Raw genomic sequence first — 141701 nt, forward strand, 5'->3', positions numbered from 1 at the left:
CGCTCCCTCACTGCAAGACGATCGCTTTTTTGTTTCGCTTTATTTTTTAGCGATGCATTTTGGGGCTTTGGTGTGATAGGTTTTCTTTCTTTTACCCTCGCCACAGCAACAACGAAACAGAAAAAAAACTTACTCCTTTTGGTGCAGTTCATCCGCGCACGCAGTTCAACATTTTTGCGTTGCATTGATTCCATTTGATTGATGTTATTGATATGCTAAATTTTATGACACCGAAACCGTCGAACGAAAACATCAACCGTACTGTAACGATGCTGTGCTGAGCTGCAGTGGACCGTCTGCAGTGCACCAGAGGCAATGGGGTACGAATTTTTACAACGGAAAAAAGGACTAAAACAACAACAACAAAAAAACCGTCTCATACCCATATAGCGTGAACAGACAGAAACATTCCAGCACAATGGCAACCCCTTTTTGCTGGCCCAGGCTCAGCGTGCCCCCATACGTGATGGCGTATTTAATGGTGCTGCTTTAAACTGTTTCAAGCTGAAGTTATGAAATAGGTTAACGATAAGGGATGGGACCACCGGTTACGTTGGCGTTGTTAAGATTGGCTTCTTACAAATTAAAATATTATCAAACGGGAAGTTTAAAAGTATCTTCAATTTTAAACTTAATTTTCAAATGAAATAAAATAAATCCTATAATTTACAAATTAAACCCCAAAGTAAACACTTTTTTCATTCAATTCTACATCTTATTTTGGCCAGCCAAGTAACAGCTCGTTGGATCGCACGCACAAGCTGAGCTTAAAGTTGTGTTGTTGAAATACAATACGGTCGTAAAATTAAGAAAATCGCCAAAAAGTGCATCGTCTACATACGATGCAACAGCAGGCAATTGATGTTGCATTCTTCGGATATGTTAAATTTGAGAAAACGAGTAAAACAATACGAATATGCTAAATATGTATCGGTAAAATCGATTCCAATCGGAACAGGGGGTTTTGAATTATAGGAATTAATGATATTATCGTCGTATCGTTCCAATTCGCTGGGATTGAGGAAATGAAAACGAATTCGAATTATTAAATTTGCTAATGAAGTTATTCGGACGCTACAAATAAAAAGCTTAAGAGTAGCTTTTGATGTCTCTTCGACGAGACACTAAATTTAAAATAAATTGCATACATCCAGGCGCATGTAACGTAGACAATAAGAGATATTAAATTGGAGTTGATTGAATCCAATTCCTGTTAAGACTATTTTTGTAATGTAAAACTATTTCGCCTGTTGTTGAAGATACTGCCACCAAATGGACCAAACTTAATCAACCCTGTGAATTGAACAAAACATTGCCTGTTTCTCCAAGAATTCATGCTACCAAAAACCACAACACCGTTTTTGCCAAAAAAGTCCGACAATTTGTGAAGAATGTAATTGTAAATTTTACGGATTTCAATTTTCAAAACCTCCAAAAGCCCAACATTCAACCATCCGGATTGACCTAGGTTCCACCAGAAGCTTTCCATGGACCTCGCATCGTTCCAGAGTTTTTCCCTTGTTTACCGTCGTTTCGTTCGTAACGATAACGGAGCAGTTACAATATATCATGGAATGCATGTCGGTTGAAATTACGGTTATAAATAAATGAATAAACGAGTTATTGTTACAATACCGCTCAGCTAAAGTGAAATCTCCTTCGCCTCCATACGCCGTCGGTGTAATGCGAAGGAAACAGAATGCGCCCAGGCATTGAAGCATCATCACCAAAAACGATAAGCAAAACGGACACATCTAACTGAGCTGGAGGATTGCTCAAACAACCCATGGGCATGTTGCAGTAACCGTACAATCTGTAACAACGACAGCAGCATTTAAAAATTAATTCTACAGCACCGATAATTCGATTATGCTAACTGAACCATAACGGAAGGTAAATTGAAGGGCCGTAAAATTTGACCCCATCCCACCGAATTGCCCAGCACCCGTCACGCCTGCAGGGTATGGTTAAGCACAGGAAAGATCCTTGAGGAACAAAAAAAAACCCCATAACTTCGAATAAAGCAAAGTGAAGGAAGCGAACGGACGAGTGTAGAGTTCGGGTGGAAACAGAAGTGGAAAGGTTATTTATGTATCTCGAGGTGTAATTTTTGTGCAACTTCACTTGCACTCTTCGTTGTGCAGCTCGTTTGGTGCATCTCGGCGGTTCATTGATAACGATTCTTTTGGAGTTTCCGTTTTTTTTTTTTAGGAGTTTGCCTTTCTTCGTCAAGCGAAAAGGATACAACAACACGAAACGGAACGGTAGGAACCTATTTAGCTTTTCTGATATACTTCTTTACGATGTTTCGTGTCTGTACGATCTTTCGTATCTCATCTCCCTTTCGATTGAATTATGTTGCGTGCGATTGCGTCCGATTCCTGCCTCTTTCAACCGGGGGAAACATTGCTCACAGGAAGATTTTATTCCATTTTTCCACTGATAGTTTCTTTCCGGCACATTTTGTCCTCGCATCTCCACCATAACAAATGTTTGTATTGGATGATTCAATTTCCCAGCGCTTGCGATGAATGGCGATCGATACCAAACGGGCTAACCATCACATGCTCAGTGCGATGGGATGTGTGTGATTAAAACAATTAAATACAGCACACCAATAAATCCTTCGCCATGTGGCTGTGGTGTTCGAACTGTAATTTTGGCAAATAAATAAATTGAATATGCGAACACAAAGCATGCGAACAATCGTTAACCTTCGCGCGTACTTTCGGTGGTAAATCTTGTTGTAGAGATTTAACCGAGAGATCTTTTTTTTTGTTGGTGTTTTGCTGTTTAATGCTGGGATGGCATAAAGATAAGAAAAAAGAAACCAACCCAACCGAGCATTATCGGAAAACGGGTCCAGAAAATATGAAGGTTCGTAGTGGAGGACGCTAGGTGTGATTTCAAGATGCCCGGCCTGTCCTAGAACTGTCAAAACGCAACGAGAATTATGTGACATGATATTTATTTTGCTCCAAATAAACAATCATAAGACCTGTAATTGATTCCACGAGCGTTCGCCATGCCGATGCCCTTAAGATTTATCGGCTTTGCGATGGGTTTGACCGGGTACCCGGGTAACTTTACCGGGCCCGGTGTAGAACTGGAACTCCGAGCTCATCGTCAGGCTGACTTTCACGTGTGCCCTTCTGTTTTTGTTTCGTTTTTTTGTTTTTGCACACAAACCATCGACCGGTGGTAACAGATACCGATATCGAATTATCGTTCGTTTTTACTTCTTCCTTTAGCTCGCACTAGCTAAACTGGTAACCAAATCTTGGTGCATAAATTTTGCCCCTTGTCTTGCCGTGTAGGATAAGGTACGACCCCTCGGGTGGTACTTATCGTACACAAAACAAAAACAGTGCAAAAACGCGTGTAAAACTGGATTTTACATTTTCCTTTTACAGTTTAATTAGTTCTTCGGGCGGCTGCGAATACAAAGCACTGCCCGACCTATCCCAATGTGGCGTATTTTGTGATGGAAGAATCCTCATAAGGAAGCAACTGTTCGTAGTTATGATTTTAAACTACTCAATTAAAACCGTCATCCTTGATGTGTTTCCTTTGCTACGGATTCGCTACAAGATTGTCCCCTATCAATTGAGGAATAACTGGCAAGCTTGCTTCGAATGATACCGGCAGGCAGGTTGATTGATCGAAGCCACATATTTACACCAAAGGTTATTAAACCAGAACCAGAAATAATGGATCGATTTACGACCAAATAAAATTTTTGCCCGGCGTCGTTTTTATTAAATCTTTCCAATGTATTTTATGGTTTAAAAATAAAATGCATCGCCATAATCCCGTAATTTATTTCCTACTAAGTCAACAATATATTTATGTATAGTTTTACTTTTAAATAACATTTACTGAACACTTTAAAACTATAATAGACTGAGGCTATCTCGAATGATAGGCTTTATAAAGAGAAACAAAAAAGACGCACGAGACCATGTGAGAGCCTTTATATTTTTACATTACATAAATTATAAATTTTCCTTAACCATTTTCCCTTCTTTTAATTCACAAACAAAAAAAAGCAAATCTTTTCATTTCTAAAATTAAAGAAAATCCCACGAAAGATATAGCCGCTCAACAAATACCACCGTCAAACCTTCAAAAGATTTAATCGGGTGCCTAAGTGACGAACCGTGCGGAACAAATTAGCAGGCAAGAAACGCCATCATCATCAGCATCCACTCAACACCTCAACAGTGCAAAAAAGAAGAAAAAACAAAAACAAAGATCAATATAAATATATTCAAAGCTAAATAGAAAGTTTTCCCATCCTTTAATTCTCATCCCTTTCCTAAGTATACTGCTCAAACGTAAAGTTACGAAGCCATTTTCTAGCTGTTCAGTATGGCTTGGGCGTGAAAATAAAATACGTTTGCGTTTCCATTCGTATCATAGCGGCCCGAAGCGCCCGAAGCAAAACGATCGAAAATTTTAGCTTAATTTTACTCCACCTTTTTCTTTTTCTGCTTTTTTTGCATCCATCGACGATTATCGTTAGTTTTATTGTTATTAAAGTATAACTACCCTTGGGAACTTGAGCGGTGAGCGGTAAAGCACTTAACTGTTAGTTGGGGAAAGAAAGGGCATCGTGTACAATCTCTATGCACTGTTTGCAGTTAGGAAAGTCCAGTGGACATTCGGACTTAGATTCCTGATCGTGTGGTAGCGTACCATGTTTCGCACAACTGTTCGATTCAACATTCTCGGGCACTGGGGCCGAGGAGACGGGTAAAGAACTTCCAATCGGTCGACCAAATAAAAATTAATGAAAACGAGTGTTTATGGGCCACACGTTTTACCATATTTATTTACGGTGACCACGAACGCGTTCAACTCCTGGGGAGGAGTTCACGCTGTACGGTTGGAAGACGAACCCAAAGAATTATCACCAAATGGAAACGGTACGATCGTCTCCTTATGCAACTGCCATCCTTTCCCTTTTTTTTTCCTCGTGTTCCACGTTCTTCTTAAAAAGAGGAGAAAATAAAGGTACAAATGTGCATCTCGTTCGCAGTCGTCTGTCTGGTCGTTGTCGTAAGAACACGGGATTGCCATTTCTACCCGTGGCTTCTCCTTGCAAATGGGACACCCAATTTTACTACTAATCGTGCGATCACCACGCATGGGAACGAATGGAGGATGCGTATGCATCTAGCCTGGACCACCCGACTGTCGCCAGGACAGGTCGGTTTACGCAAAACGCATGTAAACTATCCGACTACCGTAGTTACTTTTCCACTTCGGATAATGACGTGTGGCTTGAGTCGCACATACACTAAGCACAAAGCAGGTCGCGCTACGGAAAAAAAAACAAACAAATCGTTTTACAAATCTTTACTGAGAGGAGGTCCACATTGGATTATTCTGCATAACACAAACACACAACGGTTGCACGCGGAAATGTGCGGGAGAAAGGCGTTAAAGTTTGGTGCATGAAGCAGCAATGGCAGCAGGCTGATCATTCGACGATCAGTCGACATTGTGGAGGCTACAAAATCGTGCCCCTTTTGCGCCGACGTCGCATATCGTGGCCGCACAGCGCAAAGGACGCCTCATTCTCAGCAAAAGAGGGTTTGTTTTCCATTTCCCTTTGCCATCCTTCCTCTCCACCGGGTCCGCTGTGTTTTGCCGTGAATAGTTAATCGAAACGTTTTGTAAATTTCGCCTCTAGGTCCGTCGGTGTCCCCTAGGCGAAAGGTTAGGATGATACCGAAACGAATCGAAATCGGTTTGACCATTTTGTTACGGTAATATTTTCTTTGTTTTTCTAATGCAGGCACGGTTTGAATGGAACTTTCTTTGTCACGTCATGTGTTATTTTTTTTTAGGGAAACAATTTTATTTATTTATTTATTATTTATCACAATCAAATGCAAATAATATAGAAAACATTTTTTTTAAATTATAATAAAATTCATCATTATTCAAAATTTGAAATTTATACGTTTATTTCGATTTTCGATTTTCGAGTTTAAAAATAAAAATAGGTTTTTATAAATAAAAATAAAAATAAATAAACAAATTTCAACTAAAATTAAAAATTTAACATGGAGAAAACATTTAAAATTTAAAACCGTTTTTGTTTAATTAATCGATAGTGTATATCAGCATAACAGTAGAACACCAATGAGTTTCTTAAAAAAAAGCAAAGAAGACCCTTACTTAAAAACAAAAATACCTTACAACGAAACACTCTAGCGAATCAAGTGCAACGAAAATAACAGTATATTAGCAAACAAATAGACCATAATTTTATTACATAATTCGCATCCCAACCATACCCGAACGCTCCTTTGGCGTTCATTGGACCACAGCAATCTTCATAAATAAATGCTTTCTAAATCAATTTCCACCCTTTCCAGCAGTCATTTTTTTCATTCCTGTTTTCCCTAGCTACGATAAGCCCTTTACCATAGTTCGATAAACAACAAAACCAAAAAAAAACCACAATCCATTTTCCGGTTCATTGATTTTTATAACTCTATTTACAAATTTGCTCCCCCCCCCCCCCCCCTTCGGGCGTTCCCCGCACTCGGTACTGTAGGCGGGAATGGACTGGACCCGAGAGATAAGCGCTTTTATTTACTTAAGATCGAATCCAACCGATAGTGTACAGCACCGAAACGGAAAGAAAGCACAAACGTTAATCCACCTCCCGATGAAAGCACACGCTGAATGGGTAGGAGTCGGAATCGGGCTGGAACATTGCCGCCCGAAGGCAGAACAAGGGAAGAACAAGCAAACTTGGTGGTGAAGCTGGGATCCACCCATAGCCCACGGAAAGGGACCAATTCGTCCAGCGTGGTCGATACACACACAAAACGGATCCGATAATCTTTTACAAATCCAACCCACCCACCCCCTTTCCCACCCTTCACCCACCCCCCATCCCTTCTCCTTTTCTTACTTCCATCCGGGAAAGGGAGTAAAAGTTAGACCAACCGATCGGTTCTTATCGCCACATCGATAGATCATCTTTGCGCGTTCGGCCACCGCAGTCGGTAAACGGGATTGTTGCCTGTCCGTCCATCTAATGGTACGAAACACCCCCCGGGGGTGGAGGGGGCAGGAAAACTGAAAATGTTTCCAAGTAGAAGGAGTTTTTCAATACAACCATCAATTGCATGCGCACCTGTACCGATCCGGATCCTGGTCCCCACAAACCTCCCCCCCCCCCCCCTTTTTCCACGGGAAGGTTGAATGTTGAAATGCATTAGTTATTAACTAACAAACCAATCGGCAAATCGACGATGCACATCTGCAACTGCCGCACCCCGTACGAATCGCATCGGTCGTTCTAAATATAGACCCCAACCTGATGCACAACACAGGAACACTCCCCGATACGTACGTCATCCGAGTTCCCTCGGATTATTTGTTGTGATTATGTCACACCCGGGTCTCCCTTGTTCCCGACGCACACCGTTCCCATACACGTGGGATGTGAGCAATCATTATGTTGGCACTATTTCTATGTAACCCATCACGAACGCACCCGTCGTCATCGTCAATGTTTGAGTTAAGCCGAGTTCGGAACGGAACGACAAAACGCCCAAATAAAACCATCCCTCAGTAACCGACCAGGTGTCTAGTTGTTGCTCTATTTGCTACCATTAAAAGTTTATTGTGTCAATTAGTGATTGCAAATTTTCCAAACCTACCCCACCCTTTTGGCCAACGACTGCAACGACTGCTTCAGACTGATTTATGGTGCAAACAACCTTTCTTGATTTTTCTTCGCACGCGCAATGAAGCTGCATTCGTTGCAAGGGTGGACATTTTACAATGCGAGAATGATGCGGACATTATGTGTCCGTCGTCCGGCAGCAGCTAGTGTTGTTTATGAGCGTTTGATGCACGGGATGATGGATGGAATGGTACTTTGGTGTTCTAGAGTAATTTTCCGTGATAAAAAAAAAATCATTATGATGAAACTTGATGCTAATAATAAAAAGTATGATGTTGATTAAAGTCAAATACAAACAGATCTTTTGTCAATTGAAACTATATACTTAATCCACATTAGTTAATAGTAAACATGTAAGTAACTGTCAATCTCTCTCCTTGACTTAACGCTCCACTAAGGTTATGCCGGCCGTTTCTAGCTTAATAGACTTATTTTTACCACGTATATAAGGATAGTCAGTCCTTGCTGATTATATTATAGAGATTATATTTAAGTACCTTCCAATATACAAAAAAAAATTCTCTTCCATTCGCAAATTCAATTTTAGATCCAATCACTATAAATTCGAAAGATACGAAAGATACTTACTTTATGTAATATTTCCTAAAGAAAATTTAAATAGCGATAAAACTGCTATGCTGAACAATAAAGTCCAAAAATTTGTACCAAAAGTGACTCAGAAAGTCAGACACTGTTTTAGCGAGTTAATGTTTCCATTTCACCGGCATGAGGTGCAATTTAAACACAACTATTCCTCCCTGTTCAGGATGGAATGTAATTGAATATCCTCACAAAAACAGGGATGCACACATCCCTGCGTGACTTCTCGCACAGGGAGGTCTCGGTGCAAATAATCACCACAACACGCACACGCGGTCCTTCTGTGTTACAAAACAACCCCCCCGTTTTGACCACAATCCGTTCGATAAGTTATTGTTAATTGGCTGTTTGATTATTTACTACCATTCTGGAGGCAGTGAGTTGGTTGGGTAACTTTTTTTTCCTTTAATCAATTTCTGCACATCATACACACGCAACACACACTCACTTCCGGGATTGCCGAAATGGAACCAATAGCATCGAGAATAATGTGGAAGAAGATCACGCACGCATTACGCATCTTACGATTGACGATCGTGATCGACTGGTGTGTACAACACCAAGATCCCACAATGGAATGTGTTTTGGAATTTCAATTTTGTAAATAATATGAAAGAGCTCGTTGTAAAGATACTCAGACCAAGAGCGGTTCCTTATTTGGATATGAAGCCTTCTTATTGTATAGTTCTACTATCGACTGTACTACTGTGAAATTGATTACTAGTAACAATCACCAAATATTTTAACAGATATTGGATTTTTTTAAACATTTTAAAAGCATCTCTATTTATGGCCTTTGTTGGAAGTACTACATCCCGTTCTTTCTTCATTTGATTAAAGGCACCAAATAAGGCTAATAATCTTCACTTTATACCACTATCCATGATGTTCCTTTTGGGCGGTGACTTCAATTCAAGTTACAAGAAGTTCAGAGAAACAGAAAAAACACCAAGTGACGACACACAGAACGTTCGTACTTCAAGGCTCCAACTGTGGACGCTAATTGATTCCACATTTTTCATCCCACCCGGCAGACCTTAACAGACCTGGAAGGAAGCGGCACGTACGCAAAAATATTCATTCTTCCGCGAGCGTACGGAACGAATTTCACAGATTGAACCCATTTAACGCAGGTTACAGCTGTTGCTGCTGATGCTGCGGAGCTCACACAAAGCAAAGCTTGCAAACCTTGCAACAAAAAAAACTCCATTACACATGGGTTTGCCGTTGCCTTTACCTTGAAGAGGGTCGGGAAGCTGTACCAGTGCAGGACAGTAAATTCGCGCCCGACCGCGCCTGACGTCCATTTACGGATGACGTTTAATTTGCCTGCGGTGCCGTCAGCGGGTTGTCTGCAAAATGGGAAAAGCTGGACAGAACTCCCTTTGCCATCCCTGGTGCGGTGCGGTGTGAAGCGATTGTCACGGGAGGAATTGTACCGGTGGTGGAGCTGTAAAACAAGTCAATTAGGCATTGAATTATCGGCTTTTGATCGCGATCTTGCTGCTCTATCTTGTGTATGGTGTGTCGACAAAGAAGCATAATGTTGTGGAAAAGAACGTTAGTGAACCTCACACAGCTTGTGAGCTTGTGCTAAAATGTTTAGACCACTGCGACGGCCACTAATTATTTCTGCTGCAGTTTCAGATTCTACATCGGTGGCGCCACCTGTTGGTAAATGGTATACTTAAGTTCTGAAAAACTAATAACCAGAAATTCGAAAATGTTTTAAGAATCAAACGCATTACTGGCAGTCGTCTGCACTCCATAAAAGGCAAATGTTGCAACATAAATCTATTTCAACATACTTCAAATACGGCATGGAACATCACATCCAACATGCTAAATGGAAATAGAACCACATCAACCAAGCAAATCAAACCTGGATCAAACGAACTGCCGATAGTTGTGCTAGCAGTTAGGAAGCTGCCAACAATTTATCAACCCAACCGTTCATGTTGTGTGTCACCGGGAACATGTCATCGTGTGAGTAATTTGCCTTTCCCGATGGTTGCAGTACACTCTGTCCCATCGGTTCCCTTTTTATGCTGTGCGAGTTAGAAAAGAAACGTTGCAACATTATGAGCACAACATGGTCCTGAAAAATTACCCTTCCCATTTGTAATGGAGTTTCATTATAAAATTTAGTACACCTTAGAAATTCTTTCTTATATACAACTTCAAACTTCAAACATGTTGTTCCCAAAGTTTGCAAACTCTCATGCAAATAACCGTACGACAATTTGATGGTTTCCCATCTGGCATAAATTTCCACTGACACCGCATAATCCCAAATCAAAAGCCGCTAATGGTAAGATATTGTGTCACAAGCTTAAACATCATTATCTTCTCTGCGTAATTGCACCATTATACATCATTATGCATCCAGATTTTCCGCCCCACCGACACCGCATCACCTCGGACATGATTCAATCGGAGACAGAGAGCACCGGGATAAAATTAATAGCAACGTGATTAAATGCTTGCAAAGCGTGGAATAGAAATTGATCAAACCGCCGTATCTGCAAAACGGCAAAGCAATCGAACAAAGTGGAGCAAAGGTTGTAGGATCTCCCTCGGCAGCCCGTAAGATTCCTTCTGGTTCCCATATAAATATCGCCCGCTGACTGTTGACTGTGCAGGGCAGCTTCCTCCCCTCCCTGTGGAGAGAAATGAAGATACACGCGAAACATCTCAAATGTATGTATGTTATGCGTATGTTCCCACCTCGTTTCGATCGAATATTCCCATTCGTACCAGAGTCGGAACGAGGAAAGCGCGATCGCTTCGCGATCATCATCAAGAGAGTATCGTGCCGATTTTGTCTGGCATGAAAGTGTTTCCTTTTCCTTTGCTCGCCATTTTCCTACTGCATCGCCTTGTATGAAGACCGATCGCCATAAATTAATCTCACTCGAAATGTATTACGCTAATGACGCGACATTCTAATGTAACCGAACCGGAGGGACAACGATCCTCCCGCGAACAATCTTCTGCCTGTCGCTGGATGTACCTTCAGACTCGCAGACTACATCGTATCTTTGCCGATACACCTGCAGCTTCCTAATGGTGGGTTGTGTGAGGTGTTATAAATAATTTTCCAATTTCACTTGCCAGCGTCATCGGTTGATTAGCTGCCACTGCCAGACAGCACGGCTGCAGTGCCGGTTGCTTGCAGGCTTAAGCCAAGCTACAGACCCAGAATCGATCGATGCTTCTCAAACCGAAACTTATGCGTGGAAAATTCATTACCATTTTGATGATCGATCGTCTGTTGGGATATTTCAACTCATTTCAACTCTACATCAAACCCGTTTAAATTTATTGAAGAATGATATTTGTGAAATATTTCAATCCATTTGAATCAAATCAATTATTTTTGTCTGTTTTCATTATTGTTTGTATATGTGTAAATATTTATGAGTTTGAACCAAGTATAGCAATGGTTTTATAAATTTGTACAAAAATAATTAAGAAATAACAATGAAACTTTGCATATTACATCAACGATTCTGTTTAGTGCCAAACTGTCAAATCAGCACTGTTTGCAAGACTGACACTGTCAAAGCCTGTGGGATGATGCAGCCCGTTTACATACCAAACTTGTGTTTGAGCGCCAATTCATGTAAATCCTTGTTGTGTTGTTTTAACTTCTCACGAAAATGAACGATAGCTGTAGGTGTTATATTTGGTAAACTTATCTAATATACAGCAACTCACTGTACGTGTTTTTCGCCCTCGGTATCGTTGTTTTGCAGTTGGTGCTGGTGGCTTCAATACGACCACGTCCGGTGGTGCCGGATCAGAGAACAAGGCAGAAGGCGTCCTGCCGCTCGTCATTCAGCAAGTCCTGGAATCGACAGACGGCGGTATATCTTTATTCGGTCACCAGTATGCGATGATTACGCTTGTGGCAATCGTACGTAATGTCGAATATTCATCTACCAAAGTCACTTACCAGCTGGAAGATCATACAGGTATGTACCGGAATCGATTAGACGGGTGTAAAGGATAGGTCACTTATTACATCCTGTTTCCTTCTCGACATAGGTCAGATTGACGCACACTTCTGGTTGGAAGAAGATGGAGCAACCAGCACTCCCAGTGTTGTTCCACAGTCGTACGCTCGCGTCGTTGGATCCGTCCGCAATCAGGGCGGTTCGAAGGCGATCATGATATTCAAGATCGATCAGATCAACTCTCCGAACGAAGTTACCACCCATCTGCTAGAGGTATTGCACTCCAGGTACAAAGGGGAAGAGAACAACAAACGCAAGGCGGAATCCAATTTCGATACCAACGCAAATGCCACTTCGAACGGTGGATTTATGGAATCGGATTCGGTTGGTGCATCGTTGGGTTTGAATGGGAAGCAGCTGGCGGTGTACAAAGCAATTAAAAGCCACGTCTCCGATATCGGTATCAGTCGTAAGGAGTTGCAGGCCAAATTTACTCACATCAATCCGTCAGAGATGCAGTAAGTGTTACGAGTACACCAATCTATGTGTCCACATTCGGCTAAAATCGATCTTTCTTTTACTTCCAGGAGCATTATCGAGCACATGGCACAGGAAGGAATGATATACACCACAGTCGACACCGAGCATTTCTTTTGTGTTGACGCATAAAGAGCAATTGTTTTTATGCGTTTATTCATTACATGTTTCTCATTCCCATTACTTTAAAACAAAGATTGAATTACTACTCTCTTAAGCCAGCCGTGCAATTATTTAATCCGAAATGTAAACGTATATTTCTTAAGATGTGTTGCGGGAAAACATAACACTTTTTGGACGACGAACCTTTAGAACGTAACAATTTTTTAAAAAATCATTTACAATATTATATGGAAAGAAATATTACAGAATTACCTAGGTAATTTTTGTTTAGAAAACTGCGTATTCGCATATTTATATTGTGAAGCTGTCATTACCTATGGTCGATGATACACTCACTATGTGCCGGCCCGAGAAAAGTCATAACAAACGCCTTGGACTACCAATTTGTTTTCGTCTGATTCGATTTGTTTGGATTATTTTGTTATCGCTGTGTAGATAGTCTCAATATTTTCCAAGGCATTCATTTTAGAATGTAGCAACAATAAGCTTATCAAAGTGGAGTAGTTTGAACTGTTTATGCCAAGTATACGAGAACGCCCCTAATTCATTCAACGATGGTGCTAGCCGTAATAGCCGACTTCATATACAAATTTCACTCCGTCCTGCATGGCATAATAACATTTGCTTGCTACGTCGGTTATTTGTTGTCTTACATCATCTACATAGCAGCATGGATCGTACAGAATCTATCTGTCTTTACGCAGATCGTCCTCGAAGACAATGAACATTTCATCCAAGATACGAAAGCAATCATCGTTGGAATATCTGACTTCTTTATCGCCAACATCGGGAAGGTTTTCAGTGGAGCCAGCTTCCTCGGCAAAGCACTTTTCAATGGAGCGGTCGCACTGGTGTCTTTGGTGAAATTGATCGCTTGGTCTGCTGAACAAAGCCTAACACTGATCGGGGATGCCGTATGGATGCTATTCACCGTACCGTACCAAAGTCTGATGTTATTCGAATGGATCCGCAATCAAATACAACTGCTCTTAAAAGATGGACTGGTCCAAATTACGAGCTACATTAGCGAGAATATTCATCACAAAACTGTCTGTGGACTAGCGCTGTTACTGCTCATATGTCTAAATCCCACACCGATGCAACTGGTGTGGGTTTTTCTAAGGGAAAAGTTTCACACTGTAGCCGTTCATTTGTCCAAAGTATTCAGGACAGCATTGCTACACGTTAACATCTGCCTCACCGGATGGCTCGGACGGGTAGAAACGGTACAGGAAGAAAATACCAACCGATCGACTGTAGGAATATGCATCATATGCCAAGAAAATGAACGTACCGTCGCCTTTATCCCCTGTGGACATTTTTGTGTGTGCAAAGGTTGTGCCAGAAGCCTAGTTTACTACAATCCCCGGTGTCCACTGTGCCGTTCCTATATCAACCAAAAGCTGGAGATATACATCTAGTGTGAGACTGCGGAGTATAGAAGTAAATAACACAAGAATATACATTAGCTTATCTGCAGGGAATTCAAAAAGACATTAGAGTAAGGTAAGCAATTTTTAAGAAATTGTCCTGTACCAGAATAAGAGCCAAATAAATATTTGGTAAAAGGATTCCGTAATTGTTTTCATTTCCATGCGAATTATTCCGATTTTTCTTTCCTTATTCCACCTAGAGCAAAGTCACACACAAAGACAAAGTCAAAAGATACATGAAAGATTCATATGTTTTATAACAATTTCTTACTAACAAATTTCATACTATCCCCATAGCTTGGTAACAAACTGTATAAACTGTTCTACAAATTGCAAAGCTTAGAGCTTTTGCTTAAACACGGACAACCGCACCCCGTCGCACAGACATCGTGCCGCTCGAACCATATTCGCATATGCTCCGTATGGCCACCGTGGCCACAGTGCAGACAAGCATTGGCAGCTCCCCTTACCGGCAGTCGGCACAAACTGCAGTACAGCACCGGTTTCTTACAGGATGCACAAGCCGGTGCCCCGACCCGACAGCAGTTTAAACATTCCGTCACAAACTCTACGCAACGTGGCGTATCGACGTAACTGGAGAGGTATTTCAGCACCTTTGCTCGCTGCACCAGTAAACCCCAGCGGTAAAGCATTTCCGCGTAGCTACGCTTGAAGTTGTCGTACAGATAGCGGTTGCTATCGCCCAGCAAACTCTTGTTGATGTCCCCGACGAAACCGACCGACGCGCTTGGACCGAGCCGAATATCATCCAACGAATCGGACCACGAGTTGCTGCGCAGATGCTTCAGCTGTTGCGCCAATATCCAGCCCTGGTTGGAGGACGGATCCACCGGTAGTATCGTGTGGTACGGTGATCCGCTAGGCTGCCATTCGAAGAACCGGCGTGTGTAAACGTACAAAAAAAATGGGAACAAAACAAATGTACAATATTATTAAACGATTCGCATAGGAAACTTGCAACCGAAAACGACCGTTCACAGACAGGGAGGAAGGAAAAGCATTTCCACCAAATGTACAAACACATACAACGGACAACGCACAGGAAGCTCTCTCCCCCCGGGACGGTACCTCCAAAAGCCCGTCGGTATCGTTACAGGTTGTAAATTGCCAGTTCAATCGCGGAGATGGAAGCTAAAGTTCTGGGTTTTATATGTACATATAATGTGGTTAGCGGCATTCCGATATGAGCGATGACCACTAGGCACGATGAGCGCAAGCGCAAGCCGCAGGATACTTTGCTGGATAGGGAATTGAGGTAAGGGACCCCTTCGAAACAGAAAGCATTAACTATGCACAGCAATTTATAACCGGGAACTAAGGAACGCATAACATAAAGCACATAGAAGCTAACATAAAGAAAAAGAAAAGTACAAAACGACGGACGAACAACGGACGATTCATTTAAACAATGAGGGAGAAAACGAAAGCGGAACGAGCAAAAGCACCACATGATCGGACAAAACGTGTTTTTTTATCTTTTTCCAGTCCCACATCAGACGGCACGTCTGCTTGAAAGCATTATTGGTTTAGTTTAGACACGGAGCAAGAGATTTTGTTTCCATTTTTGGCTGTGGAAATTTTGGGTTTGTTTTTTTTTCGCATTTGCATTTTTTTTTAACAATCACATCGGGATTTTTTTTTAAATATACCTGATTTACCTTAATTTTTCGATGACCGCTAAGTAAGTGCTATAATGAGTTGAAGGGAAAGAAACGAATTAAAAAGCTAACGGAAGAAAACTACCACTTACTTTGCTAAACTTCCCCCCACGATCCCTTCCCACACCCCCTTGACCACCCACCAGGGGGAAATGGAGCGAGATAGATACTACCATAAGCCATGGTTAATGAGAAGAATGGACGGAAAGGAAGGAAATGGATTAAATGTCGGACTGTCGAATATGCGTGTGTGAGGCTCGGTACGATGAATCCATTAGTGAGTATGAATATAATTTTGAAAAAAATAATTTTGACACAAAACTTTGCTTTGGAAAAGGTTTTGCAAATGTTAGTTAAATATTGCTAAAAAAAAATCGAAACAAACTAATGAATGCAAACAATGATAACACTCGAGCAGGGAATAACTCGCACCGGAACATCCAGTAAGAGGATAATAAAAATGGGTTGTAAGTGTTAGCCTAGCCGGGAACTAGCGGGGGGAAAACCCGTAACATGCGACTATTAAACTCATGATTCGACGAGCTTATCGTAAACACTGTACGGAGATTTCACTAAAACAACTAACTCGGAATTGCTTGATCTCGTGGCATTCTTCCGAGCAAGCGCATGAATTCAGAAATAGAAAACAGTTGAATATTTCCGTTTCATTTTTGGGAATGGATTCACTTACACTTTGGTTGATTGATTTGCTACTCGAGCTGGAACTCATCGAAAGCTCGAGCGCCGATGGACAGTGTCGACCGAACGCGCAACAAAGCATTGCTGCCGTCTGCACATCATGTATATGTGCGAAGTGATGAATTCTTTAAAAAAAGAAAAGGCAAAACGTTAAAAAAAAACTCCAAAAGTAACAATGTTCAGTTCCCTTGCCCTTACAGTGACTCCAGCAGACTCTTAGCGAACGGGTTCTGTGCGCACAGCATGTCGTCATCGGTTTCAAAATCGGTGCTCGGTTGGGCGATCATTTCCGCCAATGACCAACACTGCACCAGATCGGGTCGACCATATTTTTCTGCCGCCGCACGATTATGGCGACACATTTCGGCTACGTTCGTCGTGCTGATGATGTAGTTCTCCGCCAGCTCGCGGCTAACGTATAGTATCTTCGACACGTCGTACACGTGCACGGGTGACACGTTGATCTTAACCGACGATCCTCGATGGCGGGACGATTTCTAAAGGCAAACAGCAGGCAAAGCACGATCGCTCTTAAACACAAGACCTTTACGATAGAAACGCAGCCAGCAAACAAGACTTACCCTGTCCGGTAGATAGAACGAAGATGTACTAGGATCCCGGTGGGCGTACAGGATGGGTTGCGATCCCATAACATTCCCGAGATAACCACCGCTCAATGCCGAAAGTGCTCTCGGTGTGGTATTTTGTTGCTTCAAGCTAATGCGCTTCGTATTAAGCGGACGGGAGAACGTTACGAGTATGCCCACCTGACTGAACCGTACCCCGGACGTACGGGGAAATGGCACACAAGCATCGTGCAGTGCGCTACTAAGCGCCCCTTCCAATCGGGGCGACTGTAGCCGCAGATGACGATCACCATTGTTGAAGGATTTCTTCAGCTGGTTCACCAATGCGCGCAAACACTGCTCGAGACAGGTACGGCCCTTCTTCACACGCTGACTAGCGGTCGTTCGAAGCACCTTCATTAGCGTCACCGATAGTGCATCGTCCAGTGACGTTCCCTGGCAGTAGTGGAACTCCGGCACGGTACCATTGTTGGGATAGAGTGGCGGGAAGTTTACCTGCAGCATTATCACGTACCCGTTGACGGAGATTCGTACGGTTGCGGTACGTTTGATCGGGTCCAGCACCTCAATGTCGATGTGCGGAATGTTTGGATTTAGCAATGAAAATTCGTGCTGCAACGACACGGATGGTTGTTTCTCGCGCATCGGACTCTTCGGGCAGCCCGACATTGAAAATTTACCACCTGGAAGGCCCGCACTACCAGCGTTGCTTCCCTCCTCTATCATAAACCCATCGTCATCGTCCGGTGGGTAGCGTTCGCACAACTTCCGCACTTCCTCGTCGATGCGCCATATGCGTATGGTTTGATCGCGCGACCACGTTATCAGCTCCGGATCGTGTATGTCCTTGCGGCCCCAGGCAAAGTCTAGCACCACGTCCGTATGCCCGACCAACGCGCAAATGGGTGCGTCCTGCTTGGAGTTATTCCACATCAGGAGACTGTTCTCGCCGCGTCCCTGCTGCGGAACGCTGGTCGTAACCAGACCGTCCGCGAACGGGGTGTACCGGGCCCGCCACACTGGACAGGACGTCGTGATGATTTTCTCCGCCCGGCGCGGGTTGTTAATGTCGAAGTATTTCACCGTACCGTCCTGGCTAGCGGTGGACAGGCTCGTCTCATGATCGTGGCTCCAGTTGATACCGTGGATACGCGACAGATGCGCCGTGATGTACTGTATCGGACACGAACCTTTGCGCTGGTCCCAGATGCGCAGATCGCCATCGTGGGCTGTGGCGACCAGGTTCCCCGAGACCCGATTAAAACCCACCTGACTGGCACCGGACATACAGACCGCACTCAGCGACAGTACAGGCTTCCGGGGGTCGCGCAGATCCCACAGATGCGTGAACGTGTCGATCGAGCAACTGGCCAGAAGGTGTGGCACCTTCGAGTGCCAGTCGATGTCCGTTATCATTCGGGTGTGCGCTCGAAGCGAGTGCTGCAGGGTAGGTTCACCGGAGCGCCACGTGACGACCTCGATCTGTTGGCAGGTTGCGATCGCACAGTACTCCTGACTGTTCTGGCAGATGGCCCATTCTGCCGCCGTTACCTCGTATTTCGAGTGCCGCTGAAACTTTCGTAAACCGCAATCGATCGTATCGTCCATGCGCGGATTGCTAGCGTCCGTCGCTTCATAGTCACGCAACGATTGCAGGGCGAGCAGACGCCGACCGGCCAACAATATCCACGATCCGGTCCAATCGACGGACATTACGTTTGCCTGCAGGTCTCGATACTCCCGTACCCAGGAACTTTTGCGCTGCAGACATAACGGTTCACTGCCAACGGCTCCCGCTCCACCAACACCAATCAAACCGCCCAAACTTCCACCGGTTCTCGATTCGGTAAGTGAAGACATTTTTTCGTATTTAAACAACCTATACTAAACCCATTTTAGAAGCAAAACTGCAAAAATTATCTCCGTTTGTTGGGGTATTGTTTATATTTGTATCGTGAATCTATTGACAGCTGTGACATTTCGTTTGACAACTGCCGACGACAACAAAGTGTGGTGTAGCGTTTTGTTCAGAATTTTTGCGAAAATTGATTTATTTTTCACTTATTAAGACTACGGTAAAGTATTCAGATTCATTCATAGCCATTAAATTTTTTTTCCCATTTTTTTCAAGCCCATTCTTAAGTTAATTATCAATTTTACAATGTGGTGTAAATGCGATGGTGTAACCAGTTGTAAACAAGCGCACTGACAACTTTTTTTCTATACAAAGCAAACACGCGAAAAGGTGCCGGGAGGGCGAATATTTTGGAAGCATAATTGTTATTCAGTGAATTTAACCGCTTCTTGCTGAAAAGATTCATCATGCCGCAGGGAAGGCGTAAGGTTCCGTTTAGCGGAAAACAGAAGAAACAACAGTTGCTAGCGAAAAAGCAAGCCAAAAGTAAGCGAATACTCGTACGCGATCGAAGGTTCTAGTTCCAGTGGTTGATTTGTACGATTACCTCATCCTGCCAGGTAGCACATCGCACAACTTAATCCGAAACCTTAAGGATGAAGAATCGAGCGACATCAGTGAGGACAGCGATATGCCGAGAACGTTCGGTGAGAATATCGAAAAGATCAACATGCAACCGTTGAGGGATCCACGCAGCAAAACGAACCGGTACGTGCTGCAGTTTCATCGGGAAACTCCTAAGGAGTTGCGTGAAATGAAGGAAGAAGCCCGGAAGGGGCTGGTGTATCGCAGCGAGCAGGAAATGGAGCTGGGCGATAACTATTTCCAGCAGTACGATTTTCCCACACGACCGAAATGGTGCTACGAGATGTCTAAAGAACAGTTGGATGGCAATGAGAACCGGTACTTCTTTGTAAGCTCGATTTAAACGAAGAAGCGAGAAGGACTCTTTGCAGTAATATTGATGGTTTCCTTGCAGAAATACGTTACCAAGCTGGAGAAGGATCATTACGACGATATGAAATCGTTAAGCTTCTGTGAGTTGAATCTTGAAACGTGGCGACAGCTGTGGCGTGTGCTGGAGTTGTCGGACATAGTTTTAATCATTGTCGATGCTCGGTTCCCTGTACGTTTTACTCGTTTGCTGTCTTGCATCAAAAAGTGTACTAATTAACAACGTTTTACCGTTCCCATTTCAGACACTAATGTTCCCTCCCTCGCTGTACCGGTACGTTACGGAGGAGCTTGGCAAAGGTATGATGCTGGTCATCAACAAGATTGACCTGGTGGACGCCCGAGCAGTACTAGCCTGGAAGCAATACTTCGAGCAAAAGTACCCCCAAATCAAGGTGGTGCTGTTCACTTCCTACCCTTCGTACAATTTGCGCGGCAAGCAGGAAAGCAAGTACGGGCTCAAAATTCGTCGCCGCCGTGGTCGTATGCGCATGGCGGCGGAAGGAGCGCAACAGATCTATGACGTTTGCCGTAGGTACGCCGGAGATGAAGTTGATTTGCGTTCGTGGGAGCAAAAGATTCTCGAAGAGCGTAACGCTCCCATGGACGTGGACGTGGACGAAGATGAAAAGCTCGTGTCGGAGAGAACGCACGAGGAGGAGAAAGATTTCGCATTCGAGGAGCATGTAAAATTTAGAAACGGCGTACTTACGATCGGTTGCGTCGGTTATCCGAACGTTGGTAAATCCTCCCTTCTGAATGCCGTCATGGGCCGGAAGGTGGTTAGCGTAAGCCGTACGCCTGGTCACACGAAACACTTTCAAACGATCTTTCTTACCAACACCGTGAAGCTGTGTGATTGTCCGGGCTTGGTATTTCCTTCCTCGACTCCACGCCGTCTGCAAGTGCTGATGGGAAGTTACCCGATCGCGCAACTTCGGGAACCGTACGGTTCGGTTCGGTTTCTTGCCGAACGGCTCGATTTGGTGCAGCTGCTTTCGCTGAAACACCCAGAAAACGATAACGATGAATGGTCACCGATCGATATATGCGATGCTTGGGCAATCAAGCGCGGATTCCTGACGGCGAAGGCCGCTCGGCCCGACACATACCGGGCGGCAAACAGTATTCTTCGGATGGCACTGGACGGCAAAATCACGCTCTCCCTTAAACCGATCGGGTTCCATCTAGAAAAATCAAAGCTGTCCACTGATCCGGAGCTGGCGAGGGTGAAAGAAATTCAAGCGATCGTCGAAAACGATGGTAACGATGATGAGGACGATTGCTTTTCGGACACGGATACGGAAGATGTGGCCGGTGTTAGCAATGACGGAGACAATGAGGAAGATGAAGACGCCAACAGCACACTTTCTCCACCGAGCTGCTCACGCACAGCGAATCCGTTCGAACTACTCGGCAGTCCAGAGTAAAGATGAAGATTAATGTTGGAATGTGTAAATCATGTTTTGAATCATACTGGTCCGCTTTTAATAAATAAATATGTTGAAGTTACCTATACTTAGTTTTTCTCTTATTTCGTGCACTCAGATGTTAATCTATGGACGACTTTCCTAACGTGTTGTGATGCCACGATAGAATTGTATTACGGTGTGTACTATATAGGATAGATTTAAAATATTCTAAATTTTCGTTTAAGAACAGGTACCAAGTTTGGTTAATACTGAACGGGTTTTTTTTTATCAAAGAAACGTTTTGACCCACTTTGGTTAAATTTATATTAAAGCACTAGTGGCGATCGATTCACCGTTTAGATGTGGGTCAAAGCATTGTATGTGTTTTTTTAAATGAAAATTGCTTCTACGATAGTTTTAAAACCATTATACAAAGAGGAAACATGATAAATGCCTCAAATAAAACTAAATCGCACATTACTTGAAATTTTACTTCTTTGTGGCACTACTACCTCTGAAGTATTGGCCTGTCTTCTGATTTGTGATAAAATTTGTTTATCATACGTATTTAACTTAAGAATGTTTCTAGGATGGTTGTGCTTGTTGAATCTTTTGAAAAGAGGGATTCAAATGAATCTTCAGTGAAGAATCATTTAAATCATGCGCCAACTCGTAAAATAATAAAGAATTTACATACATTCAAATGAATCCTCAAAGATTCATTACCAACAAACTTAAAACACGGTTAATTTTGCATTGGACCAACCGGGTTGATCAGAACTGACCGGGGACTGATTTCAAGAGTGTGACTGACCAAAGGAATTCATTTTTGGGCCCTCCAACTACCTAGGAGCCCAAAAAATGTTCAAAAAAGCTGGACCACATGTTGTTTCCAATAGAAGAAAACATAACCCAAGTACTGCGAGCATTCGATTGTGCAGACCAATTAAGCTGAATTGTGGTTTCTAACAACTTTTTCCTTCGTGGCTCAACAACCTCAAGAGGTATTGGCCTTTCTTTTCTGGCTTCCTGTCGGTTCCGATGGGACTTGGTACCCATTTCTTTTGTTTAAGAACGACATCGCTACCGCATAAAACATCGGATTGTTCCGAAACATGATTCAATGGGGATTCAAGAATCCTCAAAATAGAGGCTAAGAATTATTCATTCAGATTCATGAATCTGAATTAGATTCTTCCAACATTAGTTTCTAGGTATCATAATTCATAATTTCGCATTCTAGGTAAGAACGGTGTGAAATTAAATATTTTTGTTGGGCATCGACCACCATGCAGCATGTATCGCGCAATCGTTATGTCGATTTGGTCGACTTCCTGCCAACTGTCAAACGTGCCTCGTACCAACATGGAGAAGCAAATCGTCTCGCAGCAAACTGTCAAACTCTCTTTCCGGCTAACGCCACTGTAAAACAGACGTGTTGAAAGTAAATAAGATGAAATATTTTCTATTTTATCCGGTAAAACGGCACGAATTCGTGAAATGGTGCATTTCATCCGGACGCGTAAATATTAATCGTGCAGAGCGTTGTGAATTTGGTGTGAATAATGTTCCGTTTCATTGTTAATTTTCGTGCGAATGTTGGGTCACCGAGTGCCGACAGCGGTACATTGGAAGAGTGTTTGAACGGGCAAAGGGATCGGTGTGGTGCAGAAGCACAGGGTATATGCTAGCTGTCAGTCCGTCTATTCGTTCATTTCCTTTTCGACTAGCAGAGCGAACGTGTCGTTTTCCGGATCGGCTCCAGTATTAAGATAAAAGAAAAGACTTGATGTTCTTAAAACATAAAATCAAGATTTTGTTAAACTTCAAAACAGTTATCAAGTGATATTCCATTTTCACACGCGTTCTGCACGGTTGAATATTTATCGTATCGTCCGCGAAAGAATTCGTGCCCGAAGCTTTAACCTCAAACCTAATCCCGCGTGGTTTCGAGAAAGCAACCGGAAGTTCATTTTTTTTCTTCTGAGCTGTGAAAACTAAGCGTTTGCCGTTATCTTTCTTGGTTGCTGCGCGTAACATCTTTAGCACCATGGCTGACGAAGCATTTGAAAACTTCGATGAGGAGGCGACGGCACCGCAGGACATGGACGAAGCCGCCGTCCATGATGACCAGGCAGCTCAGGTCTACGAAGAAGCTCCCGTAGCCCAGGCTGCTGAGCTTCCCGAAATCAAACTGTTCGGCCGTTGGAGCAGTGATGACATCGATATTTCCGACATTTCCGTTTCGGTGAGTTTTGACCCTTTTTTCTATTGATTTTTCGTTTCCACGTGCTAGAACCACGTGTTCGAATGGCTTCTAAAATGGATCAGCGTCTAACCGCGGTTCTGTCTTCGTTGCTTGTAGGATTATATCGCCGTGAAGGAGAAGCACGCCAAATACCTTCCCCACTCGGCCGGTCGCTATGATGCCAAGCGTTTCCGCAAGGCCCAGTGCCCGATCGTCGAGCGTCTGACCAACTCGCTGATGATGAAGGGTCGCAATAACGGCAAGAAGCTGAAGGCCGTGCGCATCGTGCGTCACGCCTTCGAGATCATGCATCTGCTTACTGGTGAAAATCCGCTACAGATCGTGGTCCACGCCATCATCAATTCGGGCCCACGCGAAGACTCCACCCGTATCGGGCGTGCTGGTACCGTCCGTCGTCAGGCCGTAGATGTGTCTCCCCTGCGCCGTGTCAATCAGGTAAGATGAACCGCCCTTACCCGCGTTCGTGTCAAACGTATTACCGATGCTAAGGCATATTGGGTCGATCGATTCTCTTTAGTCGTCCTCCAATTCCAATAGGATCGGAAAGTATACATGCGGCATGGTCTGCTCGATTCGATTTTCGTTGAGCTGACGCTTTAAGCGTGATTGGTTCAAGGTGTGATCGGGTGATCTGCTACAAAATGTCTGTCCAAACCACAACCGTTACTCTTGGCTTGATTTTTTACATGTGTTCTCTCGCTATCTCTCTCTCTCTCTTCCCTAGGCTGTCTGGTTGCTGTGCACCGGAGCTCGTGAGGCTGCATTCCGTAACATCAAGACGATTGCTGAATGTTTGGCCGACGAACTGATCAATGCCGCGAAGGTAAGTGGAACAAAAGAGTTATCCTTTTTTCATGTCCACGCAGCGAGAATATTGCTTTAAATGCAGTACTAATTCTCATCGTTTTATTTCCATTTTCCTGTGCGTCGTTTATGATTCGCCATCTTTCCGTTCATATTGCATTTTTGTACACAACCTCCTCACCACCTCCAGGGTTCGTCAAACTCGTACGCTATCAAGAAGAAGGACGAGCTGGAGCGTGTCGCCAAGTCTAACCGATAAACATTTTCCTACACGTGTGCGTTCGTGCGTGCGTTTACCGTTTGGTTGGAAGGGATTGGGTGTATTTGGCTCGTGGTATTGTTTTTTCTTCTCCCGCCTAAACAACATACGGCGGGAATGAATCTAATTGTTTCTTCCCTGAAATCGTCATCCAAACACTCGGAGGGAGGAAACATGAAGGTTGGATTATAAAAACCCCTAGTTGCAATATCATCGCAGCATGCATAAAAAGTGGTTTTTTTTCTTGAAAGTGTATATCGTGTGCTTATAGCTAGTAATAACGCACGGTATCACCTTTAAAGAAAGGAGGTGTCAATAAACAAAAACAAGAAATCCAAAAACGTTGGCTCTCTCTCAATGATCTCTGTGTGTTGCTTTATGTTTTATTTGATTAATGTAAATGGACGGAACGACGCATTTAAGGGGCTGGAAAGTGCTTTCTTTCGTTGATCTGATTTAGGAATATGATACAAAGAAGATACAACTTATAGGCCGTGAGCAAGGATAGCTTCAATAGTAGCGTTGGAAGTAACGAGACCGTAATGCAATACTGCGCGCGATACTCGACTAAAGGTAAGTGCATTCAGCTATTTAATTACTTACCAGAGCTAGGTTCGTTTTACGCCCTCCAATACTACTTCGCTCTCTCCATTTTCAATTCGACTGAGCAAATGATTTTGTTGGGCAAGAGCATTGTTCTTACTGGTATCTTGGAGACTTGATTTAATTCATGGCTCTACATCGCGTGTTCCGACTACATTTCAAGTGTTAATTTTTCGTTACTGAGGCGTTCACTATGTTGCCTAATTTTGCTAATTTCTTGAAATATTTTTTTGCTTTCAGATTGGACTTTAAGAAGATGTGCTGGATTTACACGCTTTAACTCCTCGCAAATGGATTACAACAGGTAAGGATGCTGAGTATTTTGCTTGTGTATTAGTTTGATGTAGTCGTCACTAGATTATACCAATCGGAATGAATTAAAAGCAAGTTGATCATTTCGATAGGAAAATGTGACAATATAAAATGGTAATAAACCTAGATAATTTTTGCCCGAACTCGCGGTAAGCTTAAATTTGTGTCGTTCTATTACTACATCATACTCTATTCTACAAGCCTATAGTTTCCCGTATTTATACAGTAAGGTTATACATATTGCTCTTTCTGTATTTGCAGATAAAAAAATGTTGCTGTGCAACCGAATGGAAACGGTTTCAATGGTTAAACGCCCTCAAAAGAAGGTACGCACTACAACACAGTGGAATCTTGCATAATCTTTTTTTATTAGAATGTCCAGCTATTTTCAATAAAATCTGTTTAGAGAAAATGCTTCATTCTAAGCCAGTAATCGTATCATGTTGGACTAAAACAATAGTTGGCACTTTGCAGGGTACGGAAGTGTATCTTTTTTACCCCCCATAAGTCCAATGACACACACCTTTCTGCATCACTATTATTTGCCCGTATTTGAAGGTACTGGTTGTTAATTATGTTATGTTTTTCTTTTTGCAGGTAAACTTACGGAAACGAATTTTGATTTGGGACACAGGCTCATAATTGTTTAAAAAAGGTAAGCAGGAACATCTTTTGTTCTTCTCGTGATCACACCTTCAAATGATGATTTATCAGTTATCCCTGGCATAAACATAATGCTGATATTTTTTTTGATTCTGACAATCATCATGTTATGTTCGCATATCAATAATAATTTCTTACAATAATATTAATCATTTCCTTTCATTATTTTACAGATTAAACAGTTTTTTTGACGACGGATTGCATCTCGTGAGCAGCGGATTGCGTGTAAATAGAATCGGTATGTTTTAATTACTATTTATGGGGTAGTTAATGTTTTTTTTTCTATGATGAGGGTTTTACCGCCCCAGTCTGAAACAAAATGACAGATACGGATTTTCCTTTACTGAATTGTTATTGGAACATTTAACTCCAGAAATTGTATGCATGTATACGTGTGTTAACATTCTCCTTTCTTTTTTCACAGATTAAATATTTCTTTTGAGGGTGAATTGCAACTCGTGAGCATCGGATTGCGCGTATATAGAATAGGTATGTTTTAATTACTATTTATGGGGTAGTTAATGTTTTTTTTTCTATGATGAGGGTTTTACCGCCCCAGTCTGAAACAAAATGACAGATACGGATTTTCCTTTACTGAATTGTTATTGGAACATTTAACTCCAGAAATTGTATGCATGTATACGTGTGTTAACATTCTCCTTTCTTTTTTCACAGATTAAATATTTCTTTTGAGGGTGAATTGCAACTCGTGAGCATCGGATTGCGCGTATATAGAATAGGTATGTTTGAATGACTATTTATGGGGTAGTTAATGTTTTTTTCTATGATGAGGGTTTATCGCCCCAGTCTGAAACAAAATGACAGATACGAATTTTCCTTTACTGAATTGTTATTGGAACATTTAACTCCAGAAATTGTATGCATGTATACGTGTGTTAACATGTTCTCCTTTCTTCTTTCACAGATTTAATATTTCTTTCGAACGTGAATTGCATCTCGTGAGCAGCGGATTGCGCGTAAATAGAATAGGTATGTTATATTTATTATTTTTGGGTAGTTAATTGTGTCATTGAAATACTTAGCACTAAAGCTACCAAACGTGTTAAAAGCTTAGTTTTTATTGCTGGTTCGTTCACAAAACAATGCAAAAAGCTGGAAACGTTGAAGCCATTTCCATAGGACAGGCACGCGGAGCCATGCAGTGAACTACATTAATAGAATGAAATATAACCAGTCAGGAAGGCTCAATCGGTAGCATTAGTGCTAATTTTCGAGTCAACAATTTTTAATGATGATTACGTCGCATTACTATCAACTGAAAATATTAATGTTGATACATATAAACGTTTATTTCGATTGGTCTTACTGAATACGTTTGCTGTCAAAACTAGATTGTTCTTTTTTGTGTTGCAATTAATTAATTTTAAAATTTTTATTTTATATTTCAGATAAATCACAATAAACAGCCTTGGGGAGTGGATGCTTCGAATACAAACAGACGTGTTTGTTGCACGCATTTAGTGTAAGTTACGACTACCGATTATATATTCTTGTCCATGTATTCTAATATCAAATTGACAACACATCTTGTCTTCTTGGTTTCGCTTGTGGACTATATTAATTTACTTTACAAATCCTGTTTATTGAGTTCTCCATATTCTTTAATCGTGGAAAGTTCTGTAACAAAATTTTCAATGTATTTTAGTGAACCCATAGTAGTAGCATGATTATAAATCATTATGTTAATATGTATTTATTTTGTTTTTTTTTTATAGATCCCAATTATGTGCAGAATATGCAATGCAATTATCTCATGACATGGAAATACTGAACGATCAAAACACAACTAACTGCAAGGTAAGATTTTAATATCCTTCGTACTTCCATTCTTATCGCATTTGTCTTCTGTACCCTAGGTATGTATGGCTGGTCTGTTCATTACCTTTTTTAACGTTAACGAAGACTAGAGTGAATTCAGTTGCTTCATCCACAGTTGCAGTTGCTCCGTTGAGCTTACTGACACGCTGTCAGCAAATTAGCAACTACAGGGTTTTCTACCGTTTTGTTAGCACGAAAAAACTTGAACCGCGTATGACAACATTTTATTAAATTGTTTATTTTTTTCTCTTTACCGTTTCAGGGTTTTCATTTCAATGAGGAAATCAAGAATAAATTTAAAACAGTGCTGGGTGAACCACATATATTTAAAGTAAGTTTACATATCAGAACATTGTTTTAGTTGTTAAATCAATTTCGTTGAAATGATGGTTTTAATATACGCTACGATGTCCTACATAAATCATGCGGACATATCAAGTTTTTCGGACTTGCCCTCTCTGATCCCACTTTTGTTACTAAGACTATTCAATATTTGGAAGGATATGGCGCAGTTCTTAACGGTTTTATGTCTTTTTCTAATTTTTTTTTCAGTTGGACACTCGACGTGTGCTGCGAAGCCTTGTTTCTGATCCAGATACGTTGCTTGGGCTATGTAAATAGCATATATCCAGTTAACATTGCCAAGGTGAGTAATCCTTCTTATTCGCTATATTCATAGAATCTTTCTTTGGAATGTCTCAGGATTTGTTGAGGAAATAACAAATTGTTTTGAACTATTCCGAATCCGTATTTTACTTCAAACTAACGATAGTACAGAAATGCTCGAAGAAAAATATGTCCCGATCTCCAGTCAGTCATTTATGCTTTCCATTATCAGCTAAATGATCTCCATTATAGGGGACTAAAGTAAATGGTATCGAGATCATAATGGTTTCTGATTCCTTGACACGTGTGTTTACGTGTCAAGAGTATTTCTTTGTACCGACAATATAACTGAGTTGCTTCAAGCATTTTGTATGAACATTTGCAATGACTTGAAATTCAGTTTTTTTCTAACACGTAAATGTAATCTCTTTCCGTTTTAGATGTTTAGATGTAATCTCGTTAATGTATTCGTTTTTTTTATCTTTCGTAGGTGGTGACTGCCACTTTTCTCAACGTTTAAATCGTTGCTCGACATAGTTAAATCAGGTATGAAATTGCGACAATGTACGATTATATTGCTTCAAATGTATGAATGTGAAACCAAAGTTATCCAAATTAACTTTCACGCCTTTTATGATGATCATAAATATTTCCTTTACCTACATTGTCTGAATGACACAGTGATCGAAAACTTGTACTGATCGGTTCTCATATCTTTTACATAAAATTGCTTATACATTGTATAATAGATACTAATTCACCATTTGCTTATATTAACAGGAATGATTTTTTAACGAATCAAAAAGTGCTAAATCATCAGGAATCTTCAGTAGGCCATCAATCTCCCGAATTTAGCAATCCAGCGGTGGACTTTTGGAAGTGGCCTTTCATTCCAAAAGAGATTACGAGAAATTCTTTCAAAATAATAAGGTAAAATTAAATTTCAAAAATCCAGAAGTTAAATTTTTTTTTCATTTTATGATGATCAATTAAGGTTTCGCAAAATATTTCAATATGAGATAATTCCATTATCTTTGATATGAATACCTTGGCTGTCTGAAATTTGTTGCTAAGCCTTCAGATTTAAAGTTCATCTCTTGATATTGTTTCATATTATGTTTTTTTTTTATTTCAAGGTGTTAATGTAGTTCACGAGAAGATACAGGTAAGTAATGAAGTCGTCTTATTTGGCCGAACATGCAGGAGAGGAGGCACGATCAAACCGAGATTGCTACCCCTTCTGCAGGCGTGTGCTGCGTTATATTTAATATAAATCATATTCCCGATACAAAAAAACTGATTCAATTTTCAATAAACAGTGATACACAATGAATAGATCAAAGAGTAACAATTTCATGGAATGTTCCCCATTTTATCCGAAAAGAGGCAGAGAGGGGGTTTAGATGTTCTACCATTATGTCATCATTTATGTCATCATTTATAAACAGAAGGTTTACACATTTCAAGCAATGTTTTTGGTTCCATTCGAGAGACGCCCATGAGAAACTTTCGTTCGATTTATTTATTTGTACTATGAAGTAGGTATAAAAGACAATAGAAAAAGAGAGCAATCGGATAAAAATCGGTCCTTAATGGGGCTTTGTTTGTTGGTAGCATTAGAGCTGAAGGTATATGGCCCGGGGTTTAAGAAAAGAAAATTAGGAAACGGACGAGGCAATGCGCTTTTTCTCTTCTCCCCCGTTTACATAAGTTTAGAAATCGGCTATGCGGTGTGCGCGAACACTGCTGTTGCTACTGTGTGTTTGGGGGACAGAGAGCGATGAGTTGTATCGAAAATGGTTAAAGCTCCTGCGGATCAATTCGGGTTGAATCTCAGTCATAAAAGCTACTAACTACATGAGTTTTTGGTAAAAATGTACTAGTACTTGCCATCGTAGCGTGTGATGTGGTTCCAACGTATATATTTCAGAAATTAGCCATTCGTTAGCTGTCGAAACAACGGGGAACACGTACGTGACGCATTATGTCTAGTAACATAAATAAACTATGGAGCAAATTAACACTAAAATCGGAACAGAATTTTCTATAAACTTAGCAAGGGAAATTTCTATCTAGCTTTAGCACAAGCAAAAAATACGTGAGCTGTACATCCAATGTGTTTCATTCATTCGGAACTGGTGTATCATTCTATATCCATAAATCTCTAGGATTATTCTCTCTCAAAACCGGGCACAAGGATATACACAACATGTAGTGTCAGTCTTGTTTTTGTCCTTTCTCTGTTCTTCACGTATTGGTGTATTCAATTAGCTGATGTACAACATTCAACGCATTGTTACTCATGCTCTAAATAATATGAAGCATTCTGCTCCTATACCTTCGCACGTGTAAAAGATAGGTGCAGAAGAATCGATTGCATCACAAGACTAAAATAATTAAAATTTTGGATCTCTACTCTAGTGCGGACAAACGGAACGAACTGAGAACACAACAAGGATGAATGGTCAATACTTTTTTCTCTTCTCGTTACACAGTTTCTCGTGCAGCACAGGAACGCGCGTGAATTGCGCGTTAGCATTAGATTATCGTTTCGTGTTTAATTACATTATCATTCTTTACATTAAATTCTCCTAAATCTTGCATTGCTCTTCCACGTGGGTATAATGCTTTTTTGTTAATGTTTGCTTCATTTCACTAGTTAAATTAGTATTCTCTTTGCACAATCTTCCCTTATTATTCTGCTTCTCTCCCTTTTCTCTCTCTCTCTTGTCCATGTTCATCCCTCGGCCCACTAAAGTACCCGAAATAGTAAGATTTGTCTAGCTTTTCTTTTTATCATAATTACCAATTCTTGCTTCGCGCCCCATTTTTCTCTCTCGAATTCGGTTTTGCACATCATTGTCCTTCCTCTTACTGGTGTAATTCATCCTAGTTCGTTCACACGCCATTTATTACTTTCACTATATTTCTATTTATATATTTACTTAATCTCAGATTCAATTTCATCTAAAACTTCATAGCCGTGTCGTTCTATTGTAGCAGCTAAAGAGAAAGAGAGAAAGAAAGTAAGACGATGAAAAAAGAAGAGCAAAAATGGAGAAAGAAAGGAAAAAAAAGAAGAAAACAAACGTATGAGAAAAACACGAGTTCGTTTGCGCAGAAATGTTTGCGGCGCGCAAAGCTTTTTGCGTGTGCTTTTTTTGATGCGCCACGTACTGTTTGCAGGACGAGCATGGTTTCAATAATATTATTGAGATGTGATGAAGAGATGAAGAAGAAGAACGGTCGAAGGTGGTAGTAGTAGTGGGACGAGCAGAGGAGCAAAACCTAGCTGTGGCGGCTAAAGGGAACTAAAAGGATCGATAGATAATAGAATATACAAGGAGATAGTAAAAAAAAAAACAAGATTATATATTAAACACGCAGTGTTTTTCGGTTTTTGTTTTGCGGGAAAACATTACACATCACATCTAAACACACAACAAGAAGGATATCGTTAATACACACACACGACAGAAGAGGCTAAACGCGTTAGGTAAGCAGCAAACATATCCTACGAGAAAAGAGATCAACGGGCTATAAACTAGATGGAAATTACATCAAACACTACACAGCCTTCAAGCTGCAGTTGGCGTGTATATTAACAAAGGAAAAGATAGCAGCAGAAGTTACACAAGGGACAACAATACCGGGGACATGGATGTAAAACGAAAATAATAGCAGTTACGATTAGTCGTTGCGCCGTTTAAGCCATGCGTGTGTACTCTCTAAGTGCTTAATGCGCGTACTTCATCGAATGGTTCACAACAAGGACACGTTTCAATTATCTAATCCTTATCCAATGAGCTTTTTAATACTAATTTCCACTAGTCTACGCAAACTTTTGTTTCCTTTGCATACAGCATTATATGTATGTTGTGTGTGTGTGTGTGTGGATGATATGGTTGAATGTTCTACAGAAAAAGAAACATTTGTTCATAATGTGTAACACACGGATCTTTTATTACTTACTGAACCATTTCGTTTATACTATATATGTCCCGAATTAGCAATGGTACAATTTGACTTTATAATAGCTTCGAAGGATCAATCAAGAGTGTGTGTGTGTGTTGTTTGTACTTGTGATATTTCTCTAACGCGTAAGAAAGCCGTAAGTGAACGGCTTATAGAAACGACAATCCTATTCGGTACTTAGGAGGGGAGTAACGCTTTTACACACCTAATTTCTCCTTCGCCTTCTGTTGCATGTAGTTGCTGTGTTTTTGTAGTGTATTAAATTCTAAACGGCACTATATAAACGCTCTTACTTCATTAAAATACTGTAGTGTTTAATGGCGCTATACTCTATAAAGATCACGTCCGATCAAAACCTATCGTAAGCAAGTGGACTAAAATGATGAAGATTAAAGTAGAAAGGAAGTCGATGATTCCGGTCCGATCAGTGGAACAGGCAGGGGACCGCTTAATGTCTAATGTCTCACTCTTGTATGTACAGTAACGGAGTGTCCGGTTGCTTTTTGCTTCTTTCTAGCTTGATTCTGCGTTTCTACACTTGTGTAATAATGAAACCACGGCCGAGTAGTCACTTGTCTCTAATGTTAGATTGGTCTTAGATAAGGAAATAATCGATGTTTGGTCTTTTGCTGCGTATGTCTTCTTACCGATTCGTGGGCATCATCGTTTGAAGACAGTTGGGTAAATTTTATCCCTCAGTACAATTGAAAGGATAACGAGTTAAGCCGATTTGTCGACTAAAAATGTTCTATTCTGTACCAAAGCTGTGTTTTCTTCATTTGCTAAATGCTTTACCCTCTCCCCTCGACACTTGCTCGAGGCAGTGTTTCAGAAGCATAAAAAAGGATGCTTTACTAGAAAAAAATGTTCACCGCTCGCTTCCACAAATGAAATGCAAAATACGAGTTTGAATTGCATTAAATAGAACAACAATAGTAGGCACGAATGGGAGCAGAAAACAATTCTAATGAAAAGCTATAACTTATCACAAAACGAAAAGACAACAAAAAAACATCACACCCAGAGCATACATACGAAGAAAACACTCGCACGCACTCAGAAGAGAAACAAAAAACGGAAAAGATAACATAAATCGTGTAAAAGGTGTATGTGTGTGTGTACATCGACAAAAGATAGAAGAGCAAGAAAGTAAACAGGAACAACGAGTAAACAACACCAGCTAGTAGTAATCGTACACATCCTTGCGCAACAGCTGCATATAGATGTCTCTACCGTACCTTTCCAGCAGCCGTCGCTTCAGTTCCGGTGGATACGTCACGTAAATGTAGTGTTCGCTCTGTCCCAGCTCGCCAAAATCGCCGCTTCCGGTCGCTGCTACGGCGGATCCGCCACCACCCGCACCGACCGTGCCGGTCGACCCATCAATCGGTGCAATCATTCGAGCAGCTCCGCTTGCGGAACCTGCCGCATAGCCGTAGCCGTCGTCGGCCGTAGTGTAGAGCATACCGGACGATCCGCCACCGGTACCGGGTGATGCGTGTATCTGAGGCGTGTGCTGAATATCGTTACCGCTCGTACCCGTGCCGAGATTGTTCAGGCTGGCGGCAGAGTGTCCACCGTCCTGCAACCGATAGATACCGGAGCCCGAACCCGGCTGTAGATAGTGTCGCCCATGGTGCAGATGATGGCCAGCGCCGCCACTGCCACCGTGTGTCGCCGAGCTTGGATGACCCGTTAGCTGGTTGCCTGCTGCAGGACTGAAATCTTCGCTGCTGCGCTCGCCATTTCAAACGAGGTGTGTAGGAAGGATCGGTTTTTTGTTTTGGAAATTTGTTTCCCCCAAGGAGCACATAGATACAGGAAGAAGGAAGAACGATACATATACACGAAGAAAAGGGGTAAGAAATGTGGATAAATAGGAACAGAAAGTACAGAAAGGGCAAGTGTGTAGAGCAAAAGATCGCCAGCGATATAAATGGGAAAAAGATAAATCAAGAAATGCGAACAAACTACAGGACAGTAGTACAATCATTATGTGATTGGTGGAATGTTGCCGAATCGACGTATGTCCTCAATGGTCGATGATAGTAAATTGAATGTGAAGTATTTTTTTTTTAAATGTTGGTGTTCATGAAGGCAACGGATGAACATCAATAAAACACGATAAAAAGAAATGGTTAGCAGCCGCAGGAAGTGGTAAAAAATAAGATGTGACCATTCACAAACTGAATGAATGATAACAAGCAGGTGTGAATGAGAATGAAGGTGTGCTTTTACAACGCGCTAGGTGACGAAGGATTGGCCCTCCAAACCATACTTACTCGAACAGTATCCAGATGATATAGTAACACAGACAAACGCCCATCGAAAGCACCATTACGAGCACGAAGACAAGACCCCACGGGAACGGGCGCTGCTCAAGCGGTCCATCCTCCCAGTACCGGTCGCAGGTCAGATACCAGCAGATCGCACGGTTCAGCTCCTCCTCCATACTGCGGAAGTCCTCGAGCGATAGCTGCACCAGTAAACCGACGATACAGTCACGCACCAGCACCTCGCACCGTGTCTTCAGGTGGCCGATCTCGTCCGCATTACAGTTGGCCTTCATGCGCTGCATCTCCGAGAGACGTTGCTGCTTTCGATCCACCGGTGGTAGCGAGGAGTCGACCAAATTTTGTTCACACTGTGACGTTGCATTGCTGTCGTTCTCCGACTCTTCCTCCTCTTCGTCTTCGTCATCTTCATCATCCTCATCGTCCTCGTCCTCATCGTCGTCTTCTACCGGACTATCATTAGCTGAAATTGAAGGTGTAGATTTTACCCGTCTTTGTCTAGGCAAAGTGATCCTCTCGGTTAACAAACCTTCTCTACCGTCCCCACTGGATTTCGAACCTTTTCGACTGCTCTTCGTTTTGGTGGCATCATTCTTATCGCAGTTGGTGGCACCCTTTGCGTGAAGCATCGAGGTCACGCCCTGTTGCTGCGGTTGCCGATTCCGAAACACATCGTCCCGTATTGTTTGCAGCATCTTTGGTAGAAGAGACTTCCTGTAGAGGGTTGAAAGAAAATACTTGGATCACTTACTATTTAAATCCTTTGAAGCGATCGCTTACCTTTCCGGCACCTTGGCAAGATCACGCGGCCCGGATGTAGTCAAAGCCGTCCGGTATGCGGTCGCTTCACTCCACACCTCAATGTCGGTCGTGACGGCATTCGGATCGCTACCAAATGCCAAGGTTGCATCCTTCGCAATCAACACCTCGCACCGCATCATGTCACAGTAGTCCGCCAGGCAGACGGCATCCTCCGCCGTGTTGATGTTTGTCCGGTGCCGGTTCTCAAAGTGCATATCGAGATGCTTCTCCTCGAAGAAGCTTTTGCCACAGAAGCCGCACGTCCACTGGCTCGGTCGATGTTGCTTTTTGGCGCTCTGCTGTGGACCGAAGATGTCGCGCAGTGGATGAAACGGACATTCGAGCGGTAGCTTTACCTGATATTTTTCCAGTATGGGCAGCCAGCGCGAGTGTACGATCTTGCGCACGACGCGCGAACTTTCGCGGGAGCATGATATCTTGAATACGCTCGGGCCCGGCCATGGTATGATCGAAAGTAAGCAAATAACTATCACCTGGGGAAGGAAGAGATGGAAATGAAGGAAGACATGATATAAGGCGAGAAAGATTGATGCACGCTCCCCTACCAAAGACAAGGAAACAACGAGCTGGAGGAAAAGTCTAGCTTAAATCTTTGAGCTTTTAAATCATCCTGGTGGACTACAATCCCCTCTTATATACTGGACGTCGAAATTTACATGAGCACAGTAACGACAATGCCAGTAGATTTACAGAAAGAAATTTACGAGATCGAGATATATTTACAACGCCACATGGATGTTTTCAGTGACCTGATGTGAGGATGTCTTGAGGGCCTATTACCTCCTTGCCGGATAGAGGAAGGACGATCAGGATCGGATTCGATACCCGGTCCTATTGAGTAGAACCGGCATCGTTTATCCCATACAATACCGGGTGTTCCCATGTGAGTATGTCTAATAATGTAAACTAATTGATCGAGTGTATTCTCTCATTTTTTGTTGTCTTGTTGAAGGATCTCGCAACTAAATACCTATTCTGGATGCTAGAAATCAGGAAAAGTGAAAAGATTTCTATGGTATTGAATAGTCATTTCAACGAAAAACATTTCCACGTATCAAACTGCAGTTAGTGATCCAAAAAAGATGCGATCCCCATAAACTTTCAGGTATTAGATTGAGGTTTTAATTGCAATTCTTAACTATGCTACTAAATGGGCTGTGTTAACACCGATTTTTGTTTTGTGTATTATCAAAAATTATAAAATGAAATGAAAATAAGTTATAAAACATACAAAACTTCAGATTTATTTAAATTAACACTCAACCATTCATTCATATAATTTTTTTCTCATTGATAATGCTTCCTATTCACAGTACATCGTCCCTTTCCTCCAATGCGCGAACACATCTCCTTTCCGCAACGATCACAATCGGTTGGTAGGTGCGGAAGTGGTTTCCTTGGAGGTGAAACAGTCACTACATAGAACGTTGTAAGCATCATGCTGCCCCAATAGCACAGCTGATATAGCATCCTCCACACTACTAGCACTGCACTTGGCAGGCGAAAATCTTTGGTGGATCGATTGTAATCCTCTGGTTGCTGCATTTCCCGTTTGCAATGGAGCCTCTCTCGATGCACTTAATCATCTACTGGACAGTGGCACTATAGTACGCGAGCAGCAAATTGTTTTTTCTCTCCCTTTTTTGCTTTGCAGTCTTTGCAAACTTTGATAAGCCTGATGCAGCTGCCACCGATCGTGTCACGAGGTTACACTGAGGTTAGCGGTATCGCGTAGAACTGCATACGCCGTATATGGAGCAGCTCGTTACGCATCGGACACGCACCTTGGACAGAATTAATACAGCGTACGACCTAGTAAACAGGCAACACATTGCATTCTAGCGTCCCCCGAACACAAAACCCTGTTCGATCTGAACCGTTGCACTTTCCATGCGGAACTGCGAACGAGAATCGCAAACGCAATCAACCAGAGGTCCATTCTTGACCGAAGCCATTGGTCGGACATTGGCTAGTGTGTGGGGTAGCAGGCAAACATTAAAGTTTGCCTGATTCCGTGCTGCAGCTTATTTCGTCAGAACGGAAGTCGTGCGCAAGAAGGCGAGGAAAGGAGTGTTACAAAGAGAGCGGTGGTGGTTGGTGGTGAGCATTTATTTCGTATTAAGAACCGACAAAAACAGGAGCTAATTTCTCGCACAAAAAAATGTCACCATGTACGTTATTAATTGTGTGCATGGCTACGATTGAGCAACATAGGATTCAAGTCCGCGTGCGTTTGGTGCGTGTATATCAGCCTGTCGCCATTGACGGTAAAATCTAAGGCACTACTTTACTTTTGAGTAAAAATCTCCCCCTTACAGCACCTGAGGTCATATAAATGGGATCTTTCTCTGTTCCGGAACCTTATGTCTATCATTATGATTGACGCGCTGCATGAATGATTAAGCACAGGTTCATTAATAAATGGAGGCGCCTGGTTGAAGGAGTAAAAAACACATTACAAGTCTATAAGCTTGTGTAAATAAAAATGCTTCAATAATCCATCAGCTTTCGGAGTATGAACGAGCACAAGAGCAACTTCTTACCGCCGAAAACAACACCATTGATGAGACTACTCCATTGCTCCGTATCAAGCCATAAAAACCAAACTCAAAAGTCAAACCGAGCGTACCGAGTTTCCTTACAGCGGTCATCCTAATGATGGGTGTTTTTTGGGCTAGCAGATGTTATCAGCCCCGGCTAGAATTAAAGCATAAAAAATAAGGACCTCCGAGCCGAATCTGAAATGGCACTAGAGGCAGCTAGAGAAAGGTAACAGTCCCAAGATATAAGCTTTAATGGTTGTGTGCCCCTTCTCTCAGGCCATGTCGTGCCATTTCCGTTTTATGGTTTCTTATTTGGAAAGGGCCACATTCAGTAGTTTATTCTTGCTTTGGTTTGGCAATGTTGCCGGGAGCAGCAGAGTGGTCCAAATGCTTTCATTTATTTTTGACACTCATCAGACATGAAGCAGTACAATTGGTAATTGCTATTTTGGGTAAGGGGGCGTATGTATACTAAGAAATTGTTCCACACTACTTTAGGCAAAGATTGAGTGAAGTAGTGCGGTTTTTTTTTGTACAAAGTAGTACTGCCCGGTACATTTATAGCCCAGAAAAAAGTAGTAAATGTAAGTAAATGTTCTTCCCTGAATGCCTTAATAATGATGCCAAAAGAAATGAAATATCTAAAAGTATTATTAGCAGTGGTAGAGTTATTAGTAGCAAACATAAATAAAAGACCGAAAAGACAAAACCTGAAGGTAATTTTGCTTTAACACCTTCACTCCTCCAAACTCCGCGGGGTGTAACCTACCCCTTATGGAATTAGTTACCGGACTGGTGATTATTTGGGGTCACAGGAGTTTTTTTTTTGTAGTTGCCCTTCAAACCGAAAAAACACAAAAGCGCAATGCTAATGAGCTAATGAACGATATGCAAACTCAATCATCTGCTCGATTTATTCATTCAGCCACACACGGGGAAGGGTAATGATTTTTAGGCGTCACCACAAAACCTCGCTCCAACACGCCGGACTTCCGGATTCTAGCGGGTTTCTCCCTTTGTTCGGGTTGTGACACGTGCTGTGTGCCCGCAAGTCATGGGTAGTAAGGTGTCAGAAAATATTTCCTTTCTAGGGGAACTGTAACAAATTACCCGTAGAGTCAAGTAGAACGGGAATTATTTACCTTTCCGTTGGGTAAATTGTTTATTTACCAAACAGTGTTGAATTGTTGCGGTATTTACTTTGCGGTCAGTTAGATTAAATATTTGAAATGAAAAATGGTCCCAATAGAAATGCTCCACATGATGTTGTGTCAGAGTGGCGATAAGATAATCGTTATATTATTTTTTTGTTTGTTAAAGACTTGATTAAACATATGACTTCGATCGGTTAAAATCTCCAGCAGTGGGAAACAAATCGATCAGCAACTAGGTCGACTGGCTGGCAGCCCATAAACTAGCCAGCTGCTCGATGATCCCGCATCGAACGTGCCTTCCAGTCTTGCTAACCATTATCTAGTTCCATTTCCATCCGACACCCACCCCATACACGCCCCCCTATTCGATGGGGTCAAATTGTTCACTAGCAGTCACCGGTCTGTGTGTGCTTCAAAATTGCATGTATAATTTATGCAAACATTCAAATTGCTCAGTAAATGCCGCATAAAAAACGGTGTGCTTCGCTTACAACTCTTCACAGTTTTCGCTCCCACCACGTACTTCCGTGCGGCCGTGTGAGACATTTACCGAACCACCTCACCATCTTGCTGAAATGAACGAAGCGACCTAGCGGTAGGTGCAGTAGGTTTTGCTTCTCCTGCAGCGATAAGGACGATGTTTGTGCATCGTGTGATTTTAAACGTGCTGAGCGCACGGTTCTGCTTGAAGTGTGCAAAAAGAAGTGTTGGAAAAAGCTACGGAGTGAAGAGTACGCAAAAAAACACGAATTAATAGTAGGAAGTTCCGCACAATTTGCCCCACGATGTGATTATAGAGCCCCGGCGGCAGTTGCGACAATGGAATGTGCAAAAAAACAATGCATATAAATGCATCAGCAGATGAGAGACACAGGGTGGTGCTGAAATGATTTTTTTCTTCTGTTTTTTATAACACAGGTTTTTTTTCGTTTTAAGGCAAAGACATTGGAATAATACAGCAATTATGGAACATTTAAAATAGTCATGAGAGTTGAGTTTATAATTTTCCCCTATCAAACAAATGGTTCAAGATTTATGAAGACATCTTTATAAAGAAGCACTTGTTTAGTGTCCAACTCATCGGATAATAGAATCGCGGTCATGAAGATAGTTTCATCTCAAGCTTCATCACCTCCGAATACATACAAATATCTACATTAAGATTGCGTTGCTCGGTATCATTCACATGACGTTACCAGGACTTCGGAACCTTGCGATTTTTGTTTTGTTTCAAAGTTTTGCCTTAGATTTATCGCAATGTTTCAATCAATAAAACCACACCAATCTTGAAGTTGTGGTGATATAAAGAGACAAGACGCCGAATAGTCAGACAAATGCTAATAGAGCGCCAGAATATGAAAGATTCGATCCAAAAAGAAATGAATGCACTATTGCATGATGTCAAGGAACCGCCCCAATGCTAAAATGAGAATCTTCTCCTCACGTCCATCGTTAGTTTTGGCCAGTTTGTTCTTTTGTAGCACTACAATTTCAAGAACTCTTGGCTGTGCCATATCCTGTTTCCTTGACTTCATATACACGTGAAAAGATAGTCCTTCGTAAGAGGGTACAGTTCAGATAGAGTTTTGTACCGGTCCGTTCATGTAAACCCGGCTCGGTTACCATTTGTTCTACTTGTTTTGAAACACTTTTTTTACAGTTTTGAAATGATTGGGAAGTACTTCAGTATGACCGATTAATATCTTGATTTTGTAGATAAGAACTTCTAGATCGAAATGTACAATCTCTCACTCTTTGCTTTGTACTGAAAAACCTTTGCTACATTCATGGTTTTTCTTATCCCCAACAGATCCGTTTTCTTTTCAGTTTCTATTGATTTTCTACCATACACAACAATGTCTCGAAGTGGTAAGAAACCCCAATATACTACACCGTTCCGTATTCTTCCACCACACATCAACAATATAATATTTATGTTGGACATTTGACCTAAAAAAAATCGAACCTCACACACGCGGAATCCACTTTCACTTCACGGACGGATATCGCACATGGAACGTATTTAGCAAAACTGAAACTTCCACACAACAAAAACCGGAAAGGAACCCGGAACCGGCACCACCGGCATCAATAGCCAAATTTTTCCCCTTCCGCCGGGCTTCGAGACCGGATACAATACTGCGAATTTCCTGTCCGCACGATCGCGTCTCGCGAGCAGCGAAACTACTAGCGTGTGTGTGTGGTCATGCACTGTACAGTACATAACAAAAAAAACCCCGGGTAAGAAAATATCAAATTGTATGCGAAGGGCTTATTGGGGTGGTTTGTGCTTTGCGGTCTTTGCTTTGTCTCACTCGTGCGCTCAATTGTTCCATATCTCTGAGCCTGTGGACGATGACAAGAAATCGATTTTGTGGTTCCGAACCGACCACCGTCGAGTGAACACCCGCTTTGTACCATCGGTCGGATGCGTTTTTTTATATGTTGTTGCTCTCCTCGTCCAAAGAGTCCCGTTTTTCGTTCTATTTCTATAAACATAGTACCAATATTTCTGATTTCGATTCCTTTCCCATCTATTCCGGTGGTGCGTTAATTTCTGCCCTCTTCTCAGGGGACTAGAAGGCATTACGATACATTTTGATCGTTTTTCATACCAACTCGATGGTATGCGTATTTGTGTTTGTGTAGTACCTGAGACCCAGTGTAGGTAGGAGAAGCTAAAAATAATTCATTTCAAATCAAAACTCGCGCGCATAAGGCCCGTGTGGCCCAGGATATTCATGTCCGGACAGGCACAGGAGCAAACGTTCGTGTCCGGTTGTCACGAGAAAAGGGACTGGTATATACAAAATTTACGACTCTTCCGCCATCGATCCAATGCCCCAATATACCGGGCTCCGGATGCGTGCTTGTTGGTACGCGTGCTAACCGAACGCCTCCACTGGGAACGCTGCATAAGGCTACAGTTCTAGCGGCTTATTAGCCTCAATCCATTAATAAATCTTCCAGTTCCGTCTGGAACCCAAAAAAAAAAAACAGGACGACCTCATCTCTCCGCCCAATTCGCGTACGAAGTGGTTTTGGAATAGTTTTTTTTTCACGACAGTTGTTCACGAGCCTGTCGAGATAGAGAGAGACGACTTTGCTGAATATTTGGTCGAATTTTTCGCCCAGTCGACAGACATCATTTCATATTTTGACCGTTGATGTATTTCCGGTGCCAAGAAGAGAGAGAGTCCCAGGAAGGAGGGGGGTTCTCCCGCGGTTAGTGACAAAATATTTGGCCACCATCCATAACGAGCACGAAGCCACGAATTTTAAAGCGTGCCTGGGAAGCAGGAAGAAGCACCATTTTATGTCCTTGTATCTCGGTCATCGCACTAAATCTTTCTACATTTTATCACTTTTTATGCAGTTTAAGCAATGCCAGAATTTTTTTTTTACAAAAGTCGTTTCCTTGGATATCTTCCTTCATCCTCACACAGTAAGCGATGTTTTTCTTCCATCTTTCGACGATGGTTGCTTGGATCAACAATTAGAAAAGTTTTTGGCAGTTACTACATAACCCACCACCACGGGTGGTGTTACTACTGATTTTCGATCTATTCAACAGTTTATTACGCGTACATCCTTACATCTTCCGGGCGGCTGGCTACCTGTTAAAGTTTTGCAGCAAAAGTGAAAGTGTGATAAAGTAATCACAAGTAAAACAAAACAACATCAAAAAACGCTATAAAATGATATGGTTCTGGTAGAAAGTTTTTCAGGATATTAAATGCGTTTCTGATGCGAGCCAAAAACAAAAAGACACTGAACACTACAGGTTTAAGCTCCATTTTCCCCGTAACCCTTGCACTGAGGGATGAAAAACGAAGTTAACAAGAGAATGCAATAGTGTAGCCATCCTTGTTTGTCACACGGGAAAATAAACAGCGGGGAAAATGGCGAATGGAGGCGTAGGGTGATTATTGATATAGAATTCAATGAATCGGAACAGGTCTCACAAAACCGATTGTTGTGTAGGTGTGAGTGTATGTACATTTTTTTACATTCCTTTTCTTACCTCGATATTAATCGATTTAGTCCACATTCATAATCCTCTTTCATAAATGATTGAGACAAAAAGGTGCGAAGTTCGCTGCAGGGTACTATACTCCTATTAATATCTCTTGCACGATGCAAAAGGTCGGCAGATTCGACGTGATATAGAAACGATTTGTTCCTAATCCGTACGCAAAACACCACTTAATATAACCGGAATTCACAGGGTATTCATAACACCTTTTAGCACCTCTTTCCAACACGGAAACTATCACTGATTCACTTGTGAACACATTTTGCCTATCTAAAAAAAAAATGTAATAGAATCTTCTTTGCAACAACTTCACCGTATTTTCACTAATCACACTGTCAAAGGCATTGCGGTCACTTGTTCAACCCAACTCTAGTGTTTTGGGGTGGGGTGTGAGTAAATTACTATACACCGAAACAGAAGTAATGAGGTTCCGCCGTTGCAGTATTCCACCTCCACACAGTTAACAGTTGCAGCAACAGCAGTAGCTGTAGTCAGCAGCAACAGCAGTAGTAGCAGCAGCAGCAGCAGGTCGATTATAATGATGTACGACGGTGCAAATGGGGCTTAATGAATGGTATGGTTACAGCGCAAACTTACCATCGGTGCTAGTGACAGGAGAATGTCCTTGCGCAGAAAGGACTTCATTTCCTGCAAAAACAGCAGAAGAAAGCGGCTCTTTTGACGTTCCGGGTTGCTGCGCGTTGATAAATTACGACACAAAGTTTGCCGGTGGATTGCTAGATTAAAGTTACGAAATAAAATTGAAGGACAAATAGTTTTTGAAATTGTGAAGTTTATGCGTTTTTAGCAGAGCTAGCAGTAGAAGTTACCCTAGAAAAGTATTGCCGCCATTTCTAAAAAAAATGAACACGTGCGTGGAATGTACACGTGTGCCACATGGAACGTTCAGCCGGTTTGGCCATAGGACAACAAAGCACGACCCCCTTAACTGAACACAATTTAAATGGTAAAAGCAATATGAAACATGCAGCTTAATACGATTATTTGTTTAATTAAAAAGATTTTTATAAAATTATTACCATTTAAATTTCGAACTGTTTCGTGTGTCAATTTCGAACATTCCCTGCTTCGTACAACACGATGTTTGACGTTTCTTCCGAACTTTGACACATCCTCGACCAATCAGAAAGCACCAGCAAATGCTAAACAAAAAAAAAAATCACCACGCCGCACTAGACCGATTCACTGTGATAAAAGTGGGCAAGTTTTAATCAGATTCTTAAATGAAGATTTGAGTAAAACTTGCGCTAAGTTCAAACGGGGCGTATTAGTATAAAAATCAAACAACCCAAACTACGTTTAAGGCTAGCAAATATGAATCTGCTCGATTTTTCCTACACTATATTGATCAGTGCTGCGGTTCTGCTGCTCGTTGCTGACGATGCACTTGCCGGAAGGGATTTCTACAAAATTCTAGGACTGCGAAAAACGGCTAGCAAAAATGAAATTAAAAAAGCTTACAGGTAAGTGTTTCGCTAGTCACGCAACATTCGACCGAGTGCCACAATTAACCGGTGACGTGTTTGTTTTGGTTTGCAGAACACTAGCAAAGGAGCTGCATCCCGACAAAAACAAAGACGATCCGGATGCGTCGCAAAAGTTTCAAGACTTGGGTGCTGCCTACGAGGTACTGTCGGACGATGACAAACGAAAGCTTTACGATCGGTGCGGTGAGGAGTGCGTGAAGAAGGAAGGCATGATGGACAACACGGATCCGTTCGCACAGTTTTTCGGCGACTTTGGTTTTGGATTCGGTGGTCAGGAGCAGCGTGAAACGCCTCGCGGTGCGAACATTGTGATGGACCTGCACGTCACGCTGGAGGAACTGTACAGTGGGAACTTTGTGGAAATTACCCGCAACAAACCGGTCATGAAACCCGCATCCGGTACGCGAAAGTGCAACTGTCGGCAGGAAATGGTGACACGTAACCTTGGACCGGGCCGGTTCCAGATGATGCAACAAACGGTGTGTGACGAATGCCCGAACGTGAAGCTCGTCAACGAGGAGCGCACGATCGAGATCGAGATCGAGCCCGGCATGGAGGATGGACAGGAGACGCGATTCTCCGGCGAAGGTGAACCACACATGGACGGTGATCCGGGTGATTTGTTGCTAAGGATCAAAACTGTCCCGCATACCCGGTTCGAACGGCGGGGCGATGATCTGTACACGAACATCACGATCAGCTTGCAGGATGCGTTAGTTGGGTTTACGCTCGACATTGTGCACCTGGACGGACATAAGGTGACGGTTACGCGCGAAAAGGTAACGTGGCCCGGTGCGAGAATACGCAAGAATGGCGAAGGAATGCCAAACTATGAGAACAACAATCTTCATGGCACGCTGTACATAACGTTTGATGTCGAGTTCCCGAAATCGCAACTAAGTGATACGGAAAAAGAAGGTAAGCAATATGCGATTTATTGCTGCAGAAGGATAAAATTGCTAACATACATTTTCCTCCCAATTGCAGATATCAAGAACCTTCTGAATCAACCCTCAAATAACCGAGTATACAACGGTCTCAGATACTCATAAAAATGCATCAATATGCTAGCGGGACTTTAACACATGGGCTTAAGCATGTGCACCCAATCGTAAACGAAATAGGCTGATAACAAATTTAATGTGTTTTTGCATCTAGAACAAAGGCATCGTTGTTTACGGGACTAAACAATGCAACGGTCGCGCACACCAATGTCGAACATAGCTTTTGATGTGAAATTATTGCATCAATTAAAAGAAACCCTTCCAGGTGTTTGTTTCTGTACTGTGACGCTCCGAAATCGTTTGGACCGTTTTTGTGTCCATCCGTAAAATGGTGTATCTATTGCATTTGTGTACCTTATAACGTTTTGCTCAGCAATTAAAAAAAAAAAAACAGAAAAGAAATTGTTCCACCACCTTTTCTTCCCGGTTCTTTTGATCTTTTTTTTTGTAAGACGACTGTGTGTAAATATGATTTGTGTCAATAAAACAACATCGAGTAAATGTGGCATTTGTTTACATTTAATAAGAAGGGGAAATAAAGTCTATGAAGAAAAATGCGATCAGTTTAATGATAAATAATAGGAAAAAAGTAGTAGTAGTAGTAGTAGATTATTTCAATTTAAATAACACGCAATGAAGACGGGTTAGTCGTTTTGATTGATCTAGCTCTTTCATTGGTATTATTTTTTATTCATATCAATTCGTTTTCATCAACATAATTCTTCAAAAATCTTTTAAAAGCTCAATTTCCTCACAAAAGAATTGTGAATGAATATTTCCATGCCATGAATTAATAGCTTTACACATTTGAACGTTGAATAAAACAGATTTAATATGCATATTTCCATATTTGAATCCTTATACTAGTTGAGAATGAATGAAAATTAATGTACGACAACTTAAATTATACCGAAACAACATAAAACAGACAGAAAATGGCATCTGCTGGATATATTTTCTGTAACTCATGCATAAGAAAAACATATAAGAATTTTTTTTTAATTTATGAATAAAAATAAAAACAAAACTAATCAAACTCAAAGCACTGCGTTTGTGCTTGCTAAATTAAATTTCCATATCAAATCATCTTGCCTTCTGCGACACAGTTTTAACATTTCCGCACCCAAAATAAAAGAAAACTCCAATGTTGTGCAAAAGCGCGTGCACAGGAAATCAATTACCGGGCCATCCCGTACAGAGAACCCAAGGAATGGAATCATGAATACATTTTCCGCACAATACGCCCGTGAATGAATGGGCCGGAAATAACGTGACAATTGCAAACCATCCACCCCCCCTCCCCCCTTGTTTTGCTTCATGCGTTTCACTGGCCCAAAACAAAACCACTTCCAACCACGCGCCCAAGGTCGTCAAGGATAGCGTTTTTGGTTACAACCAACGCTGATTGCCGTGTGCAAAGAGATGCAAAAGCGTGGCACGTGTGCTTGCGTGTATGCGCCTCCTTTGTGCACATGTATCTGTTTGTTTTGAAAACAAAACACTCGTTTCCACTTCACCAGGTTCTAAACTACCACCTTAGGCTCCTTATCTCCTAACTTCCCCCCTCACGTGTTTCGTTAAGCATCTTCCGCCAAAGTGGCACAGTTCCGGTTCACGAATAGCATGCCGTGTTTGTTTCGGTCGTGAGCATCGTATTCTTACTCACCCATCATTGTATGATCTCACGATGAGTGAGAGAGAGAGAGCTTTTGGTGACAAGGATACACCGCTAGAAGAGGCTCCGCGTTGCCAGCGCCCTTACTAATGGAATGTTACCATGACGATACGAAAGATGCTCACCATCATCAGTTCGTGCTCGCTCTCACACTCCCGCTCTGGTTGCCGGATTCTGTGGATGCTTCGATCTTCGGCGCAAACTCCACGAGGTTCCGGTTCGAAGCTGAGGCTGCTACCGTTCTCCCTTGCCAAGGGTCTCTCAATGCAAAAAAAAAGCAAATGGAACAGTAGCGAACCTATGAATCGCACATAAATTCCTGCTTGTGGCTTCACTCTCGCTTTTTTTCCCCTCTGCATGTGAACCATGTGAGGGCAACCACCATTATCCGGTGGAGGCGCATGGTGATCACGTTGCTCGCTACCAGGAATCGCGTAGGGTTGGTCTTTGGGGGGGGGGGGGGGGGGGAGGTGGGAGATGGTACATGGTTTGCTGCGATGATAAAAATCTCCTGAATCTCTCGGCAAATCGCAATATCTCCTGAAGCTCAGTTGTTGAAGTACCACCATTGCCGCCGGGTGGTTTGAGTTTCGTTGGTCCGTTTTGCTAAATTCCGAGAGCCCTTGGAAAGCATTATGTGAGTGTTTGTGTGTATGTGCCGTGTGTGTGAGAGTGTCCATTACAAACAAGTTAAAAAGCAGATAAATATTACAGGGAATTAACTGTGTATAGAAGAAATACAATTTATGGTACATTTGTAGTTTGTGTACAAAATGACAACTTTGCTACAGTTAAGCTCATCTTGATTGTGGAACAGTGCGGCTAATAGGCAAAAAGGCGGGGACAGAGCGAGCGATCCGGGAAATGGGGAGTCTGTACAATACCGAAAGGTAATGAAGCGTATTATTCCTTGCATCCGTGTTCCTACTGTCCCCATGTATCCTTCAACATATCGTCTCCCCGACGTTAGTACCTTTTCAAGGATAATGCTTTCCTGTGATCAAATACGGAACCGAATTAATTTGGTGGAAAATATGGGAAAAATAAACATCAATAGCAAACGGGAATGCTGACCATGTCGGTACAGAGTGTGATGCGATGGGACCAATGTCTAATCCCTTCCTTCTCTCTCTCTCTCTCTCTCTCACAATGTGTGTGTGTAGACTAATCGGCGAATCGGAGTGCCAGAAAGTCGCATATTGCTAACCATCCAAGAAACAAATGTGTTGTCCTTTCATTGCTCTGAAGCTTAGGACAGAAGGTGCAAATTGAAAACTGAATTGTCCACACTCAGAATTCACCATCCGAAAGCAATATTCCGCCCAGATCGCTGCTACCATTCTTCGTTGTCACCAGTGAATGAATGTCTGCCTGGTGACCACCCTTCCGGCTAATGTAGATTGGAAACGTGATGGAATTGAGTTAAAATTCAATCCGAAAAGGATTTGAATTGCTCGTGCGCTCGAGGGTGAAGAAACCTAACAACCTTGGGTCGGATGGTTTCAGATGTCGTTATTTTGCAGTGCAAAGCAAAGAAGGGACACAAACAACGACCATGGTATGGTTATCCTTCCTATCTGGTCACACACCGACGAAGAGTGACACTCCTTGTGCCCTATGTGGGGACCTATTTGGGTTCGTTTTTAGGCGGTAGGTGGTAGTTAATCTCTTACACTCTCGTTTGCTCCTTACCAGACGTCAACAACCTTCCAATCGCGTCCGCTTCGGGTCTGAAATGGGTAACAAAAAAAAACAATGTAACCAGATAACGTAGCTGAAGTTCTGCTGCTACTCACCATGAAGGTCCCGCGGGAGACACAAGCAGCAGAAAAGGAAGCAACGGGAACCAAATCCAAAGTGCAAACATCTGCGCATTCCGGTGATGAATGGTACCATTCGAAAGGATTGATGAAACTTTCTCCTTTCGCGGACAATTTTTCTTTGGACGAGTAATGGGCGTACCGGAAGTTTTTTTTCTATTCCTCCGTTTTTTCCGAGTGTTTGAGAGTTCCTGTTGGAGGAACCCTCTTTCAATGCAGGGGATTAGTGATGCGGTAGCAAACTAAACCCATCACACGATATTACACAGCGAACGCGAAGGGTTTGTAACAAGATTTAAATCATATCTCTTTGAAGAAGTAAATAAAACGAAAGTACTTACTTAGCCTTTGAAGATTGCTGTAACTCCGTCAAGGATTTTTACTTCCCCTTGGCTTGGATGAGAAGAAGCAACCAGATGCGAATCAATTTTCTCCCATTCAATTAATGATATCGCTTCTTCTTAATTAAGTACAAGCGTCAAAAGCTATCCATAAGGGCCATTCGCCACGGGCTTATCCTTCTCCACATTTCTACGTGCTGCTGCTGCTTTGATGTGCTTCAACAGCTGGCCCTTGATTAATTGAAGGCCCTTTTGCCGGGGGTTCGATTATTTGTTGGCCAACGTTAGTCTTTCTTCGGCGCTTTCGGCACTTGCTTCGGGAGGTAATTTAAATTGCAATTCGTAAGCACATCGAGCACCGCGATTGGGTTTGATGATGGTGTACACATCCACACACGGTGTCAGCACGGAATCAATCAGCACGCCGGTACACTTTTAGGGCAAGGTGGTTGTGCGGTCTCCTTCAAATGGAAAAAGATCATTTGGCACGGTTCGATAGCAGTAGCTGCTGCTGCACGTGGTGTTCTAGCAACAACTTCCAATTACACTGCTGCGTTTTTGAGCTGTACATAGTAGGCGAATGGAAAAGCTTTACAGTTCGTGTCGCAATTCGTCGTCACACCTTTGTGGTGGAAAATTAAAGTAAATTGAATTTTTAATTGCTTTTCTTGACACGTTCAACTCCGTGTTAAACATCGAATTAGTTACTATCGTGGGGTCACCCGGCACCCATATTGGACCGTGTTTGGAACGTGTTGATTACCATGTTGTAAGCGATTGCATTCATCAAACCATACCTACGTGGGTTTTGTTTGTCGACATTTAATCATAGGTTACTAAAGATGAGAGAGATCATGTACACTGATCGTCAAGAGTTCAAAAAGTCTTAACACATTACTGTTGTCCAGTATTATAATGGCCCGGTTTTCTATTCACACAACAAATTTCAAGTCGTTCCAGACAGACAATAAATCTAGGTTTATAGCCTTTGGTGGCCGAATTCTTGGTTGGTGCGAGTTGTGTCCTGTTTCTTTTTCTGGCACAGTTCTGTAGGCTTTTCCGGTATAAAAGTTTTTTTTTCTCCCAAAAAAATTGTGAAGAAAGCAATAATACAAAGAAAGAAGTGTCTTACAAGGTATTCGATCCCACCGGAAAGCAAGTAAGAAGCCAAAGGATCAAAAGAAAACTGCACGAAAACATGAAAACTGGAACATGACTTGGCGTTGTTCCAAACGGGGAGGGGAAAAGTTTACTGATTTATTTGCTACAGTGGGAGTTCCGGAATACGAAAGCCGGGATAGTGTGTTTGTTGGCAACGACAGCTTCCAATGCCAACTTTTTTTTACTACTCTTGAGCTAAAGCTTTATCTCGATTCTTCCGGGTGGTCCGGATGATGAGTTCGGTGACCGAAAACAAGAATCAATAGAAACCTAGTCCTCGCCATCAGTTATTGAATTTTGAATGCAGGAAGACTTCGATGACACTTGGTAGTACGTGGAGGAGTTGAAGTTCATTCAAAAAAAAAAAATGAAATGAATTTAAAAAAGTAAACTTATTTCATTACAGCTTTGCACATCGTTACCGATCGAGCCACAGCGTTCATCACTACAAACCATTGCTTCCAAACGATCGACGGATGGGACCGTTGCGGAAAAAGAAAACACGCTTCAAGGTTCTGCTCATGATGGGTTCCGTGTTCGCCTGTTTGCTGTACGTGATCGAGCGTCCGTTCTGGTGGGACTATGACGCACTGGAGGCACCGCTCTGGAACGAAGCGCTGGAAACGCGGGACGATGAGCAACACTTTAACTACAACAGCTCGTACTTCGTCAATACGATCGGTTGCAAGATGCCAAGCTTCCCGGTGACGAACGCACAGATACAGAAGTTTATCGAGCGTCCGGAACCGATCGAGTGTGTACCGGCGCTGCTGGAAGCCGACGAACGGTGGATCTGGTTTCAGCTGTCGGCTGAAGACATTGAGCGACATTACAACGTCACGAACGCGAGCATGATACAGTGCTGTATACGGCCATTCGAACGATTAACCGATCAGGAGGAGCATCAGGTTGGGAACGAAAGCTGTTTCGACTATCCGGAGCGGTTTACCGTGCGTGAGGAAGAGTTCGTGATGATTAACTGCCATCACGCCGGTTTGAAGGATCCCTTCTACTGGGATTACTTTGCGTTCGTACCGTTGAAGAAGAAATCCGTCGAGAAGAGGTTACGAAGCCGGAAGGAGCGCCACCAGGGTGGGGAGGACGATCCCAGTTTGTTGATGGGCGATCAGCAGCAGCAGCTGAATGTGATGATACTAGGCTTAGATGCGGTTTCGAGATTGAATTTACACCGCCAAATGAATCAAACAACCGATTATCTACTTAACACCTTAAACGGTTAGTATAGGCGGAGTGATCAGTACCTCCTCAGTAGCTGCTCCAGGGAATAGGCTAATGTTTCTTCCACTCCCCTTCACAGGCATCGAGATGTTCGGGTACAACAAAGTGGGTGACAATACATTTCCCAACATGATACCAGCCCTAACCGGGCTGGACATCGAGGAGCTCGGTGCAGCATGTCTTCCAAATGCCAGCAGTACCTTTGACCTGTGTCAGTTCGTGTGGAACAAGTTCGGTGCCGCCGGCTATCGGACGGTGTACGCCGAGGATAGTTCGGCGATGGCCACGTTCAACTACGGCAAGAAGGGCTTCCGTCAGCAACCGACTGACTACTACCTGAGAAACTTTTTCCGCCAGATGGAATCGAGCGTGGGGTACAATAAGAAGCTTAACGCCAAACTTTGTCTGGGTGGACGTAATCCGACCCGCGTCCTGTTGGATTATGCCCGCAAGCTTGTGAAAACGTTCGGAGCGAAGGAACCGGTGTTTTCCCTGCTGTGGGCTGTCGGCATGACGCACGATTTCTTCAACAATCCTTCACTGATCGATGACGACTATCGGCAGGTGCTGGAGTTCATGAACGAACAGCAGCAGCACTATCTAAACCGGACGGTGCTTATTTTGATGAGCGATCATGGCATCCGGTGGGGATCGTTTCGAAACACTTACCAGGGCATGATGGAGGAAAGGCAACCGTTTCTTATCTTCATACTGCCAGCCTGGTTCCGGGGCCAGTATCCTTCCGCCTTTCACAATCTTCGCCGGAACCGTTTGCGGCTGACGACACACTTCGATCTGTACGAAACGTTGAAAGAGTTTCTGGACCTTTCCGGTCTGTCGACGGAATCGGTTCGCGAACGAACCGAGGAGCTGCTGGAAGTGAGACCCATCCCAAGGGGCATTAGTTTGTTTCTGCCGGTACCGGCCACACGCACGTGTGAGGATGCGGGAATTGCGCCACACTGGTGTACCTGTCACGATCATAAGCCGCTGGCGAAGAACGATCATCAAGTCATACAGGCGGCACGGTTTGCCGTCGATCGGGTAAACCACCTGCTGCTGGAGTATCCGCAGTGTAGCGTGCTGCATCTGAACTCGATCGAGGATGCGAGTGTCGGCATGTCGCCGGAGAACATTACTGCCAAGCATAAGTTCAGCGACATCAGTGTACGGTTTGTGACGAAACCGGGCGACGGTGAGTTCGAAGCGACGGTACGGATCGATTCCAACAACGACAGCTTCCTGACCGGCACGGTAAGCCGAACTAATCTGTACGGCAAGCAAAGCTTCTGTGTCGATGACTATCGGCTCAAGCTGTACTGCTTCTGCGGACGGTGAAGGGGGGAAAGATACGGGATCTACATCCATCAGACGAAACACCACTTTACCGGAGAAGCTGTAACCGTAATTAGATAGATATACAGGCGGAAAAGTCCGTGAAAAAAAACGTAGCTTTAGTGAAGGCGTTAAACGATCATGCAAATCAAACAATTCGTTCATTGCGAATCATTGCGGTATACAAGTGATAGGGGGTAGAGATACGAGGGCTTCCCTCATCTTTTTGGTCTACATTATGAACTAGCGCGAACTTAGGCTAGAGCGAGAAAAGGCATAGAAAAGTGTAAAATGTATAGTTGCTGTTTTATATTTTGCAATTTTTTCGTTTTTTGTAGTGTGCTTTCGTTGTACAACGCGTTGAAGAAATAAAGAAGAACGTATTGTTTTACAATAAAGGTCGTCATGAGTTGTGTGTAATTTTAAATTACAGATTGCTGGGCTGCCCCATACTACACACGTGTTCCGTTCCTTATACGATAGAATCGGTACCAAGTTCCATTCGGATCGTGCTCCCATTCGTAGAACTAACTAAATTACGAGTAATTAATGCCTTTCAATGCTACAAGTAGCATGCCAAGCACCTCTTGAGGTTGTAACGTTTAAAAATGAATAAATTTAACGGTTTATACCCAATTGGTATTACATAGGTACGATTAAGCAGCAATTAAGTTTGTGTGATTCCTAAACAGCTCTTAAACAGCGTCGGAGCAGTACCATGCAAAAATATTATTTTGTTTGATTGTTTTACAAGGAAGATTTCTATCAACTTTGCAGAATGAAGTAGTTTACTAAATGTAGAAATGTTTTTAAAATTATTAAAACTTTTTGTGTGAAATAGGAAAACTTATAATGATAAAATGAAACAATCGAAGCTTCTCACTGTGCGCAAGGAACGGAACAAAAAAAATCGATGAATCGACGAAATGTCAAATTTGGCTTCGAAACTCGTTTGTTATTATTTATTTCGATGAAACGTGTTAAGGATTAATCTGTACGCGAAAAAAGCAGCAGAAGGAAAAGTTCTTTATTATTAAGAATGAAGATAACAAAACACAAGAAAACTCGTAAATATATGAGTTTTTATATAAACAATTTTGGATTCCGCGAACCATTGCTTGTGCTGATCGATGGCAGTTTCTGTAACGCTGCGTACAAGGTACTTCCCAGAGGAAAATGTGTCCCAGTGAATAATGATATTAATACACTAAATGTAATGATCAAATCCTTTTCCTATCAGGTGCGGCTACAAATAGAAGAGCAGTTAAAGAAGTACTTCCAGTGCGAGGTGAAACCGATCGTGACGGCATGTATCATCACGGAGACGGATAATCTTGGCCCGGCATTCATCAGCATCAGTCAGCTGTTGAAGAAATTTCTAGTACATCGTTGCGGGCACGAAAAACAACCGCTCGATGGTGCGGCATGCATTAAGGCGATGACGAAAACATGCCACTACATCGTTGCAACGCAGGACCGCGCACTGCAGCAATGGGTACGGGACAGTCCGGGCATACCACTGTTTTACCTGCACAATGGATCCGTTCCGACGTTGGTTCAACCGTCCGAGGCGCACCGTCAGGCGGCTACTGATGGGCAGAAAAACCGCATCGGAATACGTGAGCTCGATCAATCGACGATACAAAAATTAAAAGCGAAAGAAGGTATTACTGCGCCTGATACTAACGTTCGTAAGAAGCCCAAAAAACCCAAAAATCCTAACCCACTTTCGTGCAAAAAGTCGAAGAAAAAGAAAAATGCTACAAATGGAAAAAGTGAACCGGCCGCAAATGATGATAGTGGAAAGGTTAAGAAAAAGAGTAGAAAACGGATTAAACTACCGAAACACGTTATTGAGCATTTGAAATCATCGAATGGATTGCAAAATAAAGAAAGTAAATAAAATACCAAGTAATAAGTAATAATTTCTCGCGCTATCTTCAATCACTAAACAGTACCGAAAAATAACCTCAATTGACATCGAATTATAGATATACGAAACTTCTTTCAAAATAAACTGCCAACTAGTGTTTGTTTTTTTTTGCGGAGCATGGACATGGTATGATAGGTTTTATTTTCTTGCTTTATAAACTAAAAATGATTCTGAAGGATGTGATTTGTTGCTGTTGTTTTCCCGTCCTTTGATTACACCTCGACAACACACGACAAAATGATACACATAATCAGTTCCTTTTGCTCTGTCTCACAGATAGGTCTTAGTAGCTACACAGAAGCGGCATGGGACGACTCTCCACAGCACAACAGCGCTTGTACTTTACTTGCTCCCCGGAAGTAGATAGTAATAGTGGTGCGCTTTAGTCAAATGGGATAAAACGATGGGAAAACGTTTCAAAGAGAGACGTTCCGTTTAAACGGAATTGTTAATTTTTCGTAAAAGAAATTCGTTCGTAAACTTTGTGAACAGAAAACCGACGAAAACCAAGTAAAATAAAGGTAAAAGTTAATTTAAAAGTAAAAAAAACGAAAGTTGTGCATCATTAAAGTGCAGAGAAATAACAAATGGTTCCAAACTGGCATCCCTTTTTCTCACCTATGTAGCTTGTCTTTTTCGTGGTATGAAAATGGATTTAAAATTAAAAATGATTAATTCGATTGCTTGAGGTTTACAAAGACAGAGGGAGAGTCGGGATTTGAATGAATTCAGGTGCCGTCAGTCTTGGTTTGCCGTTTTTGTTGCTGCTGCTGCTGCTGCTACTTGAGCAGATATCAGATGTTCTTGTAGCCCATGTACTGTGCGGCAATGACCAACATTTTGATACCGGTACAAAGCGGATTGGAGGGGTTGTCGGACATAAACTTCTGACAGTTGTTTATCAGCTCCATTATCACCTTCGGTGAGTGTTCCTTCGTGATCGGATCTTGAAAGTTTAGACTAACTATCGCATCCGACAAATACCTGTGAAAAAGGGAGAGAAAAAAACCAGGATTAATACAGTTCCATCCATGACGTTATCCTTTCATGCTACACCTACTTCTGCTTTAGTTCATTGTAGTTGCTCATATCAGCGGATACTTGCTGTATCAGCGACAGCAGTACCGTCTGCTCGAGTGGACACGGATTAAACACCTGCTTGTGGTCGGCCCGCTCAAGCAGAAACTCCACCAGACTCAGATCGTTCGAGAGCAGTGCCTTGTGGAACGCTTTGTTGATCTGGCCCCCGCTAAGATACTGCTTGATCTGGTCCTGCACGTCCATATTACTCGGTGCGGGTGTCTGTGCCTGGGACCGTACCACCGACAGGACGGAATCTTCCAGCGAGGATGTTTGCGCCTCGAAACCCTTCTCGATCTCTTGCCCGATGTGATCGCGTATCGACTTCAGCAGTGTCGTTTCTAGCGCACGGATATCCTTTTCCACGCCCTGCCGTACCACTCGGACAGCATTTTTAATTATATCGTCCGCGGCGGATCCAAGCTCATTCGGCATTTTGCGTATTATCTCTAGACAGCCGGTCGCAACTTCTTCCATCTTTGCCACCCGGTCGAGATGACCGTCAATCTTCACCATTACTGCGGGAAACGAACATAACGCGTTAGACTCGCCGGCACACGACGCCTAATCGTAACACAAATATACTTACGCTGTACAGTGCCATGCGTGAATGCTGCGCTAAGTTGTCGGAACAGTTCCTTCGAGGCGACGTTGTAGGTGGGCAGTATGACTTCTCGCAATGATTGTTGATAAACTTCTAGCAATACTGGCCGCATTCCGGAATGTATAGCAGCGGCCATCGCTTTCGTGACAGGCTGGTTGAGAGATAAAGAAAAAAAACAGAATTAAATCAAACTCAAGTATTTGGTTGTCTCTACATAGTCGTTCTTGATACTGCCTGGCCGTTTTAAATTGAGAAAAAAACAAAAAAAACTACATACCTCGCTGCGTATCGTTCGCTGTATGGTGTCGCGCATTGCTCCTTCGTTTGCGAGCAGCTTTTCCGCCAGTTCCATGCTTATTGCACGTTGCACCACGTCCAGCTTGCCGATAATGGGCGGTACCAGCCGTTTCTGCATCTCCTGTATCAACACCGGCGTCAACTGGCTCGTCAGCTGAACCATTATCGCCTGAGGTAGGTGCGTTAGTGTTTCGCCCAGCCGGGCCTGCTGATTGTTAAAGCAAGCCATCACCGTTTGCTCCACCTTCAGCATTTGCTGCACGAGCAGCGCGGACAGCTGCGTTTCGATTGTCTTCGGAAACGTTTGGCTGAAGCGATTCAGCGTCATGTTCCAGCGCCGTTGCTCTTCCGCTTTCGATTTCTTCATCGCTTCGAGCTGCATGTTTAGCTCCCCGATCTGTTGTGACTGTACCAGCATCAGCTCCATCATCCGGTCCAGCTTGCCACTCAGTTCGGCAATTTGTTTCGACGAATCTGGCACATGAACGACCGTGACCGGCCGCTCACGGGCTGGCGATGGTTTCGGATCGTTATCACCGATCACCGGTACATCGGTCGGTACTTTCGATGGCCAAAAGTTGGACGATGAAGATTCATCGTTCGGTTCTACTTTTCCCTTTCCTTCGCTAGGACTGTTGTTCAGGGTGGATTCTTTGTTGCGCTTGGGGACATGAGTTACCTCCAGCAGCTCAACGGTGCTAATGTCTGGAATGGGTTCTTTCAGGGCAGAAACAGCAGCTGCTGCCTTTTCCTCCGATAATAATACACTCGTGTCCGGCCCATCCGTTTCTCCGTCTTTCTCATCCACTTCATCCGGATTGTCGTCGGTACCGTTCGCTACGACCACGACACCGTCCTCCTCATCGAACCGATCAGTCACATTAACAACACCTTCCTCTTCATCATCTTCATCTTCGTAATCGTCTTTCCGTTCTACGCACGCATACATGAACAGATCCTCAACCATGCTGATCACTGGACCCTTGGTAGACATAATTTGTTGCACCTCCCGGCTCGGGCTCGAACCACCGCTGGCAAGCATTTCCGCGGATGGCATCGGTGGTACTGTTGGAGTATCTGCAAAAAAGGATACATCATTTGAAATTTGCTCGATCGTATCGTATTGTACAGCTGCCCATTACCTATTACGCTCTCCTGTGCCATACTAGCAGGTCCGTTGGTTGAGTTCCGGTGCTTTGTTTTACCATTTGCATTTTCTTCCGATTGCTCGGTCAAACTTTTCATCATGTTCACGAACGCGAGTTCGAGCTTTTCCGTCGTCGGCAGTACGATGGGTTGATTGGACTTTGTATCAACGGATGCCATCAGCTCCGTCACTGCAGCTGCCGGTTCTGTCTGCTGATGTTGCTGTGTGGCCTTTGCCAGCATGAACAGCGTATTGAGTACTTCCGGCTTCACGGATTCGTCGCTTTTTATTTTTTCTATTAACGAAAAATGAAAGAAAATGATAATTTTAGCAAAATTGCTTACCAGAGAATGGTGACGCTTATGACATTCCGCAATTGATAAGAATGTAGCAAAACAATTTGAACTACCTCGAACCGTCGGTGGTTCCGTTTCGTCAAGTGTAAGTATTTTAGTAAAATGTTCCATGTTTAATGATGTCCGCGAAACGTTAAGGACACCTGCCGGCTGGCCGGTTCCCGCTGGGTGAACTCCCTTTCTGTTTTTCGACTGTTCGGCTGTGCTTCCGACACCGTTCGCTATCGCAAAACCCAACTTCCCACTGTTCTTTTTACCCTGCGAAGATACAACTTTTGGCTCCACGTCCGTATCGTCCTCCTCTTCCTCTTCTTCCCCGTTATCGTCCGGATCATCGGTAATGTTTGCGATTCGTTCCGAACCGGCAACCGACGCGACGCTGGTGTTGCCACCGCCCTCTTCTTCTGGCTCGTCTTCGTCGTCGGAGCTACTACCATCGCTAGACACGCTGCCATTTGCGCTGGCCGTGCTAGTGACGGATGAATTGGGTTTCCTTGCAACACCGGTCGATGTGGCGGTGGTCACGTTGGTGGTCGTTGACCCCCGACCGCGCCGTCTACCCGCAGCACGCCTATCGTACTGATTCATGATCGTTTCCATTTCGGGATAGGGCAGCTCCGAAAGGTTGATAATGCGCACATCTTTAAGGTTTTCCTTTCCCGCTGCAGTAACAACAAACAAACGGAAAAAGAACCATTAGCCAATATCATCCATTTAAATGGGCGCTGAATGGAAACGGTACAGAAAAATATTTTCCTCACCGTATCTCGGTAAAATCGATGCTTAAATAATAGCAACAATCTTAGCTAAAGCGCATAAAAAATGATAAAATGATGCTCAAAACTAATTGCAAATCATACGGGGGGGTACCAAGTTTATCTTCTATCCTACCAAAATACCAAAACTTAAGGAGAGAAATGCAGACAGAAGTTCGAGAAAAGGCTATTTGAGTGATTTTATAAAAGGAAAACTTATAAAAATCAAGAAGCGCATTAAATATATTAAATTTTTTCGAACTTGCCGACTGCATTACTCCCCTTAATGGATATAAACGTTGTAAACAATTTTATCGGATATACTGGACGAAGGTGTACAAGGATATTGAGCCAAAAACTAAGGCAAACACTATTCTCCAAATACACTACAGCGATCAAAACTCTGTATGTGAACTGTTTCCAGCAATAATTCAACTAGGAACTACATTGCAACAAAATTTAAATCAACATTAAACAAAACATAAACAACTTTATCTACGAAACGGGAACCTAAATCATTCGCTAAACCATACGGAACGTAATACAAATCCAAACGTAACAAAACATTATATAGGTATGTGCATAATCAACCAAACATTTTACCGAATGGAAGTGCATTGAAAAACTTACCCGATCGGCTACCGCTGGCAGGCGTACTAAAGGAATCCGGTGTCATAAGATTCACTTTGGTGCTACTGGCCGGTGTTGTCGGTGCACTCGTACCTCCAACGATCGTTCTATCCGCCGATGATTGTACCGTGCGGATTCCGACAAACACATCCGTTAGCTTTTGTGCTGCTTCAGCCATTTTCAGCGCTATCGGATCCTCCACCACATCGGGATTGTCCGATCCGTCATCGTCGGCATCACCGTTTTTAATGTCCACCTTTGCCGGTTTCCCTTTCGATGCCGTACCACCATCACCAACACCACCACCATCGTCTTCTTCCGATGGCGGATGCGATACATTGTTGTCCGTCGTTTCGTTCGAAGCGGACGATGAGGCGGAGGAAGAATTTTCTTGACTTTCCGTCACGTCCACATCCCGGTCCGTCTCGCAAGTTAGCTCCTTCGCAAGCGAATCGCACTCACTTTCCGGTATCGCTTCGTACATAAGCGTACAGTCCTGTAGATTATTTGGTTGTACTAAAAACATACGAATTACAACACACTTCGGTGCCGATTGATCGTCATCGTCTTCGTCGTCATAATCGCCGTACTTCGAGGTGCCAGCAGCTGCATAAAGTATGGCAAATCCAAGAACGGATGCCGACAGTGGATACTCTGCGATCGATACGATGTAAGGTTGAACGATTGCGCGTGCCCCTTTCTTCGTCAGAATGCTCTTTTTCGATGGTACCTCCGTTTCGGATTCGGGTGAAGTGGCACCCTTTCCTTTCCGTATCTGCAGCACGTAAATTTTACGCGTGTTACGTTCGGTCAGCACCAGATACGTGGAGGATATGTCAATTTCCGCCTTAAAGTGAAGCGATGCATCGGCGATCGGAGACGTTAGGCGGACCGTTTGCAAACATTCCCAGGATTCGCAGCACCACACCTTAATTTCGGAGTTGTTTTCCGCGCACGTGATCGCATGCTTCCAGATCGTTTTATTGTTCACCGTTTCGGTGTAATTGTCCAGGAAGAAGAAGCTGGTGATCGGTTTACCATCGTGCGGTTTCCACAGATGCAATCGTCTCGGTGAACGATCGTTCGCATGCTGGTACACCTGATAGAAACGGATGAGCCCATCGCTAGAGCTGAGCGCTAGTGTGGTACCATCGTCGGAAAACACACTGCCCGTAATGGTTGCGTCACCATCGTTCGCTTTAAAGCCACCCTCTTCTATATCGGACGCTTTCAGATCCGTAGTGTCGATGTACGATTTCGCCAGCGCACTTATACTGTAGCACTGGAACGTTGAACCGCGGGTCCACACGAGCAGCTCCTTGGCGAAATCATCGCTATAATCGGCACCGTCACTCATGTACGGGCACCACGTTATGCGGTCACATACCGGCGCGTGCCCATCGAGCGGATCGACGATTTTCACCTTGAGCGTGGTGGACACCTTTTCACCTTTCACCAGCACCTTGTACACGTGCAGTGTCGTCCGTTCGATAATGCCGAGCAAACAATCGTAGGTGTTGTTGTGCGAGAACTGCAGGTCGAGAATTTCATCCGACAGCCCTTTAATCAGAGCCCGTTCGGGCAGATCCAGATGCGCAACGCGCACCATACTTTCACTCTTGGACTGTTTCGTTACTGTTGAAGGACAAAAAAAGTTCCGATCGTTAGGGGTTGTTAGAAAACTATGGCTATGGTTCAAAAATGATCTACCTCGAATCGAGTAGGCAAGCAGAAAACAATCCTTGTGACATGCTATCAACCGTCCGGGGTAGTTTTTCTGTTCCCATTTGAAGTTGACCACATTGACCAGCTTGATCTTCGAACTGCCACGATCATGTTTGCCCTCGGTACACACCACTGTAATATTCTTATCGGTGGTCTTAAAGGAATGTTGGGCCTCTTCCACACTGAAAGCGCTAGAAGGAGAGGAAGAAATTATTGCAATGGTGTAAAGTTAACCCAGCTCAGCCGTATGACTCTCTCTACTTACAATTTCTTGTTGCCGCTTGCAACGGTAGACGCGGTTCGTTCGGTGGTTTCCATGGTTAATCCAACGCTGTCTACAGTGCCGTTCGAATTCACCAAGGACAGTCACAAACTATGCTCCTGCTCAACAATTGTATGCTGATATGGTAAAAGTCTTTGCGAACAAACGCGTCGCAGCAACCCAAACAACTCGAGTGTGGCGATGATGGCAAAAGTTAGCATAACATCACGTATCGTCACTGCATAAAAAATGGAATCTCTACGCTATGAATCTGAACTAAGCTTCAGATCGATGGCTTATTACAAAAAGTGCCCTATTTCTGAATTGTACTTTTTTCCAACTCGTCACCATTAAAGCATTGGTGTGAATTTCACAAGCTTACTATTAACACATACATACACGCACACACAAACTGCGTCAAAATGTGAATTGTTTCTAAAACATTGATTTTCTTTCCACCTCAAGTGCCTGCTCCAGCGGGTGGGTGTTCCTCTGTTGGAGGGATGGTGGCGATGATGAAACAGTGGAGAAAACAACGAAAACGTAGTAGAAACTTAAGTTAAACGCTTTTCCAAATGGAAGACCACTACAATGGTTGCTGTTTCGCGTAGTATCACGCTTGTGGGCTTTCTTTTTTTTTTGGGGGGCTTACGAAGATGCACTTTCGTATGCTGTTTGTATGATGCGTTCGCTTCCTCAACTCGGTATCCTTCCGCCAAAGGTTCGTCGTGCCCGGCTTGTCGTCAGCGGTAGAGCGTGCTCGGGTAAACGCTTGCGATAGAAAACAAATAGCACACGCGTGTGAAATCAGCTCGCCAAAGGCCTACTGGAAAACAATACGGATAGACACGATGGACGAAATGGGGAGATTTTTCCCGAGATTTCAATTCCCGGTTCGTCGGAGTGCTTCGATTTTTTTCAGCACAAAAAATAAATGCAAAAATTGGCTTTTATGCTGCTTGTCATCACTGTCAAAATGGTTGCACCCAATGAGCAATTCCCAAAGAGAATTTATTCTCATCGTCATTTGACAATTGCTGGCACATTTGTCATTCAGGAAATGTTGCTAAAGTTTATATTTTTTTTAATTCACTGATCTGTATTTTTTGAAGAAAAAATTGACTTCATATAAAACGCGAAATGAAGGTATTTCCTTACGAAAGATATTCGACGTTATACTTCCAACAGAATGACTACATTGCAGAGTGGCACAGAGACAAATGACAGTGAAGCTTTATCTGAAGGAGTTATTGGATTCTAAAAATCTTGTTAGACGTTTTCCAAAAATTTTAAATGAACTCTTTCTAGTATCGTCACCACAACAATGTAGAATTCGTAGTATACGAGAACAATCAGTCTGAGACATTTTGATACCAACTTTCAATCATAGATGGCGCTTCAGGAATTAAAAAATATTATTTGGGCGGTTTTGCTTCAATTTGAATTGAAATGTGTTTTTGAATTGAACAATAAAAATATTTAATTACAATTCAAAACTATGAAAAAATTATTTACATTAGTACCTACCATTAACAACAAAGATAAAATACAATTGAAACGAATTTTCCATCTCCTTTCCTAAGGTAGCTTGAAATATGAACTAACCTTCACCATGTGCATTTAAGCACATGGCCATGGCACACCAGGTGGTAGTGATGAATTTCGCGCAAACAAGCTTCACAAACCGCTATCAGTCAGCTACTCGAAGCAGCACCAAGCGGAGTGTGTAATATCCGGTAGCTCCTGCCGCTATTACATAACGATCGATCCTTCAATTCCCGCTGACTTTACCAATACCTCGGCTATTGTTGGTTGGCGCGTTTCGGTTCCATGGAGACGGTACCAACCCTGCCACGACGACGACGACGACGATGGATTGTTGTTTGGTAGTGAAAAAATAGCAAAAAAATATTGCGCTGCGCTTGGTGGAGTCCCCCAGCGGTGCCTTTGGAAACGTAAATGTAATTAGCATGTCCACCGATACGAGGTTTAAGAATGAACGTGTAGAATATTTGTAGGAAGAAGCATCGATGTGGTTACGCTGGGCGCTGTTTATTAGTAAACCTTGGAAGGGACGGTAGTATCGTCATTCGTTTAACATCCATCCAGTTCGTAGGCCAGCCTTGCGCTGGTCTTTCACATTGTCGCGCGATTGTTCGTTTAACGACAAACAACTACGCAATGTGTGACATCGAGTGCTTCGAGTTCAAGCATCGTTAGTTCTAATTGGCGATGCTGTTGTTGAACAGTATCGGGTTTGTTAAAGGTGTTTCGGTCATGAGGGAGTGTTATACAAATATTGCGGTGCGTCTCGTTGGTTATTGTTTCCGTTAAGACAGCTCAACAGTTGTCCTTTTGATAAGAAATAGTGCTTCGAGTGAGTTAACGTGGATTTGTAATGTGAATTTGTAACAGTGACCAACATCGGGCAGTATTATACCATGAGTATTAAATCGAATTGAGCGAAGTACCATAACCATAAGTGAGAAATTAGCATTTTACAGTTCAGTGAACTCCTCCATGTGTTCGTCTGTGTCGTCTGTATCGTGACGTGTTGTTAAGGCGCAAGAATACATATTTTCCCATTCCATCTTCCCCCCTGTTTTTTTTTTGTTATTTCAATCCATTCGTGCATACGTGATTGCATGCAAATATGGTGCACCTTTATCAGACAGCCGGAACGGAACGGTCGCCGAAGGAGAAGGCGGGCAATTTTATGTCGAACTTTAAGGGATTGTTTTTCCGCCAGTCGAAGCTGAGCAACAATGCGGACACTTGCTATAAAACCACCGGTGGCACAACATCCGCCAAGGCACCAATTGCATCGCCAGAGTCGGGAAGTGAACCATCTTCATTAGTGGTGGTACGTACGGCAGAAGCGACTACCGAACCATTGAAGGTACATCGTATGGTGACGATACAATTGCCCCATCACGGTGACAATCGGTACGACATAAGAAAGACGGCGGAGAAAGACAAGGGTGAGCGTAAGGATCGAAGGCGCGCCAAATCAGTGATCAAATCCGTCAAGCGACGCTCCTTCGGCAAACGCATCAACAACCTGTGGAGCAACTTTGGATTGCTGCGAAGCTCGGAGAAAATCGTGGAGTTTGCCAACGGTCACGGTGAGTCATGTAGTTCTTGTTCGCTGCCGGTTGGGAGCGAATTTTTGTTCTTTTTCTGCCCAAAAGCAATTTAATTTCCTTTCCAGTAAGAGGTGCCCGTGGCATCCTTTTTTTCACACCTTCAATTTGCGTGTACTGGGCGTCTCCATCAGAAATGTGGATCGAAAAATTCCGGGGTGTGATGGGTTTGGCAATCGCGCGATACATCGTTAGCACAGCTGTGTTGGGATCTTTTCTTCCCCGCGTTCGGCAGCTTGGCAACATAAGCATATCGATTGTGAATGGTTTATTTACTTGCATACTGCCGGTGTTTTGTGTACATTCGACGGGACCGTGTATTATTAGAACGCCACCAACGCCATAGCTCATCGTGTGTACGCGTACCGGGTGGAAAGAAAATCAATCCAGCTGCTGCGGTATGAAGTTTCGCGGTTTATCCATTTGTCTGATTAGTCGATATTCGATGCCGTGAATGAGCTATGAGTTCGGGGGCGTATCTAAACGCCACGAATAGGAGTGAAAAGTCAGGAAAAAGCACACGATACTTTCAGGTGCGAAATGGAAAATGATCTTTTCAAACAATCGCTAAATGGAAGAGAGAAAATTAATGAGAATCGTACGGTTCATTAAGTTGTTGGTTTTTAGTTTATTTTAGATTTAAGTTTAGATAAACAAGAAAAATGGCCAAGAAGTGTGTTATTTTTAATTAAATTACTCACGCTAAAAAACTTCTATGAAATCCTCATTTCTAAAGGTAACAAGAGCTAAAGCCTGCAAAGAATACGTTCATTACAAAACATAACCGATATGAAATTAACTAAGGGTCTTTTCCAACTACCTTCCTCCAGGGACATTAGGGCGCATAGCACGCACGCTCGTCTATGTTATGAAATATAATGAATTCCTCGTGCTCCACTTCCCCGGGAGTACGGAGCGCGTTTCCATCGTTGCATACTGTTTACTACAGCGAGACCAAACATAGCCTCCATGCTGCACGTGCTACGATTGACCTGGAAAACAGGTGAATGAACGAAACTGACGACCCTTCCATATTTGACCACACGTTGCTCAAAAACAACCCGGATGATTTGATGTGTGGGTTTTTTTTGTATTAAATCCTACTCCAATGTTGACGGTAAGGTTCCTTTATGGTGTGTCCTTTTGCGTCGCGAGTGTCGTCAAAAAAGGTTCTAGAAGGCAAGATTTCCCCCTAGAAAGGGAAGAACACAAAACTCGTCTATCGATATGAAGCGATTACAGCGTTTAAAGGTGAGGGTTGATTACTGTGAGTTCTTCTTTACCTGGAACTCTCACACCTGTGCTGAGTGCCCGGTACTGAAAGCGAAACACTAGCGAGAGAGAGAGCGAGAGTACTGGAGCCATCTCACCACGTGGGGCTTTACGTTGTGGAAGGCATCGCTCACCCTCAGCAAAACCAACAACCGGTTATGCTGCGCTTCCCTCCAAAAGGCTTTGTTGCGTGAAGCCCGCATAGTCCACCGGTTCTCTCTTTTGCCTGCCCGCCATACCGTAGCCCGACACGTTCTGCCCGGTTCCCGTAAGGTCCGAGATAGGCTTCCGTTGGTTGCTGGTTTACCGATCGTCCGTCAGTTGTGACGGTGGTGTTGTTGAACTCGCTCGATCTCGCGCACACGCCCGGGCAAGCGGCGATCGCGCCGTTTCGACGTGAATCGTAAACCAAACGCGAAAGGAAACGGCAAAACGCGCAACAAGAACAGAAAAAAAACCTGTCCGACGAGTTGGTTTGCGTAGATTGGCGATAAAGCTTTTTTTTTGTTTGCTGGTAGGGAGAATTTCGCATCACCAGCATCGTGTTCTTGCAGTCTCCCGGTTAGATGGTGATCGATAGAGTTGGAACCACCAGTGATGCTGTTGCATTCTCGGTGCAAAATCTACCCGATCGTAGTGTTGTTTGAACGTGTAGGAAAATTGGATATTCTTGGAAGAAAAAAAAAACGCTCCATTAACCGTTTGCCTTTCATCGGGTCATAGTGAAAAACTCTCGTAATCGTTCTTTAAATTGATGACTTTTCTGTCAACAACTTCCGAACGTTTGGATGCTCATTGGAACGCTGTAGAAAATGTGTTTGTGTAAGAATAAGTAAGGAGCGAAAACAAGAAAGAAGAGTAGGACGAAGTGATTATTGAGTTTTTAGTGCGCACTGCAGCGATCAGCAGCACCAAAGGCATCCGTGACAGGAGGGAAATTGTGTTTTTCCTCCCTCGAGAAGATAAATGTCACCACCATGACCTGTCTGTTACATGTGTTTTTGAGCTGAAAGTGGAACACGTGCGTGTGTGTGTGTGTGTCTGCTGATTATACGATGAAGATGTCGTGCATCGGAAAACCGATCTTGCGACTGAGATATGTATCCGCTGTGCTCCAGATAATGTGCACCCAATGTTGCATATTTCCGCGAGCGCACTATTCTGTATCGACCCCACCCAGCTGGCAGGTGTATGCGTCATAAGCAATGGAACGCTACCACAGGCGCTCGTTTAGCAATTCGCAACCGTCAATCAAACGTCCGGTGGTGGATTACTTTCTTCCCTAAGTTACTTAAATTCGTTCGTGTATTTTAACCGCAGACGATCGCTAGACGTCCGCCGCAGGGCAGGGTGTGGCGAGAAATCGATTAAGAAAATTAAATTCCCATCCATCTATCTATGATTTCCGGATAATTTAAGATTACGGCTCGCTGCCGTCCGATCGATTAATTTACTGTCTGCGTCTGTGAGGATCCGTTCATTCAAAGGCATGTTGATCGTCGGTTGCACTGTATGGTCCGTCTCGGTGATTTATGAAGCAGTGAGGTGCACTGCAGCAGAAAGCAGTAGCCAACGTCCGTGATGTATGCGGCATGCAAAAGAACGCACGTTTAAGTCTTGAACATACGAAGGGTTTGGCCGGTTTGGAATCGCGGGAGAGCATCCGGGGGCGTGTGGGCGATATTCCATTCTATGGTTCGTTTATTTTTGCATTTTGTATTTTTCCTTCACTTCGGACAGAAGAAATGGTAATTCATTCTGTCATATTTAATTCACGACTTGTGCGGAGTTCCACACTCCCACACAGTCACAGACTCGCTTCCTTCTCTAACGTTTGGTGAAATCGACCCCGTACGTTCCAGACGGTCGGGATGTTTTCGGTTTGTTTTACCACCGGAATGGAACCTCGATGCCTCGGTAAGCACAAAGCACAAACCGGCTCGTGTTACATCTCGTTGCAAAACGTTACAGATCGGTTTTCGGAAATGAAAGATTTTCATTTTCGAAATGAAAGAAAAACAACGGCCTCGTTGCGGTGAATGCAAATGAAGAATGCTGTGTAATGTTGTGGTTTTGCGTGAAGAAAGTGTGCTTAAAGAGGCAAAATGCTGTGGAGGCTTGTTTTAAGGGCAGCTTAAAGAGTTTGAAAGTATTTATCATTTCGGCCCGTTGTGGTGGTTAAGAGACAAAGAGAGAGAAAGAGAGAGAGAGAGAAAGAGAGAGAGAGAGAGAGAGAAAGAGAGAGTCAGGAGGAATGTGATGAAACATTAGTGACAGTTTTGTTTCAGTTTCGGGGAATATAAACGACCTAATTATGCAAAACATATGCAGACGGCTAATGTTTGTTCCGTATCTTACATTGATAACATTGATACTGAGTGCTTCGTGAATGTAGGACAATGTTCCTTTGCTTAAGTTGCGATAAAATATTTATTTTTGTGTTCTAAAAAGCTTAAAAATTCAATGATTCTGAGAGACCTTCTATAGAGTAGTAGATAGTTAGTGAGGAGAATAAAAGAAACATTCGAGGATCGTCATATTGATGTATGATTTTCAAAGAAACATTTTCTTTTAAACTGCTGTCTCTTAAAGAAAGTTTCTGTCCAGGGAGATCAAAATATTTAAATGAATTAAATAAGTGTTTCTATATTTGTTTTACCTGCGAGCTGTGCTGAGAGGAAATTTTTAAGCTGAACAATTATCTATAAATCTAACTAAAATTAGAACCATAAAAGTAGGAGCAAAAGAAATATACAATAATAAAATTGTCATAAATTAAATCACCCCCCCCCCCAAAGTCTATACTCCTTGACTGTTAACTAAACACAAACGATCAAACGATTAGTTTTATCAAATGAAATCGATCGATATATCACTTCCAACAGAAAAAAAGGACAGATTGTTTGCAAACTTCCAACACCCAAAACAACCAAAACAATGTGTTTGTCCTTCCGTGTTTTTTTTCTGCTCCTCATTCGCTCGCAGTAGTTCTGTTGATTATTAGTACGAGCTAGCGCTAGTCCCTTAGTACATCGTTGATTGGTGTAAGTTTACTCACATGTCAAAACACGCCGTTTGACAAGTAGAAGGAAGATCGAACGATGCACAACGGTGGGATGGCAAGTGTTATTATCCCACGTACGTGTTGCGATGGGAGTTTTCCACAGGAGATACAGAGGATGGTCCATCGTCCATTGGGTGGGTGGACAAAAAAGGGAATGGCTTTAAGGGAGAGAAAAGGGGGGAAAAACAGAAAAAGGTATTGTTTACCTTGAAATTGTTCGCAAACACGTTGTTGTTTGATTTGCCACCCCGATGCAGACAGAAGAAAGGAAATGTGTAAACACATTTGTCGTCATCGATAATTTCCACCCGATGGTCAATTCGTGTGTGTGTGTTTCCAGTGGGGTAGTTGTGGGGTTTGTAAAGAGTTAAAATCATGCCATTTTTTTGTATTTGGCAGCATTTGTTGGGCGCTATGTCGTAGGTGTTGCTGACCATGAGTTGTACGTAGTGTTTGGTTCCGGTCCGTACAAAAACAATTCAACCGGTTGGCGGCTTCAACCCTCACCATGCGTTCGTTTGTGCGTGTCGTCATCGATCTTCTTGCTTAGATGGGTAGATTTTCCTCATGTCGGTGGAAAACATTTCTCTCGCTTTTCTCCCTCTCATTTTCTCTCTCTCTATTTCTGTGTGACTTTATTCATCTCAGTAACAAGCACGCGCGTGTTATGACGTCACGGATGCGGGATGCGATTTCGGACCGTCCCCGAACAGTTGGAACCATTTTTGCGCTACCAAAATCAACGCCCGCGAGCAGATCACCGACCAGTTGACGATAGTGCGCAGTCGGGCAAACATTTCTGTGCATCACATCCGTGATTGTTGGTGGTGGTCTCTACGTTACGGTCGTTAGCCGGCGATATACATTCGGGAACGTCCGTCGTCGATGTGTGTGACAGGTCGCGGATATCGCCTACGGATTTTAAAATTCCTTTTCGAACCCCGGCTCGAGTGCGTAAAATTTGTGTTGGTTCACCTACACCGTTGTTTGGCTTAATCACCGCTTAACGTTATTGTCTTCTTGATCGTACACATGCTTTTTTTTTGGGGGGTAGTTTTTTGTAGGGAGTAAAGTAACAATTTTCCCCAAAACATCCCAACCCTACGGGTTTGTGGTGCCTTGGCAGCGCGTTGTTGTTATACACTTATGGCATGTTTCGAATAGCACATTTGTTACACATTTTGACGCTTTTCGTTGTTGTGAGAAATCATTGCGCCAGACATTCGTCACCAGAACGATCATTCAAACGTTTCGGATTAGCGAAAAGTTTCTCTCTCTCTCGGCAGCTCTATTACTTAAAATTCCTTTATTTTTAGTCCTTCGTATCAGCGATTGTTATGGATTGTGTGGAGGTTAAAGAAAATTGTTTGCTTTATTTTTTAAAGCCCATTTAAAGAAGCGAGTACTTCTTCGTTTAATTACATGTTTGCAGAACGGTTTCCCTCTTACATCGTGGTCAGGTTTAATAATCATCAACGAAGAATGTGTTCTGCTGATCGTTTGCCTTGTCCGCTTGTAACATATGTTTTCCATCAGAATGGCGGGGACGAACGACACGCCACGCTTTGCAAAATGGACTAACGTGTAGCCTTTTACACTTACGCTTGTACCCTTCTGTATGACATCGAAATGGATTAGTGTTTTGTTTTTTTTTTTGAGTGAATTTTTATTTGCTGCATCCCCTTTCAATGTGTTTCGGGGCCGGGCTAAATGGCGCATGGTTTAATGATGTATGGTGTTTATTGTTGTTTTTTTAATTGTGTGTTTTTATTTTTAGTCGTTTTTAAATTAATTACCGCTCATAAACGAAACAGTGACGATCGCATCCCTTATGTTCCTTACAGGAAGTGCCTTTTTTTGATTGAGTGTGTTTTGCCTTTTCCTTATCAGTGTGCTAGATTACTAGTTAGTGTGAGATAAATTAGTGTGCCTTGTTTGTTGCCTGCCCCACATTACCACATTACACGGTCGTGTATGCCCAGTGCACTCTAATCCTTCCGTGTTCCCCCTTTCGTTCGTTGTGACAAAACCGCGCCCATCCCATGCCGGCCATTGCCATCCCAACGGTACGATGGTTCGATTCGGCAAAAAGGAACCCACCGACAAACGGCAGCTGCTGGCCAGCATGGATTCGATGCATCGATACGGCAGCACGAAGCTTGACAACGGTAAGTGTCCTCCTGCACGCCACCAAACCGTGGCGGAACCGTCTCGAACAAAAGAGGGTCAGGCTGCCTAAACCCGTAAGGGCCAGCTTCCCATTTTCTTCGCTAATGCGAGCGCGAAAAACTACGCAGTCGGACAGTCCGACAGGGTGGAAAGTGAAAATGAAAATAGAAAGTAATTTTACACCGTCCCAAAATCTACGACCAAGTGGTGTGTTCACCAGTGTGTTCCTGTAACAGTTTCATTACGATATTTCGGTACAACTTCTCGTCGTACGGTGCGTTAAGTTTTCCTACTGTTGTTCTTCCACCGTTTGGTTGGTGGATTTGTGTGTGCGTGGACCTTCCCCCACCAAAAACCCACCCGGTAGCTTCTTTTCGAGTAAAAGACACACTAATGATGAAGACCGACGCGATTTTCCCCTTTTCTTCTGGTCGGCCCAATTCCTTTGGCAGAGTGTTATTTACTTCCAAACTTTCGGCTTACGTTGATTTCCGTCTGGCGTACCTCAATCATGCATCATGATCGGTGATTGCAGGATCGCAGTATCTGCAATTTTTCAAGTGCTCCTTTAATGTTGCCCGTTCGTGTGTGTGGGGGCTTGTGAGTGAGATTTGATTTAATTGATTAGTAAATGCCGATCGTATGTGGGGATAGAAATTGGAAGAGTTTAATGAAGGAGGAAGAGCAAGTTTTATTTCGTGGTCTGCAAATGGATGGTGTAGGCAATTAAATTAGACATGCTCGGGTTTTTATTGGCCAATTGATGTTTGTACGAGCTGTTTGTTAGCAAGATGTTTTCGGTATGATTAGCATTCGGTTTGGTTCGACGTTGTGGACGATGGGCGGCAAAAAGGGGGAACACCTATAATCGTTGAATCATTCTTAGTGCAAACACTCTTACAGCATTAAAGGCATTTATTGAGCTCGGTTTATAGTGTAATGGGTTTAAAGTATTTTTCAGCAATGGTGATAAAACAAATGTAATTGAAAGCATTTTTTGTGAGATAAATAAAATGGATACTGAAATGAGATAAATGAGATAAAATATCAATTAACAATTTTTGATGAAATAAATTAAAAGTGAGAAAATTTTTAATAAAGTTAAAGAAGTTGTAGTTGTAGTACACTAAAATGCAGTTCAAATAAAGTGGAACAATTTGTCAATTTGAATTAATTTGGATAATAGCGACAGGAGAGGATAATAAAACAGACTAACCCCAGTTCATTTACTAAAATAAATTTTAAATAAAATTATATTTCAATATGTGTTAATATATTTTCAATTGCGCATAGATTAATTATGATTTTCTTTGACGTTCACGGTATATAAACAGGAATTAGGAGGAAAACAATTTTGGAAAATTAATATATTGTTCTTATTTAACACTAGAACTACCGGACCAGTCATTTTGACTGGAACGCTTCATTTTCGTCACATTTTTTTTAGGATTACTTAATTCTATGATAGTAGAACCATGCATTTTACTTATATAAACTATAATACAATCTTCAATAAACCATAAACTATACTCCAACTCTTCGAAATTGTTTAAAAATTAACCTCGAACGAAAAACACTTGGTAGTTTTAGTGTTAAAAATTTCATGCAATTATATTTTAAAATGTGGTTCCATGAAGTATATAAACTCAAATAAAGATAAGAATGATCCAACGATATGATGATAAATTATTTTTCATGCCGTTTTGCTTTCCGTAGATGGGAGACGTTTCACGGGCTATCATGCTAATACGAGAACAATTTGCACCATGCGTCTCCACCGGCTTCGCTAAACAACATGAGAAAGAGCTTTGAATAAAGCGATTTTTTTATGACACCCATTATCATACATTGTGCGATTGTGGGCTTATCTTCACCATGCGAAAGTAAAATAAAAAGCTCTACCCTTTACAATGAAGATCATCCTTTTACATTTTCCAACCACTCCTTCGGTGCTTGCGGTGCTTGCCTTGCCGCACTTCCTTTTGTAGCGAAACCCATAAATTCATACGCAGTAAAATAAAGAAACGTTACCCGAGTGCATTGGTATGTTCGCGTAGCTTTACGCATTAGTGCCATTGCAGACCTTTCGACGACGGGTTACAGTTTCGTGAGAGGGTTTTTTTTGCAATGTTGCTCTAGAACGGATACATGTCAACCCATCAACACCGTACGAAACCCGAAAGGCGTTTGTATCGAATCGTAAATCGTAAATACCCTAACGTCTGCCACCCGGTTGACAGGTTTGGTGACCGACGTGCCGCCAGAGTAGAAGAAATATGCACCAGCAAATGTTGCAAAAGTGGATTATTACAAACAGCAAGGATTTTTGATGCTCATGGTGTTTTTTTTCGGGTGGTTAGAATTTTTATTGTTGAGGAAATTTTATTCTCCGAACAGCGAACAAAAAAAAACTTCACCACAGAGATGAGAAATGTTATAAACAAACCATCACTTCTCGTGTGGCGTGGCGTTTGCCCGCACTTGCAGTGGTTTTCACACTCACATTTTACTGCCCGTATTTCCCACAATAAGCCTACACCGGGAAAACCGACTGGTGGAGTGGACTGTGGAAAACATAGGAGAAAGGATGGTACGGGCACATGCTAATCTTAAATTGCAGTAACTTTTCCGGTCGCATCCATAATGCGTGTTATGCAGGGTTGGGGGGTGCGTTAGGTTTTTATTTAGAAAACGATTTTCCCGAAAATACAATCATCAGGTCACTCCCCTTCCCCTATCGGTCGTTACCGTCTGTAGGGGGTTTTGATGTTTATTTGTACGAAAGGAAATATTGTATTCTAAAGACAACAACTGTAGCTTTTTCAACCCTCTCTGTGTGTGTGATTATCTCGGTAAGAATTGGGGTCCAGGAGAAGGAACGGAAAAGTCATAGCTGGTGGTCCAGTACGGAACATCAAACGATGGATAGGATGTGCGCATATAGATAAATATTATTATGAATAGCATCTTCAAAGTGTCGAGTGGAATGATTTGTTTGGCTTTAAATTATCCGTGGGCGTTAAAACGGAGAGATAGACACAAATAGGTCTAGAATTACATGTACAATATTTTTCAAAGGAATGAGATATGATCACAGCTTAATTGTGTTTTGAATATTGTTATCGATTACTTTTCTATATTTCTGTGGTAATATAAAGATACATTTTTAATCTTAACAAAATTCAGCTTTAGTTCTCAGCAAAGTTCCTTTAATTTATCCCAATGTCTCCCAATGTCTTACGCATTTCTTGCATCCTCAATGTGGATAATGCTATCACATTTTTTATTGACTTCAACTTTATTTCCCTTACGAGACGTACGCGTATGAACATTGTCAGAAAGTAACCTTATGTAGCAACCGACCATTAATGCCAATCCCTTTTAAGCTCTGTCTATCGTTACCTATAGCTGCCCGTCTTACACCGAATCGCCATAAAAGCCATTGCGGGTGTAAAACGTACGATCTATTTCCCCTTGCTTTATCGCCCAAAAGGATATTGGACATGGTCGGAAAGGTAATGGGGCAATTACACAATTTCTCCTCCCCTTTCCGCTTACCAACCTCTCGGCTAGAGTGTGCGATCATAAAGCGATAGAAAGAATGTCCCAATAAAGTTGGGGAACGCATCGCAAACGTACGCTCGAGGTGTGAGTTAATGTGTGGTCAGTGTTCCTGACTTGACATTATTTTTATTTCCCGCCCGAAGTGGTAACGTGATACTGTCGAAGTGACTTCAGACAATCAGTAGGTGGTGGTGATAGTGGTAAAATAAGTAACAAACTAACTATATCCTACATCCGGGCCGAATGGCCGAACTCGTTAGAAGGTAGATTGATTTGTCGTTCTAATCTTATGGTTTATGTTTCGCTTCTTCTCGTTTTGCAGCTGCATTTCAACACGTGCGTGAAAATTTGACCGATCTCAATGGACGCCCGGAAGCGAACGAAACCGATCTTGTATTTCTCCAAGGAATATTGGCCAATCCAGCCGTTACGCAGTTGATTAAGGTAGGTATCGCGTACTGTTCGTACCGATCCAGATGGTCAACAGTTAATTGAATAACTTAGCACACGCTTATACGCACGAGTGACCAATTGTTGGAAGATGTCTACTTCCCCCAAAATCGGTATTGGTCCCTCTGGACATGTTTTAGCGAAAGGACCTAACGTTCTCGGCACTGTTTGCGTGGGACAACTGCACCACGGGGAAATAAGGGGTTGTTTATTTTCACTAATTGGATTGGCTGCGGAACCAATTTCGTTGCACACATAAAGTGTTGCGCGGTTAATTGGTCGAGTGACACATATTTCCTTTTGCCTTCCAAAAATTTACCCAAGACACGTGGATAAGGGTAAGATGGTGGGGCGCACACGTTTTTTTTTGGAGCAATTCTGATGCAACTGTGTGTAACTAACCATCGCCTTGGTTGGAACTATGTCAGCAGGGTTTGGTTTGGCTTGCAAGCTGTAGTAGGGTGGTCGTTTCGTGGTTGAGGCAGAAGCGTAAATTGGCTGACGGGTTGATGCGTGTAAATGTGCGTCAGAAAGCTAATTGGTCATGAATCAGTGACCTTCCATCACCTACGGGGCAATGTTTGACTCCAGCCGTAGGTTAGTCCGTACATTGATGAATTGCAATTAAATCAGATTGGTTTAAATTGGTTAAAGCTTCACAGGAAGAACGTACAAAGTGAAGTGGATTGATGTTCTGGGGAAATATGAAATGGTTTATGTATTTAAGTTGACTCTATAATTTAAATGATAAATCATGAGATAAATGATAAATCATAAATCATGATGAGGATCTTTTTTCTAATTTTTTTAAATTAATTATTAGGAATATTTTTTATACAACTATAAAAATTTGCAAGATGTTTTGCATTAAATTGAAGCTCTTTATCACTATCTTATGTATTTTTATATGGCTTCCTTTAAACAATCTTCGCAGGCGTTAATTATTCCCTCTGCAACATTAAAAATTAATATTTGATATCGCCGCATATGTTCATTAGCCCTCTGGAGAAGTAAAATTCATTCCTCCTATATTCTCCACGAAATTCTCCACAGCAATGAAGACAAAAAGTTGTGCCAAACATATGGGCGAATCGACTACCAAAACGGAAGGTTCTCAATATCTGTAACAAAACAAAGGAATTCATGCGGTTTTGTTTTAATTTTCTTACACAATTTCCTTATTTCTTGCGCCTCAACCAACCGAAGAGAACGAACAGCCCAATTCTCCCGATAGCACATTAATTTATTCACGCTTGCAGAAGGCTTCTACCGTAAGCTCTCCTGGTGGAACGCCAACAAAATGCCTGAAATGAAAGTTCCAACACACCCAAAACATAGCATCCCCGAACCGGGCATTCCTCCCCCCAGCACAATGTAATTCGAGCAACTCATTTTCTCATCACTGATGAGCTCCAATCCGTGTTCGTTTTAAAAACCGGTTCCAAAAATTCGTTAACGTTGTACGTTTTAGTGGTTGCGTGTGTGTGTGTGTGAAGGGGAGCGCTACATAAGCATTTTATGTTTTGCGGTTTTTGGACGGTTGAGGGGTGTTTGCCGAAATGGAAAAAAGGGATGCAGCGAAGCTGTGGTTGAGTTGCAACCGGCTTAAGCCTGCTAAACCCACACAATTACGTCCCGGAATGTTGTGTTGTGTTCGTGCGTATGGCGTTCAGGCATCTTTGTTTCGGAGAAACCACTTGATTTTTTTTGGGAGGTTTTTTGTTTCGGGAAGAGTGTTCTTTAAGTTTGGAAATGACATCAGAATTTCACCACGGGCGATTGTTTTAAAGTGAGCTTGGTTAAGTTTTGAACCGTGTTTTGATTAGGTTGGTTCCTTTTGTTAGACTTCCAACGGTGAGTGAAAGATTAAACATATCAGATCACGTGAAACTTATTAGCACCTGCTTGCATCTAACAGTAAGTGAAAAAGCCCTAAAAGTGAACAAAAAAATCATCAAGTAAAAGGAGGTAAGTATCACGAGCCCTTTTTCGTTCGGAAAAGGTGTTTCTGTTTCCATTTAGGTTGTGAAATGGTGTTGTTTGTCGAAACATTTATCCACCAAAGGGAAGTGTCTCTTTCCGTAGGTCTCCGGTGTCCGTTGTGTTACGGAGTCTTACATCGGGTGGTCACGGAGATTGAGTTCGCGCAACAACGTTTATGTAGTGTATAATAGAAATCGGAGCTCACTGATTTCATGATTTCACTTTCGTTTCATAATGGCAAATGTTGCACTTTTAAGAGATGTAGTAATTTCAAAATATGTCTTTGATAGCCATATACCTGGTCACGTAAAAAAGGCGGTTGACTCATAGCCTTTCGTCATTAAGAATTTGTCCCAATGTCTGAGAATTTCGGACATTAACTGTCGCAAACCGTCCCGGTCACTTGGGACTCATTGGGTACATCATTAACTTTGTCATATTTATGATCGTGTTTCTCCACGGCACACGCCCGTCTCGGTGATCATAGCATATTTATAAAACAATTAATCAGTTCACGAAATGTTTCGGATGCGTTCGCTCAAGGTGACGAAGCTCAACGATAATGATCCGTACAACCGTTCGTTTCGAGATGTGCCGTTTTAGTTAGCTTTGTTCAGAAGTTTTACCGTAGGGAATTGTGATCGTGATGGTTGGAAAAACACCTGCTGCGGTGGGATCTACCAGTTCGGATGTTGAATGCGCTTCGTGCATGCTTTATGGAGGGGTAAGGAACGTGTCTTAGCAATTCGTATATTACGTCCCAATGATTGCCATTGCCACGATGTCGTCGTCGGTGCGAAAGAAAAACATTCGAACCCCACGCACTGGTCGTACCGTCATAGATAGTAACGATCGAGAGAACAGTGTCGGTAGGAGAAGAAAAAAAAAGCGTTAGTCTTGACCTGCGTCACCTCTGCGCGAACAAACGATCGCTTATTTCTAAATAGCCGGGAAGTATGGCTTGATTCGCCTGAGCGCTTACGCGGTAGATGCGTTGCTTTTCTTTATGTGGCCAGTGAGCATTACCGTCTCGGTCGGTGTGATCTTTTCGTGCGATGAAGCATCCGCGGCATTTGCTCTCTACACGCTGTATAGATATTTGCTGACCAAAGGTTTTTCCTCCAACGCAAATGTTGTTCTATTTCTCACCACTAAAATCGCTTGAGCAATGATGTATTCTGTTTGCCTACGTCATGCTTTCGAGCGAAGTATGGTACGTCTGTCTAGGGGTCGGTGAAACCATGAGAGGGTTCTTGACGGTAGAATGCATCACTGACGTATACCCGTGCGTTGTGTTTCGTCATCGTCCACGAACGATACATTCGATCGTACAGAAACCTGTTGATGGGAGAATATGCATATTGATGGTGTGGATGTTTCATAAGCGATGATTACCGTCTCTCACGGGAGATAATTGCGTGTGTATTGAATCACATTTATTTGTGCTTGCTTTAAGTCAGAGAAATATGTCTTGCAGAAAATATAAGAATAATCTAATGTATTTAAATGAATAAAACAATAACACCTATATTGAGCATTAAATCAAATTTAAATAAAGATAAATAGCAATTTAGGCAAACCGTTCTTCATGAATAAAAAAGTTTAATAAATTTAATAAATTTGAAAAATGTAATAAACCAATCAGCAAATGATTGAATGATTACACTTATACAATATCTGTAAACCATCAGTTTAGATTTGATCAAATTAAATTTAGACCGCGTTAAGGTTTACACACGCCCGACGAACAAATACACCCAAATACCTTTACAGGCTACACTTTCGTCTTTCCATCACACGCAAACGAACTCACCGCACCCCGTACGATGGTATTTCTGTCCAAACATAAAACATAACCTGCGCAGCATACTCACCACGCGAGTGTTCAAACGGTCTATTCACCACGAGAGCACGGCCGCTGGTGATGCACGCGCACTCTCAACTCTCAGCATATTCCGCAAGGGAATTCCGCGGTCACTCACGGGTACACTCACGCGCCCCTAGCGTGGCGGTTCGTACCGTTAAACGCACGGTTTTTGTGTTGAGTTCATTTGCGAGAGAACCATTCCCCCGGCCAGTTGCGTGTGCTCGGGAACGCTGTTCAACGGTCTACCTCAGCAAAATATATTCACCCTTAACCCGTCCGTTGCTTTCCCGCTCTTCCTACCCCCACTGTGTCACGGTGTATGGTGCGTGTCACGCATGACGTGTCGTGCTTGTGTATTGTTTAGCATCCGCGTGTACGTTCCGATATCCAGTGCCGATCGTCAAAAGCCTCTGATCAACGTCCAGCGGGAAGTGCGGTGAAATTTGGTTGCAGATCTGCATACGTACGTTGTGCATACGTTGGCAAGCGTGGTGGTGTCTAGTGTACGCGTTTTCGTGACCGTTGCCATCGGCGACGGGTGATTCATAGTTGCGCAGAAGGGCATACCGGACCGCTAAAATCAATACCGAAGTGTAACACGGTAGCACGGCATTCGTACGACGAGAGTGCACAACGCCACACGGACGACACTGAAGACGGCCATAGCAAAAGGAGGTTAAATTTAAGGTGTGTACCATCCAGCTTTATGCGGTATATTTTCCCGTTCACAAAAGGGGGAAAGTTTTTCCCCCTTTTGGACTGTTATTGGGACAAGTGTTGTGGTGTGTTTGGAAAAAAGAAAAACGAATAGAAAACCTTTCCATAACACGAGGTTACGTTAATGGTGAGGTGCATACAGTACAGGTATATGGCAAGCAGGTTGTGTTAGGATGGTTGGAAAATAGATGGACGTTTAGAGGAAAATATAAAGTCCCCCCAGTTGGGGAACAAGAACTGAAGAGCCCAGGGAAGAGAAAAAAAACGAAACGCTGACCGTAAAGGGTCATTTACGATTCAAAATGGCTTCCACAAAGTTGGGTTTCAGAAACTCAACGCTTCACCATACCTGCAACGTAAAAGACAATGAAGGTGAATGTGTGTTGTTTCTTTTTTTCTGGGGGAGAATTGTTGATCCCGGCACGTTTTGGAAGGAAGAATTTTCTTCGCAAAGGGCGTTTTCTCAAAGCCACCCAGAGGCGACGTAACATTGAGTCATCGAACACTTTACTGGAGAGAAATAGAAAAAAAGAAGGTATCCACCCATAATTAGCACTCAGTCATTCGCATCAGTATAGGTGCGATCTTCCAAGTTGGGGCTCGTGGAGCAGCTTGGTCGTTGTGCGTCGCGTAAGCGTCGCAACCTCGATCGCATCATTTTGCGGCGACAGAGAGAATGATCGAGCAAGATAAAGAGCGATCAAGCGAGAGGGAGAATACCTTTTTGTGGTTGACGTTGACTCCATTGCTCGATGGTACGTGATGGGGTCCCAAGAAGGCAACGCGCGTTTCGCGTATTCTCATCATACAAAACGAATGTCGAGAAGCAACGATAGAGAGAGAGAGAGAGAGAGTGAACGAGGTTTACCGGTTGCGGAGTTGTTTACGTTAACTGTTGCTGGCTGTTGCTGTTGCCTCTTCACTGTTAGTGTGATGGAAGGCCTCGGTTGTTCTCGCATTGAAGTCGCTTGGAATGTGCTGCAAGAAAGGGTTGTTAAAGCTGGGGAGTTGAGTTGGATGGTTGGAAAACAAAGCGAACGTATTCGTACAGAAACCTTCACCAGATGCGCGCGCCTCCATGGGGATGGGGTCGCGTCTGTACACCGGCGGAGAGCGAGAGCTTAGCGATGAGAAAACCTGTTTCTGTGATGCCGGAGAGGTTGTTCTATGTGTTGGAGGCTTCAGCACCAGCAAAAGTATGGGTGTACAGCATAAGCAGCGATCTTCGGTGTGGTGGAGATCGCTTATGCTTGATCCAGGTGGGGGTGATGATGCAGGGTGATCGTATGTGGCTGCAGTTTGCAAGATGGCATACTTACAACCACCAAGAGCTGTGTGAACGAAAAAAGGGAAGGGAAGAAACACGGTAACGAGACGCACACAGTTGAAACGTAAAAAAAATGGAAGCAAACCCATGTAACAGCACATAGTTTCACTAACATACTAAGCTTTTATTTTCTTCTTATTGTTATGCAATGATAAAGCGCAAGTTTTCACTTTTTCTTTCGCCTATCGGCGCCGTACATTCCACACGAACCAGGCGGGAAACGGATAAGGTGCGGACGTGTTGGATTTATTGGTAAACAATTAGGCACCGTTTAAGGGTTGGTGACGGGTTTTCCCGCGTTTCATTGTAAACGTGCCTCATCCGCTTGATGGTGATCTGCGTTTTAAAGCCGGTTGAATTTATATTCCAATTTATCTTGCTCGATACGGTTGAATGCTATTTTTTTCACCTCCCACTGATCATACGGTGGTACTTGCCTGAATTGTTACTCGATTCATGGTGAATAAGTGATCAATAAGTGGGTTTTGTAATGTTGAGGATAAGATAGTAAGGCGCCATAAAGGGATAGTTTTTATCTTCTGTTTAATTCAGTAGTGACATTTACCAACCGATACGCTGGAACATATTTGCTACCGGTTGTTTGAATGTTTGTTTTTTGTGTTATCTTTTACCTGACAGGCGTACAAGTGTTTTCTTGAGAAAGCTCTATTGGACAACGCTTCATAGCTCAACAGCAAATATGCTCGTTAGCGTCTGTTTATTATTTGCTAAACGATGTGTTAATGTATTTACTTTCAAACATTCCTAACGAAAAACCGCTACCAACACAACCGCCATTTGCTCTCATCCTGTATGCATCTCACGTTAGTACTGTGTAACCACAGCTTAAAATGGCACAAAACGAATGTAAGAAATGCAACAACATAGAGGAGAGAAAAAAAACCACTCGAAAGAACGACGACATGCTTGCGATGACGAGAAATTTCAATAAATGAACATTGACAAAATTGAGCTAACACAAATGTGTGCGAAAACATTGAGACTTTAGCAAAACCTGCAAACAGAAAACGTAAACATCTTACGGAAAGGTTAACACTTTTGAGAAGTCCATGAACACGAGCTGTTTTTTTTGTTCTGAAACGAAAAAAAAGAAAACAAAGCAACAAACAAAAATGGCACAAGACATAAATTTTGAGCAACTTTCTCCTTTTCTTCCGATTTCATTACTTTTGCTACTAGCTACCTAGCGGTAGCGTGCAATCGCCGTAGTTAGTTTCATTGTTTTATGTTCGTTTAATTTTGTTTCCTCTGCTCCACTCTGTTGCTTAGCTTGAAATTTCTCGTTTGATCGATTAAGAGTCGCGTTCGTTCGGGTTCATCGTACGCTAAAAGGGATGAGCTCGCTTTTTTTTCTTTCTGTGCCATTAATTGTGTTCATAGTTTTGTTTTTTCGTTTTCTGGATAGTAGGAAAGTTAACAGCAGAAGCCTTTTTTGGTAAAATGAGATCAGCTTTTGCATGGTTTAGATAGTATCAATGTCAGACGGGTTCAAAGCATCTAGCAACGTTCCGTTGTTTGACGCTAGATGGAGCACCTGTTTCGCGTTAAGTGTCAAGTGTCAAGTTCATGGTGTGAAATTTCTCAAAAAAAAAAAACATTCATCAACAGCAAGTGTGGTTACGTTTCTACTTCAAAAGGTGACATTTTAAGACGAGTGGTATGGTGATGTAGTTCGTTTGCAAAACTGACCCTTTCATCATGCCCTTTCAGTATCCTGTCCCATCGCGAATTGGCCACCCCACAGCAAGCGTGCGAAATGAATTACGGACGTAAAACGCCGTCAACGTACCGGTCGACACCGTCGGTATACTCCCACATTACCAGCCGATCCCAATCCAACCTACACTCGCAGCGATCGCGATCGATGAAATCCGTCATGATACCCTGGTACCAGAAGCCGATCCTGCACAACAACAAATATCTGGACATTCAGCGGGGTGCCTTCATCATGGGGCTGTTTGCGATCTTCGTGGCGATCTTCACGATCGGTACGGCCGTGTTTGACATCTACTGCTTGGCGCTGGCAGCGCCAGGATCGTCCCATTACGGCTACTACATCATCTCGTACGAGTTTGTGTACGTTGGCAATGTGCATGTGCGAAATGCACTCATGGTGGCGGCACTGTTCTCACTGATCGGTGGTCTGGTGGTGCTGGTGACGAGTATCATGTTGGTGCACGCGTTGCGGAAGGAGTACGAATCGAAGATCGTACCGTGGCTGTGGTCGTTCGCTATCTTCACGCTGTTCCGTCTGTTGGCGTTTCTGTTCTTCTCGATCGTGAATGATCTGATCTTCGCGTACAACATACTGATCACACTGATCTGGAGCGTCGTCATCGTCGCATCTATCTATGGCTGGCTGATGGTGTACTCGCTGTATCTGGAGCTGGCCGATCTGACGAAGCTGGAGGACCTTGCACACCTGCGAATGGGTACGATGCAATCGCTGAACGCTTCCGTTGCTCACTCGCTGGCCGGTTCGCGGCCAACGACACCACACAGTACCGTCTCGACCATGCCGGTCGGTGACACGAAGTTCATCTAATAACGCCATCGGAACGCTCATCTGAAAGATGTGTGCCTTTGACAAACGCATCCGTCCATCATACTGTCCACATCGTTGCCTATCCCGTCCAAAAAGCAAGACAACAACCACCCGTACAAACAAACGATGACAATATCGCCAGTCTCTAGGGAAAAGTAATAACGCGCACATAACAATCGAAGCAAAACGAGTATTAATATTCGGCGAAGTTTAGTGTGCCTTCGAAGTTCGAGCCGTTTTCGAAGACGAGGAAGTTTTTTTTAACGTTTAGTTTCGTAATCGTAATAGAGTAGCTCTTAAGTTGACGGTTTTGTGGTACGGTGACTTCAACTGTCATTGTTTTGCGCCACAGGTGACGAACCTCGTTTACCCGCTGCGTATCGCTAATGACAGTGTGAGGTACATCGTTCGAAGTTTTGTTTTATACATTTCACAGTGATCAATAAATTATTGATTTCTCGTAACGAATATTATGATTTATTTTTGTTTTCTTTTTGGCGATTTTTTTAACCTTTTTTCTTTAGTGTAAGTGTTTTTGTTCAATTTCTGTTTTCCCCCTTACGAACGATCAACTCAACCGGAACGGAATTCCTTTAAACATGGCTGATGTTTATTCGTGGGGATTTAAACTTTTATCTCTCCCTTTTCATGACCTTCCACTGCTAGTGTTCATTCACCCCAACCTGTACGTTAAAGAATCGTTCCTCCGTTTTTCGGTGACTTTCTCTTAGCACACTTTATTTCATTTTCTTTACGTTTCAGTTGTTTGTGGATAGTGTTTTTTTTTGTTTATTAGGGGTTCCCTCGGGACAAAGCGTGCCTAAACAGTAGATCTCCAGAACATTGACCCGTAACAGTACCGCTTGTCTAATAGAAGAGAAATGCTTTCAGGTGTGACGGTGTTCTTATCTTTGATTGTACATCTTTTTTAACATTTGTTGCCTAGTTTAGTTTTGGGCGCTGTACCCGAAATGAACACATCGAAAATAATTCAAATGGCTAGAACGTATTTGTTGGTTAGGATTGATAATGGTAACATTCTTTTTAAGTTATAAACTTTCATAACAATATCCATTTGACGTCACGTGACGACCTTCTAGCAGGCGGTCGGTCAACAATGTGATTGTCTTTAAAGCTGAAAGCGACAACTTGCCTTCCTGCTCAAGATATATGTTTGCCGATCTGCAAACGATTCGAAAGACACTTTTAAACCCGGTATGTAATCGTTCCCGGCCACAGGTAGAAGGGAAGAAGGTAAATAGAGCACCAGAAGATATACACTCCACGTCGATCCAGCAGGAGAATGGAATTCAGCTGCATTTCAATTAGCATCGCACGTCAGAATTCTGTCGCAGCGCTTCTAAACGATCGTTCGCATTAATACCGCTTGTTGTTCTACCGTTTGCACTCATTAGCATACTGGTTTGTTACTTAATAATGCGCTTTAAATGGCACAGAAAATGTGCTCTCGTTTACCCTTGACTCGTCGGTATGAGAAACACGGGACATTGAGAATGAGTTACTCTGCTTCCTGCTGATTGTTTTGAAGTTTATGGAGGTTTTTGTAACTTTGCTTGTAATGTTTTCTTCACCACCATAGAGTGAAGATCGACACAATATTACCTTTTTCTGTAACCAAACTCGCAGTCACGTATGAGCTTTCAGATACCCGAGCACCCGAATAACAAACGGCTTGCAACGACAAATGGCTTCCATGGTAATGTTCCCTCCCTGGGGAGTCTTCTTCACCACACGTATACCCCTACACACAGTAAATATTATTGTTACTTCGCCCAACCAACGCCCAAGACATGAAACGCATCGGGGCAGATAGCATCGGACGTAATACAACGCTTCGAGCAAAAGGTGACCCAGTAGAGGGAGGTTTGTCTGGTCGATAGTTGAGTTGGGGAGTTGTTTTCGTGTGCGCTTTAGAAACCGCCCCGACCGGGTGTATTCCTGCAGACGTGACCTAGAAACTGGCCAAGAGGCCAAGAACCCGTCCCCGTTCGTGAGTAAGCAAACCCAACAAAGCCGGCTAAGGGCCAGTTGCGCGTGGATTGTTGAGTGTAGCGCAAGCAAGTCCGTCATATAATACGCCGGAAGATCTTCTGTCGACTTTCACGGCAGCAGTTGTGTGAAGTCTCGGGAAGATCAGCTTGCATGTGGCGGAGTGGTGGTGGTGTTTTCATGAAGAGAGCAGGGAAAGATGTTCGTTTGCATTAGGGCCCTTTGCATAAGGTGAAAGCGCATCCGAGTCTGAAGCTTCAAGTAACCAAAAGCTCGTGGAAAAAAATACGCTCCCCAGCGAAGAAAAGGTATTGCGTTCTATTGTGTTATTTCTTATGCCCGTGGATGAATGATGGTTCGTCTGCGTTTTAACGCAACGCGTACGCTGGTTCGCTGCACCGAAGGAACATCACAAAACGGAAATAACGAAGGTCAAAGAAATTAGAAAAAGTGACGTTGCAGGTAGTGTGTGTTCGCACTTAAATTCCACCTTGAACAAAGAGGTAGACGAAGCATAGACGAAACCGTGTAACAAATTATTAAAAAAAGGTGTTAAAATATGAATCAAGATAGAAAGGAGCAGTGTGAAAGGGAAAGATTTATCGGTTGTCTTGTCTTGCGAGCTAGAAACGAACCGCTTTGGGATGTAGTCATCTTCAAGGAATCTTCTGTTTGCTGTTTGTGTGCTGTATAATTAGGATAATTTCCTCCCGACCGGATTTTTAAGGCGGAAACAGCTATCCTCAAGCAATAATGGAAATGATTGACAATGATGTGTTAATATTCTGGCTTACGTAGGGATTTAAAGCTGATATATTGAGCTCTTTAATTTCTTACTTCTGGTCCTATTCTCCAGGGTCTTTAAATTTGAAACATGCCTAGCCCCTGGTCCTATTCTTGAGTGAAAATCTAGATGAGCTTATCCGGTAAATTAAAGTTTTAATTAACTTCCAACGCTGGTTTCCAACACAATTGCTTTACCATGATCGAACGATAGTAGTTATAAAGTTTTTTTTTAATTCCCACAGCAAAAAAACAATTTCAGAGTAAAGGCATTAAATCAACAAACTTCCTACCGGATTGTCTCTGCACAAGAATTGGCATGATAATTGAAATTGTTTTCGAACTCGTAACGCCATCGAGCCCGGGTTTTTTGCCGTAGTCGCGTGTTTAATTGCCATTCAAAACATTCGCATGCATGCAATGTGATTGAATTTTCGAATGCATTTACTGCACGTATATACTGTCGGCAAACCATTGCATTCATGTTCAGTTGCGATTGGGAAGTGTTTCGAACAGGATCTGTTTAGGTAAAGGTATCGGTGCTCGGAAATAAAGAGTCTTTTCGGTAAGAGAATAATGAAGATTTCACCCCTTTTTTAATACGATCTTTAATACATTGCATGGTTTTGTGAAATCCCACTTTATAAGGGGGAACAATTAGGGAGTCACCTTTAGCTTTTTTATCGAGAATTCCCTTCATCGAAACAATTGAGCGTATGATTCATCACTTCGTTCTAAGCGGGTGAGATGAGAACGGTTTCCATTCTTCCTACCTTCCACACGGTGATCATTTACGTTGCGCACATTTATAAGCGAACCATTTGGAATTGTCTTTTCAAGCGCGTGTTGAAGTAACGAGCGTGTCAATTGCACTAATGAACAAAAAAAAAAAAACATCACCCTCGATCTCGATGGCGTACTGCAAACATGTTTGTCTCGTGCTGCGCGTATGTTTGAGTGATCAGCAACCACATGTCGCATAAGGTGGGGCACAGCATACCACATAGCATACCATACAACATTGCGTCACCTTGATCAGCGTGTACAATAAGCAACACACAGACAGAGTAAGATTCGAAGTTGCGAACAAGTGGTTGTGTTGTCGGGTATTTTATCCCAACGAGAAAAAAAAACATGGTGTAGTGGGGCGTACTAGCGATCTGGTAGTGAATGGTACTGGTAGTATAACGATCGAACTTGCTCGATGTAGTTGCGCGTGTTGCTGGTAGTGTTTCACACAAAGTTTCTGTTCACTTTCCCCCGCGTTTTGTGTGTTTAGATCCAAGACAAACTCGAGGAAGCACCAGCGCCACTGTGTCCAGTGCGAGTGGACAACGCGCCCCTACTGAAGGAGGTGATCGATCGCTGTAGCCTCTCGAGGAATCCGCATGCCCGTGAGCTCGCTCGAATCTTCCGCTATCCACACTTTCGCGCCTTACTCGAAGCCCACGACGAAATTGGCGAAACGCAGCTAGAGAAGCTAAAACATCCAGCAGTAGCAGCGGGAGCATCACCATCAATATCACCGACGGGTTCCAGTCCGGGGAGTAACGGACAGGGCCAGCACAGTCCATCCAGTGTCAGCGAGATCGACGGTTCCGGTGTAGAGCTGCTCACGATCAACGACATGCCTGGTGAAACGATCAAAATGGTGGGCATCCGGAGAAATCCGGACGAACCGCTCGGGTTGACGGTGGAGGTGGACGAGCACAATCAGCTGGTGGTGGCACGGATCATCGCTGGCGGTATGATCGATCGCCAAGGGTTGCTACACCCGGGCGATGTCATACTGGAGGTGAACGGTGTGCCCGTGACCACGCCCGAGGAGCTACAGGGTGAGATATCGGTTGCGAAGGAATCGGTCACGTTGAAGATTGGACCGAGCATCGAGGAGGAGATGAAATCCGCCCGCATCACCATGGCCGGTGGACAGGTAAAGAATGGAAGAAATTTAGACTCGGGCAAGAAGCTAACGGTAAGTGGAGTGTTTTCGCCTTTATTGGCTTTTCTTATGGTTTAGTTTTTAGTTTTTAGTTGTGTAGCTTTAGTTTTGGTACCGTGTGTGTGTGTGCGATTTTTCTTTTAGCACCAACGCTTTATTAGTTCGCTGTGTTTGTGTGTTACGTTCCCTAGTTAACCTTGTTTCAGTACACACTTGTGTACAATGTTGGTTGTACTTTTTTTCAAAGTGTGTATTTGCATTTGTGAGTTTATTCAAAAGTTTTTAAAATGATTTTCTATAAGTTTGAATCAGAGTTTTTCGTGGATTTTGCGTGCTTTTTGGTTCTGTTGTTATGTTGTCGCCTTGTTATTTTATTTACGTTCGAAAGCAAACTCCAACAGAGGCCTTCTTGTGGTAGTGCTGCTAACGTGCTAAAAAATGCAGATTTGTTTTGCCACGAAGCGTCACACAAGCGTCTCTGACACCGTTTCTGTATCCACACAACCACGCTAAAAAGTGCACTTCATCGATGTTGCAATGTATGTACAATGTAGTGTATAGTATCGCGCAGGACCAGCACCAGTTACTTCCAGGCCATTAACGTCACACAAAAAACAATAGCTAGCGATAGGGTAGTTATAGGTGATTTTGAAAGCTGTTCTTATTCTAAAGCATTGCTAATTGTATGTCTTTTTCTTTAAATTTTACTCTTAAAATTTTACCCTCAGTGTTACATGCGTGCATTGTTCGACTATGACCCAAACGAGGACAATCTGTTGCCCTGCAAGGAGATCGGACTTTCGTTCATGCGCGGTGATATCCTGCAGATTATCAACGTGAAGGACCCGAACTGGTGGCAGGCAAAGCACGCCGGAGAGGAAGGACCGACGGGGCTGATACCGTCCCAGGAGTTGGAGGAACGTCGCCAGGCATACGTACCTCCCGAGGCAGATTTCGTCCATAAGATAGGCATCTGCGGCACAAGGGTACGAATCACGAGGGAGGCTATTTACTATTGTGCTGAAGCAATTCTAATCGAAAAGATATTCAATTTCTGATTGCAGATTTCAAAAAAGAAGCGAAAGATACTGTACAAAACGAAGCAGAATGGAGAGTTCGATAAGGCGGATCTGATGCTGTACGAGGAAGTTACCAAAATGCCTCCCTTCAAGCGGAAGACACTGGTGTTGGTCGGTGTGGCGGGTGTTGGTAGACGAACGCTTAAAAACCGACTGATCAACAGTGATCCGGATAAGTTTGGATCCGTATTGCCGCGTATGTATTGTGGAGATAACGTCCATGTCTAATGAAATTCCAATTGATCACTATTAATTCGCAATTTGTCCTTACAGACACCTCTCGTCAACCACGACCTCTGGAAGAATCGGGCAAAGCATACTGGTTTAGCGATCGTGAAGATATGGAGGAAGAGATAAGGGAGAACAAGTTCTTGGAGTTTGGTGACCATAATGGTAACCTGTACGGTACCCATCTGGATTCAATTCGTGACGTTATTCGGCAAGGTTTGTTATTGACGACGGAGTGTAAATTGCCCAGATATCTCAAACATATCTCTCTTTTCATTGTAGGTAAAATGTGTGTTCTCGATTGTTCACCGGCGGCACTGAAAACTCTACACAATAGTCCCGAGTTTATGCCGTTTGTGGTGTTTATAGCTGCACCGGGGATGGAACAGCTGAAGTTGCTGTACTCTGAGCGTAGATCAGCGAGCGGTTCCACGAGGAATTTACACGTAAGAAGCTTAAAATGTTTGCTGAGTGAAGACTTTTCTGTGTTTCGAATGTGGATAACCACACAACACTTTATACAGATCATACCTAATTGGAAAAGACGGACAATTTCAGCTATTCTAATCGATTATTTGCATGCTAACTAATTGCTTGCCTTGTTGTGTCGTTGTGCATTGTTTGCTTACAGTTTGATCGTCAAAGCTCTATACGCTACAGTTCGCGCCGTGCAAAGACACTGGAATCGTTGGCATCGTTGTACGAGGTAATATCCGCTGTTCTGCATGATTGTGGATAAGTGTTTGATGTTGTCAGCTCTCGTGGCGTCCCTTCGTTGCAATATTCTCACTGGGTTTTTTTTGTTGTTGTGGTTGCTTACAGGACGATGATCTTATATCGGCTGTCGAGGAGAGTGCACTGCTCCAGCGAAAGTACGACAAGTACCTGGACATGGTCGTTGTGAATGAAGACTTCGATGACACATTCCGACAGGTGACGGAAGCACTAGAGCAGCTGTCACACGAACATCAGTGGGTACCGGTGAACTGGATCTACTAGACCGAAACACGATCGCGAAATATATGTGTTCAAATCATTCGCATATGCGTTTAGTGAAAAAAAAACCTCGATCGATACAAGTAATAGTTCAAATAGCCATATAGCAATGCATTCATTCTGCTTCATTCGCTCCGTGATAGCAGCACGGCAATAGAATCGGTATCATCGGTGCATCGAACATTGCCTTTAAAGACTCTTTACACTCCAGATGCCTTATCAATCAACACAATATCGTTCACACGTGTATAACAAACTTTCTTACCGCTTTACATGTGGAAATGAGACGTTTATCATGCAATCATCAGGATTTGATATCGCGCAAGTACTATCAACCGGCACGTATCTGCACGTTCTTTATCAACCTCCTTAGCTCGTTTAGCGTAACGCCTTTGATGTTAGTATTTTACCCTAGCGTTTAAGATGAAAGTCGAATTCGTCCACATTTTTTTTTATTATGTTCTGTTAATTTCTTTAGCCCCGAAGTGTGCGCTCGGGTGCAAATTTTAGCGGCGCGTGCAGTAGCTGCATGTCGTGGTTTTAGACAATGGTATTTCTATCGTGTAAGATGAGTTTTATTCGTTTACCTTACAATTTGTAAGTTTTTCTTCCGGTACCGTCCTTTGAGTTGTGAAAAAGATATAATCGGTAGAATGGTAGGTAACAAATAATATTAAATTACGATGAAAACGAAATAAACACAAAACAATTTTTGCTTTGCTAGCTGTAAGCTAATATGTATGAATGGTACGAACTGTTTGTTTATGAAATCTGTTGTAGCATTTCATCGAATTTTATATGTTATGCGTAATAAAGATCTAGAACTGTATGTAAAAGTTATGTGTGTTATAATATTTTGTACCGAAAGTAATTTTAAAATGAAACGTTCAGAAAGTTAAAGATTGAAAATAATTATTAAAATGCAGATTGAAATTGCGCGCAAATTTGTCCACTAGCGCCATCTACTGGATTTCCCAGTACATGAACCGAAAAACGCCTGATTGTATGCAATTCGAAACTTTTATGCTTCGGAGCATGCTCGCCGAACATAAATTTGAATTTGTCGGTTATGCTTGCAATGTTTCGTAAACATGCTTTTACATAACGATGCTGCTCCATAAGTGCCAATGGCTTTAGTGTGATAAGAATTTAATGCTTTGAATAAACCCTTCTTTAAATATGCTACTTTGCTTGATTAAAGGGTCGCTTTACTGAACAGTTTAAAATATTGATTTTTTAATCATTCACAGTCACAACCAACTGTATCCGAGCTCTTCGAACAAACAAGTTCATCCCCACATGGCACCAAATTGACTCAATCAGTTACCTCCTTCACAACGCCGCTCTTTCCTCTCAAAACTGCTTCACCTAACTATAGGAAAATTCGCTGATTATCGACTGAATGGAGGCTTCCACTGATGGGGCTCGTTGTGATAATTAAAGCAATCGATAAATTGAATCGACATACAGTTTGCCTGTGTACGGGGGACCAACAAACTCTGCACGGAGGATAATTTCAAGAACTTAATTAGACTCCACTTGTTAGACCGGTGGTGGGTTTTCACGGTCGTACCGATGTGAACCTCGGTTATGTTTGTCTTACGGGAACTAACCGATTGGTATTATTAAAGCAACTAAAGATCAATCGGTCATCTTCGGTAGTAATTGTCGGATGGATTTGTATGTGCGGCAAATGGCGTACCGAAGTGATAGAGAGCCTGTTCGATGCAGTGTTGTGAGTTTAATTGACAATAAGCTTTTCCTAATGCAATAAGGTTCGTGATGTACGAGTCGGAAATGAAGATAGTTGTAGCGTAAAAACGGCATTTGTCGAATGCGGGCTTTTGCTCGGGCATCCAATCGAGCTGAACCGGGTTTTAATCAATTAGCAATGGCTAATGTGCGGCAATAATTTGAGCATGCACTAATGAAATGTGTTTCAGCAGTCCCTGAGGGTATGCTGAAGCATAAATACGTTCACTGTATGTATAGTTCTTAGCAAAAACTAGATGAAAAAACATAAAACTCTCCGCTACATTTAACTCTTGGTTGGGATGGGCAAAAATGTTGAGTGATATTAAATAGAACAGATGAAAACTTCAGCGCGTGGTTTCCGGGGTTTTTCTCGCCCAAACGCTAACAGCATAACGTGTGTCATTTAAATTCTGCTGCCTAGCAACGGATATTCACACAGTGGGTAGATTTCATCATTGCGTTACTCACATATGCACAAGTGCAAGTGGGTTCAAATGGGGCGAGGGGAGGGATGTATTCATTTCATTGCTCACCTAACGATGAGCGTGTTGTACTTTTCACTTTTTTCTTTATTTTTCTTTCCCGTGCAAAAGATCCGTTTCGCGACGGCACAAAATGACATTTCACTCCCAAGAACTCGTTTTCAATGTGCCCCGGTTAGAGGTTTTCGGGATGCAATCTTGTTTTGTTTTATTTTTTTTTGCGTTCCCTTGCACTTTGCTGTGCTCGCTTGCCTGAAAAAATACCTTCCCTGACACTATTAATTCGCTCCCTATAGGGGCGGTGAAAATAGGACCGAGGGAAAGGTTTTTTGCACGGTTCAGACCGCAAAGAGCGAAAGTTGAGAGGTTGCCAGATGACGTGCTCATCACGGGAGGACAAATTCCAAGTGGAACATGAACTCGTCATAGAGTCCCATCTTCTAACCTTGCTTACCCACCAACCCCAAGGAGCCTAACCATACCGTAAGAGGAACGAACGAAGACCAGCACGATATTTGCTCTACGCTTTGTTTTCCGTTGCGTTTCATGTTTCGTTTCTATGCTTTTCCTTCACCTCCGCTTTCCCCTACTCCTTACCGCCCCTTTCACGGGGAGCTTTCCATTTTTCCGTTGGGCCCACTTTCCCACGGTGCTTCTTCTTCTTTTTTCTTCTTTCCACAGCCATTCAAACCCCGGTTGCCTGCTCACTTTTTTATCCGGAGCACTTTTATCATTGGATCTGCCTTAGCGGTTGTGATGGAATTTGGACGGGACGTTTTGAGACGGAAGGTGTTTTTCTTGCTATATGTGCCATGGGTGAATTCTACCAGGAGGGAAGCAAAAGGTAGATTTGTTACGGGTATGAAAGACTCTGGGGGAGAGATGAAGAGAGAGAGATAGAGCGAGTCAAATGGCTCAATGTCATCACGATGTGGGGGAAAAACGGCTATGACGTTCATATCCTGCAGTTGACAGATGAAAGACATCTCGGCCCGGTGGCACCACTTGTGTGTCAAGCGAAGGTGAAACAAAAAAAGGGAAGAAGGCCAGAAAAAAAAGTTTTAAAAGATGAATTTGAGTGCGGAGAATGTGTAGGTGCTGTAGGGTTTTGTTTTTTGTTGCTTTGTGGTTTTGCTTGAGCGCTCTTTTGCGTTCGGGAATGCTTTCTGCTAAAGAAGGTCTTAATGTCTTGACGATTGTGTCCATTCTGTGGGACGCATTTGAATTAAGCCGCGCTCCCTTACCGGGATGTGAATGGAAGAAGATTTTTGTTTAACAAATCGAAAAAAGCTTTATTAGAGACAATCGTCTTTTGACGCTGATGATGAAATTTTTCGCAAGGATACTAAACTGTTTCCACTGCAGTAGTAGAGACTAGTCAGTTTGAAATAAATTTTTAAACATGTTAAAGAAACAACAAATGAATTCACAAGATTTACTCACTTCTTTTTCTTACTCAATCGAGCAAACTGCAACACGAGAGCACTCATGAAGCTTCCAGTCTATCTACACCTTGGTTACTACTATTAACATAGTGAATCGTTTCAATCAATCACAACGGTAGTAGTTCTTGGTTGTTGTGAAAGATTTCAAGACCACTTGATTCACTGATTAACATGTGTTTTGTGGGTTTGCTAGAATAACATGCCGGAAGTACCTCATCGAATGGATTACAACAGCAACACGAAGTTTAGTGACAGACGTTTTGTCTATTTTGTTTGTGTGTGTGTGTGACATAATGGGGCTTGAGGTCCTGCAAGTGGACAAAGCAACTCTTCGAACAATCTTTGTGTTTACCAAACCAAGAGAAGACATTAAAAGCTGCCTCTTTAATGTCTACTCGAAACAAATGGACAGCAAAAGGGGGCGAGATTGTTGGACATTTAGTGGATGTTCACTTTGGGCGGACAGATGGAACATGGAAGCATTTATCATGTCGCTTTGATAGCAACAGATGCTTTCTACAAAGCAAATTTAGTAGAAAATTGTTTACTGCAGAAAGGCGTTCTGTGTACGTTAATGTACTTCTATTGAGGTAAAACTAAATTCTAAAGAAGTAAAAAAAACTTCCTTTTGAGATAATTTTAACAATAACAGATAGGTACATTAGATAAATATTCCCTTTCAAGGCGGAAAGTGTTCTAGTAGGTCCATACCTTTGAATATCCTTTACAATGGTTTAGTGCGTTTTATTGTTTTCCTCTTTCGCGTTCAACCATCAACACGTAAATTGTACCATTTGCATGGTTTTGAATTAATTAGATCTCATTATCATGCTATTTATCTTTCCCATATCTTCCGGCTAAATTTCTTCCCTTGTATTTCGGGCTTCAACTTAACGGTTTCTTACCATTTCCCGGCCACGCTTACGTTTCGCATGGAATCGGTTTTCTTGAGGGGAAATGGTTTCTTCCTGTGAAATTACTTTGAAGCCAGAAAAACATGACCGTTGTCGTAACAATTTTCCGCTCTTCTTTCGCACTGCAATTATCGCGAGAGGAACCCGCTGCTGATAGACGTGAAAGATGTAATATTTTCCACGAATGAATACAGTGGAAAACTTGCACCGTTCTTGAGGAAAAATGGTCCGTGTCGAGTACCGTGTGCTAGTAAAGCGAACGTTCGATAGTGCCACATTGAAGGGTGGATCTTTTTAGTTTTGTCCCGAGTTTCAAGCGTAACACGATGAAGAAAAGTAAAAGAATCAAGTGGAACAGATACTTCGCTTGACTTTGACATCATCGTTTTTTTTTTGGGATGAGAAGTCTCTATCATAAAGACGCCGTCCGGAGCGACATGCGTTAATTGTGAACCATTGAACCGGTGCAGGTGGTCTTTTACCACGCGAATATACGGCGAAAGAGTGTGAGAAAATTGAGAAAATTGAAAAGTAAAGCCTTGTTTTTCAATTGTGCTTGAAAGTTTGATAGCCGTTGCAGTTTGTTATCGTTAGAAATGGAGTTTTAGCAGTGATTTTGGACTAAATAAGAAAATATTTTAAGTATATGACAAGAGGACTTGGAGAGCATTTGGGAAATTAAATGAAGAGCTCCAAAGGAAAGCAATGTTTCGATCAAATTTAAGAGCTTTCCAAATTCTATCCTTTGTCTCATACAATTAAGAGTAGTTGAGAAAATTGTTCTAAAATGCTTGTGAAAACAATCTTCGTTTTCTTTATAGCTATAGTTCTTGCTGATTAAAAATAATTCCATCTTAATTGACGATGGGTATGATAAATGGGTTGGTTCTCCTAATTAAGGATTCGTTACGCAATCTTTGATTCCTTCTGTCAGTTCCATTACCGTCCAGTGCTTGGGAGAAAGGATGAGGCTTCCATTTGAATACTACTTCCCTCCCCTGGGTCAAGCTTCAAGGGGGTGTTTGCAAGAGATAATAAATTTCAGTACCGATCATCAATCTTCAACCCATCGGAATAAGACGTTCCAAGTTTCCACCCTTGTCCACTTTAGGGTTCGATTATCCACTGCATGATGGCCATGGTTTACTACTGCAGATTGTTCGTGGTTTCGAGTGGGGTTCCGAAGGCAACCATCATTCGTCACCATCAATAATCATATAAATGAACGAGGCAGGGAGTTTTGCTGATACCGTAGGTAACGCGCCAACGCTAACAATTGGTCGATGGAAGAAAAATGATCGCCACTTGTCCAAGCGGAAGGAAACTCTAGTCAATGATCTTTGGGATTGGAAACGATTTGGGTTGTCTATTGAAGCAAAAAACGGGGGTAGTGTGGTGTACCTTCCCAATTGAGGCTTCTGACACCACAAAATCCCATTTTATTAAACTGCCATTTTGGGGCGGTGAATGAAAATGGATAACTGTGCGATATATTTTATTCAACGGAACAAAAGCATTCTGTGCTGTTATTGCAATTTGTTGAAATTACGCCTTTTTTATCCTTTTTTTTGTGGAGAAAAATTACTTTCGTATACTGTATTAAAATAAAAAAAAACCATAAATAAAATGTAATATAAAAGGGACAAAATCATTCTCCATCTATTCATATCATCCTATCGTGAATGATCAATACATTCTTGTCCATGTTAGCACACATTGAAGCCATGAAGCTATGTTCCGTTCGTATGTACAACCATATCACCCCAGGTGATCGTCTTTTGTAAATGCTGCTGAATGCATCCAACCGCAAACCGTGGGTGGCTTGAAGCAGTGAGATTGCCACGATTAGTAACGACACCGCGGGTAAACGTACAACGCTTATTCACGATACAGTGGAAATGAAGAATTCAATAGCATTTCAATACTTCAAATGAAGTATGTACACATTTCGGTGGCGTGGTATTTGTGATGGAATTTTTAATCAAGGTGTCAAGGGTGCAAGAACTTATTGATTTTGTTGTGTGTGTAACCTTGGTAAACGAATGTTGTGGCATGTGGTAAAGGGAATATTGTTATTTTCGATTGAATTTAAATCGAATTTTTAATTCGTGTTGAGTTTTTTGGGAGTTGATTTAAGTGTATGTTCGTTGTGATTACAACTTACAAAAAAACGTTAAAATTTTAAAAGTTTATTAACAAAGCAAATCATATTTGTAGCTAGTTTAATTCATTCCTCCAACAGCATCATTCCATTCTCTAGCTCTGGCTCGTGTAGTTTCAATCGGTGGATCAGTGGTACGCAAAACTGTCGAACCGCAGAACCGTAAGCCCTTTGGATTTGTGGTGCACAAATTGCATTCACGCCGCAGTGATGCACAAATTCCGACAAGACTGGATGCATTTAGCCTTCCTGCGATACAGCTTGCCTATGTGTGTTTCGGGTTGTGTTTCCTGTAGTATTTTTTTTTTTCGTTGGAACAAAATTGAACGCATATCGAACAGACGAGCATGTATGAGCAATAGAGTAGCAAGACAAAGCTCTAAAAAAAGTTCATCCCTACCACCTAATGGTTTCCAGTAACCGTGGAATTGTTTCTGAAGTTCGGGAGAATTAGTAAGAACGCATTCAGCGAAACAGTGGCGCTGTTTTGGAACGTTGACCAACACCAGTGTGGCTGTCGGTTATGGATGGAAGTGCAATTTTCCACTAGCCAAAACGCCAAAACGAGAAAGGTGCGTTCCGTTCGAATGGATTTTGTTTGTCGGAAAATTACTCCTGCAACAACAACGTCCCATCGGTGGCTACGGTGGCCGATAACCTTGCCCGGATTGGAATTAATGATGCAGTTTAGTCGTCGCTTTTTGGGTGAGTGCATTTGGTGGTTCTAACGTTCGCGTTCCGGGTCGGGGAATCAACTTAACCGATGGGATATTAGGTTGATTGGGATCTATTTTAAGGCTCCAGGAAATGGGGCGGTTTTATGCACTGTAAAGCACGGGTTTACTAGGTGGTGTATTAAATTGGTGTTGTTCTGGAGCTGTACTTACGCTTCATTATGCTCATGAAGAGTAGTTTTGTTTGCAGTGAAGCTAGTTTTAAGTGTTTACAGGCATTAAGAAGATAGGAGACACTTTTGTAAAGTAATATTTATTTTCTAAAACTACTTATCTGTATTATCGAATAGTGATTTTCGATAAAAATATAGTAAAAGTTAGTAAATTATCGATTTCCGTTATATTCCGTTTCACTCACCTTCATCTCATCTCATCTCAGGTATTGCACTCAAACTCTTCCCTGTCCACTACTTCACTCAGCACAAGCTGTCAGTTGAAGTAGCGTATGTAAACATGTTTGATTGAAACATTTTTCAAACAGGCAATCGCGGGAACGGCGTCCAGGCGTAGTATCATTTGTATGTCCGCGCTTGAGTTGAGTTCGTTCGATGGAAATTGAATATGTAGCCACATTTCGATAAAAGGTAAGGCTACTTTATGGGGTATTCCACAAGGAAAGGGTGGCCACAAAATGAAGCGATACAATTCCATGAAGGGATGCAATTCCACACGGTGGAAAAACATTCCAATAGATGCATATGAATAACGTTAAATCATAAATTGAGTGGAAAACTCAAATCTCTTAACATTTACAATGTACGTATATGTTCTGCAACCTCCGAAATCGATTATTTAAAATGTTCATCATAAATTCAAAATCCAGTATTAAATCATTTTGCAATAATAATAAAGCATTCATCAAACGGTGCGATGGCGAAATTGATATCGATTAAGTATGATTAAATGCTTTAAATACCACTAGAACAATCTCTGGCTCTCGAACCATATCTCATCGTCATTTTCAATAATAATAATAAAAAAATCCTTTTTTGTACCAATCATACAGTAGAAAGCAGCCAGTCTGGGTAGTTTGCGAAACCAATTGAATCGATCGATCATCATCAACGAAATGCAGAAATCATCAATTATTCAGTTAATTGCATAAAACCATAAATGATCGGCTTGACACCAATTGAGGTCAGTCAAATGATTAAAAAAAAACGCGAATCGAACATCTACCGCGGGAAAGAAATGTCAATCAAAAAAAGTTTGCCCTTGGCATGGTTTGATTTGTGAATTGCTTCATTCTTTTTTTTCTCCTGAAAGTAAGCGTCATCTTGTCAGCGTGGTGAAATAATTATAAAGTTGAGCACAAAAGTTGTCTTCCTTGACAGTTGTCGAGATTTTTTTTTTATAGTGACATCATGATAAGAGTCTATTGTATCGTAAAACTTGAATGTAAGGGAGGTAAGATATCCACAAAAGATTTCTTCAAAATGAATCCCCCTCGTACGGTGGAGTTGTGAATGTTTTATTTTTTGCAACGAAAGATTCGCAATGATTAAGATGTCCAATGTGGCAGTGTGAGAGAAACCAAACCGGAGAGAGAATTACTTATTGATGGGGCTGTCAACACTGTCCGGTGGAAAGTTTGCGAGAAATAAAGCAATCTGTCAAGACGCCTCCAACTGACCTATTTCGGGTGTTAATCACTGGCCGCGTTTGCGTTAGGGCTGTTGTTGATTGAGTTTCACTCAACGGACGGGAAGAGTCCGGCAAGAACGAGCAGCGAAAACACACAACAAGACACGGAAAAAGCTCATTATTTTCGGTGTTGTATAGTGAAGAGGTAGCGCTGAAAGCAGTAACGAGCTCATTTAGCACACATTTAGTGTAATAGCTTGGGGTTTCGCTCTGTTTGTTTCCACAGCAATGTTGTTGAACTCGTTTTTCGTGCACTCCCAGTGCAAAGGAAGGGGAAACAACGTTCAACGAATATAACGACTGCTTCGGGGGAGGGGGAGCGTATTGTTCGGTGCTAAACAATTCATACGTTTTACAACTGCGCCATAAGTTTGTGCTTTCCATTAGCGTGTAGAAATTAAATTGTTTGCTGAAACGATTCCTTCTACTTGGGACAATCAACGCACAGGCGTTACGCGTAACCGGAACCCATTAAAGATGGGTTACAGCCGGTTTTTTTACAACAGTGAGGAAACACATTGCGTCCGTAGCTACGCGATGATCTATAGAAAGGAACGTTAATGGAGACGCCTGGTAGCTCGTAAAATAGAAGACAGTTGATAGTATTTAATCATGTTTGTTTTTATTTTTGTTTAGAACTTTAATAGTTTGTAATATAAGGCTAGATTAATATTAGCCGATGCAACCTTTTACTTTATTCTGTAAGTGTTTGGTGACGGTGTGGTTGGTAAGGTTGTATTGCAGCAACTGTCATATTTCATTTTTATTACCCATTTTTATTACTTTTCTACCCTTGAATGTATTAGAATCGTAATAAAGTCTTCCTATCTTTGCGTATGTAGGACCTTCAGAGTAGAGATAGAAACTTTATCATTCATAGTGACGACACGTATGAGAGTAGATATGATTGTTGTGAAAACTTGTGACTAAAAGAAAACTAGTAAAAATTGTGAAAGAACTCATTTTTATTTAATTATTTTATTGCAAAGGTACGTGAATGATGTTTATTCAAGTCTAAAAAAATAAAAAAAATAAAACATTATTACAGGATATTCTCTAAGGATACTCAGGATAACATTTAGCAACTAGTACAGAGATCTTTCAAGGAATGTACATAACAGATTGGTCACTTTTTTTCTGGAATTGCTTCGCATTGTAACATAGCTCTGATTAATTTAAATAAAATCTGGCTTTTATACACACTATCTAGGTACATCTGTGTGATAGCCAATGGTATTTCCTTTTACGGTAGCGTAGTTTTTTGCTACAAGGTATTATAGTACCATTTCTTTGTTATAACTGAATTCGTATTGGCATTTTTTTCTCGACATTAAATTCGAGGCAACAAAACAAAACAAACGTTATTGGATTTCAAAGGCTTTATGCGTAGCTCATTGTACATAAACAAAATAAAAAGCAAGCAAAATCGAAATTTGATTTGCACTCCATTCCTGTTTTTGATATACTTTTTTCTGAATGTTTATTGTTGAATGTTGAGCAAAAGGAACAGAACGTGATTAATAAAAAAAAGAAAATGCTGCAATGCTTTTTTTTGTTAAATAGTGAATAATACTTCAGTGATTTTTTTATAGAAGGAGAAGTACTTTAAACCAATAGTCTATAGCAAGAATATGGTTAGTCTGAAAATATCTTCAATAGCCGTTTAAATGCGAACAAAATTATAAACAATGGGCTTGTTTTGTGGCAATATTTTAATGCGAAACTCACACTCTAATCGTTCGCAGATTTTATAGGTCAAACCAAACAGAAACAACACATTTTTCAGTTATGCTGTTCAATCCAACAAATCATTTCATGCAACAACAAAAAAGCCAGGACATATTAAAACATAGCTCGTTGGAGATAAAATGAATTTATTGCAACACAAACTAGCTGGATAAATCGGGCGTTTTTTTTTGTTTTCTTCTTCACCATTTCACTTGATCTGCCAGCATGGCTATCTGCTTTGTTTCGCATTGAAACATAACATTGAAATTGGTACATGTTAGAAATCGTTCCCGAATGCCTACAATGGTCACGTACCAGTGATGATGAATAGTTATTGCACTTGCTGATGCTTGCCAGTACGGTCGGGAATGTTTTATTGATATCAATTAATAGTGCAAATGGTTAGTTGTACTTTTTTCTTTCTACCAATGAAACAAAAACTGTACATTGAAATAACAGTTTAGTTGTTGTCTCGGCAAACCGATTTTGCAGCAATCAAAGCAGAAGGAAAACATTTTTTGTGTATGTTATGTGTATGTACGGAAGTTTTTTTTTGTATGCAAAAACCGAGGTTTGCAAATAATGCTTTAGAATATGGAAAAATAAATCCTAGACCCGGCTGTTGGTTCTGCTTTAGTGACATGAATTAAATAATTTTTTATTTCATTTGAACTAATTTGACTTTTTTTTTATCTAAAATCGAGTAAGATCATGTTTGTGGGTAAGAAGAAACGGACACTTCCAGAAGTTAGACAAAATGCTATTGAATTTTCAATCGTTGTCCTAGCCACTTCACAAACCGTAAAGAGCGATTTCGCAAACGCATTAAAACCAATCGAAATGTAGCGAAAATAGAAACGACACTCACTGTGTCTGACACTTTTCATACATTCCGGGGAACGTTTTCTCACCAATTCAATTGAAAATTGTGCCTTATTGAACTCGCGCGACATTCAATTAGTTTCGTCAAAATGGCCCTCCGGAATGAAATGAGCAACCAATCGTCGGTTCTTCATCATCGAGCACCGGCAGCTGCCGCTCAGACAATCGACACCGAAGGCATCCATCGCCCCCTAAAAAGGCAACGCAGCGGGGCCAGTTAATTGAATTTTACGAACCGTCACGACAAATCCGTGACGAGCACATGAAAGAGGATCTTTCGGCAAAAGGGCACATCGAACGGTACGGGAGTTTCGGTTGTATCGAAACACGTCAGCGTACATTGTTGCCATTCGAGCAGCGTTCGATGGCCGTATCATCGTACCCGTATCGTCAGCTGGCTTCAGTTTCCGCTCGGCGAAAAGAAAAACCCCTCGGTGCGTTTGCCGCCGAAAACAGACACTGTGAATGATTTAATGAGAAAATTAATCGCGATCAGATGAATTACCGCGGAAAGGTGAGACGATGGCGTTTGGTGCTTTTATTTGATTTGGATTGGCTGTATGTTTTCTGCTGACCTACAGCGGACAATGGATGGGGCTTTCGGCAAGGGGTCGGTGTTTTACAACACGGATAGGAACAATAAGGTTACACATCTTGAAGGACGGTTTTATCGTATTGTTCATTAACTTTGAAGGATGAGGAAGGATCTATCTGGGGGAAAATTGAATCAAAAACAATGATGAAAATCATTATGTGAAACGATTCCACGTACAAAGGATGTAATAATGGACTGTGAAATAATGTGTAATTAAAAAAAAGGTGACGTGTTATGTAATTAGAGCTTCCTTTGTGGCTACCTCCTCTACTTTAGAGCGATGAGGTCAAGGGATGAACGTTTTTAATATAAAAACTTAATCACTTTTTTAAATACAATTTTCAAAGGAATCTGGAAGCTTTGATTTATTTTTTTATTACTCTTTTTGATCCAGCTATAGATTAGGAGTAAATTTTGTAAACGCCTGAAATTATGCAATCCCTTAGTAAATTAGGCTTATTGTTATACTTTTTGGTGCATATGCTAGAGGAATAGTACTGGAATAGATATTAAATCGAATAATTCTGAATATTTTATATTAGTTACACAAACCATAGACCATAGTTATAGTCAAATTGAAACTTTCTGTTTTATTTTTTAATGGCGTAAAGCAATAAAAATCTCGTTTGACACTTATTTCCTACTTTTTCCACTTAACGTTTGAATTGTGAACAATTTCCCAAAAATTTCTATTGCATTCGAAAGCTAGCAGCATTTGTAATCCCCGCAATCTGTACAAGCGCAATAAAATTCATAGCCAAAGCTTAATTGAGTGTTAATTTTTCAGCTGAAAATTGCATTTGGTTGCGCGAAAGTTCAGCTGGTACCGAACCACAAAAGCATGCTCGTTCACATTCCGATGAGGGCTTCCTCTAACAATCTCTCTCTCTCTCTCTCTCTCTCTCTGTCCATCGCTCACTTTCTTGTTCGTATCCATATCGTAATTGCAATGCGGTGTACGTTACATTCATTCCGGTTGCTTTAGTTTTGCTGGGACGGATATGTTTGTGCATTCTTTTCTAAAAAAAGCGGTTGTTGAGCACGTACACACCATTTTTTTTGTTTGTTGCTTTGTTTTTGTGCGAAACACAAGCGAAGAGGGAAGCCTGACTGCAACTAAGCCAAGGGGCAATAAATTGTTTCTTCGTGTGGAAACTATGCAAGTACGATGCCTGGCAGCGCGTTGAGCATGTTGTGGTTCGGGCCTTAACCGTACCGTACGTACGTGCAGGGAGAGAGATAATGTAATTGGTAATTATTTTTGAACCGATTTGCAGCGATAGGGATGCAAGCGTAGCATTTCGTCTTACGTGGCAGATTGGTTTTATGATGAGAACGCGTGAAACATAAGCCCCGCCGTTGCATTGGTTTAATAAAGCTTTGCTTCGCTACAATGTGAAAGTTGTGCGGCAGCTGACGTTTATTGGTTAGAAAGTGTTAGGATATTGTTTTTTCTTAAAGCAAAACATTAACTTAAATTATAAAATTCATTTGGAATAATGTGCGTGAAAAGTTTCTGTTTAACAAGTTTGGAAAACATTTTTAATCACATCACAATTCATTGGTTTTTTAAGCGATGGAGTGTGCACAAATGCAGCTACGCTCTTGTTATCTGATAAGGTATTCAGAGAAAACCAAAACAAAAAAAAAACTGGCATCAAAATACTTGCATGGGAAAGTTTTCCCTACGCTTGTCAGCCTTTTGAAAGGCAGCAGCATGTGAGGTGGCTGCTATGCAACATGACGTCGGGCATGCATCGTGATGTGATCCACACTGAAAGTATCTGCACTGTGAGTGCTGAAAACAAAAGTCTAGAAAAGTTTGCCTTTTACCAAAACCGCATATTGTTTTGTAGATTTGAATATGAAGGAGGCGATGGAGGTTTCAAACAAACACTGCTGCTTCCGGTGAATCTTTCACTTTCAGCCACTTAGTGAAATAAGATTGCATACAATAGAGGGTTAGGTTTCAATGAGATTAGCTTGATGTGTGGTCAAAGAGAGTCTTTTGCTGAAGAGTACAAGAGTGAAGAGTGCTTATTTTAAATTTATTAGTTTTTTTTAACTTTTTTTTTTGCTCGGAAGAACGGCCTGGCCGTATCAAGACTTGTTACATCACGAAGCAGGATAGTCAGTCCTGCCCCGTCCTGCCGTGTGTGCCGGCGCCGTTTATCACATACACCAGCGGGCCGCTCCTGATTTTTTTACTTACGTATTTAATAAAAATCGTAATAAACTCTGCATCTAATAATTTTTGAAGTATTTTAGAAATAACAATGCCAGTAAATCATTAAATATTTTTGAATAATAATTGAATTGAAGAATCCTTAATTTAATTTATCATTAAAATATTAGACATTCATTAGATATCAGTTAACTTTTGAAACTCCTCAAAGAAATATTACAAACATCGAGTTTCTTTAGAAACTTATCCTACGTTTCACGTCAGTAAGCACAGCAGAGAAAAAAAAATCAATACAACTTGAATTAATTAATTTCAGCAGACATAACTTTACGGTCAAGGAATGTTAAAACTGAGGCAAAAGGAGATAGACAAACCATTATTCTTGACTTATCAGATTCAAGAAAACAATAGCCATGACTTGAGACAACATTTATTCCACGCGATTGAATACATTGCTGATCTCTCTTTTGACCTCTCTTTTTTATATATAAAGAGAGAATATATTAAAAACCACAGTGACAACAAGCCAAGCTGGTTATATTAATGCAATTTAATGTTTTCATTTCTTGTCTAAATTCTATTAAATTTAGCCTAATCTCAAAGGCTTTACGAAGCAAAACGCTCGGTATGTTTAGCATTAAGTTTCTCACCCAAAACAGCCAAACAAAAAAAGGCGCCTATACCCATTTGATCTTTCCACCAAAAAAAAGGGTCAAGTATTTGCCTGTTAATCCTAATTCCACAAACAAAACACCCATCCAAATCTTCCGACGAATACCCACAAAAAACAAGGGCGATGGTCTCTATGCATCCGGGCCCCGGGTGTAAAGGAAGCGTCCTATTTATTAATCAGAGTTTGCATTTACAACCGACGCACGAAGCCGAAAACGGAAAGAGAAAGCCACCGGGCCACGTAGTAGCTTTCGGTACATGTGTGTGCCAGGGTGTTACTATGGTTCTACGAAATACGGTGGTTTAGTAGCTTACGCTTGACCCGATGTGTGTACCGGTGCGATGCCGTTTGCGCCGCCCGGCATGAAAATCAGATGAAAAAGTGGCGCCCACATTTAGAACAGCACAGATGGGAGGTTTCACAAAAGAAAGGGTGCATTATTTATTCATGCACGGCATAAATATGGTTCCGTTTTGTACGTCCGACACCTACGCTGGGGCAGCTAAAACCGGGCCAAAAGACCGGAAAATGGTTCCAGTTTTCCCCCCGTTTGTGGAGGCGTAAACAGTGGCCGCTTAAAACAAAACAATCTGTCCTCTTGTGGTTGTGGACTTTGCTGTATGTTTTGTTAGTTTTTGGTGGGTGTAATTTTTTTCTTTTCTAATTTTATTACGCCTGAAAGTATGCTTTCATTGTGTATATTTATATTTAAAAATGGTTTTCTGTTTTTGGGGGCGTTGTTTGCTATTGTTGTGGGTAAGCGGATTATTGTGGTTGTGCGTAAATACGCGAAAAATGTGAGAAAATTAAGGTTTTATTTTTATGTTTCCTTAGATGATGGAAACAGAAAGCAATATTTTAAAACATCAAAAATAGAGCTGAAAATTATCTCGAGAGAAGGCTAGAAGGATGACAAAAAGGGAGATGGACCGGTTCGGGAAAGACAGAAAATCGAAAACAGTAATGTATAGATTAAACCCTTAGAATAGGGATGTAAAAGAACAGAGGAATGAGTGAGTTTAGATAAACCAGTATGAAGTGATGTGCGCTTAATCCACCCATTATTTTGGCCGGAAGTGGCTAGAAAATCCATCAAGCCGTTGCCATTTAATTACAAATTCAGAGCATTTTAACTTCAGCGCAAAACAACAACAGTTTCGAACACGCTTTTTCCCATCCCTCCGGCGTTTAATCTCACCGGTCACCCGCCCGCCCGGAAGTACCATGAAGCGACCGAAACTTCATTCCGTGTTCTTAATCCATTATGAAAAGCCACCTCGCAAAAGGGTATGGCAGTGAAGCTGTTGCATTATTTGGAACCATCATCGTAATTGTTCGCAGGAACTGTTTGCTGTTTGCGGCAGGTTGTTGGAAGAATGTTTCTGCCGGGTGTCCGGGGTATGATGAAAGTTTTCAAAGTACGCAGAAGGCGTGATCATTCAAGATGCTTTTCCCGGAATGAGTCTCAGGAGGTGGTTCATCTTCGGGGCCGTCGGTGACGAAGAAGAGCCACTAGCGATATTCGTTTCTACTGTCACGGTTGTCTCAGCCTTCAGACAAGTGCATCCGGGCGCAGAGATGACATTTATGCGGTGATGAAAATGCTCTAAAATTGCACTTGTACCGCGTGTCGGATGTATGAACTGAAAGATAGAAATCTCTGATCGTTAGGATGACTTTCGAGTGAGTTGGTTTATAGAATAAAACGGCGGAGAAAAAAAAAAAACAAAACTCACTCTCGCAAGTAATATCCAAACGTAAGACTCTCGACCATTTAAGTGCACTTTCTACAGTGCTCGCAAAAAGTAATTAGAAGGCGCTGTTTCCATTACCCACGGGGCACGGGGCTTTATCGGCTCTAATTGATTGTGATAATCCTAGTTTGCATAATGGAGATACTTTTTCGGGCAGTACTTTGACGAAGAAAATGATCTCGTTTCGTGCTTCTTTCCCAACAATGACCAACTAATCATAGGGCGTATTATCATAATGCCTCCACACTGTTCGTCTTATTGTGCTTTGCGTTACGGTGTATTTTCAGTTTTTCCGCAACTGTCCATTTAGCACCCACCCACCCCCAAAAAGGCAAGATGGACCGCCTGGGGGTGTGTAAGTGTGTTTGTATATGGTGCAAAACTTTAGGCAATTAACATTAATTTCGGTTTGACCAGCCGGCTATCATCTGCTGACAGGAATGTGCCTTCCCGTTCCTTCGGTGCTTTTGGTAAGACTTTTAGCCTAATAAGCTACACGGGAAGCTCTACGATTAGGATAGTAAAACAAGACACCCTTAGAAACTCGCCCTCCCGTAAGTCTTTTTCCATCACCGTATCTTCTTCAGTGCGGCGGGGGTCTGTTTTCCCCCACTTGAAATATCTTTCCCACTTTTCCAAACATTACCAAACATTGGCTAGTGTTTTGTACTGGCTTTCGTGTGACGCTACTCAAGCTAGTGTATGTGGCCATGCCTAAGGTGTGGGGATTAAAGGGAATGGGGGATGAGTTCGTGTGGTGGACGAATTTCGCGTCGGTAAAACCTCGACCTAATTTTGCACCCACCGCTCACAAGAGATCAAAGTTTTAACAAAGTTATTCAATTTCATTTTCAGGCACATTCTGGGAAAGTTTGTGCCTCCAGTGGGCCCAAGATAACCGGTAAAGGATAAGGAGTGAAGCGATAAAAAAGTTTTCCTGTTTTTTTTTGTGTATGTGTGTGTGTGTGTGTGTGGGAAACCATTTAAAGGTACAGCATTTCCGGTCAGGCAGGTACCAAAAAAAAAACCCGGTATATACACTTGTTTCAGGTCTCCCAGGTGGACAACAGCTACGGTTGCCTTTACCTAGTGGTCTAAACTTTTCCGTTCCCCAAAGTTGTGTCCGCTCGCATGCTGCACGAGGAGTTTGGCTTGTCTTTTACTCGCTACTGTGGGCTGTGGGTATTTGTGCTACTACCTCGCACGTTGATGGTGAAACTTTGATAAAATTTATGACAAAAAAAAATCCCCCACCGTGCAAGCGATTGTTCGGAAAGCATTCGCAATAAAACTTTCGCAAATGCGTGAGAGCTTTGAGGGGTGTTTGTCTTTTATGCTCGGTACGGTGACATTTTGTGATCGGTATTGTTAAAAGTGGCTTTCAAATCGCTTACCAGTTAGCAAAAATTGCCAGCAGATAATATGGTATTGTGGTTATAATAGAAATTTAAGCTCATAAATCATTAAACACTTTTAAAAGTCTCTATACCGTCCATGGAACACCAGTAATATTGTGTGTGTGTGTGTGTGTGTGTGAAAAATAATCTTTCTTACATTTTTTGTTGTACATCAATTTACATAAAAGAAATTTAATATTGATGAAGTTTTAGTCGCAGCTCGTTCGTTTCATGCTTTCCAAAAAGGTATGGAAACACAAGATGTTTATCACGTGACGTGAGTTTTCTTCTTTTTTTTGCCCTCGAAAAGGTGTCAGTGGAAAGGTCTTGGGGTTGTATTTTAAGACGTGAAAAGAAAACAACACCGATGAAGCAGGTGTTAAATAGGAAATGGGGATAAAATAGCGCTAAAGAGCGCGAGAATTTATAGTTTTTCTTAAAGTACATTTTTAGCTCGTAAAATGATATCACTAAATGATAGACGACAGGAAAGTAGGTCTTGTTTGGATTCAACTCACGATTGGAATGTTTTTGTTTTTGTTTGGAGCAGTTAGTACTGGTTGTACTGGTAAATTGACTTCAGGGCAATTCAAATGAAAGAGTGACTAGCTGTTAGCCAGGAGATATGAAAATGAAAAAGAAAAGTTTCTTGTTAAGCAGAAATAACGGAAAATATGTACCAAGTTTTTTTTCCGGGGGAACATTTTTTCATCTTGAGATGCAATAAATGAGGTGAAGATTTATGTATTTGCCAAATTAACAGTAAGTGTACTCTGTGGCAAGTTATCATGATTTGTGATCAAAACATCCCCGATGTCATCGTGCGTAATAATGCACGAATATTTGTTGTTTCGCTCTCGTGATTCTAAATTTAATTTATTTCTTATATTTTTTTTCTACCATACCGTTTTTAATGACCTTATCAGCGCCGTTAAGATGCGAAAAATTTACAAACGACACTATAAACAAGAAATTATGCTTTTCCATTTTGCCGGAACAGTGATGCCCAAAATTTATACCCAAGCCCTTGGAGAAGCGAATGATAAATCCTTATCCCGTTTGATTTCCATTTCCGACCCCGGGACCGGCGGGATGGTGCGGGAAAAGTTACGATAAACGACTTACAACATTGCCGTAACGGGCATTTCGGTGCTCGGAGGCATGCGCGCGGTAATGGTGATAACGATGAATTGTCCCATGGACACGGCGGGGTCTTGACGAAGGGGAACGTTCCGCAACAGGTTCATTGCGATCATGGTCTCTTGGTTATATTAATTCATAAATTACTTGATGGTTTCCCAGGCTTGCCAGACGTAAACCGTGTGACACTGATGATGCTGGGGGCTTCAAATTGTCCCATGTGGTCTTATCGTTAGGAAGGTGACGAAATGGATGACCGTAACGAACAACAAACAAACAAACAAAAAAGCTGTTAACACGGGAAAAACGCAACCGCAAGAACAAAACACAAAAAAACAAAAAAAACAACAACCTAGTGATGCCACTCTAGCGGTCGGAAAAAAGGAAGAAGTTAAATAAGCTATAAGTTTTCATCAAAAAGTGTCCTGAGAGAAAAAAAGGTACTGATGGACGGAAATGAAGCTTCTTCCCGTCTGGGGATGGGGATGGGAGGGACGATTCTTTTCAACGAGTGGTCGGCCAAGGGCGAACGGGGAAACTTTTCTTTTTTTTTATGTGTGCGTTGAAAAGTTTTCCATTTGTGGCCCCGGAGACCTCTAACATTGCCATTCGTTCCCAATTTCGGCACTCGTAATTCACTTGCCAACTTGTTTTTTGGGGAGCCCATTCGCTGTGCGGTCACTAAAGGTGGCATAGTAAAGTGAGTGTGGAAGAATGTGTAGGATGTTTCGGTTTTTTGTGGTTTTTTTTGTAGTTTTTCTGGGAGACCTAATACAAGGATGAGAAGTGCTCTTAATATGCGGGAAGTGAGAATGGTGTTAGCTTTCACTTTTAATCAAGCGGTTCGTACAGCAATAGTTTTGCAGAAGTGTTTTGCTAGACAATCGATTGTGTGAGAATGGATTTTGAAGTTATTTTTAACGAGAATATGTAAGTCCTCTCCCATGTTAGACAATCGATTGTGTGAGAATGGATTTTGAAGTTATCTTTACTCAGAATATTTAAGCTCTGTCCCATATTTACGTTAGAGCTATAGTTGTATTAACGACCTGAAATGAAATTCTATATTAAATAAACTCTGTTATTATAAGGCACTATCCCTCATTTTCCTGTATACATATTTTGCAATGTTTTCAATATTTATAAATTGACAATGAAAGACATTTTGGAATGCCAATGAACGTATTTGTGTTACCTATAAATATTTCTGTATCGTTTATTTAAGCAAATGGAGTATAAAGGGATACTTGAAGATCATCAGCATTAGAACATCAATAAAAATATGAAGTGATTTGATTTATTGTATTAATCATTTTTTGTCTACATTAATCCTGTCTTTATTTAGGTATTATTTATCATAAAGATAGCATATCAATCATAAACAATAGTAAAGAGACTGTTTATGTAACTTTGTTTGTCAAAGTTTATCGTGGAGATGTTCTTTTATGACAGAAACACCATCAATCGCCTGGAGACATTAGAAAACAAATCTGGAAAAAAAAGAGAAAAGAAACGATAAACAGGGATAAAAGATCCTTTCTGTCAACACAGGAGACAATAGATTATAATGATAGTTTTGCAACACACGCTACTCGATGGCTGACGAGTTGAAGACTATTCCCCTTTCCAATTCACACCGTGTCCACCCAGCCAATTGAATTGCTTCCGCCGTACAGCACCGTTATTGGATCATCCGGAAACGTTCCTCCTGGGAGCGTTCCAGCAATCCATTTCCTTCTCCTTAGCTATCCTCTTAGTCAACTTCATAGAGCAAACGATTGCTGCAAGTTAAGTACCTCATGCAGAGCGAATCGGAAACGAACGGGAAAAACGAGTCCATTTTCTCCTCCCCGCTTCGTTTCTTCTGTCCTGGGCCGTGCCAGTGTTTTGTAAGCAAAGTTTTCCTCCCCTTTTTTTCCTTGGCTGATTTGAAAATGGAACCATCCGAAGTTTAGCGCTTGAAAAAAAGAAGTGAGATTTATGATTCGAACGCAAACGCGAAGAGGGGGCAGGATAAGTGTATCTCGATTTGATTTATTGATTGGATTTCTCCGGGTCCCGGCTGTTTAGATTGCTACTTCCGTGGCTCAACACATTTGGCCCACGAGCGGTGCCGAGATTGATTGGTTTCGTGCAAGGGTCGGATGAGGATGAGGGAACCTCCAGGAAGTTTGTACAACTTCGATGGTGTGTATGTGTGTGTGTATGTGCTTATCTTGCCGAGCTTTGCCTGCAAGAGTGAGCATTTTCATTGCGCCAAAGTCGTGGGAACATTCTTGGAAGTGAAGGTAATTTGATGATGCTTGATTTGGGCCAATTGTTTGGTATTATTATCTGTGCGTAGCGCGTCGGTTCAGCGAGTGTACGATTATGATATCGGTACGATAAAGAATGTTTTCCCCGTCGATATAAAAAAGGACCAATAAAACAAAAGAGGTGTGTTTGATTTATTGGATTTGTAAGCGCGAGCGTAATGCAGTGCTACAAATTGGCCTGTGTTGTAAAGAAGGGTTTGTTATAAAACGAAAATAAATGCCTATCGAATGTCGCTTCTGATGGCTAATAACTTGTTTCAAGACATTTAAATGTTGCGAAAAAGGTACACAAACGACATTTTTCTCATAAAATTTACGATAGTCAACAATCATCCATTCTGCATTTGTTTTTATTTAAGTGTGAAAAAAAGAACATTCGTAAAGAGAGAAAACATAAATCATGCTTCATTGAACTCTTATTGTTGAAATGTTGTCCCATGACTCGTGCATGAGTTATGCGTGCTGTCATAATGTATTAGTGTCTTCAATTTTGTAAGCTGACAGATGAAGTGAGGGATTTGCATTGGTCTGGATTTATAGAAGATTTGTTAGAATTTCCCATTTATATATTTTTTCATTATTGATCATTTCATACAACATGAACATTTCTATACTTCTCGGAGGATTTTTTGTAAACTTTTGAAATTGGATAAAAACGCTGTTCGAGTCTAGATGCAATAAAAACCAAATATCTTCATTTCCAACGAACATAATCTCTAATGCGTTCATTTTGTCTGGCAATCAGACACCAACGGCTGAAAGGCAGATAATCTATGGTAAACCCGTGATACACCCTAGCCTCTAAGCACAGACAATTCTAATCATTGCCACCGGCAAACGCTGCAAAGCTGATTGACTATCTTTTCTCCAAGCGACACTGAACACGCAATGCTGCTACTGCAGAAACTAACAGTCTGCTGAAGGAGGATTATGGTTGACCGGAGGTTAGAAAATACTATAAGCCCAGGCTAGAGTGGTCAACTAAAAACCAATGACTTTTGGCCTGATCGACTATCGTCAGCGCTGTCTGACCTCTGGCTGTTTGGCAGACGGCATCAGAGTTGTTTGACTTTTAAGACTTTTTACGTTTCGCTTGGCACGATGAAACCATACGAAAAAGTGAAACAAATTTCTAATTAGAAGAGATGATATTAATAAGCATTTTTTTGTTTTGGTGTAAATTTTACACTTAACAAAACAATTCTTGTGTCATTCTACACGCTTGAATAGCCATTAATGAAAGAAATAACATCACATTCCTCGATCCATAGCACCGGGTGGTAAATCGTGTGGAAAAAATAATACAGCAACAGGTATGTTTGGCAGTATCAGAGTTTATTATGTGCATTTACTTTCCACATCGCTGCATACCGGTACCTGTCGGCATGTTGAACCGCTTGAGAAAATGTGCACAATGTCTATGGTCCATTATTGGGAGGATGGATGGAGACGCCTGGTATTTTGTAAGGAATGTAACCGGTAAGGCTCTACTTCAAACCATGTTTGTTCGTTTTTTTTCCACTTGGGTGTTGTTTGTTTGCTCTGAGTGAACCCATGTAAATAAGCGGCTGATAAATATAAAACCGAAAGGTGAAGGAGCATTTTATCCCGATGGGAATGTTGTATGGATGGGTAGGATTTAAAGATTTGTTGTCATGTGTAGAAACAAACAATATGATATTGAACTGTTTAGCAGGGAATGAATGTTAACGTTGGAAAATGTTTTTTTTTCGTAGTATTGCGTGTGGATATTTTTTAAGTTCTCATTTTGTAACTATAGGTATAACTTTATTCTAGCAGTTTGCTCAAGAAAGTAAGCAGAAGAAAATGGTTGGAACAAAGTTTTTTTTTTTAAGCAAACGAGTTACGAATGCAGATTTGACGTAGTTTGTCCTGTAATTAAAGTAAAGTAACAGCTCACCTTCATCCTCCTACCCGTTCACAAATTCTCAGAAACGGTCCTAAACAGAAAGCTTAGCTTAGATAATGCACAAAACGTACTGACAGAAGGATTAAAAGGTTTCCTTCCACTGCTTGGCGAACGTGACGAACGGTTCCCAAATCCTGTGCACTGTAACGGTGGCAAATGACTTTACGAGCTAATGTGCGTCCATCTTCAGGATGACATAATTAATCTCCTGCACGTCTGACGGGAAATATTCCTTTATGCGATTACATTTCAACCAACAACTAAATAGCAAAAAGCATTTCTGTGTACTCATCATCCGGCAAGGGTGTAGTATATTTAATTTGCACTGCAAAGGGACATAACGTGTGTGTGTGTGTGTGCTGGGTTCGTGTGAAATTAAGCTCGGTTTTGCCTAGATGGATAGAAAGCCAATGGAAAGCTTCTGACCAAAAACGCAACTGAAGTGCTGCAATATGTCACTCATTTGGTTGGGTGGTAATGGTATAATATTCCCGGTAATCAAAAGTGACACGCATCGATGCAACGGTGCGCTAATGAAAGAGAAGTAGAAACGGTTGAGAACGGGACGGACAACATCCGTTTGGCAACATCCGGACAGGGAGAAAACACGCGTAACGTTGACTTCATAATGAATTTATAGCTGACACCTGACGTTGAGTAGCTTGTTGCTGGAACGGTGCCGTAGAATATCACGTGATATGTGTTGTTTATTGAATGTACGGATCGAACATACATAATTCGAGATGTGGAATTAGTTATTACGGCTTGAAGTAAACGCGTTAAAATGAGAAAATGTTTTGAGATTTTGAAGCAAAATGAAGAATATTAATTAAAAGTCAAAACAATAAAAATATGAAAATTTTGTTAATTGATACTGATTACTTATACAAAGGCATTTGAAAAAAATATCACGAACAATAATTGTAGCAATTGAGCTTTAAATATTTGGCAGTGAAGAAGAGTTTAAAAGCAGTGCTGAATTGGATCTAACTAATTTACATAAACAAGTTTAGCAACATTCAGCGCTGCTTCGTTCAAGTGTACACCACGTCCAACGCTTTCACCTGCAAAAGTTGTTCGAGATTCTAGCCAGCTAACTTTAATAGCATTAATAAATAGTTTGAGATCTTTCCACCGTACTGTACGTGAACAACCGTACCAGCGTGTTGTTTGTGAAGAGAAACATTTGCGTTGCACCTGTCTAATGGTCGTACGCTTTCACAGCGTTCGCAAGTCCAACCAGTCGGTGCGGTGTCAGTGATTATGAATAAGCAGATGTGTTGTACATACGACTGCTACCATTGACTACTTCGGAATGCTTCAGAGAAGGTATGACTTTGGTGAGAAAGGTTTTCTAGTCGTTTCAGCCCTGAGTACTCTGAACTTAAATTCGTGTTGGAATAGTGTTCCCCGTTCCTGGCCCCTTTTCGTAGCACTTCTCCGCGCTTTTCGTTTGGAATGTTGATGATGGAAATTTTTGTACACAGCGTCTGACGGGCGCAAAGTAGTAAACACGTTTCTGCTCCATCAATCAAGGACGGGTGTGTTTGGCAGATGAATGAGGTCTTTAGAAACTTTGCTCCATCTCTCTCGTAACTTCTCCGATGGTTGTATTTTTGGAAAAGTCTGGCCATCGTTTTTTTGTGCCATAGCTTTTAGGGAATGAAAAGAGATTTGGTATGCTAGTAGGAGAAAAAAAAACTGACAACCAAAAATGGAGCAAAATCTCGTATGCTTTTCGAACGAGAAGAAGCACGAACATGACGGATGGTAATAGTGAATGCATAAGTGCAGTTAGGGTGTGTTCAATTTGATAAATTGATTCTCATTCAGGAGGGATAAAGTTTACTCGATTTTTGGTATGTAAAGAGCATCCGTACGTACATCGTTCGATTCGAAACGGAGAATTTGGTTGCACCATAATCGACATGCAAGAAAAGCTATCAGTAAAATGAGGTAACGATATTGTTACAACTTTTTTCTACTTTTTAAAAAAGGTTTTTTTTCAGATTTGTAGTAATTAACCACTTAACTGTATGGGTTACATGTGGTAGTTTGTGTTAAAAATAAATATCATTCGTGACACTTTTACAAAAGACTAGGCGCCTCCATTGATTTCTTCCTCCATATATTTCTTTTCATTTTTTTAAGAAAATGTGTTCAGTTGTGCAAAAATTTAATTTTATCAATTCTTTAATTTTTTACGAAAATTTAAAAAAATAATGAGTATATAAACTCGCACCAAAGTTTAGTTCGATGAAAAATATGGGCTGGATCCATTCGAGCATTAATGGACTATCTATGGCTCATTGTCATAAAATGTTATCACGGAGTTTTCTTACGTTTATGGATCGTAGTACAACCGCCCTCTTTGCAAACCCTCTTTTGCTTACTCATTTTCATTAAGTGCGTGCAAAATGTTGCTAAAAAGCAAAAGAAAGTAATCCTACCAGAACGCTGTTTTACGGTCATCGAACGATGTGCCATGAAATGAACGTGGACCCGGGGTTTTATTATTTTTGCTCTTTGTACACCACTTGTTTGGCTGTCGTCAAACGCAACGCACCTGCAGGCACCCATCAAAGCAGCAAACATTGCCGCCAACAAAAGTTAAGGGGTAAAGATAGTGAAAGGGGTGAAAAACGGAGTGGAAGTATGTAACTAGATCATCATCGCTGGTCCAGAACCGAAGTGAAATTGACGCACCGAAAAACGACGGACGACACTTTCCCATCAATTAGGTTTAATTGTGATCGAAGATGATGGTGTTGCTTCCAGGAAGGCTCAAGGATATCAGGTGTGATACGATGACCGTGCTAATAGCGGGTCTGTAGCAGAGGCGGAGAGAGAGAGGATGAGGATATTGACGATGGACAAGCGCTTGGTGGGTGGTTAATGAAAGTGAAGAGCTTTTGTTTCGAACCCGTAAGCTGAGGGTGGAGAAATTGGAAAGAACTGAAACGGGATGACAAGATGCTCATCGGGAAATGAAGATACAGTACATTACCGGGTGAAAAAGGGTTTGAAGTGGCAAGTGATTAAAAGTTAGTTGTCCGGTACGAGTTATTATTAAGTTCATTAAAGTTTGTTGTCCGTCTTCAAAGGATAAGACTTTCAAGGGGTTTCGATTTGTGGATCATATTTTTTTTTAATGAATGCATAAAACCATGAGAAAAGCAGATAAAAATGGATATATTGAGAAAAAGAAAACAAATGACATGAAAATAAACTTACTTATTTGAAACTTATTTATAAGAGTAATTTATATAAAAAAGCATCATTTGATGAATTATAAACATTTGCACAAAAACGAAAACAAACTCTAGTTTTAATTCTCGAAAAAAATAATAACTCTTTATCATACGTAATGAAAATAACAAATGCAGATAACATTAATTGATTTTTCAAGCGTAAACTGCATCGTACTATAGGTTTGCTAAATGAAAAATGAAAGCTTTTTCTAAAGGAAAAATGTGATATATCCCTCTGCGTTATTTGTAATGGCGTACAAAATGGCTTTCGAAACAGTGTAGTGGAATGGTTTTGATAGTTGGAAAACGATTCCGATTCGCTGTATTAATGATTGAGCGCTGATGTTATGAAATTCAATGCGAGGATTTTTTTAATTTTTCATGTAACTTACACTTCATATTTACAGCAGATAGAATGGAAAATTGTCCATTTTTTATCAAATAAATTTTGTATCACAGGCTAGTAAATGATGGTGAGTAATAACACATTTTGAAACCTTAGTTCTTTCTAGCGTTTTATTCTTTTTTTTAAATCACATAACTTTATGTTGGAGCTGTTGAAACGATGGTTATAAAAACGGTTTTCCACGTGAGAGATACCTTAGCCGCTCGTGGGGGAAGGTTTTAGATTGGGATTTGTTTGCAGTGGAAAGAATATTGCTCAAATATTTGTTCTTCCCTCGCATACGCCCACAGCACTTGTGGGCAAACATTGATGCCGGAATGTGGATATGACCGTACTGCTTCCGGATTTTATTTATTTGGTGCATATTTGGTGTGACTTTTCATTTGTACTGTGCCCTTGAAGGTATTTTGTATGTGGTCTGCATACGTTAATAAATTCCACGTCCTATGTTTTCACAATACGTACAGTACAGTTTGAGTTGAAACATATCTATGCAAAACAAAATTCTAAAAAATAATTGAATTAATTTTTTGTGTAAACATTTCCCTTCAGTTGAATTATCTTAATTGAATATAATCGCCCGACCAGGCTTGCGATAAAAACGATTGCATAAATTCCTTAGATAATCTTCATTCCTTACCATGCATACCATGTCACTGAAGCTCTGTTTTGTATTCAATCGAAGCAAAACCACATGAAAAATACCGCAAAGATAATGTGGTATGAGAAACAACGTTCCTGCGTTATCACAAAAAAGAGTAAAATCCTATCAGCAATGGGACGGTCTACTGAACAGTACACACATACAAACGAAAGGTAAAGTCACTCAACAAGTTTGAAGTTTTTCATCAAATCCGATTGATGCTCCAGACATTGGTGAATCTATTGAATCATCAGCTCACACCATACGGTTTTGCTGTTCTGAGTTCAACCGGTGGCTTGGGACAAGGATCTTGACTTGTTACGTGACTTGGTTGGATGATGTGGTTCAGATGTACATTCTAGGGTTGAACTGAACCAACGTTTGGTGTATTGATTATTCACAAAATTTGCTACAATTTCTTTAAATGAAAGTCAAGTGATTTAGTTTTAGGTGTTGTACTCGAGACGATAAATGTTTAACAAATCCTAATACCGAAGAGTGCATCTTTCAAAGTTTATCTACCAACAATTCCCATTCAATCAAGAGCTTTCTTGAGTGCAGCAAATGTTAAGAAGATTTACTGCTGTACTTTTTTTTGGTTTTGCAGTAATTCTCCCATCAATGATATTTGTGTTAAAAACATAAGTCTGAACCACTCTTAGTTGAAAAGGGGACTCACAACCGACAGAGAGCAGTGGGAAAATTTGCCCTGTGTTTATTGTTATTGTGCCCATCATCATTTTGCATCATGCATAATAAAACGCAAGGTAATGCAAACTGATCGTGCTTACCGAAGAGTTACTTTACACTGCGAAAAACACATACAGCAGTTCGCTTTTACCAAAGTCACTCAGCAGCAGGAAATGAAATCCTCCGACCGGGTGATGGATTTGAAAGTTTATCGACTGAAGGCAGTAACCGGAACGTACGTTGAATGTAGGGTAGATCATCTTTCACCGAGTATCAGGCGTGTCGTCTGTCTATCTGACAGCAAAAAAAAAACACAGCAAGACACGAACGGATACACACATCGATAAAGTTTCACCTGCCGTTTCAGTGTCAGAACATTTGATGCGAATCGAAAATAAAGCGGAAGGAAAACGGAAGTTCGCCAAGAAATCGTTAACTTATCCGCTCCGATTGGGGTTAACGCTAGTCAGTGACACCCGGAAGTAATAGGAACGGGTGAGAAGGATCAACCTGCAGACATCGCGCTTGTTTGTTAGCGCGCAGTAGATGTGAGTGAAGCAAATGTTCGAAATCAATTTCCTTTAAATTAGATTGAAACTGATTGAAGCGGTGCAAGGGATGGGAAACGGATTCGCTGCCTAGCGAATCGATGCCATTCGCGTATGTTTACAATTCGAAAATTGTACTGCGTTTATATTTACAATACCTCGAACAACGACGGTTAACTCGCATAGGTCCCTTTCTTCTTGTAACTTTTGTAAGAGATTTTTTCACAGTAAGGAGTTCATTTGAAAAATTCCGCTTCACATTCAAAATTTATTTTTTTAGTTTTGTATTCAATTAAAATAATATGAATACATAAAGTGATAAAGCGAAGTAAAATGTATTCGTAAAGAAAAGGCTAAGAAGTTATTTTGCACGATGAACTTTAATTCCAGTCAGTAAGATAGTAAATAATATTTAATTTTTTAATTTTAAGATTTGTTGTATTCTTCTAAAAACCAAACATCAAAGGCAAGTGGCTATGGATGCAGTCATATAAAAATACATTGTGAACTGCTTGCAATCTGTTTCTTCGACAAGAACATACGATTTATAAACCAGCTTTTTCGATTTTCGTTCCATGAATAGATGCTTCTTTTAAACTTATTTCTCGATGATTCACTCACCGGAATGCTTAAGAAGTTCGTCTTTATTCTCTAGAGAGAGTCAAGAACTTCCGCTTCGCTCAATTCATGCAGTGCTTTTATTCAATTCGCATTATGCTCATGGAAACAACTTAACCGCTTTTCAATCAATCTAGGATTTGTATGTAGATTGATTTCGTTTAAATTCTCATTTCCTATCTACTTGAACATCTTTTTTTTTTGTTTCGAATACATGCGCTATGGTTTTGTTGCTTCGAGCATAACATTGTTACCACAATTGAATGCGTTGCTAACTGGAAATGTATGACCTGGTTGCAATTTTTTAAATGCACAATAAATCACTTTCATCGTATTATCCTTTATAGGTGCATACGTACTATTGGAATATAAACCTAAGGTTTTTTTTATTTAAAAAAAATTCTATCTGTAAGTTACATATGATAGATTGATCGAATAGTACAAAGGACTAGGCGTCTCCATTTATTTTCTTAATAATATGCTGCTCATTTTTTTCACAATAATTCAGCGATGTACTAGACATAGGTACATCGCTAGACATTGAACATAAATTTAGTAGCAAAGATAAAAAAATATAAACTTAATTCAATTCCGCTTACATTAATGCAACACCGGCAGCAGCAACGCGTTTGTATGCACATATTTTTTATTTTGTATTTCATGATGTTTTCCCTACCCAAGCAACAGTAAAAGAAAATGAACAAAATGCTGTAAAGAAATGAAAACTGAAAAATGTATACGTCCTTAAAGTACGCCCGACCAGGCCCAACAACCCATGGCCCATGAGAGGTAAATGGCTTCATGGGTGTTGTTGTTCCATCTTGCCAGCCTTCTGTTATTGCAGACGGTTTTAAGACGTTTACGGCTTTTAGCTTTCAAGTGACCTACAAAAAGGAAGGACAAAAAAAACGAGGAAAAAAATGACACCATGGAGAGATTGGCTTTAGCTGTAATCTGCCCACCGTTACATGGTCGTCAAGCATTTGGTCAGGATCTTCTCACCGGGTGAGGGTAGTATTAAAAAGGAAGAAAATGGAAAAAAAGATGAAAAATATAGAAATATCAGTGTTTTATGGTTACATTTTAGCACCCACCGGAGGGGAATGGTCGGTGCCCTTAAAGGTGGCCGATTTGTAAGCACCGTTTACGCGTTCGGTTACTTTTTCTTCGGGGTCAAACCGACCGTATGACCGACGGTCGGGATTAGTACTGGAACATGGATTTTCAATTTAATAGACACTTTATAGGGAGATCCGTTTATGGTCTGTCTTTATTTATTGCCTTGGGTGGCGTTAATTCTCCCGGTTCGACAGGATGCGTGGATGCTGTGTTGGGATTTTATTTTCGATTGTTGTTCATCTTATGCCATTAAAGAGAATATTAATATTGGTATACTTTTTTTTGCAGGAGGCAAACAGAGATTTTTTTTCTTGCTTCATATCCCTGTGGCCTTAGCTTCTAGTTTAACCATTGCGGTATAGTTTTAAGGATATCACAAGGTTATTATTCTCCTTACAGTGACATTATCCTTACATCCTTATTTATTTTATAACTTTGTCTTACTTTAAATGTCATCTCACGGTTAGTATTATATTTCCAACAGGTACGATAATCGATAAATTCTTCAGTTCAATTCATAAATTCTTCAATTCTTCATATTTTCTAATATAAAGTATCATAGATCCCACTATAATTTTTCGGTCATCATTATTGGTTTATTATTCTGAAGCATATTGAGAAGAAATGTAACCTGATATAGAATATATGATATCATATAGAAATGATATAAAGTTATAAAATGAAGTACAAAATGAATCTCTTTTCAATGATTTCGACAACAAGTTTAAAGATTGGGTTTTTTTTCTATTTCTTTGCAGTTACTCACACATACATATGAGTACAAATCGTTCGTATTGCCATCAGATTGCCTCTTACTAAAGATGCCGAAAGCGATGGGTACAATAAGTCTTGGTAATCCCTCAATCGTCCAGCACAACACCTTTTGGAATAAATGTCACCAAAAGCTGTTGGGTGGAATCAACAGCACACCAAACATAGGTTCTTTGATAAGGATGATCCGTTAAAAAAAAGCGCTTAGGAATGAAACATCGTAAAGCTTTGGGAAACGCTCTGTAGGAGAATGTCCTTTGTTTGGAAGCACCTTTTTGTACTGATTTTGTTGAACAAATCGGACGATAAAGAAATTGTTCGTGGGAGCAATGGTCTTTATTATCGGCAGCGTGCGCTACAACTGTGGATTGATGTGAACAAGGATCAGTAGGAGTTGCTTTGAAAAGTTGTGTCTAGTTGAAAACTTTACCACATTGTCGCTTTGCCGCCACAAGTAGTGGAAAATTGTCATGGTTTGAAATCCCCTAAGCTCTATGTATGAAATTTAATATAATATTAATTTAGTACACTTCAACATGGCTTGTAATTTTCTTAGCGATTAGCAAAGTCAAAACCCATTTTGGGCAGTCATAGATGATCGCCAGGATAGATGATCAATGGAGGAACTATTCGGTTACACTCCATTGTCTGTTAATACGTCAAACAAGTTGTATCACACTCAACAAAACATATGTTTCAGAATGGAAACAAATCCGGCTTCAATCGGGGTTGGAGTTTTATTGATAATGTACGGAAATGCATTTTCAAGCTGATTCTCATGTGATTATGATGCCGTTGATGGATTAAAAACAATTACACAACTCCACGTTGAAAGCAAATGGTATCGGTGCGTGCAAATGATTATCATCGGTAAACCCAATAAAGCCGAGTTAATTAGCGAAAGCTTTTGTGATTACATTAAAATGTGACAATCGGAATTCGATGTGTTCATGATTTTTCCGCAATCATCAGAACGCGTGACGTACGACGATTCGTAATTGTGTTAATTAAGTTGTAATGTGCCTGTTTGTAGGGATTTTTGTTGGAAAAGGATGAATATTTTCATGTAAGATAAATGCGATTATCCCAATATTATGTGAAATGAAATTGAGGGAAATTTATTAAATTAAAGTTTACCAATTCTATATAATTTTGGAAATACAATTTGAAGTTTCTATTTCCAATTCTTGCAAACCAATTTGTTCACAAATCAAATTCCGAAACAAATGTAAAGTTTCGCATCATCACGAATTTTCACCTTAGTGGATAATGTCCTCTTTTTTTCGATTATGTGTGTCCAGTTGTATTCCAGGTAGTCGCTGCTCAATTGAGTTCCGATTGGTATTGGCTTTTCGATGAAAAACGAGTGGAAAGGCATTTTGATTGGATTCCGTACCTTCAAAGCGTCCGTAAGGTAGAGCGGAACAGATCTATCCGTCGGAAGAATGTAACAAAATAAAACATATACACTATCGGTGGACAACCGGAAGGGATTGATGAAGATGAAACGAGCATATGTTCCCTTCACGGGTCATGCCACAAGGGATGGCAAAGGGATTAGAAGTTGTTAGAAGCTGTCGAGAGAATAACTCAAGGGACTGATAAAGGACCGTAAAGAACCGTAAGGAAGAAAAAGGTAAAAAAAGCCCTTAAGAATGTACTTTCGGTTCTTTGTGTCAGCGAACTCAGCCTTCTGGCCAATGACACGTGTCACACTCAAGACGTACAGCATGAAAGTTCGATGAAGATGTTGCAATGCTTTTACCCAATGTTTAGTAACGATGTGAGAAATAAATCGTTGTAATCATTTTGATTTACAGTAAATAATATGGAAATCATGAATTTGAGCATTTTTGGCAAAGAAGATTATATTTTTGAATACCACTTAAAAGAAAAGATAATTCGCGTTTTTTTATTTATTTATTTTATTTAATTAAGTAGACGAACGAGGGATTTTTTCTAAAGTAAATTAATATTTTTTTATTATATTTCTTAGCCTTCTGCTTGATCAATGGTTTCCATGCTAATGCGTGGCAGTGAAAATAAATGTTAAATTAAATCCAACAGGTGGAAAACGGTGCGACCATAAGTTGGGGTTTGGCTTCGATTTTACTAACCACTAGGCCTGCCTGTATGCCTTATTTAGGATGGAAATATGATAATTAAATACAGTTTTCAAAATCGTTTCCCAAAGTCGATGTGACTTCGGTTTCGGACGGTTGTTTCAGTTGGCCAATTCACCAGCCTGATGGTTAACAACGAAATGTAAATTATTTGGCCTGGCAAGCGCGTCCATTTCACGTCAAAACAGCGGGTGACAGGTAACGAAAGCTGTAAGCAGCTGTGTTACAACACGAGCAACCTTGTCTCATTTTTATGCAAGGTGTACAATGATGATATTTGCATCTTTGGTACGTCCTGCTGTGGGGGGGAAAAAAGTTACCTTTGGTGTTCACTTTTTTGGCGAACTGATTTTTGGGTGTTTTGAGTCTTATTAAAATGCTAAAACGGTGTATTGGGAAACTTTTCCTAATAACAGTTGCTGGTTCAATGATCAAGCCGTTATTAAAAATTATGATCTATTGTTGTGGCTTTTTCTTTGACATTCAAACAGTGTGATTTTGATTAATAGCAACAGCTTAAGTGTACCGAATCTGATTCTTCCTTGAAATGTCTATGTAGAAAAGTGTGCAAATGATATATTCTTGATTTAATTAAACACCAGCTCACGCCTTTCCAGCTAAAAACAACTCCTTACAGGTGCCAAAACACGTCCACTGCACTATCGCGGATCTAATTTGCAATTTAAAATGATTAAAATCAAGCCACATTCCCGTGCAACATGCAACCGGATGCATGGCTGCTGGTGGTGCAACTTTTTCGTTTCCATTTCGTCTCATTGTTCTCGGGCTGTTTTTGGGAAGTTTCGCAAGCAATCACGTACGGTGGTGAAGGTTGCTTTTAGGTGGAAAAATAAATAGTTTAGAAAATATCTTGCTTCGTTCGTTTTAGACCTTTTAAACATAATCATTATACCGAACACGTACTGGAGTCTAGAGGGAAATGCTTAGCCATGCATCGCTCTTGTCAAAAAGGTTTTGTGTGGAATGGCTTAAACGAAGGTTTGAGGAATGTATTTTTGTGACTGCCGAAAACTATAAGCCACTATTCGTCATGTGAATGGTATTTCGGTTAGAGACGAGTGAAATAAGTTGATGGAGCAACTTTTCCAAATGAGTTGGTCATGAGGAGGACCTCATTTTAATCAACAGTCCATTGAAAGGTTTTGGAATGAAATATTTTTAAGCGCAAGTTGCTCCTTTTCCTAATGAGTCCTAAATACCTATTACCCATTATGTGAAAGCTTTTTTTCACAGAAAAGGAATACAACTTATTAGAGGTTTCAAATGATTTATGAGCAGATGTATCGTAAAACTCATGCATTAAGTTTGAATTACGCACCAGCGCAAAATGAGGTTGTAATTGCAAATTAATCCCTCTCGACTGCATTAAACGCTCATTAAGCATCGAAATAGTGCACTCAGACAGGTTCATTGTTGCCTTGTCTTCCACCCCGATCTGGGCTTGGTGAAATCACCATGATATGCCTACTTTCACAAACAACGACTCTTCAATTCTTCGTCTGCGAACAGACAAGACCTCTCGTACTCGTTTTCGTTATTAAGAGCCGTGCCGTGCCGTGCGATAAGGAGCTCGACGATGAAGTATTAGAAAATTGAATAAATAAATCCTCCGAAGCGAAAGTGCAACCCACTCGATGGTGCGTTCGCATTTTACCTGTTGGCCTGGTTGGATGGAGGTTGCACTAAAGTTACCGAGAGAGCGAAAGATACCCTGTAATGTTGCCGAAAAACATTGAAAAGCAATTTCATGCTCCAGTTGTCTGTGGGTCTCGTTGATTAGTCGCTTGCGTGAAGGTATGTTACGGCCGTACCAACGGCAGAACATGGTTTCAAACTCTTTTTATGGGAAGAAATGGTAGCTCGTCAGGCCCAATCAAGATGAAACATAAAACGCAATTTTAGGCAGTTTGCATTGGAAGGAAACAACGGGGAGGAAATGATATCGAAGACAAGCTATTATTTATGCATAACTTAAACAAGCTGATCGTACCACCTGCTGCTCATGATAGACTGCAATATGAGAGAATGATTATGGTTGAATATCTTAAACACGCTCAAAACATCTGCCAGTAATGGATGGTCTGGAAGTTTGAGTAGAAATGCGTGATGATATACATCGAAGCTTTTATAGAAATATTTAAGACAAAGTGTTAAGACTAAATAGTAATTAATGTTATTGCAAAATCATCTAGAAATTGATGAAAAAAATATTCATCGAAATAACATTAACTAACATAGAAAATGAAATAGTTTTTTTTAAAGAAAAGTTCTTTCAATGCCGTTTTCTTGTTGGTAATAAACTTTTTCGATTCATTCTCGGATTGAAGTCATTCCAGTCGTGTTCATTCGTTTCGGCTTTCCCGAATGGTAAAAGGACTCAAATCGACGAAAATGGTCCGTTCATTGCTAGAGGAAAATCAGCTGAGAGTAACCCTCACACAACGGTATGCGTCGTACGGCCGTTAAATCGATGAAACGGAGAGACAACCGGAGAACAACTCGAACGAATGGAACGTTCATTCGCAGGACGTTTCCTTGCGTTTCATGGCACAAGCTCGAATCAGTCCGATGGAATACGCCCGTGTGGATGGTTGTTCAAAAAAGCGGTTTCATCTGTCCAAACAGTCTACTTAATCACTCACTTTAGTGGTAATAAAAATGTTGAATAAAATATAATGCTGTGCGACAACTCTTCCTACGAACCAGTCATTAACCATCAATACTGCGTGCCTTGCGATAGAATTGACGATGAATGATGGTGAGCAGTTAGTGAATGGTGTACCTTGTCGAAGGACCATTTTGACAGGTGAAGAGTCTCTTCACTGACGACCTCAATATGCAAAGGATTACGCGAATCGTACGGTCGCATGTTTCGCCAATGCAGCACGAGTACTGCTCGTTGAAGAATAAGCGGTGGAGTGGAGTGTGAAATTATTCAGCCCACAAAATGTCCCACCGTCTAACTACTGCTTGTCTTGTTGGCAAGGAACCATCACACAACAAGACGCTGGGTAAAGCCGGAATAAGATGGAGTATAATCCGCTAGAAGTGGAAATTCTTTTCACACGGTTCACTGCGTATGTTTTTCTACCACTCTGCTTGATGGCGCTGTTACTGCGGTGGTTTGTGTTGGTTTACAGAACAAGATGGTGCCAGAATATCGCTCATGATATTTGATAAAGCTTTGATACATTGTGCAAAATCTCAATGAAATCAAATAAATTTTTAAAGAGAAGAAAGGCTGTTGGTTGACAGATTAAGTAATTTGATTGAAATAAATGAAAAATTGTATAAGCGGTCGTACATACATACCGCTATATGCAGTATTATGGCCGGGCAATTAAGCATGAGAAAAAATCACACTTTACCTATTCTTTCCTAAAACATTGAAGGGGAGTTGTAGTGCTACAGTTGTTAATAAACGACTTAACAATGCAGTCTGAGTTCGAATCCTGACTGGAGTATCCAGATCAATGGTTGAAATGCTAAATAAAAGGATAGATATCCTCTTCAACCTACCTACCTTAACTTAATTGCCTGTTAAGAAATATTGTTTAGCCAATAAAATAGCTATCTGTTACGTGAATGTATGGTCCTTAAGGGAGCAACAATATAAATCGTTTGGTGGTATAATTTAAGGCCTTTCAGGCAGGAAGAAGTTGCTAATAATAGTTAGGTCTTAGAAATGTTTATCACTTTGTTAAGTAAAATCTGATGAAATAAGTAAAGATAAAAAGCCTGCCTGCAAAAGGTTGAAATATAAAAATAAATAATTATTTAATAAAAATTCAAACATTATTTTAGCGATTTTTCTTTTGTAATAAGAAACAAAGATACTGTGCATATGTACAATTTTTTTCGATTAGAATATTTTCATACCTTATCGTGCTAAATCACACCCCATAAGGACTGCAGACTTTAACATGGGAAACACTCTCACACCAACACACCCTTCAAAGAACTGAATCAGCAAAAAGACTCGATCGTGATAAAATGGCATTATTTTGTCATAAGCACCTCTTTTCAACGGCAATATGGTACTGTTGTTGCCTAATTTTCCGCAGTCCTTTTTAAGTCCGTTTTGAAAGCGAGACCAACTCGGAACACAGGATGGCTGGAGAATATGGCACCCCTATTTGGCTGTTTGGCTTTCCCACCCCGAACGGGGAGGGCACATTTTCAACACACGTTTTCATGCAGGTTCCGCTATGTTTCGGTTCATTTGGAAGTACCTGAGATAAAAGGAAAATAGTATGAGAAAAGCTTTGATGGAGAAAAAAAAACCCCGAAACCTGGATGACCCTTATAACGATGCAAACGCTTAGAAATATGGGGAGGAAACCCAACGGTACAGCCCTTGCTGTAAGGTTCGTTTATCTTTAGGCTAAGCAATAACACCGGAACTTTAACTCCTTTTTCCATTGGGGTAGCCGTTGTGGTTTGCAAGGGTTAGTTGTTGCGTGGAAAGAAAACATTTGAATTAATTTCTCATAACAAACCGCGCTGTGTCGAATCGATGAGTGGTAGCGATGAGCTAGCATATGTAGCTATTAATAAACACAAGAGTTTTGCTTATGGAGTCTTGACGGTGAATAAAAAAAAATGAGCGCAGTGCTAAACAATGATGGAGTAAGTGGTGTTTCGTTTGAAATTGTTATATATCTGTTGATGAAAATTTGAATTCTATTATCATAAACTTTAATATTTTATTGTTATTAAAAAAAAGTCTTCTATCAGACCGTTCTTCATAAAAGAAGTAAAATAAAATCTTCTAACTTACAGTTGATTAACATAAAAAAAATTACTTCCAAGTTCAATACCTTCCACATTTTCCTTCGTCAAATAGTTACACAAATCACATCTTATCTGTACTATTTAATTTCCAATTAATTTGATACGATAATAAATATACAGCCACAAAGTTAAAACCGGTAAAGAATCCCATTTGAGATTGTCTTTACTAGCGGGTTTGAAATTGTATGTTGACCCTAATTGACCCTATTACGTTTCATGGGGAGAGCTTTTTTTTGGCCCTACCTCACGTTCCTTACTCACTGTAAGCAAATTACAATGCCTTTTACTTTCGGTTATTTTACACTCCTAAAGCACCCTTTATTTTTTCCTCATTATGTGTTGAGGTTACATCGGTCTTTTTTTTTTGTTAGTTGTTTTGTTCCTCCTTCCAGTTTATGCTATGTTTATGCAAAAAACCACTCACTTCCTAGCCTCCGGGTGCTGGTGGATTGTTTTTCATTTTTTGGGGCCGCTGTGATGACCCACCATTTAGGAAAATCCACTCTTTTCGTCAGGAGAGGCGAACATTGTACCAGCATCTGTATCATTATTTCATCGAGCGAAAGCTGGTGCAAAACCAATTGGGAAATTGATGGACTTTTCATGAGGTTAATTTACCTTGCGAGCTTGGGTGGCATGAGCGTGACGTTAAAAAAGGGTCCGTTCATATGTGTAGGCGATTCTCCCTGTGTGTGTGTTTTTTTATTTTTCTTGTAAAAAGTTAAAGTATGGAACAACGTTCTGTTATTTTTTTGTCTCCGCAACAAAAAAGGGTTTAAAAGAGGATGAAAACATTGAAGAGGTTCATCATTTTAAGAAAGGAAAAAAAAGAAACCGAGTTAATGGTTTTGTTGCCTTGCGTCGTTGCACAACAACAAGTGTACCTAAATGTTTGTGTAAGACCAAAAACAAGCGCTTTGAACACAAATTATATTGCCCTGATTCGTTTGACAAGGGTCCAATCAGGGTCCGGGTTTTTAGAGCATGAGTTTGCTTCAGTCCAGTCAACAGGGGTCAAACATAATGTTGTATTTAGATAGGGTGTCGAGTAGGTTCAATGTTATGACGAATGTGGTGGCTTTTGCACAAATGAACAGATAAATTGTGCTATTTTGCTTCGTTTGTTTAGTTATGCATGAAATGATTTAAATTTTATTTTTCATAAGCTAGTACTGCTTACTTTTTACGCTGCTTAAAGTTTGCATCGTACATTGGTGTAGTAAAAATTTATACATCATTTGCTCGAGTGCATAAATCCCTTCGAAAAAGCTGAACCAAACACGAACAATTACACCAAACGTCACTCATAAATCATTTCAAAAGCATTTTTCTTTCATCCATTTCACTATCGCTTTTCGTCTATCGAGAATGTACACGCGGACGCGAGTCATAAATTTTATCTTCCACAACGGAACGGAATGGGCAAACCCATCCACTGCTACGGGCAGGGTTTCTGTGTGCTGCTTTCCAACGTCCGAGGCATAACGTCAGACCGAAACCAACCAAGCATCAGCAGTGAAGGTGGACAATGAATAACGATGACATACTACCTGGTGTAGAGCGATGGCGCTTTTTGTTGTGTGCGTGGTGTGAGAGTGCTGCTGCTGTTTGGCAGAAGATTTGAACTTTCTTCCAACGGGCCCGTGCGATTCCGGGACGCTTCGAAACATTGTGGCCCGCATGCTGGGCCAACCTTGCACAAACTAAGCTCGACCTCGAGCACCTGCTGTCAGTCACTGTTGGTAGGGTGCCATTATTAAACAGGGGATAAAAAAAGAAGATTGCTCACTCCACTAATGATACAATCTATCTGATAAGGTTTTTTTTTTGGATGCGACAAAAGGATCTTAAATTGAATGTTATGATTAAACAACGATGCTTCCATGAGATGTTCTTTGATAGCAAGTGTGGAGCATATTAAACAATGCCGAGGATTGAAATATTTTCTACCGAATAAAAAATTACAAAAGTTTTATTATGATATTAGATACAAAAAAATTCCCTTGAACCATGGTTATGCAAATATGCCTACTTTTATCATCTGACACCGAACACATTCCCAGTCACGCTAAATAACTCAACTAGGAAGTTTATAAGCTCAAAGGTTGTGATGATAAAAGGGGAAGTCTGCAACACGAACCAACAAACAAAAAATGCGCCCGATTATCTCACCAGCAAGAAGGACAAGTTTTAAACAACTTCCTCTGCCATGTACCCTGTTTGGCGCTTCACGGCCAGTAGCACGGTTGTGGTTGACGGATAATAATTGCTTTTCATCAGCCTTAACTCGATGCAAACACCAGCTGGTGGATGGAGAAGGTGGTGCGAAAGAAATGGCAACCAAAAAGGGCGTTAATTTCATCAAATTTAGTTTTGAAGTTTCGATGGCGTTGAGAGGATGATAAATTAAGCCTGATGATTAGAGTCGACGGAGATGAAAGTGATTAAAGGGTGGTGGTGTTTATCTAGCAGGGACACTTGTTACATAGAGTTACATAGAAACACGAATAAACAAAATATAGAAAACTATGAATATTATTAAAAACTCATCAACGAATCAACGCTAAATTTATCGTAAATGTTTGGCACATTCTAGATCGACAAAGCGAACGAGTTGTTATGTTCCATTAGTTTGCGATGAAAACTTTCCAACCCAAAAGCCCAAATGTCGTGAGTAATGTAGAGCAGGTGAAAAAACCCTACATTTGTGGGAAAAATCGTTTTCCGGGCCCGAGAAATATTATTAAAGGCACATTCGCCCAAGTGCGAGCGAGACGACGCGAAATGGTGCAAACGAATGATCGAAAAACGCAGCACGCTAATAATTCAGGTTGCGTGTTTGTGATTTATTTTCGGACCCACCGAATTACATCCACCGTGGGACATGGCACATGGAAGGTGCTGTGGCGACAAAACGGCCTCAACTCTCCAACCCCCGAGAGAAACAGCATTGGGCGCCAGGTGTTGTTGGCGATTTGTTTGTCTGGGGATTTGTAGCGGTTGTGTGGTCGTCCATCCCAAGAGTCACTGGGACATTTCGTAGTAGTGGTGATTTTTTCCTACAGCCCCTTTAAAGTCACTGCAACTCTGTGGTCAGCCAAATGGTCATCATCTACAACTGATGTTTGAACCGAGCCGTAGATTCTGCTTGTCCGTTCCATGAAAAGGTGAAAGCCTGTGTATGATGGCTCATCAAATGGAGCATTTCTTTTCTCACTCAAGAGCCACAAGAGCGAATGACAGACACAAAAGCACAAAAAGCTTCAAAGAATGCGAACAAACACGAAATACAATTAATATGCCGAGGCCCGAAGAACCGACTCATTCCAGTGCTTCGATGCGGTCATTATTCGACGGTTGCTCCAAGGCTGCTTGCTAACATGAAAAGTCATTAGATAATCGTAAAGCCAGATTACATTTCCATTATATCTTTATGCTACATTTTTATGCTAATGACTTATCAGCAGCGATTGTTTTCGCGTGTTGTTTTTTTTTCATTTGAAGTTGTTTTGGTTGCAAGAATCAAGGCCATTGACGGGGAAATGGAAAGCAATTGAAAGAGTTTTACGAAATCGTGCTTTAATAGAAAAATGGACCTAAAATTAATGACCAGTAAAACGAGTTTAAATACCACAAAAGACTTCGGCAGAATGTAAAGAACATCCCGGTATATTCGAGAACTCGTTTATGTATATCAGGAGAAAATAAATAGAACCGCATTCATCTTTCCATCACTTCATCACAAGTACTCTTCAACGCACCAGCACAAACAATGTCATCCTTCGTGTGGTGTCTTAAGCTCACTTGTACGTTTGCCACGATATCCATCACACAACAACAATGGTGAGCCATCTGCTTCTTCCTTTATTCATCACACGAAGCAAGGAAATCCTAAATCAGCCGTCTTTGCGATCCTGCTTAAGGCTTATCCGCTTCTCGGCGTTGTTTGAGGCTTTATTCATTAAGCTCACGTACTTCACGAGGGAAGGAATATTGGAGCACATCGAAGGTTTCACATCTTGAGGCACTGTTCATATTTCATTTTGCATGAAAATCTCCTTCCATAACATGTACATGGTTACGGACAGGATAGTCTATCGAGTGTGTTGAGCAAGCCATCACTTTTGCCGGAATGCAAACTGAGCCTTCATGTAATGCCTTCGTTCAACAAATAGTGCACATGGTGTTCGTTCCGCTACAACTCAGTTTTCTCCCTTCCAATTTGTGGATATCCTTCAAGCCTCTGGATGTCATTTTTCCCCCGTAGATAGAGCATAGACTAGCAATCGCCCACGGACACCTCTACTCTCCGTTGTTAACGAACGTGTTTACAAAGCTGTTGATCGAATGAATATATCCCTTACGATATGAATGCCATGGCAGGAAAGGGAAGTGAAAGAGCCCTCGAAAAATGCATCCAATAAAAAAAACGAGGGTCCTTAGAAAAATAATGCCAACCACAAGACAGCAAGTGCGATAAAATGCATACACTGGATGAGTTCCCCATTCAGGATGTTCCATTGACACAAACGTCAGGTAGCTCGTTCAATTTGTCTCCGTTGACAGTCTTCCCTTCATGGAGAGGTGGTTATTTGCGTAAAATCTCGCATGAATGAGCAATACCAGTACATGGCACACTCGGGACACCTTATATGCAACTGATGTGTATTAAAAATAGAGTGAGGGATGTGCTGTGTCGGAGTCTCGATCACGATAGGCACACTTGTTTAAAGCTTTTCGTGGAGCACGAAGATTGACACAGATGGCATCGGTGCACTGAATCATTCAGCAGGTGCCAATTCAAAGGGCGTCATAATGAAAGATCCCTGGTGACGGTTTAAGTAACTAGCATGAAGGACATGCCGCTGGGTTTATTAAAGTTAGACAATCGGATCGAATACTATATTTTTGCTGTTCGGAATAACCTTCAAATTGACAAAGTTTCCTATTCTCGTTTCATTTTTCGCATCCAGTTATTCAACACAGTATATTACCTATCGCGTCGTCTAACCACATTCCCCAACAAGTTACTCAGCGAGGCCAGACTCTTTCAGGTTGAAGATTTCTGCAAAGTATTCCTTTCCTTTCGAACAGTCTGAGCACACTGCTGGGTACATAAACATTTCCCAACATGCTTTCTCGTATTACTTGCTGTTTATCTTTGTCTTTTCCATCCTGAAACGAGCTACCGGCTACCGAACGGAAAAGAATAACAACCCCGAGGTGGAAGCGATGCAAAAACAACTCCTCGTGCTGGATGTTCTTATTTCCTTACGGGTTTTTTGTTGTTGAGTCTTTTTGTTGCTACAGTGTTCTCATCGCTAACAACTCCTTTTGCGAAAACGGAAGGGAATAACTCAACATAATAGCTGGGGGGAAATGAGGACCTTTCCTTCATGAAGTATGATGCCAACGGATCCACTTCTGTCGTCACTCGTCTGTCCTTAACCTTCCCAGTGTGATTACGGTGAATCGTTAGGAACTGTGGCTGTGTTGGATGTGAAGCGGCCAACGACACAGGTTGAGCAGGTTGGTTCGGTTAGATGAAATTGTTCTGGAGTTTCACACAACCGTGGGAGTTGTCGTTCACTCGAAGGGAATGTTTGAAGGTACGATGGAGAAAAAGAAAATAATAATATAATATAAGTAATATTGATAAGGAAGGTGGAAAATGTCAACTGTAGGAATATTCACTAGAGTAGAGAAACAATCATTGAAGGTGGTTTTGGTCGGCTGTTTACTATGGCCGGGTGTTCATTGACTATATGTTTAAGGACCCAATTGTACCAGAAGGAACACTCTTATCCTTTTGCGAAGCTTTCGACATTCATCACAAGAAATACCATCCTTTCAATCAACACTTATAATCCTACGCTTCAATTCAGCTTGCTCGAATGTGCTCTCCTATTACTGCAGCCGCAATACTAAGGCCCTTGAAAATTGCGTTCGATTAATCGATTGTAATTTGGAATGGCAAGCTTGCTTGCGCCATTAGCGCATAATGTGCGCCGTTGATTACATTTGCATAAACATACGCTCGGGTGAGTTTACTTTGAATTCAGTCGGAAGCCCTAAATGGCTTTTTCGATTGACGCTACAATTCACAAGAACACACCAGGCATAGATGAGAATTTTATCGTGCCTTCCCAATGTGAGGAACCCAGCCTTGATGGATTATATTGCGTTAGTCGTTAGCGAAGCATAAATATTGCATATTATCGCCTGTTATCTCGTTAGTCGTAATTTTGATTTTTTTTCTGCAATGTTGTTTTGTTAATTTGTTTCAAAAGCATCGTTTTATCTCAATCTTATCCATACGCTTACCCGTTCATGGGTAATCTACAATGCAATAAAATATTTCAGAGAAATATAACAAAAAAAAATCCTGTCTGCGCGTACTTTTGCCGAAGTTTTAGACAAATTTATCGTGAATTGCCACAAACACCAGAAAAAAGCTCCAGACGAGTAAAAACATAATCAGACATTAGAGGAATCGAAACAAACTTCTTTGAAGGTCTGCTTCAGTCTGCATGCAATGCGAAAGATAAGTAATTAGAAGATTTAAAGGTCAAACTTGCTTGGGAAGGACAGAAAACACTTGCTGAAAGTAGACGTACAAAAAAGCTTGACGTAAGAACTTATTACAGTGATATAATGTAACATCAAGTTTTCTTTGATCAATAATCTGACGAAACGATAACTTAAAAACGAATGCCTTGGCACAACTTGGGTGAGCTCAATTTTAATGCAGCAAAAGCCAACGCGTACGTTTGAAGACGATAATCTTAAAGCGAACGTTTTGCCCCATACAGCACGAACAATCCTTTTTGCCAGTCATTTTCTCACACCGGGCCGCCTCAAGTGGTAAAAAGCTCGTGATGCCTTGATCGTAAAATAATATAGCACACCGGAAACGTGTTCGCACGCTACGGTTGGCTACTGGTTGGAAAAGTAATTTATGTGCCTGTGTTCGTGCAAACAACCCTTCTGCATGACACACTCACATACACATGCATTCACACACGATGGCAATCTGTTTTTTCAGGGAGGTAGTGTGATAGGCATGTAGATTTTACAGTTTTCTATAAATATTTTATGATAATGATGGATTGGAAGGAATGGATGCTGGAAAGATTGTGAGCGTAGCAGTAAAAGCTTGTTGTTTTGTTGATGCAAATCGTAGTATCGTAATCGTGGGTATTGATTTTTTGTTTACAACCGCAGTTTAATGCATGAATGTTGAAATTTACAAACAATTTCAAAAGAAATTCTATTCAATGTAATCATACAAAAATTTGTAATAATTCTCAAGAATCTTTCAATTTTCCCGCTTACTTCTTGGTAACATATTAATAAAATCTAATTAAACTCTCATTTATTTACCACATTTGGTTACTATGGATTGAACGGTTGACGTATTTTAAGCATCGTTGTGTTAAACATCGTGGTTACGATAATGTACAGAACACATTCCACCGTTACCAAGCACCGAAGGAAATGTGTTTGTGTCACATTTTTCCGGGGAAATATACCATTGAAAACCCTACAACGCACATTCCTTTATAATGACTTTTTGTTTTTCGCACATATGGTTTCCTGGGGGGTGGAAGTTGATGATTGGATTGTGGTAAATAGACGCTGGTAATCCTTTATGCCACTACACGGCCACATCACAAGCTTAAGATTACATTCAAAAATGGATGTAAAACGTGGCCTCGTTTAAAGCTATTCATTAATTTCGAAGTGGCATTTAATGATTAGCTCTTTTTATTTACATTTTACTTGATTTTACTTTAATAAAAAATAAAAGGATATAAAAATAAAACTTTTATTTGATTTGGAGTACTAAGACTCGCATATTGTAATGAATGTGTTTGCTCAGGCAGAGGATATTAGCCTTCAAATGTGTTCTGATCTTCGAGTTGACAAAAAACAGAAAGTAAACATCGAAGCATTACTACGTACACAAAAAAAAATGTCCCCCCAGACAAAACAGAAGCTCCAGAAATTGATGGCAGTGCGTTGGATTTTGAATTTTTGTGTACATTCACTCAAGCGAAACGTGTACCAAAAAGGCTGAAGAGAAAATTTGCCCTAAGCTCTACTTTTGCCCGATATACAGCGAGCTTGTTGTGTTGGTTTGGTTTGCATGTTGTCCCAGGACGATGTCTGATACCACCATATAACATACCAACGTACCACATCCGCTTAGCGTCCTTAGGAGGATCCCCTTAGTTGTGATAGGATTTATGCCGTGTATTTTAAGGTACGGTGAAGGTGTGTTACTTCGTTTCGTTTTATTCCTTCTTTCTAGCTTTGGCGTTACATTCTTCACCCGGGAGCATCGTACTGATAGTCTACGATGGCACTGTGATCATTTCCTGTACTTGACAGATGAAAGACATTCCGGTCGGTGACTTATGAGATGGCATGAGCTCTAAGGGGTGTGTGTATTTGTGCTCGTACGAAGGAAGTTTCTTACGTGGTACTTTGCGGTTTGCTTCGAGAGTTCTTACAATGTGGAATGTGTTTGGTTTTTGGATGGTTTTAATGTCAACGATATGTCCAATATTTTGCACTTTTTACAGAGAAGATCTACTCACGTATTCTAGGTTTGTATCACTTTTTGATGTGATTTGATGTGATTTTAGGTAAGATGTTTAAACCAATATAAGGAGCTGAGCTTTCTATTATTTTTAAATAAACATATCATACAACGTGTTTTGACAGCACATGTTAAGCAAACTGATGTATCTTAATTCCAAGAAAGTTTTAATAAAATATAATAAATATTAATGAAATTATGTCAAAATCTTTCTATCAGATGAGATTGAAATAGGACACACAACTGCATGTTTCATAAAAGGTCTAATGGTTTTCAATTGATCTTGTTTAATACGAAGAATTGACTATCTTGCTAAGGGTAAGTAAAAGCGAGCTTTTCCAGGTATGGCAGGACTACAATCTCTTGAGCTTGTAGTGACACTCGACAATAAAGAAATATGGTAATGCTTTCGACAAGAAATGTGACTTCAGTTGATTAGTAAAAATAAATGAATTGAAACGATTAATGTTTCAACTCATATTAGTCACATTAGTGACTTTTTATTCATTGTTTTTGTTTAATTTGAAATAAATCATAACAGAGCAAGAAATCAATTTAAGGGTTTATTTTTGATTTTAATGTCTAGAAAAGATGTGCGATAGATGACGCCATTTGTAATACTCAATGGCACAACATTTGAATTTTTATCGATTTAAGAAGAGTTGCTGTCTCTTCTTTCCTTGTATTTATCTTCTAAAATCAATTTACTAATATTCATTTGATGCAGAGTAAAAGATTCATTTTAATTGAAGAACCGAATCAACATTTATTCATATCAGCAATACAAACGTGGACTATAAAATGAAAACATGACTTCATTTAGTAACTAAGCATCGAGATGCGTTAAATTTTCGCGATGCATTTTTCCAGCGACTTTAGTTTAGCCCCAGCCAACCGCAACCATTGCAACAATCAAGTAAACGAACCGTGATTTCCCAGGGCATGGAAGTCACCATAAATGTCAAACCGCAACCCAAAACTGGCTCCGGCATCGTTTCGTTTCGGATGGTTTCTCGGCCATCGAGGAGTGTAGTTTCGCTCGTCAGCGGATGAGTTATGATTTTAATAACCATAATTCATGAAGTAAAGCAACACAACATCCTAGTGTTGTGTACCCTTTTTTTCGGGTGGATGAGGTCGCCACGAAAGGGGTCTGTCTGCTTTGACGCAAACGTAAGCAGTAAATGGGTTGGAAAAATGAGGCAAAATGGGCAGCGGACACTATAGTGTCAGTTTGAAGGATTGCTGGTTTACCGAAAATGTCGTAAGAAGCGACAACAGTATGAAGATTTAATGAAAAAAAAATACCGTAATCTCCGTAATGAAGTGATGGAATTATGTCAACTGTGGTATTAGCTCAGTTTGCAACTGTTTTCTACACAATAGCTTGATTTAATTTAATTTGTTTTAATGAAAAATTCTTTCATAATGATCAAACCAGTACCTGCCGTCCATTCTCCATAAGAGAAAGCAAAAAAAATCCATTTGCTTCCATCATTTTTCCCGGTTGTTTATCGCATTGTTTGAACAATACTTCTGCATTAAGCATGATTCATGATTGCGAGCATCATGCTGGCAAAATAAAGGAAATGCCAAATTGAGAGCGAATCAGTCCGGTGGTTGGAGGTACAGTTTACACTTCTCTTTATTGCTTGAGCATGAAATATTTTATGTTCATTTCCGTTTGTTTGAAGTGCATTGAATTGAAGTGCAGTCGTATAAAAAAAAGAAAGAAACAGTGGTATGATTAATGGAATAAAAAAGTGTGAAGGAATCGGAAAATATAAGTGGCGTGTTTATTTATTTTCCTTTTTAATAAAATAAGTGTTTCATTTCATTTTGTTTCTCTTCATTCGTATCATTTTTTGAATTATTTTTTCATCCCCTATCGACATGAGGTTGAGCTTTGGAGCTTTTCATATGGTTCAAGCAAAAAAAAAAAACGTTTCAGGTAGTTTTCACTGCATTAAGAAAATTCGCTAAATCAGATATGCGTTACGTGATATTGATATGGCTATTAGCAATACCGAAAGGGTGTTGTAACGTTTACAAGAACTGTACGAAAGCCACACTAATTAACCGACAATTTAGCCACAAGACATCCTGGGTTCTCTGTCTGTTATAACCGCAACACAAACAACATTGCCCAGATCCGTTACATCAGTGTACTTTGGAAGTTTGTTTTTGCAGTTTTCCGGAAGGTCTATTGTAAGGAGCGGTGTTCTGGGTACGAGAAGAATATTAGCTACAGCTAGGCAAAGGGCGCTGTATGGCACGAGCACCGAGAATGGTGATGGTAGTTCTAGGTGAATAGACATTGTGCTGAGCACGTACTACAACGTTTCGTCTCCTTTCTGCGTACTCCCCGAACACGTATGTATCTGTTATGGGGAATCGCGTGTACACACCACTCTCACTGCACATGTAAAACAACCACATCGTCCAAACAGTTTGGTTTGTACCGTAGCATGTTTGATTTTGACCAACGGCTATGCTGTAATGTGGTACGAATGCTACAACCAGTATTTTCCACGTGTCCCTATCAGGTGCCCCGT

General features: G+C 41.4%; 11 protein-coding genes and 1 long non-coding RNA gene across 24 annotated transcripts; 9 read left to right on the forward strand and 3 right to left on the reverse strand.

The window, feature by feature from the left end:
- The first annotated feature begins 11866 nt into the window (after positions 1-11866).
- LOC125763266 (replication protein A 32 kDa subunit) lies at positions 11867-13027 on the forward strand. The gene is made up of 4 exons (XM_049426174.1): positions 11867-11989; positions 12073-12291; positions 12365-12791; positions 12861-13027. The coding sequence occupies exons 1-4, from the start codon at positions 11977-11979 to the stop codon at positions 12940-12942; spliced, it is 741 nt and encodes a 246-aa protein (XP_049282131.1). The 5' UTR covers positions 11867-11976; the 3' UTR covers positions 12943-13027.
- A 1572-nt stretch (positions 13028-14599) lies between these two features.
- LOC125763256 (GATOR complex protein Wdr59) lies at positions 14600-19353 on the reverse strand. Of its 2 annotated transcripts, XM_049426148.1 has the most exons (5): positions 17326-19353; positions 16943-17241; positions 16737-16869; positions 16046-16075; positions 14600-15250 (listed from the first exon to the last, which is right to left on the reverse strand). In XM_049426148.1, exons 1-5 carry the CDS (start codon positions 19189-19191, stop codon positions 14690-14692), a joined length of 2889 nt encoding a protein of 962 aa, XP_049282105.1. In that variant the 5' UTR covers positions 19192-19353; the 3' UTR covers positions 14600-14689. The 2 variants fall into 2 exon arrangements, with proteins under 2 accessions (XP_049282105.1, XP_049282106.1); XM_049426149.1 differs by lacking the exon at positions 16046-16075.
- A 188-nt stretch (positions 19354-19541) lies between these two features.
- Positions 19542-21712, forward strand: LOC125763262 (guanine nucleotide-binding protein-like 1). The gene is made up of 4 exons (XM_049426170.1): positions 19542-19732; positions 19807-20159; positions 20226-20372; positions 20446-21712. The coding sequence occupies exons 1-4, from the start codon at positions 19654-19656 to the stop codon at positions 21628-21630; spliced, it is 1764 nt and encodes a 587-aa protein (XP_049282127.1). The 5' UTR covers positions 19542-19653; the 3' UTR covers positions 21631-21712.
- A 1232-nt stretch (positions 21713-22944) lies between these two features.
- On the forward strand, positions 22945-25285 carry LOC125763268 (40S ribosomal protein S5). Its single transcript, XM_049426175.1, has 5 exons — positions 22945-23056; positions 23659-23860; positions 23978-24316; positions 24606-24704; positions 24876-25285. Exons 2-5 carry the CDS (start codon positions 23663-23665, stop codon positions 24942-24944), a joined length of 705 nt encoding a protein of 234 aa, XP_049282132.1. The 5' UTR covers positions 22945-23056; positions 23659-23662; the 3' UTR covers positions 24945-25285.
- A 238-nt stretch (positions 25286-25523) lies between these two features.
- LOC125763269 (uncharacterized) lies at positions 25524-30304 on the forward strand. 2 transcript variants are annotated; one of them, XR_007418333.1, is made up of 14 exons: positions 25524-25851; positions 26121-26185; positions 26457-26514; positions 26696-26760; positions 26947-27011; positions 27198-27262; positions 27448-27512; positions 27932-28005; positions 28259-28340; positions 28624-28692; positions 28914-29007; positions 29458-29513; positions 29748-29897; positions 30104-30304. It is a non-coding gene; the product is annotated as an uncharacterized LOC125763269 (long non-coding RNA). The 2 variants fall into 2 exon arrangements; XR_007418334.1 differs by lacking the exons at positions 25524-25851; positions 26121-26185; positions 26457-26514; positions 26947-27011 and having other exon boundaries at positions 26592-26760.
- Positions 30305-30441: 137 nt separating this feature from the next.
- LOC125763261 (uncharacterized) lies at positions 30442-44612 on the reverse strand. 5 transcript variants are annotated; one of them, XM_049426168.1, is made up of 6 exons: positions 44389-44612; positions 36017-36531; positions 35766-35950; positions 35225-35699; positions 34181-34675; positions 30442-32278 (listed from the first exon to the last, which is right to left on the reverse strand). In XM_049426168.1, the coding sequence occupies exons 1-6, from the start codon at positions 44434-44436 to the stop codon at positions 32269-32271; spliced, it is 1728 nt and encodes a 575-aa protein (XP_049282125.1). In that variant the 5' UTR covers positions 44437-44612; the 3' UTR covers positions 30442-32268. The 5 variants fall into 5 exon arrangements, with proteins under 5 accessions (XP_049282125.1, XP_049282124.1, XP_049282126.1 ...); XM_049426167.1 differs by having other exon boundaries at positions 30442-31970; positions 44389-44610; XM_049426169.1 differs by lacking the exon at positions 44389-44612 and adding an exon at positions 43780-44355 and having other exon boundaries at positions 30442-31970.
- Positions 44613-44937: 325 nt separating this feature from the next.
- LOC125763263 (dnaJ homolog shv) lies at positions 44938-46559 on the forward strand. Its single transcript, XM_049426171.1, has 3 exons — positions 44938-45275; positions 45352-46217; positions 46287-46559. Exons 1-3 carry the CDS (start codon positions 45127-45129, stop codon positions 46349-46351), a joined length of 1080 nt encoding a protein of 359 aa, XP_049282128.1. The 5' UTR covers positions 44938-45126; the 3' UTR covers positions 46352-46559.
- A 1910-nt stretch (positions 46560-48469) lies between these two features.
- LOC125763260 (uncharacterized) lies at positions 48470-54272 on the forward strand. Of its 2 annotated transcripts, none has more exons than XM_049426163.1 (3): positions 48470-48868; positions 51707-52536; positions 52619-54272. In XM_049426163.1, exons 1-3 carry the CDS (start codon positions 48843-48845, stop codon positions 53875-53877), a joined length of 2115 nt encoding a protein of 704 aa, XP_049282120.1. In that variant the 5' UTR covers positions 48470-48842; the 3' UTR covers positions 53878-54272. The 2 variants fall into 2 exon arrangements, with proteins under 2 accessions (XP_049282120.1, XP_049282119.1); XM_049426162.1 differs by lacking the exon at positions 48470-48868 and adding an exon at positions 49503-49628.
- Positions 54273-54802: 530 nt separating this feature from the next.
- On the forward strand, positions 54803-55799 carry LOC125763265 (rRNA-processing protein UTP23 homolog). The gene is made up of 2 exons (XM_049426173.1): positions 54803-55033; positions 55115-55799. Exons 1-2 carry the CDS (start codon positions 54914-54916, stop codon positions 55775-55777), a joined length of 783 nt encoding a protein of 260 aa, XP_049282130.1. The 5' UTR covers positions 54803-54913; the 3' UTR covers positions 55778-55799.
- A 584-nt stretch (positions 55800-56383) lies between these two features.
- Positions 56384-63634, reverse strand: LOC125763255 (enhancer of mRNA-decapping protein 4 homolog). Of its 2 annotated transcripts, XM_049426146.1 has the most exons (9): positions 62667-63634; positions 62387-62592; positions 60677-62311; positions 59345-59953; positions 58931-59230; positions 57769-58865; positions 57477-57642; positions 56868-57405; positions 56384-56791 (listed from the first exon to the last, which is right to left on the reverse strand). In XM_049426146.1, exons 1-9 carry the CDS (start codon positions 62717-62719, stop codon positions 56602-56604), a joined length of 4794 nt encoding a protein of 1597 aa, XP_049282103.1. In that variant the 5' UTR covers positions 62720-63634; the 3' UTR covers positions 56384-56601. The 2 variants fall into 2 exon arrangements, with proteins under 2 accessions (XP_049282103.1, XP_049282104.1); XM_049426147.1 differs by lacking the exon at positions 59345-59953 and having other exon boundaries at positions 62667-63633.
- Positions 63635-64821: 1187 nt separating this feature from the next.
- On the forward strand, positions 64822-92659 carry LOC125763258 (protein PALS2). Of its 5 annotated transcripts, XM_049426161.1 has the most exons (10): positions 70954-71092; positions 72235-72310; positions 76198-76319; positions 88858-89553; positions 90249-90506; positions 90585-90795; positions 90873-91043; positions 91110-91273; positions 91459-91533; positions 91650-92659. In XM_049426161.1, the coding sequence occupies exons 2-10, from the start codon at positions 72268-72270 to the stop codon at positions 91824-91826; spliced, it is 1917 nt and encodes a 638-aa protein (XP_049282118.1). In that variant the 5' UTR covers positions 70954-71092; positions 72235-72267; the 3' UTR covers positions 91827-92659. The 5 variants fall into 5 exon arrangements, with proteins under 5 accessions (XP_049282114.1, XP_049282116.1, XP_049282115.1 ...); XM_049426157.1 differs by lacking the exons at positions 70954-71092; positions 72235-72310 and adding an exon at positions 64822-65788; XM_049426158.1 differs by lacking the exons at positions 70954-71092; positions 72235-72310 and adding an exon at positions 64937-65788 and having other exon boundaries at positions 88858-89511.
- LOC125763264 (uncharacterized) lies at positions 80344-85253 on the forward strand. The gene is made up of 2 exons (XM_049426172.1): positions 80344-80862; positions 83951-85253. The coding sequence occupies exon 2, from the start codon at positions 83997-83999 to the stop codon at positions 84783-84785; it is 789 nt and encodes a 262-aa protein (XP_049282129.1). The 5' UTR covers positions 80344-80862; positions 83951-83996; the 3' UTR covers positions 84786-85253.
- Positions 92660-141701: the final 49042 nt, after the last annotated feature.

Source organism: Anopheles funestus, chromosome 2RL (genome assembly GCF_943734845.2).
Source record: "Anopheles funestus chromosome 2RL, idAnoFuneDA-416_04, whole genome shotgun sequence".
NCBI lineage: Eukaryota > Metazoa > Arthropoda > Insecta > Diptera > Culicidae > Anopheles > Anopheles funestus.

Coding starts and splice junctions, on each gene's coding strand:
- LOC125763266 (XM_049426174.1), top strand. Junction 12,292..12,364: donor CCAGCTGGAAGATCATACAG/GTATGTACCGGA, acceptor TTCTCGACATAG/GTCAGATTGACGCACACTTC. Junction 12,792..12,860: donor ATCAATCCGTCAGAGATGCA/GTAAGTGTTACG, acceptor TTTTACTTCCAG/GAGCATTATCGAGCACATGG.
- LOC125763256 (XM_049426148.1), bottom strand. CDS start 19,191: ATGTCTTCACTTACCGAATCGAGAACCGGTGGAAGTTTGGGCGGTTTG. Junction 17,242..17,325: donor CGTTCTATCTACCGGACAGG/GTAAGTCTTGTT, acceptor GTTTGCCTTTAG/AAATCGTCCCGCCATCGAGG. Junction 16,870..16,942: donor AAGAGTCTGCTGGAGTCACT/GTAAGGGCAAGG, acceptor CTTTTTTTAAAG/AATTCATCACTTCGCACATA.
- LOC125763262 (XM_049426170.1), top strand. CDS start 19,654: ATGCCGCAGGGAAGGCGTAAGGTTCCGTTTAGCGGAAAACAGAAGAAA. Junction 19,733..19,806: donor AGCGAAAAAGCAAGCCAAAA/GTAAGCGAATAC, acceptor TCATCCTGCCAG/GTAGCACATCGCACAACTTA. Junction 20,160..20,225: donor ATGAGAACCGGTACTTCTTT/GTAAGCTCGATT, acceptor GTTTCCTTGCAG/AAATACGTTACCAAGCTGGA.
- LOC125763268 (XM_049426175.1), top strand. CDS start 23,663: ATGGCTGACGAAGCATTTGAAAACTTCGATGAGGAGGCGACGGCACCG. Junction 24,317..24,605: donor CCCTGCGCCGTGTCAATCAG/GTAAGATGAACC, acceptor TCTCTTCCCTAG/GCTGTCTGGTTGCTGTGCAC. Junction 24,705..24,875: donor AACTGATCAATGCCGCGAAG/GTAAGTGGAACA, acceptor CACCACCTCCAG/GGTTCGTCAAACTCGTACGC.
- LOC125763261 (XM_049426164.1), bottom strand. CDS start 44,436: ATGAAGTCCTTTCTGCGCAAGGACATTCTCCTGTCACTAGCACCGATG. Junction 35,951..36,016: donor CTTGCCAAGGTGCCGGAAAG/GTAAGCGATCGC, acceptor AACCCTCTACAG/GAAGTCTCTTCTACCAAAGA. Junction 35,700..35,765: donor CAGTGGGGACGGTAGAGAAG/GTTTGTTAACCG, acceptor CTTCAATTTCAG/CTAATGATAGTCCGGTAGAA.
- LOC125763263 (XM_049426171.1), top strand. CDS start 45,127: ATGAATCTGCTCGATTTTTCCTACACTATATTGATCAGTGCTGCGGTT. Junction 45,276..45,351: donor GAAATTAAAAAAGCTTACAG/GTAAGTGTTTCG, acceptor TTTGGTTTGCAG/AACACTAGCAAAGGAGCTGC. Junction 46,218..46,286: donor AAGTGATACGGAAAAAGAAG/GTAAGCAATATG, acceptor TCCCAATTGCAG/ATATCAAGAACCTTCTGAAT.
- LOC125763260 (XM_049426162.1), top strand. CDS start 49,534: ATGGTATGGTTATCCTTCCTATCTGGTCACACACCGACGAAGAGTGAC. Junction 49,629..51,706: donor TTTGGGTTCGTTTTTAGGCG/GTAGGTGGTAGT, acceptor ATTTCATTACAG/CTTTGCACATCGTTACCGAT. Junction 52,537..52,618: donor TCTACTTAACACCTTAAACG/GTTAGTATAGGC, acceptor TCCCCTTCACAG/GCATCGAGATGTTCGGGTAC.
- LOC125763265 (XM_049426173.1), top strand. CDS start 54,914: ATGAAGATAACAAAACACAAGAAAACTCGTAAATATATGAGTTTTTAT. Junction 55,034..55,114: donor TCTGTAACGCTGCGTACAAG/GTACTTCCCAGA, acceptor TTTTCCTATCAG/GTGCGGCTACAAATAGAAGA.
- LOC125763255 (XM_049426146.1), bottom strand. CDS start 62,719: ATGGAAACCACCGAACGAACCGCGTCTACCGTTGCAAGCGGCAACAAG. Junction 62,312..62,386: donor GCTTGCCTACTCGATTCGAG/GTAGATCATTTT, acceptor GTCCTTCAACAG/TAACGAAACAGTCCAAGAGT. Junction 59,231..59,344: donor GGAACCACCGACGGTTCGAG/GTAGTTCAAATT, acceptor TTTCGTTAATAG/AAAAAATAAAAAGCGACGAA.
- LOC125763258 (XM_049426157.1), top strand. CDS start 65,317: ATGGTGCACCTTTATCAGACAGCCGGAACGGAACGGTCGCCGAAGGAG. Junction 91,044..91,109: donor TCGTGACGTTATTCGGCAAG/GTTTGTTATTGA, acceptor TTTTCATTGTAG/GTAAAATGTGTGTTCTCGAT. Junction 91,274..91,458: donor GTTCCACGAGGAATTTACAC/GTAAGAAGCTTA, acceptor GTTTGCTTACAG/TTTGATCGTCAAAGCTCTAT.
- LOC125763264 (XM_049426172.1), top strand. CDS start 83,997: ATGAATTACGGACGTAAAACGCCGTCAACGTACCGGTCGACACCGTCG.